Here is a 109,743-nt window from a genome sequence, read left to right on the forward strand (position 1 = left end):
TGTCACATATCCCTGGAATTGTTGTAAAGAGACATGTCCTAAGGTGCTTGTAACATATTCGTTGATTTTTGCGAACTGTGACTTTCGTTGAAATGTCACTGTATGTGACATATCCGTTCAAGTGTCTGGAGCTGTGATTTTTGTCGCAAAATACGACTTTTGTTGTAACGTCACTTCCTGCGATAGTTCAGTGGGAAAGTTGAGAGCTGTGACTTTTGTTGTGATGTTTTTGCACGTCCATTGCACATTTTGCGCAGTGCCCTGGCTGGGAAGGGGGCACCGTAAACTCAGTCTGACCCTGGGCCGGTGCCTCCATTGACCCCCTGCCCTCCGCAGCCAGCGCCCTCCCTTGCCCACAGACTTCTCTTGGCAGGGCTGTCGGTTCATGACAGGCCCCGAGCGCACTGCCGTGTCTCTCTCTCTCGAAGGCTTCCTATGCCCTGTAATGAGCGGATTACACAGGCCTCCCCACAGGAGACCTTTGTCTGCAAGACAATCGAGTTGGGAAAGCAAAATCTTTGTGTGTGCATCATTAGCAACCCGTCCCCCAGTACCAACCAGAACCCCCCTCTCGGAGGACCCCCAGCCAGCCAGGGATGAAGACATGGGAGATACATTTAGAGCAATTACTTGGACCGAAAGTCCCCGCCAATCACTCTTAAGGGGGCGGTCACCAATTAATAACCTCGCGTAATCTCCAGGACTCATTTCCAATCGGCAGAGTCCGGTGACATCTGTGGAGACTAAATAAAGATTCCAGCAAATCCCCGCCCGCGTCCTGCTCTCGATCTGTGACAAGTAAGAGCCGAGACCGAACTTTGGCGGCCAAAGCTCGCGGATTGCCGGGGCTGAGCTCTTTGTTTGCCCCGGTTCTTGCGGTAAATACCCCAGGAGCATCCACCTGCCGCGGGCCCGCTTCCCCCAGGTGAGTGCACCTTGTGGCCTTCCCACGACCGCCCCGCGCGACCCTTCCAAGATCACTGAAAATTGATTATCCCTTGGCTTTGATCCAGTTTGGTCCTAAAGTCTGCCCTCAACTCTTATTTTTGCCAAATTTGACTTAATTTTCTAAAACAGCAAGTGTTTTGATTTAGTATCCGTACAGAATCATCCGCTGGGATAACTATGGGAAAGTCAACATCTTAGAGTGTTTGAGAAGAGTGTAGGGTAATTTACTACAAGATACCAATCATATTTTAAGCCTCCAACTAATCTCTCAGGGTTTGCTATCATGTCCTACTACCTTGTTAGAGCCTTAGAAGGTGAAATGTTCATATAGTAAATCTTACAGGAATCTTACAAACTGCTGTAGTGTAGCGTAGACGGCTCCTCTGCGTTTTTCAAGAAGTTTATTAATCTCGTGTTAGGAATCCAAAGAAATTCATGAGGAATCTTGTAAGGATAATTTTGATAAAACCGTACACACCTCCGCTCCCCCCATATTTTACATCATTCTTCAGGTATGCGTAATGTTGGCTGAGAAGAAAGTCCTGAGTCTCAGTGTACTTACTGCAGACCCCTTTTGTGTACTGCAGACCAGAGGTACCAAACTGTGTAGGAGGTACTCAGCCTGTCCTACGTAGACTCATAAACTGAGTTAGTAATCGTAATCCAGGAACACACTTTACGAAGGTGTTCGACACCCCAGTGGTTGTAGTAACAACTACAGAGTACAAGTTTTGTTACTGATATAATTTTCGTAATTGTGCCTAGAAACTCAGACATTCAGGTACTTTCGCAAGCCTCAAGATCGGAGGTACTTGTCCTGGGGGTCACCCAAAGCTCCCTCAGAAAAATTCCTGATTATTGCAGATTTGCGTTTTTGATGTTTCTCTACAAACTTGTGCAACTGATACTTTTTTTTTTATCAACTTTACGTATGGATGCATCAATCAATTACAGAAAACTGCGCAAAAGTGCAGCTGGGCCTCTCCTACGCATTTTCCTTTCTCGCCATGCTTACGTGCAGCCGGAAGTTTACACAACACGGTTGGCGCATCCCTCAGAACCTCACGGACACCACAATATATCCCATATATGACGTTCTATAGACCCCGCTCTACCATCCACGCACTATCAACTTTGTAGTATCTTACTTGTCTACCCGGAAGTGTCTTGAGGCCTCGTCAAGACAGGAGGCGCTATGCTACAATACAATACCTTTGATAGGTTGGGACGGCTCATGGATATCCGCAGACACAACTTTCGATATATTCACTCAGTCACTAGTCTCAGGGTTTGGCAGCCACGATCTCCTGAGCCCATTTTACTGGAAGGTTTGGTTTCCCTTGGAGGACAGTGGTTGGCCTCTCTGTAGTATACCTACATCTGTGACTTAGTGAGACTTCTTTGTCCGGTCTCCCTAGATACACAAGTTTAGATAGTAAGGTACATTTGTAAGGAATGGGTGCGTGGGATGAAATGGAAATAGAACAAGCAGGAGTATGAAATGGAGGTAAAGTGGGAAAAAACCCCTGGGAATGTCTGGACTACTTTTATTGGGACCAGTCCCCGATTTCCTCATAAGGGTCATATGTGATGTGAAAATACAGTATTTTTGCAGCAGGAGGACCGATTTCAGTCCAAAGCTTATATTTCATAAGGTGTCTCGCTTGTCCCGAGAATCCAGTTTGAGGTCATCGATGCCTTGTGTCTAGTATCAGGATTTGTTTAATCTTCCAATGGCTGCGAGGGTGGCTATTCGTGGAGAGTTAGAGCGCGCATTGAGGCTTTCCAGGGCTGCGCAGAGTAGGTTGCAAGGGCTGCTTGGACACTGAATGGATTTCGCACTTGAGTTGCTCAGGCTTGTAAGGCAGCCCGGTGGGTTGCGCCCCTGCTGCACAGATGTGTGTGCAAGCTGCAGGTCCCAAGCTGTAACCCGGGCAGGCCCGCTCCGCCTGCAGCTCAGCAGAGGGCGACGAAAGAGTACAGGTGGGTGAGGGCGGGACTTGTAGTCCAAGTGCAGAGTACAAATACTCCACAGGCCTCGGGCACGCGCTGCTACTGCTGGAGTACTCACACAACCGCAATTACCTGAACAGGGGAGGAAGCTTAAAGTTCATAAAAACGTTCTCCTGCGAGACTTGCTTCAGTAAAAGTTGGGATTAACAGTCATCTGGGTCTGACCCCGGAGCTTTTGTTTTCGCTTTGCATTTTGAATCAGAAATACATTCCATTGAGTGTGAAAAGCCAGTAATATTTTTCAAATAGAACACAGGCTTCACTCTGTCTCTTTTAAATTAAAGACATCTGGGGTGATAAATGAACAATGAGTTGATAGCATATGACGTTCTAGGCGCTATGAGTGCGTCAGGACCCTACATCAATTCCAGGTGGAGGCAATATGGGGGAAAATAACACAAGTTATAATAGCTTTGGAGATAATGAGTGGGCATTGCAGGCACAAACTTACCCTGGAGGAAGGACGTGTCCCAAAACCCTCAAACATAGCTACAGAAACAAACACGAGGACCGCGGGAAATAACGTGACTTGCCCAGGGTCACACAGGGAGTGTGGGTGTGGAAGTCAGTTGCGCCGGCTTTAGAATTGGTGTTTCAGCCACGAGAGTGTATCAGGCAGGATTGAGCTCTCCTCAAGCGTCAGCTCTGACCCTGGGCACACAGGGAGCCCGGGTTGGGCGGGCGCTAGAGGGACAGCGCGCCAGAGGGACAGCGCGCCGAGATAGCTCAGTGAGCTGAGCAGCTGCTGCTAAGATTACTGTGGAGCCACAGGCTTTTCCTTCTCGGGTTGATGAAACCCGCACCAGTGCACTGGTGGTAAACAACGGACATTAGATGTGTGGTACGTGGTCATTCACTTTGTGTTGTGCACTGTATAATTGGTAAAATGTTACTAGGTGAGTCTGGCTTGGAGCACCTGCTGCCCACCAATGCCAGGGATGTCCAAGCTTTTGTATAATAAGAGCTACTAATGTTCAATTAAAATCATAATGAGCTACTAATATTAGTGTTTTAACAGTGACCACATCAGACAAGGTTACATTCGTGGCCACCCCATGCAAGATTACCAGCAGGGGTCAACTCAGTGCATCAGGCAGGGTCGCCAGTAGTAATGTAAAACAGGCTTTCATAAGTATTACATTCCTGCCACAGGTGCTGAGCCCCTGGCACAAAGATAATGTTAGTAGTGTTTCCCCACATGATTTATTACTAAAAAAAATCAGCTTTAAAAATATTTTGAAAATTGAGCCATTTTTTTCTTTAAACATCAGTTTATGAGTTCTGAAAGTACACATATATCCGTGTCGATTGAACAGTTTTGACACATTTATTTTATTTCAACCAAGCAGAAGGTTCCAGTTTAGCGGGCTGGGATGCACACAGGAGATCTACCTACCGGTAGCTTGAAGGCTACTAGTAAGCTCACGAGCTACTCGTTGGAGAAGCCTGCTCTGTGCTCTTCGACAAAAGTACCACAAACTGAGGGGCACAGAAACAGATCAGCTCCCGTGTCAATCGGGATTGTGTGTCATAATATCGTGTGACAAAGTACTGCTGTGCCGTAATATCGACTACAACAAAACCCTGAATACCAGTATACATTTATCGCCCTTAGGTTCACATCTAAATAGATATATAGTCAATTACACAGATCTGAGCTGAACCATGGCAAATCTATAATCACCCATATATACTGATCTTGACAATATATAATATATTTTTCAGGACAATAAATAAAACCTGATATTGGAGTAGAATAACTTCTTGGCAAACTTTCTGTTTTACTTTGCTGTAAAATGTAAGTACAGTCAGGCATAGAATTTTGTTTTAGAAAACTACGAGGGCAGTTATGTTGGGATGGCCAGACCTTCATTTTATGTTTTAGAGGAGGTGGTATTTAAACCTCTGATGTTAACTTTCCCATTGCTCATTGTAATACCTTCAAATGCTTCTCTTTGAGACACTTCCACATTGAATCCCTCAGTTTTTTAAAGTTTAGTTAATTACTGATGACAAAAGTAATAACGTATTGCAATTGTAAAATATAAAACACTGTTGGACATAATGAATTCAGAATCTATATTAACAAAAGTTTTCAAAATAGTATTTGTTTTAAAAATTGACAAAAAAATAGTATTGTTCTGGTTGGAGATCTAAATATGAAACAGATGCTGTGGTGGATCGTCCCGTTGGGAGTCAGGAGTTTGTCGATAGACCACAGCTTCAGCGGCCTGGCATGAGGAGGTTTCACCCCGGGCTTTCGGCCTCACCAAAGAACTTGCCTTTGGGTGATCTCGCGGCACACTGTAAGCTCATCCTCAGTGGTCATCTTGTCATACAAAATGGAGGCAGCGGCCACGAAGCTCGCCGTCAGCCCAATCTGATGGCTTTAATGATGGCAAGCAAGGGGACAGGGGAACATCAGATGAAGATTAATCTCTCCCTTGAACTGAGAGCCACCTGTCTTGCTAGTGTCTGTTGAAAAACTTTAATAGATCCACTTTTAGCAGACTTTAAGTCACCCTCCCTGCAACACTGGAGACAAATTCTTAGGATGTACCGAGTTAGAGGACCTCAAAGAAGATCAAGGAATCAGCACAGTTACTTCTCATTGAGGGTTGGTTACCGTCTCAGAAATGTTCCTGAACTGAAACATGTAATGCACAAGAAAAGTGCCTTCCTTAAGAAACAGAAATTTGCTTAAAAAATGAAACAACATTTTTGCCAAGATGGCTGTACTTTTCATAAAAGAATATTACCGCAGATGAATCACTTCTCTTAAGACTCAGTGTTTTTGGTCACACTTTATGGAATACTTCATCGGGGTTTTAAACAAATAAAAAGTTTGCAACAGGGTGTAGTTCCGTATTGTTATCATTCATTGAAGTGTGTAGTATAACACACCTCAGCCAAAGGAGGAAACCACACACAAATAAAATAAAACAATTTAAGAAGTGGGGGTCACAGCGAACCCTGGGCTGATGGGTGCCCCCTTCAAGGATCTAAGGCTGCAGGTACTGGCACCATGGCAGACCCAGTGAGACCACAAATACAACACGCACACATAGCTTAAGAGGACCTAATGGCCCTGTCATAATCCCCATGGTGAGGTCAATCCCTCGACAAGGCCTTCGCCCTGAAGTCAATGTGGTGCCCTCAAGCAGGGCAGCCTAGCGAGGATGGACTCTCCAGGGCTTCACTTAAGAAATACACATATTCACTCATCTATGTATTCAGTGACTTCTTTAGGGGCACAGAAACTTTAAAAAGTTGTTTTTTTAATTAAAGTTTATCGTCCCATGAAGAAGCATGGTCTCATGCAGTAACCATCTCTGAGCAGAAAGAAGAGCAGTGAGAGCTCTCCTGGTGTCTGAGCACCACACGAAAGGCCTTCATCCACCCTCACGCCACCTAAGTGCACGGATTTGGAAATGTTATACAGCGCAGGGCTTTGTCTTTTGGTCACTTTGGAACCATAAGATAACCAGAACATAATCTCTTTCTGGAAAGTTCCCATCATGAACCTATTCCTACAGCCCAGTTATGCCTCAGGCGAGTTCGGATCCACCAGTGGATCATTGTTGAAAAACACCCAACTCTGAGTTTAACAAGTTTTTTTTTCCAAGTCATTATGTTTTAACAGAAAACATTTTTAAATGTATTTTATATAACCTGTTTGAGGGAGGTTGGGATGTGTAAACAAAAATAGGGTTCAAGTTAGGCAACACAACAGAATAACTGATTTGTACTTTACATATTTATGTGCTATGCATTTTCTTATATTACAAGCACATAAATATGTTTGGCTTGCAATGGTTTTAGTCTGTAATTTATGGGTGCTAGTCATTTCTGGTTTTTGATGATTATTGGCAAATGCATTAGTTAAATAAAACAGCCCAATCATATTATTGTACTGGAATAACTATAGTTACGCCGCTCAAGCAAATCTGGCCCAATAAAAACGTGATTGAAAGTGGGTTTATTTATAGACATTCACATAAGACTAAAGTCAATACCATCACCATAGAATAGTCTAACCAACCCGAGAAAACACTGCTTACTGCCTCACAGGTTATGTTATAAGTACTTTACCAATTTAGAGAACTGGCCACATACTCAAAAGTATTTAATGCACTTTATTCTGACTGCACAGATGTAAGTGTATTCTACACATTAGTCCACCACCCATCAATAGTCCTTTTAGGTCTGGCTCGACAGCACAGCTGTCTGCAGACTTCATGTTACCAATTCTTTAAATCATACATAGAGTGGGCTTTGGCTACTGTCAGAAGAGTATCCCTCTCTCATCCCATGCTATTGGCTGCTGGGGGTATCATTCCACTATCCATTAAGTGCTTCCACTGGAATGCGTGAGGGACTATTTTACATCTGCAAAGTACACTCAATCATCACACTGTTTGTCACATTCAATTATTTATTTCATTTATGCTTCCCCCCCCCCCCCTCAGCATTGTCAATGCAATATATCTGTCTTTAAGATGCTAAAAAAACACTACTACATGCATGGTGTGAAACAGTCTTTATCAATGCATGTTATAAGAAGTGTTAGAACACTTAATCCAGACCTACTGGCTTTTCAGATGCTGTTTAAAGAATTCCCTAATCCTCCTCTTCCCTTCCCTCCCTCTGCTCTGCAGAAAATAAGATTCCACCAAAGGAGTTGTGCAAAATTCAAAGTTTTGGAAGCTGTGAAATTTGTGAAACTTCTGTGGATGAAATTTCGTATGAAAAACGTAGGTTTAATATATTTACCCTTCTAAAACACCTTTAAAAAAAAAAAAATATGTAATCAGGTACATTTTTACAAATTTGTCTGTATCAGCTTTAGGAAGTTGTTAAACTTTAAGAAAAAAAAAAGTCTAATTTTTTTGTGTAAGGTTGGTTAACTTGGCACACCTCTATATCCTGGATTTCCAGAGGTATTTTCTTCTTTTAATTTGAGTTGCCGCACCCTATTCCCTGTGTATTGTGCTATCCTCTGAATGTGATGTGGTACGATTACTAAATTGCTTATTTATTTAGTTCAGAAGATCTGCTTTTTAATCTGTCTTCCCAATTTTATAACATTGTGAGAGGGGGTACGGGCAGAAGGGTTATTTAATATCCAGTGACAAAAGAAAGCTACTTGCCAATTTTACATTTTAGATACATGACCGGACATCGGCATTGAGCACGGCGGGAGGGGTCTTGGGGAAAGAACCTAGAATGTCGACATAAGGAGATATTTACTGCTTCATGGAAGAATGGGGTATGCAGATTGTGGAGAAAGGGGATGCGTTTGGTGGTTGAAGGGGACTATAAAGTTTTTGAGATGGGATGGCATTGATGACCATAAATCCATCGACATATTTACCATGGGGAGTGAAAGCCAAGTCAAGGAAAGCCAGATACATGCCATATTTTCAGGATAATCTCTCATTGTAGAAATTAATTACACTTATATCCATTGTATGCAAAATTATATTAGGTGGAATATTGGAAAATATGGCATGGATCGACCCAACTGGACCTGCGCTGGACATGGACTGCATACGCAGGTTGGACTAGTATATTGTTCATCGGCATTTAAATAATGGACTGCAGGGAAAGTTAGTCTTTCAGTCAGAAGCACAAAAAAAGTTTTTGGTCCATGAACTTTGATATAATCTGAAGTAGGCTCCCTACTGAACGCCTAGCCATACACAAGTATTCTTGGAGAAATAGTGAACAGGTAATGCAGACTCATGGGAGGGTCGTGTGTTATTCTCAGGTCGCAAATAAGTCTCTGTGCAAAAACAATGATTGTTTAGGACCAGAAAATATTTCTGTGCTGCAATGAACCACTTCCACTTTAGAAATTGCTAGGAAGGGAAAGGACGCCCATTTTATGCTCACTTTTCTTAACCATTTCTAATGGTCCGTAGAGTGTACATTGCTTCACTCAACACATTTGAGAGATGCGTAGGTAACTTGCAACCTTGATGTTGCACAACCTAAGAATCATAGGCTTGTAGACTAGAAAATCAATTTTCTAGGTCAATAGTCACACATCCTGCTTTGGGTCATCCGGTTATTTCAAAGGCTGGTTGGGCGCATCACAAACCTACCACTTTGATGGTATCCTACTGTCCAACCTGTGCCAAGTCTCCAAAATAGAGTCTGATCTTCTGCTGGAAGATAAGAAAACATTTTGGGGGTCGATTTGTAGATATGAAGGTCTCCACCCTATGGCACTTACCTGAACACCTCCACCTCAAAGCAAGCTTTCGGAAGTACAGAAAAGGCCTCAAAGATATAATAGTTGGCATGTTAGCGAACTCCTGCTACCTGCCTCACAAGCCTGGGACCGAACCACTAAACACATTGTTTCCAAGCTTGTGATGACCATGCCTCCCTGTGCCTTCGTAACGCCTACTACTACTCTTTGTCCAACACTGCAAAGCACCGAAAGGCAGCCACACAGCAGACTGAGCGTTAAATAAATAAATATGATATGAACTTAAAGTATCATTGATCTATAAACAGCAATGGATAGGAACTAGCCTTGTGTGTTTGTTACATACCATATCAGGTGTGTGGCAATGGGTTCCAAAGTGCTGGTCATAGATTATGGAAGGCCTGTGATTAAAGAGGGTTGAGGGTTCTGGTCATACACCAAGAAAAGGCTGTTGACAATGATGGAGAGTTCTTACCACATACCTTGCAGGGGAAAGTGTTCTAGCCACGCTTAAACCAAGGGTTGTGAACGTATGCGGGCTGTGCTTACCACATACCAAGGGTAGACAAGGTATTAGAGTCTTGCCACATACCTGCAATAACAAGTGCTGTAGCAGACAAGTGCTGACCCGACTCTTCTTGTCTCATACCATAAAATACATCAGGCTCTAAGGTAGGTATGACAGCTCCTGCCACACATCCTCATTGCATTAACAGACTCTGGAGGAGAGAAGTGTGTCCCACCACATGTCTACATTTGACTACCAGGGATTGTGGATAAGGGTCAGGTGTCCTGCGACTCTATTAAGCACCATAAACTCCGAAGTGCAGTATTGTTTGGGACTTTGAGGGAGTAGTCATCCTGCCTCAACTGAAATGAGAAAAGGCTCTCGACAGAGTGGAAGTGGAAAAATCGACGCATTCTCAACATCATGAAGTGATGTTTTGAAGTCCAGCCAGTAGGCCACCAGGCCATGTGGCATGGTACTCAGTGAAGGCCCCAACTCAGCCCATACACAATAGCCTTGAAAATGTACACTCGCATTTATTGGATGCCAAGAGGCCATTTCACAGATATGTGAACTCACATTCACAAGGCGGAAAAATATCCCTTACAAAAGATATGGTTCATTTAATGTGGCCACAGACTGTTCGATTTGGTCCACGTGTAGTAAAGCAGCCGCCTGCACCACTTCTAGGTTATGCCCAGTCTTTCATGCGGGGGTCTCCAGATGTCAGCAGATCCCACTTCTTTAACCATGTCCCATAAAGGAGCATCTTGACATACATGGGCATTGAGGGGCCCATCAACGGAATGAGTTTTATTTTGGCCCTTAAGTTAGGGGACAGTATCTACAAAAAATCCCCAGGTGAACACATAGAAATGTATGTCCATTGTAGACTCCCAAAGGTTGGCCGAATGCCCTAAAATGACTGGTGCACAGTGTGCACAAGATAGACAATATGTAAGAGCAAATTTTTTGGACATGTGCACTTGCAACTTTTTTCTTTTTATCTTCACCTAATACCATTCACAAGGTAGAGAAATTCCTGATCATACACCACCAGGAAATATGGAGGATTGCACAGGTTTTTTCCACTCAATTTCCAAACTTCATTTGGCCTTTTTAGCACTATGGGAAGATGCATCGATTGGATGTGAAAAACTAACGATAAGGTTTGCAAATTCCTACAGCTTTGCGGGTGTTCACTACTGCAGACGTCAATCACTGTTGTAAAATATTTCATGATTATTTATTAATTGGTCAGTTAGGGGATTTGCGTAAAGGTATTGAAAAATGTGTGTGTCCATGCTACGGTCCTGCTGCTTGCGTTGCATGGTCTATCTTATCTTCGTTTAGACGCAGTTCTAGTTTGGAGAAGGTCAACGCCTGCCTTAGGTTGGTGCAGGCTGCAGTCTTCCTTAACCAGTTGTAGCCCGCAGCTTCTCCTAACTTTGTGTAGTTAGCAGCCTGCCTTTATTTGCTGCAGGTTTAAGTATGTGCAAAACATGATCTGCATTTTGTTTACATAGTAGATTGTGCAAGCGAGTAACCTCCTTTGTGTTGGTCAAAGCCTGACTAACCTTGCGTACGACACAACTATCTTAAATGTAGCGAGTTCACAGCCTGCCTAAAAGTTTGTAAGCTGCAGTTGAAGCAGTATTGAGTATTTTACACTGTATGTGTGCAGAGTGTAGGCTGCCTAAGTGTTTGTAGATAAGGACCTGGCTTTGAGGTACACTCTAGATGTGTAGACAAGAGATTGCCGGGATTCCCATTTGTTGTGTGTATTCTTTTGTTTCAAATGTGGTTCAAGTCAAAGGAATTGTTTTCAGAGTTTTGTTAACTATATTTTTTTTTTTACTGTTTTATTCACAGATTAAGGCAGTGCCTGTACAGTTGACCACCAACCTGAGACCAGTGACCAGCAGGAAGACATCTATCGTGTGCCTGGTCAGTTTTTGGCAGGTACGTTTGCACTTCAACCTCTGGGCCTGGCAGGGCTGACAGTGGGGCATGTCAGCGGCACCAATGTTCCTGGGCACCATGAATGGTCTTCAGGAAGCAGGTGCTGCCACCCTGCCCCAGGCGCTCAGGAGCATGGGTCATGTGCACAGCATCAACGTCATTCTGGGACACGTCCGGGACCAGGAGGAGGCACTGCTAAGTACTCTTTTGCCCGTGCCTTTTTCAGTGCTTAGTGGCTCAGCCAACCTGGAACAGCAGCAGTTGCCACCTTACACACACCTTACCTCCCTCGGCTCTGATACGGACCAGTCAACTCCACGCGGTAAAATGCCCTTTAACATCAGGTGTGAGTCAGGGAGAGGTGGAATGAGCGTAGAGTGGTGACCCACCTCTCATGAAGGCAGTAGCATGACTCAAGAGGAAAGGGACATGTGTATGAGGGAAAAGAGTCTTTCTTCTAATGTGGAGTGTTATGGTGGGTAATATTGAAACGCAGTGCTATGTAGATATGAATCTTGGAAAAGAAGATCTCCTGGCCCATATCAACACCACAAGTCTCTTATAAAGGAATCTTGCCACATAATAAACACACACACATATAACCTGCACATATCCACACACTTTCACAGGGAAATGCTCCCTTCCTAGCTTCAATGATTCCAAGAGAAAGGTCTGAATATATCACATCAGCTCTCACAGCAGTGATACGGAAAAGTAAGTGCCACGTGGTAAAATGCCATTTAACATAATTTGGGAGTTAGAGAGGGTGCCAAAAGGAATGAAGTGCCAACATATCTTTTTTTAAAGTAGTAGCATAATTTAAGAGGAAAGGCCATGACGCTCTAGAAACACAAGAGGAAAAACTAGATTAGGTTATGGTCATCTAGGTTTAGTGATTTATAAACCAGGCATAACCATGGCATTTCCATGAACATAAAAGCAATGTAGTGTAAGGATAATTAGGATCATTCTTTCACTATAGAATCTTATGGTATGTAACTTTGAAAGGTGGTGCTGTATATGTATTGATATTGAAAGATAATTTCCCCTGGTCTTTATCAACACTGGCGGTCTCCTAGCACGTGGGTTCCTCTCTGAATCAAAGCACAGCCAATTGTAGTGGACATACAAGTTTCTGGGGTTACACTCAATATTTACCCGTTTTGTGTCCAAGTGGTGGCTGCAAATGATCTCACAATCTAAAGACAGTGTCACTTTAAAAGTGTCTTTGGCTGAGACATTAAATTTGATATGTTTCTGAACTTTTGTTTTGCACGATTTAAAAAAATGTAGTATGCCTTTGTGAAATTGGCATCCTCTGATCTTCGGCTGAAGACCTCCAATAAACAATAGCCGACACAATGTGAAAGTTGTTGAGAAAAAAAGTTGACTAAAAGGATGCTTTGGACAGACAGCTCATCGTGTAGATGAGCAAAAGACTATGTAGGTCACTCAATAACATCAGCATCCTCTAGATATGATCAACTTCCCGGTCCCTCGCTAAGTTAGGCACAGACCACTACATGTCAGAGAATCAGCTGTTTTGATTGTGTTTGGTCCTTTGTTTTATTGCGTTACGTTTATTTCATAAGGTATTGAGTGGTTCACTCTAAGAGACTGCGCTCGTGTTGCTAGTTTGGTAGGAGTTACTGTTCCAGTCATGCCACATAGAGACAATTTATCCTCTAGGCCAGAGGTCTTCAAACTGGGGGGTGGGCCCCCCTAGGAGGGCCTCAAGTGATCCCAGGGGGGGCCCCAGACTCTGGCCAAAATAATTATTATACAGATAACAGGCCTTTGTTTTAAGCAGAAGCATGTTACTGCAGTTTTAAAAAGGTAACAGTACTTAACTGCAATGTTTAAATAGGTTTAGGCATATTTAAACATAGCCATGTTTATAAAATAATTGTGAAAAATTCTGAGGGGGGGCCCAATGATTTTTTTTTTTTCAAATGGGGGGGCGCGGCATTAAAAAGTTTGGAGACCTCTGCTCTAGGTGTTTGCAACAGTTGGCTGCTTTATTTTGTATCCTCTGGTAAATTGCTATTGTGTGCCCATATTGGTCCCAGAATATCCTTGTCAGGATATTGCCTAACAAAAATATTGTCTCTTTAATAAGAGTTGCGAAAATGTTGCCTCATTAGCGTTAAAAGACTAGCTACACCCCATTGGATCATATTTTGCAAACGTTGCTTAGGACACAATATTTATGTTAGACTTTATTTCTGTATGAGATATTCTAACATAACAACCATGTGTCCTTTCAAACAACCAATTTTGCTCACTAGATTCCTGCAACTGCTATTGTCGATATTAGCCTTTGGTACCCACTATGGCATGTTCTCTTTTTTAAACCACCTCACCGGTATACGCTACACTCTCCCCCCACTCCACCGCGCATTGAGGCCCTAATGGGGGAGTAGCTCTGCTTTGCAAGCACTGATTGATTGATTCTGTGGAAGGATCTTGGAGTAGTGCTGCCCTGATCTACTCCATTTTTATTGATTTTTACTTCTTTTGAACTTCTTATCGGTTGCTGAGCTCTGTCATCTTTCTGTAAATAGTTTTATTATGTGATGTATTTTGGTTTGAACGGTCGCAATCAGTTTTCAGGTTTTGTTTCTCCCATGCCCGAACTTTATTTGGTTTATATTTTTTGACAATTTGAATAACTTCTCATTCTATGGGCAGTTTAGTAGGATTTTTTATCTACCTGTTTTGTTTATTTTTTGTACAACAGGTAGTCAACCACTAATAAACAAGGCAAAAATCCAAATGTAATAATTATCTATTCAATTATCTTGTCAAACACCAGTTCCCTTGATTGGTCAGATGATACACACATTCCAATTTTTTATTAAAGAAAACTCTATTACGCATCAGAAGAAGTTCATACATAGGTAGGGGGGTTCCCATAACTGTACAAATTTGATACGTGACTTCCAGACCAGGCAAAGTCCTCTCTGAGCTCTGCTATTGACAAGAACACAATTACAGTTGCTATAGTTCTTCACTGTCGGCTACTTCATCTTCAGCCATTGACTTAGCTGCAGGGAAGTGAAGATTATTTAAAAAAGAAACTTGATCCTCAGTATTCCTGAACTCCAAGTAGCATAAATGTTGTGTACACAGTCTTGAGAAACAGTGAATTTTCCTTGACGCCTCCACTCCAATCCTACATTGAATTTTGCTTACCTGGACATGGAATTGTCAGGAGGGTAAAGTCAATTTTGACTCTACTCAGATCTATGGTTCATTACACTGTTGGTAAACTGTATCTTAAGTTGTTGGAGGCAGTGCTCCCTTGAAATCGACAACCCTACAAGCTAGGCATGAGTTCCCCAAGCATACTCAGCATTAGTAGATGCGGCCTTCGTTAGGACTGATTTATAGCACGCAAATCAGTTAGTTCATATATCATACTAACATATCAGCTTTCTTGGACAGGGAAGCTAAAGGCCTGACAGGTGCATTATAGCGTGAATTAGGTTGAACTTTTTAATCGAAAAAGAGCATTTTGTTTGGAATTTCCTGGGGTCTATGATAAAAGAGGACTTCAGTCGCATGAATGTGTTTTCATTTGGTGAAGTTCACTTGGTCCTGCACTTGAAGCCATCATCCCTAATGGGCGAGCAGATACAACATGAGATTGACAAGGTAGCACAGGGCAGCCAGGCAGGCGGCAATAAAAGACTCAGGCACAGGGAAGTCCTGGACAAAAGCCGTCAATATTCCTTAGTCCTCTGTGCCACCACTGACCGCGCACTGATCATGGCAACAAGTTATAAAATTATTAGTTGATTACATACAGAGTAGTAGTAGTAGTAGTAGTAGTAGTAGAAGAGTGTGTGTGTGTGAAAGCAGAGGGGGCTGCTGAGACATTGTCACATACACACACCTCTGCAAGTACTAAAAATAGGTGCAAATTGAATTTACATCCATTTCCGCGCTCACGTCCATTAGTAAATGAGCACAAAGACCATGCACTGGTGTGCTTGTGTGAGCCGTGTGCCACCTGGCTCTATGTGGGGTAATTACCCATTAAAAAAACAAAAAAAACACTGTGACACAAGTAAGAATGCATGCAAATCCTGCTCACAACACTATTCTGCATTATTTAGTCGCAGGTAATAATTGTGAGCAAAAACATATCAAGCACCTGGCGCAAATGTTACTTATACAGGCAGGGATGGAATAGACACAAACAGGCAGGCACAGAGCAGTCAGTGTCACAGAAAGACAGGCACAGAGTATCCTCAGGCAATGACAGCACAGCTCTCTGCTCAATTGTGATTTTAAAATTACACTAGTGGACGTACCATGCCAAGGAGGCCCACCAGCTTCAGTTCTAGAGGACTTTGAGTAGGGTTTTGTTTGCCCTGCTGCAGCATTCCCTAATTTTAATGTACACACTCGACTTATGGGTCTGGGGTTTGACAGCACAGCTGTCAATCAGACCTACTGCTCACTATATACATAGAGTAGACTTTGGGTCTTCCCCTTTCAACCCTTGGCTTTCAGCAACCATCCCCAGTCAGCCATTGGCTTCAGACTTTGTCAATCACGTCTTGGCTCAGCACATTGGCGAATCCGTCTCTTACATAATTGGCTATTGCTGTTTGTGTGCCCTTCTGCATTCACTCGAGTGCTGCCTTGTACAGCACGAGGGACTACTTTACAACTACTCCCTGTCCACTCCTGTTGGCTTCCTCCTGTGTGTGTCCCTTCAATGTGCCATTGTTGCAGATGCTAGCAAATAAAATCCAGACCTACTGGCTTTTACAATGTTTAATAAATGTAGGTTTGGTTCATTTCTTGTCTTGTTATGGCTTCTTGTTCGTCTTTTGGCCCCCAGTTTTCAATCTGTGCTCCTTTCCTTGTGCACTCTGAAGCTGGCCTTCCTTGCATTTGTTTTGCACAATATAAATAATAAACATACACAAAGAACATTCACATGACTGTTGTTGTGCACACTATGTCCACAAGTACATCTTCAATGCAAAGATGTTGGTCACATACTCCAGGTTGCATTGGTGAAAGACCGAAGTTGTCAGTAACATCCACTCTCTCCACAGTGTTTGTTTGTTTCCTTTCCCTCATTGCCTCTACCTGACATTCACTCGGCATGATGTGATTCAGAAAGCTCCCAGGGTGCACCAGGACCACTGACTGATGTCTAGCAAAAGGATTATAGCCTGGAATATTGAGTAAATAAACATTGTGATATCTTAACGTTGTAGCCAAAATATCGAGGACCAAAATATTGAAAAGTAAGTGCATATAGGAAAGTTTAGAATTACATTTCTCAACTCCACACCTTCTGACCTTCTATATGTATCATCAGGCACAAATATGTGAAGTTGGGTACAGCAAATATAGTCATACTTACCTGTCGACAATTTTGCCCTCAATACTTTGGCTATGATATTAAGGTATAAAGATATTCCCTACAATACATTTCAGGACTCACACCTACCATAAGTGACCCTTCTCTTTTCTTGAGGAAGCAAGCTTCCTTGATTGATAAGGAGGCAGACGGCTCAAGGCCTTCTCTCTTGAAATACCACTTGTAATGTGACTCAGAGGTGATCCCTGCTTGTTCTACCCAAGGAAGATCTAGGCTACCGAGGTCAAGATAAAGCATCCTGGTGGATCAGTAGTCGCAATACCCGAGTGCCTCCGTACGAATCTATGCACCGTACCTCTCCTCCCTGAAGGGATGCTACATTAGGGCTCTCCTATGGCACAGATCCACTACATGGGTGATGCAGAATTGGGACCTGCAAGCCCTCGCCCCTGTGCATGAATTTGTATCGCTTTCACCTAGTTAGCAATATCTAACTTCAGTCCCCATCGCTGGATCATGAGCACTTAACCTTTCAAGGGACTAGCTACTGAAGACCTCAGGCTGTGTGAAAGTCCAGATGTTGGAACACCCTACACCTAGCAGACAAATGTTACTACAACCAGTTTTCCTGTAACCCCTGCTCACACGTTTGCCATTGCTCAGTGTACACAAGGAAGAATAGAAAATCCCGCCTGTCACCGTCAGAAGGCAACTGGTCCATTTTCATTTCTCGTGGCCCCCGACTGCAAGGAGACAAACACCAGAAGCACCTCACCACAAGCAGCAGGAACCAGCATCACACCTGCCGTGCTCTCTGGTGGACTCCAACCGAGAGGTAGGTGTGTGTGTGTGGGGGGGGGTAGTGTAACCAATTCCTATGGGAAACGTACAAATCTGAAATTGATGGAAGCAACAATTTCGGCCATTGGTGGCACCCAATCTCAACCGTAAGCTGTCCAAGGTTTATAGGCAAGTTATGGAAAAGAGAGCAAAACTATGCTAATATCAAGATGGATTGGTTTATTATACAAATGCAAGGACTGTGGCAGCAAAACAGAACCAAACAGAGTGTGTAAAACAGTATTGCAAGACTGCTAACTCTCACAGACCAACAGGAAGTCTACTATGATGGCCACCTAACCCCCCCAGAGACTCCCGGTACTCAGACGTTCAGCACCAAAGACAGCTCTGAGCACGTCCATAGTACCGAAAGGCCTGTAGGAGAACATCCTCCCATTGCTATGTCATTTGTGGTCCTCCGTTCCCACAAAATAATGTTGACCATCAAGCTTAATTGGGAAGCCGACATTCACTGCATGTGCAAGGGCCAGGCGATTCTACACAGATCAGAGGTAAGGGAGTGGCTGCTGGCCTGCCATTGGCACAGCACATTAAGACTTGGTTTAGAACCCCAGCCAAAACAAATTGGTTGGCAAGTAATATATCCAGACATGTTTGTTTCATTCATATCTGGTACTTGTAGGTTGCTTTGCATTATGATTGACCTATACATTTTAACATGGAAAGGAAAACAGCAGTGGACAGCTCTTCAGACAAAGATCGGTTCAGTAACATTCTATTGTTTGTGGAACAAATGGTAAAATGTTATTTTGATAAAAATGGCATAATGCAATTTATGTATTGGTATTTCAATAGTGCTGTGCAAACATCCTTGGGAATTAACGGAGCGCTGTACATAAGAATAGGGCAGAACAATAGGTTGGCCCTGGCAGTTGCAGTACTGAGCATCCGCAGTGGGCAGCAGTGAGTAGCGTATGTAGTGGGTAACATCGCAGTGTCTTCCTAAGAAAATCTTTCATCCTTGACACTTAATATCATTTTTCAAATTAGGCACTGTTCTTATGCTAATTTAGAGCCCTGTCCTCTCGAGGTTGTGGTGGAACAAGTTCTTGAGTCTCTCGGAATTAGATAGCTTTTTCTTTTGTAGAACTTGTTATATCTTCCATAAGCTTTTATATATATATATATATATATATATATATATCTCTATCTAACAAAAGAGGCTTGCGCTCAGCTAACCAGAACCTGCTCTGCATCCCTGTGATTAAAAAAAACAGAGCAGGGGGACCTTCTCTCTCTCGACCCTGAAACTCTAGAACCAACTACCTGATTACACTAGAGGTGCTACATCAGAGAATTCCTTCAAGAGCCTTTTAAAGACCCATCTATTCAGAGAGACCTAGTGATGGACAGTCTCTGGACAGTCTCGTCCTGCCCCTTATCATAACCGTGTCCTACTCTTACCCAGCGCCGGACGCTCTTTGTTGGAGCAGCTCTCTGCGCTATATAAGTCTTTCTTTCATTGATTGTGACTCGGATAATATGAGTTCAGGTGTTGGGTCGGCACCTCATGGGTCGCTCAGTCTTTTGTTGCCTATGAGCTTTACCAGGTGCATATGAATCCAAATTGTTTGCTGGTGGTGGATAGTGAATATTGCAGACTCGATAGCAGATTTCAGTCTGAACTGCTGATCAATTCATCTGTTTGTGTGGTCCTCTGTTGAATACACCATGGAAAATTCAAAGTATTTTTAGATAAAAAGCCAGGACTGACTGAAGGGGCCAAACAGGGTCTGGAGCCATGGACTGCAATAAGAAATACCAAATCCAAAATATTGGCAGTCACAATATCGTGACCATAATATTGAAAAGTTAAGTGCAGAGAGAGGTATAGATTTATCTAAGTACCACATCTAAATACCTTGAAATGTATGTATATCACCATGATATGTATATGTGGAGTAAGAAAAGTATACACATTTACTTTTTGATATTCTGCCCCTTGACAATCTGGTCACAATATTGTGACCAGTCAATGGTTTAGATTCGATATTGCCGGCCCTTACTGGGCCATCTGGTAATCCATGGCCGGACCAGGCTGTCCTGCTGGACTGTACACAATACCCAACGGGACATTAGATGTGGAGCTCTGGTTCTTCCTCATCCTAGCTCATTCCTCCCACATTTCATTTTAAAAGACCCCACAGATTTCCTCCTGGTTCAGAAGAGTCCTTCGCGTGATCCGGCCCGGGCCATCTGATCATGCTCTCCTCCGCAGAACGCAGCTGCAGGGATTAGGGATCGTGTTTTCTGTGTGGTTTATTTCAATGTTTGTGGATCTTGACAGATACAAATGCTGCTAATCCTTAAATACAGCGGGAAGATTTCAGCCTGTGGATAAAAAGCTTAGTGCGGGCAAGGATTCAGGTTAAAAATATGGGAAATGTGGCACCAGGTTGTTCAGAGAGGGGGGTGGTGGAGAGTGGGTCACCTCTTGAAGTGATCTGGGGTGGAAGCGTGCTAGCTGCAGCAGACCCCGGCGACTGACGGAGCCCCATTTGTCTCTGGGTACCCCATCTTCAAAGAGCCCTGATGGATGAATATCTCTGGGTGGCAAGTTAGCAACACGTTAGGGGGTTCCTAGACACTGCCAACGCACGGTGGGCAAAGCCAAGACATAGGAAGGGTGCACGTAGTTACATAAAACACAACTGATCACAAGAGGGTAACTGATTACCGCTGTGTCAGATGACGGAATATTGCATAAACCTCACTCTTGTTGCAAATAGGCCTAGGAAAAAGTGTAAATGATGCTGGTGTAATTTATATAATTTCGGGAATTCTGCAATATGCTTATTAAGCGAAATTCACGAAATAATGAGAACCATTTGTGGTTACATTTATCACAAACCTGCCACTCATAGGAAACATTTGTAGCAAACGCAAGTAAACACCAAAAAAGGGGCAGCATTTTTCTTGGACATTTGTTGGCGTGAAGTGCATCCGTCCTGGGGTCAAAAATTGACACAAGTGTACATTCTGCCGAAATTCACATAAATTCGCAAAAGCGAATTACACGAATTTCGCACATCTCTAGTTGCAAGGGAGCCATTGGCCACAAGGTGCACGGTGAACGGGGCTCTTCATCCTGGCAGGGTAGAAAAACACAACCTTAGAGAGCTGTAGGCCCCCAACCACAGACCTGCTGCACCACTGATAGCCGATTCCCTGATCATTCGGATCACTACATCGCAAGAGGAGTGACTGGAGTGGAGTGATGTGTATAGTTACCTTGAGTGAGTCACATGCACTAGACTTGCATGTTGATATTATCAATGAAATAATCAGGGCAGAGGGGAAGTAAAACCAATGTAAACTTGGCCATATGATTGACAGAGCAAAGATATGGAGGGCAAAACTAGGGCAGAGGAAAATCAAGGTAACAAAAAACTAGGACAAATAAACTAGTGGGAAGGAAAATGTTGGACAATGAAAACTGGGGTAGACTTACCAGTGCCAAGGAAACCTAAGGCTATCAATAAACGAAGAAAATGCAATGTCTGATCTCGAAAAACAGGGCATAAGCTGTCCTAATTAGATGAAGTGAAACTCACAGAACGGGAAAACTGTCCCAATTTAATAAAAGGAAAAACAGAAAACAAGAGTAACAGAAAAAACAGGGCAAATGAAAACTAAACAGGGGAAGTATGGTAACAGAAAACTAGACGAAAGGGTACCTAGGACAAAAAAGTAAGGCTAAAGACAACTAGGAAAAAGAAAAACTCGGACGAATGAAAATGAGTGTACAAGAAAAGTGGGGCAAAGAAAATTTTGAACAAACCGAAAACTAGGGTTAAAGCAAACTATGGTGAAGGTAAATGCCCAAAAGAAAGTAGAGCAAACGAAAAGTAGAGCAAATAAAAACTCAAAGAAAATTTAGAGTGGAAAAAAAAAAACAGGTCAAATGGAACAAGAAAAGAAAACCTGGGTAAAATAGAACTTGGGCAAAGGAAAACTAGAACAAACAGAAAATGAAGATAAAAGAAAACGAGTGCAAAAGGAAAATCAGCATAATGATTATGAAAATTCAGTGAAGGAAAAACTATGGTATTTGACAGCTCTCCTAAATTCAGTGAAGTGAAACCGAGTGCCCTGGAATGAACTCTCAATTCACTAAAAGGAAAAAGGAAAACTAGGACAAAGGACTATTAGGTTAAAATGAAGGGGAAAAAGAAAAATTAGAACAAAAAAAAACAAAAAAAAAAAAAAAAAAAAAAAAAAAAAGGTAAACTAGGTTAAAAAGATCAAGAGCCAACACAAACTAGGTCAAATGGAAACTAGGGTAGAAGAAAAATAGGATAAAAGAACAACAGCAAAAGCAAACGAGGACAAAAGAAACCTAGGGTACAATGAAGAGGCCAAAAGAAAATTAGGGAAAATCCAGGGCAAAGAAACAAAAGAAAATCAGGGTTGCACGAAACAGGGATATACGAAATTCAGGTGTTGGCTGTTGTTGTGATGACCACATATGGAATCTTTCTGATGTGATGAACATGTATGAAAACCTCACACAAGAATAAAGACACTGAACTTTAACTCTGTTTGGATTATATATTGATTCTCCGAAGACCAAGAACCTAACTGTACAGACTTATCTTATTTCATACGAGTGCCCTGGCCTTTTGAATTAATTTAGAAACGGATTCAGGGGCAGGGAAGGTTGTGACTTTTCCTGATGCCTTGATAGAGTTTGTAACAGGGGGAACCTTGATTACCTACAACTCATTCTTCTACCTGCAAAACACATGCCCCAAGTCACCACGTCATGGTGCCCAGTGCCAACTGGGGAGAGGGCAGAGTGCCACCCCTGCAGGTTCTGCTGCCCAGGAAGGACCCGCTCCGGTAACACTGGTCTCAGCAAAGCCAGCTGCGTCACACACACGTGTGTCACTCGCTTATTACGGCATTACTCTGAGAAGGCCGAATGAAATGCACAGGGTCTCTCTGAGGTGGGCACTAGAGGTGTCAGTAATGGAGAACAGAGACACATATGAATGAGAGAGAGAGGGTACAGACTCGTACAGATCTAGGTCAGAGAGACATCTGCGAGAGAGAACAGAGACTCATACATCTCAATGACAGAACAGAGACATGCAGAGCTATGTGGGTTAGACATGCAGATCTTACCAAGGAAGAAGAGACGCGCACAGATAGTTACAAGAATCTAGAGAGGCAGCAGAGACTCAAAGACCTCGGTAAGAGACACCTAAATGAGGGAGAACAGAGAGATACTGCTGGAGAGACTTGTGTGAGGGAGGCCAGAGGCACACACAGCTCTGTGAAGAAAGTGGAAACAAAAAAATTACACGAGAGAGAAAAGGACACACACACCCCTCTGTGAGGGGAGCAAAGACACAAATATCTTTGAGAGCGCAGAAGACACACATACCTATGAGGGAGATATACAAAGGGAGGGAGGGAGACATACAGGACCAAGTGAGTGAAGGGGGAGCCATGGAGCCATGTGAACATGTAAGTGCACATACAACACACATGATCAGCCTCCTTCCCGCTCCAATGTAACGTGTCCTTTCTCCCCAGACATGTTCTTAAGTAAGTGCGAAGGGGACCTGGGCGACCCCCGGAAGGGCATGGAAAGCGAGAACGGCGCGGACCCCCCGGAAGAAGAGCAGCCCAAGAAGAAGCACCGCCGGAACCGGACCACCTTCACCACCTACCAGCTGCACGAGCTGGAGCGCGCCTTCGAGAAGTCCCACTACCCGGACGTGTACAGCCGCGAGGAGCTGGCCATGAAGGTCAACCTGCCGGAGGTCCGGGTCCAGGTGAGCGCGTCCTTTCCGGCGAGGGCTTCTAGGCGCTACCGCCGCAGGTGCCTTCGAGCACCACAGAGCAAAAGAGATGAGGCCGTGCTCTAAAAAATATATATACCGCTAGAGCACTCTACTTTTCTCAGTTCGTTGATTGCACCATTTTAAAGACACTTTAATAACTGACTTACGGTGAGGCCGACTCGCAGATGTCATGGGAGCCACTCTTGATTATTTCACCTGGTAATGGTTTTCTTTGCATGCTGGGTTGCGTAGTACCAATATTATAATCAGGCCACAAAGACTACAAATCCCAGAATGCCAAGAAAAAAAAAGTTTGGGGTGTGTGTGCCTTGATAATACTTGAATACTTCTGAGGATTTTTATATTTCCCATTTCAAGTCTACTCCTTTGAGGGCCGCATTCGAATTTTCTGTAGGCTTAAAAAACACAGTAGACGGAAGCGAGCCTTCTTTGATTGTGAAAATTAGATTATTGTTTTCACTGGTTAGAACATTAATTGGAGGAACCACAAAGTCACTGGATTGGCCTCTGGTTGGCAGTGGCGCAGCCGATAGCAAAGGAAAGCAGCAATTTCACGGTGTCCCTTGTCCGAAATGTTCAGTGTTTCATGCATTTTAGATGATGTGGCTTTGCATTCTGGTACTGGTAGTTTCATTATTGCTTCTGTCCAGTAAACCTTCTGGGCTGCAGGTAGGCGAGTGCAGAGTAAGGTGATCCAGAACTACAAGGCCTGGCAATCGCCTCACCTCTCTGGATGTGCATGCAAAAATGCTCTTGTTAAAAATGTACACGTCTTAGCACATTTATCACTTATTTTTTTTTAAAAAGTTCCTCATTCTATAGGCACACTCAATGAAGATGTGTTATAAATGCTATATTCGATTTGTAGAGGAAATGTCACTGTCGTGGAGGACTGTGCTCAAAGTGGTTCTATTGTTGCTGTGGTGGACAAGTTCATGTTACAAATAGGAGCCCAGAAGGTCGCCTCCTAAGTTATCCGCTTAATTAAAATATCATCTAATTAACATATCACATAAGCTGCTATCTGGTCTCCGTGGGGCACAGGCAGAGCCTCAGGGTGCACAAAACCCGCTAATCCCCCTCCAAGGCATCCAATTACCAACACTTACGGGCCTGTATTAGCGTAATCGCCTGCTGGTGGTGCCAGGCCCAATAAGTGAGCTGCTAATTACATTAAAAAGCCTAATCATCCCCACTCCCAACTCCTGTACTTCAGGGGCGCGGAACCCACAGCTACATCAACAACCCACCTCTGCGGGGAGCAGATCCCAGGGGCAGCGATCAGGTCAGGCTTACCTGCACCAAACTGTTACTCCACTGACCTCCAGGAAGACACACTCTGCTTCACTGAAGAAGACTCCGCTAACCAGAGGACCCACTCACCTTCTGGTATACCAAGGCACACTCCGGATGTACCACCAGACCCTTGAATTTATGGAACTTCAGCTGTCGTACACCCTGTTCAAGCAGGACGCACAGAAACTAAGACCTACCAGGCCCTACTCAAGGTGTACCACCAGCCCCTAGGACCTACTGACCTTCAGCTGTCCTATGACCTGTTAAAGAAGGGCTCACTGAAAATCAGATGTACCAAGGCCTACTCAAGATGGGTTCACAGACTTTGACTCACTGAAGAGGAGGCCTATCCTGGTCTACTAAACATGGACTCACAGAGACTGAATTAACTTCAGATCCACCGTGGCCTGCTCCACATAGTGTCACTACCTAGGACTCACTGAAATCCAGATCTTCCAGGGCCTACTCAAGATGTACCACCAGCCCCTAGGACCTATTGAACTTCAGCTGTCCTATTACCTATTGAAGTAGGACTCATTGAAACAAGCTGGATTCAGAAACTTTAGGAAGACACAGAACTTCAGTTATATAATGGCACATTCAGCATGGACTCACTGATATTTCATGGGCTGTTCAACATGGACTCACAGGTCTTAGGACTCCATGCACTTCAGATCTACCAAGGTGAACTCAAGATGGATTCAGTGACCTGCTTAACATAAGCTTACTGGCCTAGGGCTGACTGAAATTCAGATCTACCAAGACCTATTTAAGATTGAATCAGAGACCCTGCCACTCACTGAACGTCAGATCTGCCAAGGCTGATTTAAGAAAGAGCCACATACCCAAGAAATCATTGAATTCCCCTTGCCTTTATGTTGTTATAGGAATGATAACTTTGTGAGAATGCTTTCTGTAATTTAACAGGTTTACAGGACTTTTTTCTGTTTTCCTTTGAGATTTTTCTTTTTTTGCTTGGTTGTGATTTTTTTTTTGTGGACAATTTGGAGATTGTCATTTTCTGCTTGTTTTATTAAGTTATTGCACAACGTTCCCTGCAGCCTTTCTGGCAAGCTCAGTGTTTTCTGACAAAAACTAACAGTAAAAAAATATAAATGCCAAGGCCTGCTAAATATGGACTAATTGACCCGCAGGACTCATTGACTTTCAGATCTACAACAGCTTACCCAAAATATTCTGACTGACTACCAGGTCTTCCAAGTCCTGCTGACGATTGGCTCTCTCACTTTAAGGTTCACCGGACTTTACATATACCATTGGTTACTGAAAATGGGCTGGCTAACCTCCAGGCCTGTCAGGCTCTGCTCATGATGTAGATGCAGTGATTTGTTGGTTCACTGATCTCTAGACCTGACAATCTATTCTCAAAATGGACACGCTCGCCGCCAAAACGTGGAACAAGCTTCCCACCCACCTGCGCCAGACCAAAGACCTCCTTACCTTCAGGAAACTTCTCAAGGCCTGGCTGTTCGAGCAGTAGCAGCACCTCCCATCCACCCCTTCCCCCTCCTCCCCTCCTCAGCGCCTTGAGACCCTCACGGGTGAGTAGTGCGCTTTACAAATTCCTGATTGATTGACACGCTTAGGATTCACTGACCTTCAAATCTTCCGGGCTGGCTCAATATATGTCCAAACACACAAAAGTGATAGAAGGAATACTTGCAACCAGTTTACGCTACTGGTAATCACTTGGGATAGCATTCCAACCCATAACTTTTCAGCCACTGTGCCACTTTAGACTGGGGCCTGACAGTAATGACATTGGAAAAATCCATCCTGAACTGCCAGGCAAGGCACCCTCCAGAAGGGATCATAAGGAACCCGACTGGCTTCGGCCTGGTTATGTCTCATGTCTCTATAAATGTATTACCACACTTTGCCTTTGGCCTAGTTTCCTGCCTGGTCTGTGCATAGAAGCCTTGGCCATGTAGCTCCTTTGGTTACACATTTATTCCTAGGATCTTTGCTTCTAAGGGGACTAAGGTAAAGATGGTTTGGCCTTCATGCTGGTAGTTGGGCCTTACTTTGTAAGAAAGGTTTGATAGTGTTAATATTAGGACTATTGGCATCTGTTATGAATGTTGGACAAAAATGTTTATCAAACCAGTTCACAAATCACATTTCAATTCCGACAAAGATTTAAACGGTTGAGACAGCGATCTTTACCATCATACATTGCAATGAGCTCAAACTTCAGACAAGTTGTGAAAACTAAATTACGATTGGTTGGTCGAAACAGGAAATGTTCTTGTGGTCCTAATTACAAAATGCAGGGGGCGTTGTGGTGAACAGGGAAGCCCACTTCTACTCTAGGTAGTATCAGGGAATACATGAAAGGGGTAAAACATTTCTTTAAAAAAAGGTGAAAATATACAAATTCTAATGTGTGACACAGTGAAGATGCGAAGGACTAAAGGAATATTATCTTGATGTCAGATGTGGGGGTGTGTTTGTCCAGAGGCAACTCATTTTACGCATCTGTTCCTTTCTCAGGTATGGTTTCAGAACAGAAGAGCCAAGTGGAGGAGGCAGGAGAAGATGGAAGCTTCGACGATGAAGATCCATGATACACCAATGCTCTCCTTCAACCGACCACCGATGGCTGGCAACATGGGGCCCATGAACAACTCCTTGCCCATGGACCCTTGGATGACATCACCCATGTCTGCGGCCACCACCGTTCACAGCATGTCCAGCTTCATGGGGCCAGCGCAAGGCCTACAGCCCAACTACACTGGTCACTCGTTCCTCAACACGCCACCTCCTATGGCGCCATCTATGCAACCCATGGCCAACACCCCATACCAGTGTGCCACCAGCTACATGGACAAGTACCCACTGGAGGACCTGGACCAGAGGAGCTCCAGCATCGCCTCCTTAAGGATGAAGGCCAAGGAACACATCCAAATCATTGACAAGACATGGCAGCCCATTTAAGGATAGAGTGATTCTCAAACTCTCAATAATGTCAGGTTGGAACAGCCTCCTCGTCCTCTGGTTCACAGATCCCTTACCTCAAGGAGCTTGGTGGGAAAAAGCTCTCCGCTGGGAACCAATGAAGACAAAATGGCCACATGACCCTCAAAATGCCCGGAGCACCTTGAGAAAAAGAGATGGCCGAGCGAGATGGCCACCGAATGTCGGCATGGTTTCAGCTCATGTTGCAGGGACTGTTTAGACATGGCAAAAAATATATTTTCAGAACCGGATCGTGATCCACGGTGTGGATTAAAAAATGAACACATGTACAGTTTTTGAATTGTTTGGAGCTACAGCGCCCACTGTTCAGCACATGCAGTCACACAAGCTGTCTACACCCCTGTACCCAGCTCTGCTCATAAAGAGGGGTGTAATGAAAAACCAAAGCCAGACATTGTAGTAAAAAACATGCAATCATTTGGTTAGGATCAAATACAGGTATTGAGCACTATTACTGTGCTATATGAGGCTATTAATATGGTATTAAAAAAGGAACATCAACTTATTGTTTTCCTCCCGTTTCCCAAAGACCCTCCACTCACTCAGGCATTTCACCCCTAAAGCTCATTACTCTGTGGATTTTGCCCCTCAGGCAAGGATGCTAAGAAACTGGAAAGAAAATTGATATTGCAAGGGTATAGTGTAAAGAAAAGTTCTCTTAAACATATTCGTCTCAAATTTTAATTCCCAGATTTTTTTTACAGTACTTTCCATGACACCTTACATTTTAATACTGAATTATATGCATCAAGAAACATTTTACCAAAAGATATATTTTTTTATAATTGCACAACACGGAGATTTGATAACTAAACTTGTAAAAAGTTAAGACATTTATAAAATCTGTGATAACATTTCATTACATTTTAAAAACGAAATAGAAAATTAAAAAAATAGCAATTTTACACAGGAAAATATTTCTAACAGTGTTAATAAGTGTAAAATATGCTGTTTAAAAAGTGATATGCATTAGAAGGGATCCTTCCAGATTTGTCATGATGAATGAACACATCAGGGTGTGGCGGTCCAGAGGGTATCACCCGCTAACCAAGGTTAGTGGAGAGAAAAAGTTTTGAGAGGGCAAGGGTTCTCCGCCACCGTCCTTGGCGATGTACCCAGAGCTAAGAGAAACCATTTGTATTAAACCCAGAATACACTAAAAAACTGTATTAAATAAAACAAATGTTACGGGGAGGCTGAACTTTTATTAAAATATATATAGATATATTTAAGGCTCAAAACAATGGAATACAGAGAGAACAAAGTAATTCTAAATATGGTTCTGGAAAGTACATTTTAGTAAGTTTATGAATGATTTTTAAAAATAAGATTCTTGGTTGCATCTCTTCTGTACTGTGATTTGGGAGGAGTGACTTCCAGATTATTCACTCGTACTACACACTCATTCATGGAAACAATCAAATCCTGTCCTAGACATTATTATATAGACCCAATTTACTCCAGAAACTCAGGAGTTAGCAGTGGCCTGGGAACCTCTCAGTTATATTGACCTTATGCATTATTTTCCAATCTGATATTCTTCTTGTTTTACACTTGTTACCAGGAACAATAGGACTTTTCTGTAAATGAAACAAACGCATGCAAAACCTTAAGAGAGATCTGAGTTCCAAGCTACAAATCACTCCCAGAACTCCAGTGCTCTGTGTTCCCATCCATTTCCAGGTCAGATTTAGGCCTGTTTTACAGCACAAACAAGTAATATTACCTCCATGCAAGGCTTCTGGTTGCATTCAAACATAGAATGCAGTATACAAGACATCTCCACAAAGCATGTAGGTGTGCTGGATTTTCAGAGTAACTATTGACTATGTAAGTGATTTGCATTTAGCCTAATTGAGTGTATTTGTGTGTGTTATGAATAACCTGAAAATCTGGTATGGATTTGTCCCTCAAGGACTGGCCTTGGTCACCTCTGTCTTGTGAAGAGCTGAGATGTACCATATCACCATGTCATCTCTGGAGAGGAATGCCATGTTAAATGTCACTGTTCAGATGGCCAGTGCCACACTGCACAATGGTAAAAATGGTGGCAAATGGCTAAGGCTTTTTAGCATTGCAGTGGGTCTGAAATAAGTGTAAATTGCACTTGTACTTGGTAATAACAACAGCTATAACTTGATGTTAATAGAGAGACCCAACACAGGAATATGGTGTAATAACATGCACAAAATGGGCTTATGGTATGCATCATTTAAAACTTTCCAGGCACATTTTGCACATAGTAGCTTTAGCAGTTTAATTAAAATTTCGCCCAGGCATATACCAACCAGAATGACAATGATCCGTTATTGCGTGAGTATTAAAACTTGTATATAATGGCCCTACGAGTCTTGCGGGCCCCCTCCCCAGTGAGCACCCCCCTAATGGTCTGCTATCCTCTTGGTATGTGATAGACTATGTCCCAGAATCCTTTTCAAGTAAAGCGCAGCCTCTGTGGGGCAGTACGTCACTAACCCACGTGCTCCCCATCCTTTCTCAAGAGTTTACGTCAGGGCTGTAGGTACCCGATGGAGGTGGCATCCTCGTGGGATGGATGGCGGGAGGACCACCTGCTTACGACCTGAAGCCATGTGTGCAGAAGGTTCGTGAAAGCCTGAAGGGCAAGTGTTTCAATTTTTTGGGGTATGTGCTGAGACGCATGTGCTCCCCCATGCATCAAAATGAATATAAATGAGAAAATGACATTGTTCTGTGAATAAATAAATTAAACAATTTGTTAGAGAGTGCCTTCGGGTCTTCATTTGCAGCATTTCCACCCCTGTTACCATGTGACCATTCACCAACTCTATTCCTCCTCACTTGTCACAGACATTCGTGTATGTGTGTATATGGTATTTCTATAGCGTGAACCTAATCAAAAGGCAGCGGAGTGATACGGATGGTGCAAGGACTTTTGGGGATGTATCGTAACAGCTTGAGCTGCAGACTTCGGAGCTGGGGGAACCAGGTTCAAGTCTCAGCATCGGCTCAGCATCCTGTAATTCTGGGCAAATCACTTAATCTCCCCGTGCCCGATCAGCGCCTTGAGAACCTCACGGGTGACTTGCTGTGCTTTACAAATTCTGGATTTATTATTTACTTTTGTCACATTTTTATGCCTTCTGTCCCCAGCATTGGGCACCTTTTGTTGCTTGTGGGCTATCTGGTTCACTGGGCTAGTGGCCATATAGACACTCGCCTAATATGGCCTTTTGTAGAACTCATGCAGGTCATTTTTTATCCCCTTCCCACTTCACACCACACGTTCCTTTCCTGACCTCCAGTCGACTCCCCCACCTCCTCTTCTCCCCATTGGCAGCCCATGGTCCCACCCCTTGTGCCATGTTTCTCTTTTGGTCCAACATTCCCTGGTTCTGTGATTCATGCACATTGACTTGAATAAGGGCCAGCAACTCTGCCCATCATCCTAGTCCCTGTTGCTATGACACCACAGGCCAAGACTTTGCTACATCTATAGCTAAGTGACTCCTGACCTCTCTGCCTCCAAGTTCATCCCCTTCCTGGTAAACACTCTGCCCTCCCCCACTGCAAGCCTACTGTGAATGCACCGCCTTCCGCAGGGACCGTGGGCCACAAATGGGACGCATTCCTTGTACCCTGCCATAATGGCACTAATGTGAGCTGGCAGCTCTCTGGGCCTTGGCGTGAGGGGCTCAGACAGGGGAAGCGGGCACAAGCGAGTTCCACGCCTGGAGACCGCGAGCTTCACCGGTCTTCATGCTCTGTGACCACTTGTTCCCCTTGGTCCTTGTACGCACCCCACACTTCCCTTGCCTTTCTCAGGTCTTCACCCTTTCCTAAGATTCCATCACGCATTTTGCTCTGCTTTAGCTCATGGGACGAATATATTTCTGGATCCATGAGGACGCACAGGATTTTCCAGGACAGTTCTAGTTATTTCAAGGACTGCCCCGGCGTCCAGACAGTTTCTGCTACAACAAATATATATTATGTTTTTTGAGAAAGGAGTGGGTGCCCGCGCACATTATTCAGTGTTCTGCAGGCTCACATTCCAACCAGTCCTCCCGTCACATCATGATCACATGAGTCGCCTGGTGTGCAACTTCGCCGCATTCAAGCAGCGCAGCAGGGGTTAATGAGGGGTGAATCAGGGCTACAGAGCCCATAAGCCAAGGCCAAGCTCACCAGCAGCCTGACCCTGGAGCTGTTCACAGCAAGAGGAGGGAATGTCTAATTTTGATCAAATTATATATGTGTGTATATATATATATATATATATATATATTTATGACTTACTTGGGTATGGTTCACCACCAGTTGCAGCCGCACCACAGCGTCCGGACATCATTTCTTATCAGTCATGCACAGCCGGATCTTTTAACTTTCTTTCAATGCTACTCAAGCTCCTTGAAACTACAGGAAGTCAACGCGTTTCGGCTTACGCCATCAATATATATTCGTATGTATGTAAACACGAGGGGGGTATGTGGTGGGATAGCAACTGTGATTGCAACCTGCTGAATCTACCTGTGAGGTTGACAAAATGGCACCCACCTAATTAGCATAATTCTGAGGCGGGGCTGCAGGTCAGTGCTCCATGGGGTGTGGCTTGATTCTCCATGTTGATGATTTGTTGCGGCACCTAGGGGTCGTAGGCAGTTGTTGTGCGGACAAGAGTGGTTGAAATGCTGGGAAAAGTAGATGGTGGGTGCAATGAGTAGCCAAGGGTACTGGATGGCAGAAGCTGGCGCATGTGCAGTGAAGAGTGCCAAGGGCATGGAACAGTGGGAGTTGATGGTGAAACATTATCTGCATCATAGATTTTATCACTTTTACGGACTAGCAAGAAAGCGGCCCTCGCTAAGCCGGCACCAGGGCACGATAAAGCAAGTTGGCTTTAAACAAGGTGGCACCAAGCACTGTAAAAGTTTACTGCCAAGGTATGTAAAAGCTAGCATCAATGCGCTGTAAAATAGCAGAGATATATAAAAGGGGGTACCAACAAAGACAGTGCTATATAGGACACTGATAAAGCAGGCGCCAAGGCACTTTAAAAGGGCGGCATGAAGGCACATACCATAGGCACTACATAGGGGGGTCTGAGGTCTCTGTAAAAGTGGATATATCACTCCATTTGAAAAGGGGCTACCAAGGCACTGTAAAAGGAGACATTGCAAAAAGACGGGGGAATGGTGTGAAGACTTCATGCGCTGTAAAACAAGCACTGGCAAACTTATCAGTCTGGCAATGTTTGTTTTTTGTTGAATCATATGCCACAAAACGTTTAAAAAATGAAACTGCCTAAACGTAGCTGTTGAATGCGTGCAATAAAAAATATGCATTAAATAAATAACCATTAGCTATACCAGTCGGGGTGATTCATAGGTTTACTTAGAACAGGTATAGATACTCATACTTTTAATGAACATCACAGGGATATATTATTCTTATTGGTGTAGAAAAAAAGTGCTCTTTGAATTACTGTAACCTGATTACCAAGTGTAAACACACAAGGATGATTCAAAACAATTATAAAAAAAATATATATGAAAAGATCAAGAGTGGATATAAAATATTTTGGCAAAGAAGACTTGGCCCTGGGAGTGAAGCACATTTTGTGTGGATGTGCACGTGATCATGCGCACGCTGTCACTCACAATGCCAAAGAGCCATTGGCTGAAGAGGGCGGACCCACTTCCCCATGCTGAATGTTGTGGTGAGTGGAAGAAAAATGTGAATGACAGTTGAATGAATGGACGAGGAGGGCAGACTCAAAGCCCCTGTATGTACATAAATAGGTTAGTGTTTGTTTTTAGGGAGTTTCTTTATCCCCATGATGCAACAAAACAGCTTGGTATTACTGGAGAGGAGTGTGAGTAAGAGGTTAAAAGTTGTGGGCAGTACCTCTGGAGAGCAGTGACGAATAAGAGGCTAGGAGGCGTGGGCAGTATTATTGGAGCAGAGTGGATAATAAGGCCCATATTTATACTTTTTTAGTGCTGCATTTGCGCCGCTTTTTGATGCAAAAGCGGCGCAAACTTACAAAATACAATTGTATTTTGTAAGTTTGCGCCGCTTTTGCATCAAAAAGCGGCGCAAATGCGGCACTAAAAAAGTATAAATATGGGCCTAAGAGTTTAAGAGGCATGGGCAGTATCTCTGGAGAAGAGTGCTGAATAAGAGGTTAAGACCATGGGCACACAGGGCTTAATTTGAGCCCGTGGTTTCCGGTGCTCGGCACTGGCCCTTAATTGTCAACACTGGCGCTTGTGACAGTCTGCCACAAGGTGTCACTGTCTGGATACTTTAGAAATGACCAAACCAACAGTTATTCATTTTTAATGTGTATTGAATTAATAACTATCACCTGCCGCTCAAGCCATTATTTTTTGGGAGGCCCAGAAAAGTCTGAAATGTGACACTTGTAGGAGTGTGATGGTTAGCAGTTGTGTTGTTACTATCACTAGCAGCTCTGTAAACTGTGATCAAGACCGAGAGGTTGAAACGCGTTGGTGTCCTTTTGCACTTCTCTGGATAAAAGCAATAAACCTCTCCTGGAGTGCAACAAATCAATTGTTTGACAAATGTTGGTGTTGGATATATATATATATATATTTTTAATACAAAATAAGCACTGATGGGCAGTATCTCTGGAGAATAAGAGTTTAAGGGGCATGGGCAGCATCACTGGAGAAGAGTGGTGAATAAGAGTTTAAGGGGCATGGGCAGCATCACTGGAGAAGAGTGGTGAATAAGAGTTCAAGGGGCATGGGCAGTATTGCTGGAGAAGAGTGGTGAATAAGAGTTTAAGGGGCATGGGCAGTATTACTGGAGAAGAGTAGTAAATAAGAGTTTAAGGGGAATGGGCAGTATGACTGGAGAAGAGTGGTAAATAAGAGTTTAAGGGGAATGGGCAGTATGAATGGAGAAGAGTGGTGAATAAGAGGCGAAGAGATGTGGGCAGCATCACTGGAGAAGGCAGAAGGCTAGGAATGTAGTGTGTGTGCAGTATTACTGAAGGATAGAGCTGGAGAATGTATTGGGGGTGTAAGAGGTACCTTTGGACATGGGTGGGATGAACTGAAGGACCACGTGGGGTCAGTACTGTTGAAGATATGAGGTGTAGTGAGTGGAAGGAATGAGCGAGGTGTTGGGCAGGAGTTTACGAGGTGTGGGCATTAGGACATCATAAGGGATGTGAGGTGCAGTAGTGTGTGAAGTGGAAATGTGAATATCCTATAATACGCGAGGTGTGGCGCACGAATGGGTAGAAGGTGTGGGATGGAGGGTGTCCTCCTAGATGGTAGGCATAACAAAGGGAAAGGGAAAAAGAGTGGGTAGATTACCCTGGGAGATGGGAGGTGTGGTGGAGGGAAAGGCAGAAGGAGGGAGAATGGGGCGGTAGATGGGAGGTGGGGTGAATGTGAGGGTAGGAGGTATGGGTAGAGGGGGATGTGTGGGGAATGGGAGGGGTGTGGGTGGATGGGAGGTGTGGGGAATGGGGCGGTAGATGGGAGATCTGGGGAATGGGGGGTAGCTGGGAAGTGTGGTGAATGGGAGGGTAGATAGGAGGTGTGGGTAGATGGGAGGTGTGGTGAATGGGATGGGAGTGGGTGTGGGTGGATGGGAGGTGTGGGGAATGGGGCGGTAGATGGGAGGTGTGGGGAATGGGGGGGTAGATGGGAAGTGTGGTGAATGGGAGGGGAGTGGGTGTGAGTACATGGGAGGTGTGGTGAATGGGGCGGTAGATGGGAGGTGTGGTGAATGGGGCGGTAGATGGGAAGTGTGGGTGGGTGATGGGGTGTATGGGAGGTTACGAGATGTGGTAAGGCCCCCGGAAGAAGTGATGGATGGAGACCGGAGTATGTCACTGTTTTTAGAACATGGGATCTACGGAGGAGTGCTTGATATACCTCAAGGGATGAACTATGGGGCGGTGAGGTCACATTTTGCAAGAAAGAAAGTTTGCACAGGAGAGTGTCTCCGGCAGCGGGGAGGGGGTCCCCTAACCGCCGCCACCAGCGCAGGCTTCATCCTCCGAAAGGAATACACCCCCCACCACCCCTCAGCCGCACGCGCCCCGGTCGCCATCTTTGGAATAATTATTGAAAGGCCGGGCCTGTCAGACACCCCCTCAAGACCGCTGAACCCCGAACCCCCACTCCCCGCCAAGAAGAGAGACAGGAGACAGATGCTGCACGACAGGCCTGAGGGGCGCGAGGAGGAGGCGCAGGAGACCCCCGATCTCCGGAGACCCCTGACCGGGCGCATGTCCCGGGGCGGCCAGGCGTGGGATGCGGGGGGACAAGGACACAAGGGAGGGGGGGGGGGGGGGGGGGGGGAGTGCATCCAACCGAGAGCCACCAGCACACGCAGGGTGGAGGGGCCCCAGGCGGCAGCGCCTTGAATGCACCAAACTGAGGTACCAGGACAGGCCCAGTGTGGGAGATCACACATCTCACCAGACTGAGATACCAGTAGCTGTGACAGGCTCAGTGCGGGAGATCACACATTTCCTCTGACTGAGGTACCAGCAGACATGACAGGGCCAGAGTGGGAGATAACACATCTCCACTGACCGAGATACCAGTAGCCGTGACAGGCCCACTCTGGGAGAGCACACATCCCTTCTGACTGAGCTACCAGCACCAAGACAGACCCAGTGTAGGAGATCACACATCTCATCTGAATGAGATACCAGTAGCTGTGACAGGCTCAGCGCGGGAGATCACACATTTCCTCTGACTGAGGTACCAGCAGACGTGACAGGGCAAGAGAGGGAGATTACACATCTCCACTGACTGAGATACCAGTAGCCGTGACAGGCCCAGTCTGGGAGAGCACACGTCCCTTCTGACTGACCTCCCAGCACCAAGACAGGCCCAGTCTGGGAGAGCACACGTCCCTTCTGACTGACCTCCCAGCACCAAGACAGGCCCAGTGTAGGAGATCACACATCTCCTCTGAGATTCCAGTAGCAGTGACAGGCCCAGTCTGGGAGATCACACAACTCTTCTGACTGAGATACCAGTAGCTGTGACAGGCTCAGTGTGGGAGATCACACATTTCCTCTGACTGAGATACCAGTAGCTGTGACAGGCTCAGTGTGGGAGATCACACATTTCCTCTGACTGAGGTACCAGCAGACATGAAAGGCCCAGTGTGGGAGATTACACATCCCCTCTGGCTGAGATACCTGTAGATGTGCCAGGGCTGGTGTGGGAGATTACATATCCCCTCTGACTGAGATACCAGTAGATGTGCCAGGGCTAGTCTGTGAAATGACACATTTTATTTACCCGGGATACCTTCAACTGTGGCAGGCGCAATCGCGGAGACGTCAGATCTCATCTCTCTCATCAACCTCAACCACTAGTAATCACTAATGGCCGCATTCCATTCCATTGTATTTTATCTCAACTATGTCAACACAAACTCGGACTAATATTCGGACCAGTCACTCGGCCATGGGATTCGTGGGTATCACAATAATGGCCAGTTCACAAACTGCATGTTGTAGTATTTAAAGGAGTTGCACAATATTACTTCATACTTCCTACAAAATGCAATTCTCAAACATGAGTGTAAATCTCCACCTCTCCTGCCTTTTGTATGGGGAGATCTCTACTTAGTTGTAGATGTAGGAGGGGCCAGGGCCAGGCTCAGGGATGGGGAAAGCGGGGAATATCCGCTATAAAAGAGGAATGGTTTAGCAAAAAAAAATAAGGTTTTAAGATAGGGCAACACAGAGGCAGGGATTTACAAAAACACACCATAGGAAATAAGCTTAAACTACTTCGAATTTTATATATATATATATGTATATATATAAATATAAATATATATATATATATATACACACAAACACACAGAGAGAGGGACAGGGAGGAAGAAAGAGAGAGAGAGATTTAATTATTAAACTTACTAATAAAGAATATAATAATACACTTAATTTACACATTAAATTAAACTTATGAAAAAAACAAAGAGCAAACAATTTAAATTTAATCAACACAATGTTTAATAAACTTTATTATGTCTTACAAATAAAATGGCATTGCGGGTGGGATTATTTGAAAATTAAATATATTTATGTCATATATAATACACATTTAATTTACGTTAATGCACTGGAACATTTTATTCCAATAGTTCTACGTTAAGAAATATTTTACATTTGTATTTTATATTTTAACATTTGAAAGTTTTTTTTTTTTTTTAAAGAATGCACATTTAATAATTTCCCCTATAACTTCCCACAGAGAGCTCCATCGTGGTGGTGCAGAGCTCCACATATGTGTGAAACGATACTAGCAGTAACTTTACAGTGGTAAAATTACTTTTAGATGTCTCCACCCCCTGGTTTCAGGAGGTGGAGAAGTGTAAGACTACATTTAGGTGTAAATCATTCTTTTCCAGGGAGTGCAACTTAACTGGATTCTTACCACTGTCAAATTTATTTATTAAGATTTTTTGTTGAGCGCTACATGTATTTATTTGCCACTTATTTGCTAGATGTACATGTGTTTTCACAGAAAATTCTCACCCAGGCAACCAGAAGCTATTGGCTACCCATACTTCTGATGCTATTGGCTGCCGAGCCTGAGACGCTTTTGGCCCGCCCCCTCCAAGTGACAATGGCACAGTGATTGGAGCACCAGCAATCCTCAGATGTCCAGACTCACCTCACTGGCTCCTTTATTTTTAATACTTTAGTTCAACATACCTTTAGTTCGAGCTGCCTTTACACTTCTCACCTATCATTGACATTTAATTTATATTTGCTTTGACCACTCTCTTTAACCCTAAATTTTGCCATAATGCTAATCATTCCCTTAATCGTAAAACTGAATTACATTATATTTTATTGAGGCTAATAAAGCAACCCCAAATGAAGTACAAGTTTTATTTTATGAATAAAAATTATAAGTAAGTTTAGTCTGACCGGCCAGAACCAAAACTCACACTAAAATAGATTAATTTAATTGGCTTTATTGGAATAAACACTCACTTTAAATTTAATGCTATATGTTTTAGACAATTTAAGCACATTCACAAAGGAATTACCTTATTTTAATCCTACTCGTAAACTGAACAATTTAATTAAATCTAAAATCAAATTAATGTATTTGCACCAAATGAATTATATTAAATTAAAATAATTATAAACATTAGTCTAACCATTATTCTAACTCCATTTGCCTATTTTATTACATATACATGCTTTTAATTTAATTGCATTCACTTATTTTCATACCAACACATTAGTCTAACACTAACATCAACCAAAAAACTTAAATGATTTTATAAAAATATTTTCAGTAACGTACAGCAATGTTAACCATCAATTTGACAATGGTACATTAATACAAATCATTACAAAAATAATATACTGTAGCATAAAAGGTCGAAAAAACAGTACACTTCCTGTTTCCTGTTTCTGTGCCTGACATGGTAATCTTACAAAGTAAAGGTGGTCCCGAAATAACAGCAGAGAAGTAAACGTCAGACGAATTAAAGGCGGGAACAGAAAGTTTGGACAACTCCCAGTATACCTCAATTGAGCTGGAACACTTACATAACTTGTCACTCACCTGTTAAAGGGCTGTTGGAGAACGTCAATGAAATCCTTAAAGACTAATTAAACGCATAATCAATGCGCTTCTCTGGAAGACCCGCTTGATGGGACAGTCTTAAATTAACAACCTCAGTTGGGAGTCGCGCTCCAGAGCGCCAGTAACGAGGAACCGACCAGCGGAAGTAATCTGGTTTGATGAAGGGACTCGGAGACTCGAGGAAGGAGCTGAGCTGGTCTTTCCACAAGATGTAATTGACGGGATCGGCTAGCTTGGCGCCAGCTTTAAGCGCTGTCAGGGGTGACTGGGGCGACAGCGCTGTTCCTGGCAATCCCAACCCAACACTTGTTTTTTTTATTTAAAAAAAAAACTAAAATCTTACCATAACATTTGAGGAAGATGTCCCAAACCCTGTTCGATCACTCCGGATTTATAAAGCGCATCAAATCACCTGTGAGGGTGTCAAGGCTATTATTGCGATGCATCTGGCTTGCTGTGTGTGTGTGTGTGCCAATGCTGGGGTGAGTTGCAAATAATGCCTATATCAACAATCAATGTCGGCTAGAAAACAGCTGGAGATGGCGCACAGAACCTATGCAGCTCGTGGTAGGGTTATTCCTTAAACACTGAGGCCTAGATTTACTAAGGGTTGCTCAGGGGCTCGTGCACTGCACCTGTTTATTTTTTAAGGGTAGGAAAATCAACATAATGCTTTTCATATCATTGTGCCATGTAATAGGCTTGCAAAACATTAGTAAATAACCAACTTAATCTTATTAAAAATCTCTTCAGTTACATGTTGGCACATGTGCTTTGATTACATCATGCATGCGTTTTACAAAAAAAGAACTGAATAGTGTGACAAGTTCCTTTGGCCCGAAATTACATCCTGGGAAAAAAGGAGATTTTCAGCAAACTCGTAAATAAGGCCCAGTGTTTGAAATTGTAATAAATGAAAACAAATAAACCTGATGCCTCAAGCCAACCACAGCACATATTCAGTTGCGTCCCGCTATTTTGTATTTTAATGTATATACGAACTTATAGATGGGGTACAAAAACGTAGGTGCCGGAAGGCATGATCCACGTCAGATTTCCAGGCTAACTCCCAAAGACACTTACACACAATGGGGCCTATTCACTAAGGTACATTCTGGTATCAACAAATGCTTATGACCAAATTTACCCTAGTTATTTCTGTCTGGAATTCCGAAAGGGATTGTATGCCAGAAGGTTCTGTGGGTGCTTACATACGTAAATTAGACTTTTTACCACATACGCAGTCCCTGACAAAGCACAGTGCCAGGGGAATTATGACCACTTTATTCCATCCCCTTCTGATGGCTGGGTCACGTGACCATCCTAAGAATGCACTTGGAAACCTGGGCCTAGTCCAGCAATCCATGCATATTCCAGGGAATATTGCGAATTTAGGAAATGAGTAAACCTGATTTCACTCGAATGCGTAAATCTGTGGGTGCACATTTGCTATTTTGTTGTAAATCAGGCTAATGAATCTGAATAAATTATTTACATCAATGATCTGCAAGCTTTTCAGTACCGTGATACGCACTCACAGGTGTTCTCTTCTTGAAAGGAAAAAATTATTTTCTACCAACCCAAACCGTTCCTCTTCACTACTTCAAAGACAAAAAACACAGCTATTCCCCTAAGCTGTGTAAATGTCCCCTCGTCTGTCCTCCCAGGTCTTCCTACACACAAGGTCGCATCATTATTGTTCCCCTCTAACAGAACAGCAGCATTCACTAACAAGCATTGGCAAAGCCAACCGTTCTGTCTTTTGTTAGGGGGAGTATTTTGTTATGTTTAATGGTCTGCACGTGGTCCCCCCAAAGCACTAGAAAGAAACACCCCATAATGAAGCAACATCTTGGCTACAACAGTGGGAGTGGGGTTCCTTTGCTGAACAGACGCATCAGCAAACGTAAGATAAACCCTCAAGTAGGAGCATCATGAAAAGGAATCAGAAGGTTATCTTTGTGACGTAAGCTGACAACTTAAAAGGCAGACACATCGAAGTGTTGCATGGTAGATACTTTTTACAGAAGGTCAGTGAACCATAAACCCAACAACATGTTATCAAGAAACCCTAATAATACAAATGAATGTGCAAGAGTCATTGGTGAATAGCATTGTCTTTATGACAGTCTAAGTCACACACGCAGCATGTAGTTCCTAAACAAAAAAACATTATTCAGCAATTAAAATATCTTTGTGGAGGCAACACAAGTGCGTAAAAGAATACACCCTGGCTCGCCACACATCATGTTGCAACTGCAGTCTACTGGGGGTTATCTGAAGCCCCATCAAGAAACCCTAAATAAATGGTAAAATGTAGCAATCCATGAAGTATCATGGCCTTGACAGACACCCTATCCCAGCAAGGAGAAACAGATGAAAAACACTTGAAAGGCAATGTCTTAAGGGGCTACTGCAAGCCTACTCTGCACACTTCTTCGTATTGTGCTTTTTTGAAGAATTGTTGATATGAGGTCACCAGGAAACTAAAGCTGCCTGATGCAAGACCCAAAACGCAGCTACTTACAGCGCATCTGGTCTCATAGCGGAGCTGTTGCAGAGCCTCTAGCTCGGTCTAAGAACCGTCTCTGTGCTCAACCACACACAAATAATAATGGTAAAATGCATACTCATCATGACTGCAGATTAAAAACGTGAGGAAAATGTGCAAAACAAACAAGTAAGGTGAACAATTCCAACTATTTTATAACACAAAAAACTATCCTTCTAAGATAATTCCCTGGCCCCACAGATATTCCATAACCGGCTAATTACTATTATAAAACACAATGATTTTACACATATTATAACATCCTACACTCAAGGAGACAGAAGCAGACTGCTTTATCTAAGGAGCAGAGTTTAAAAGAGGAAGGAATTGCAGTGTCTTATAATATCATAATGTAATCAGGGATAGTCATAGGTTTCTCAGTGGCAGAAGTCCTGAACCTTTTGACCCCTAATGAGTCGTTACTGGTACCTGGGGTCCCCGCAGAGTCACTATTGGAGTCTGGGGACCCCGCAGGGTCACTATTGGAGTCTGGGGACCTCTACTGAATTATTACTAGAAGCCGGGGACCTGGCCTAAGCAATTTCTATGATTTCGACTTCAAAAGAATACACAAACATACACCAAACAAATACCCAAATTATGAAATATTTTAATTCACATACAAATATAGAAGAATCGAATTTTTAATGGGAAGGTTGGAGTGTTTTCTAAATTTTTTTTTAAAATTCAAAACCCTGAAGTAATATGCTAGACATTAACATATCACTTTGTCTTTTTCACTACTAATGTGCGCTCTCTTTTCGTAGGGTGATGTCAGGGCCTCAATTATGGCCACCGGTCATCCTAACTTCATTCATTTGTGCAGCTCCCTCGAATTAAGAGAAAAATACCAACTTAATGTTTAGTCTCCAATTGCAACTTCCCAAACATTTGTAGAATGTTTTACATTTTCAATTTTACATTTTTCTTTTTTATTTACATGTAATTTATCAATCTGCTAAAATTAATCCTCTAACCAGTTGCGGACAACCTGAGCAGGCGTTGCGGAGCCCCAGGGGTCCACAGACCACAGGCTATGAATCGCTGCACTATGGCTTTACTTTTATGTATAGATGCAGAGGTTTGGAATTAAGAAGATGAATGCTTAATGTCAGCCTCTGGGCCTTGCCATGAAGTAAAGTCTGAGTCTCATATTAATGAGATGTGATGTGTCTAATAGAGCAGAGATTAACGTGAACATTGAAACTGGGTCCTAAGATCACTCTTCAAGATCACTCCTAATCAAAGACCAACCACTTGAAGTAACTCGGAGACCCAACAACGTTCTTTGCTCCAGGTCCACATGGAGGAAATAAAGGTTTTTGGGCAGCAGCAGTTATGACAGAGAGGGAGACTGGAGGGCCAGTAATGGCAACACCTTCTGACCTGTATTAGCTCTCCAGTCATTCTAGGGACCTTTTGGATTTATTAGCTTTAAACTAAAAATTGTATATGTGCAAACAAACGAAAAAAACAGTGCAATAGAGGATATTACACACAGGCAAAATGGCTCATGAAGCTAGAAAAAGTTATCTGTTATTTTACCTACACAGAACAGGCAGGAACGCTAACTATGTCCAATTACAAAGGCTCAACTCGGCCTTCCTGCGCTCTTCTCTATGGTCGACTCTTTGATGCTCTGAAATAGCAGATATGAGTGCTTTGCAAACACTGCTGGGCCGCTGCGTAATCTGGAAGTTCTAGGTCTCTGGCCACTGCGTAATCTGGAAGTTCTAGGTCTCCGGCCGCTGCGTAATCTGGAAGTTCTAGGTCTCCGGCCACTGCGTAATCTGGAAGTTCTAGGTCTCCGGACTTTGAGTCTCCTCGGGTACATTTACCCATGGGCCGCCAGCCTCGTACAGATCCAAGGATCCACTGAGGCAATAAGTACTCGGAGTCCACTCTCCACACTCCATCTCAGAGGATGACGGGGTAGCAGGGACATTTGAGGGGTCGACGCTGCTCCAGCAGGAACTTTGCCTAGACATAGGGACATGACTACCGGACAGGTCCACAGATGTGTTACCAGCCTGAAGGTTCAACTTGGCAACAAGAGGCTTGCCAATGTTAACTGGCTTATATTCCTCGATAAAGTCATCAATGCCATGGTATCGGTATTGCAGGCAGACGGTGAAGACCAGGTCAGCCTAGAAGACGGATAAGAGGGGACAATTAACAACCATACTTGAAGTCAACAAAACCGAATACACAGACCAACAAAAACAGCAACACCATCACTACACCTTTAAAGGGCAATACACAATCAACTTCAACTAAGTCATCAAAGGACAGAAAGGACAAGATTCTACAATTATAGTACAGAACAACGATTCTTGGTAGACATGTATATTATATCAACACACAGTAATTACATCCACAAGTATATAACAGTCCCACCCTAATAGCAGGCACAAATTCCACCACAAACGCAAATTCTAGGCGGTCTGCATCACAGTCACCCATAAGAGCCACAGACCTGCTCACAACCCCTGGCTCACCAAATATACATTTTTAAACATCCTCACAAATTCTCAGCAGGAAACTCTCTCAGTAAGAATAAAACACCACTTGTAACTCCAAACTCAACATAGAAACTGTAAGAAGCAAAACAAAACATACACCAAATTGAACTTCACTGCTAACATCATTATGATCAAACACTCCTTCCAGTGCTAACAGTTCCACAATCACAAGCCTTTTGGAACTAGATAAGCAATTCATTTTTAGGATCAATACAATGCTCTGCAGACATGGCTACCTTTGCACGCCAGCTGTCTAGGTTCTGCCCATTTCTATCTTAAAAAGTGGAACAAACTGCCTTCTCCACCAGTAGCATCCTCTCTGTAGGAAGCTGGTTTCACAATTCACTGACAAGGTAAGACTGCTCAAATACCAAAAGACCTGATCTCTCATGCAGCAAACCTTGAAGGCTACCCATGTGGTATTATCACACACATTCTCATATCCATAAACTCTCCGAACCATGGATAAAGCAATACACCATCAGGCCACACTACATGACAAGCATTAAATCCACAAACCTTCCATAGTAGGCGACAGAAAATTACAGATTATCTCACAAAAAGACATTAGTGACACACCCAAACACACTGCATACACAAGGGTGCCATAAAGCTCTTTGGGCCACAAGCACACAAACCATCAGACATCTGTCATTGCCAGAACCTCAAAAGTGATACAACATCATCACAAACATTTTACTTCCACAAATGTGTTTGTGCTAGAATACCAAAGTCACAACTTCTACACAAGAAGACGCAGGGGAGAAATGAAAGTCTACTACAGAACACAACAGATCTCCACAGCAGTCAATAGCACCCTTGTTACCCCACAAATAATCGACTGCAAGCTCATAGTTACTTTAAGCTTCACAACTGTTTCACAATAATAGCACATTACCCATTCCCCTACACACATAACCATCAGCACCTTGAGCTTCTGCAGACCACATATTCGGGTGTAGAGGCAGCATTCTGGGAGCTCTTGGGTCCTGCTAGTAAAGATCTCACTGCCCGTCTCTTCTGGACTTTCCTTGTTGGTAAACTTCAGATCTACTTCCAGGTCCTGAAAAAGTAAACTACTTGTGAATCACAGCTCAAGGTGAGTTGGTGATCTGCGGTATGCAAAGGTGCAGCAGACACCAATCTCAGCAGAAGGCGAGCTGCAAGCGAGGGGCTGCTGCCGCAAGGCAACGTTGCCACATGAACCTTAACAGAGTATGGTGTTTCTTCAAAGAATGACAAAAGATAACAGCAAGTTTGTTCATTGTATTAACCTTCTGCAATAGCTGTCTCTCTCATTGACAGATCAAGCGGCTCAATTCTGGGTGCTCGCTCAAACACAAATTGATTGAATGTCAAAATATGGACCACAGAAACATCGTCATACCTAAATATCAAAATATACAAAGAAGTGATGAATGGGTTGCTTGAATTAATCTCAGCCACTGGTAGTAAATGTGGGGCCACATCCCAGAGCATAATTATTTTGTCCACCATGCCACCTCAGTTTGGACCAAGCCATATGCAAATCAGTCTTGACCCTGCTCGAATGGGAACAGTCTAGTGCAGGTCCTCCTTGACCGGGTACACAAGCAACCCAAGCACGGTTTTGCCCTTATTAGGGCTCATCAGTCAGGTACAGCTTGGTCCCAGTGGCACAGTGTGCACGGGACCCATGTCTTGGCATGCCTATCCCACTTAGGGTATCACACTGAAGTATACGAAAAAGTGACACTTGTATACTTGAGTGCGATGCTCTTTATTGAGTTACAAGCGAATGAGTAGAGAGGTTAGAGTGGAGTAATGAGCATCTAAGCACTGGTTTGCAAATATATATTTTTTTCTTAACTATCTCATCCACATACACTTTAAGGACCCCGCTGGCTGCCTCCCATTATGCCAGAACAATAGTTCAGAGGGTTAATGCGTGTGCTACAGAAATCTGGTTCACCTTTACGAGTCACATGTTTGAAACCAAAAGGAGCTGACTAAGTCTTTCACCCTTCTCAGGTTCATACAACAAGTACCAATCTAATTACACAATAACTGGCTCAGTCTTTCGCCCTCCTGAGTGGTATGCATTTACAGCCATCATAACTGGAGAACAGTAACCTCATGTTTACAGTGCTGCAAAGATGCTAGACAGGGGAGGTCTGCACATCTTATCTGAAGATGAAGGAGAAAAAATGGAGCTCAAGGAAGGGCAGGAATAAGTCTCCTCACCTCAGGCATGTAGACCAGTTTCGCTTCACAGCTCAGAATCTCCTCCGGCATTTTCACAATTTGTGTGAAAATGATCAAAATGTTTGAGAACTCGGCTGCGAAACCCAACTGGACCAGAACTCCGCAATCAAATCGCAGATGTTGGCTCTCCGGGAGGACTGTGGAGGAAAGGAGAGATTTCAAAAAATAAGAAGCGCCATTGGGTTGGGTCTCATTCAGTGATTTGGAAAGGACGATGTGCTGAGAAGATGAGCAAGGAAATAGGGATGCAGGATGAGAAGAGGGCATCAGTGGGTATCAATGTGTAACAGTGGTGTACCTATGGAGGGTTTGTGTTAAAAGATGAGGAGGTTAAGGAGAATAGTGGCAGGTCAAAGGGAATCAAGATGGTCAGGAGAACAGCAGCAGCAGGTTACAAATTGGCTGTGATGCTGTTGAGAACATCAGGAGACACTCCAGATAGAGATGGTCTGGGTGGACCATAACTGTGTGACAGTGAAGACATGATAGAAGACAGTAGCTGCTCACTGGAGATGTAGAGATTACCAGAGGACTGTTGCAGACTACATGGGACAGAGGATGCTGTTCAGAACAGCAATGGGAACAAAGAATGAATGAGGAACAATAGTGGGTTACCTATCAAGGATGCTACAGAAGACGGTGGGGGTTACTGAACATGGATGGGGAGGTTATGGAGGACAGCAGCATGTCAAGGAGGATGGAAGATGCCATGAACTGTAGCATGTTACAGGGGATGGTGCGTGCTGTTAAGAACAACAACAGGATGCTGGAATGGAATAATAGACATTTGTGCCCACTTCTTGTGCCCCCATGGGAAGTTTGATATTATGGAAGGGGCAGCAGATGCCTGTACAGCCCCTTCTGTGATACAGATCTTGCTCGCACACATTTTGCGCTGATGCAATGGGGGGAGGATGTGTTCCCTCGTTTGCTTAGGGGCTGCTCCCAGGGAATGAGGTAACACAGCGACTTTGTGCCCGTCCCGTATAACAGATGCAGGCGAAGTGGCAAAGGATGTGGACAGGTTGTGCTGCACAAAGAGGTGGCGCAAATCAGTCTGCGACGCTTATGTGGGGGCGGGGAAAGGCCATCCAAGGGACCACCCAGGCACAGTTCACTGGACTCACCTGCAGGGGGATCTCTGCCTTCCTTTGAAACGTGGGGCAGGCTGCTGTCTGCATTGAAAGGCAGACCGGTGGCTTCAGACAGCCTGTCAGACTTTAAACCAATGTGATTTTTAGAGTACGGGTGCGAGTTTGCGCCTGCACTTTGAAAAGCATATTCACCATAAAAGGGTTATTGTTCTATCCAGCTGGTGCACACAGTAAAGGGTCCCTGGAGGCACCGACTGGGCCAATGCACCCTACACGTAATATGGCCCCTGGCACCGTCTCTGTTCTACTACATCCCTGAGTGCACGGCTGCGGTAGCTGTACTGACCGTGAGCCCTGGACCACTGCAGGTTCCGGACGGATAGTTCATCAGAGCCTTCTGGTGTCTTAATCCTGTCGGCGAGGGCCCGTCTCTCGGACAGGTTGCTGCGCAGCTCCAGAGCCTGCTTCCCCTTGGTGATCTCACATCTTCCCATATCTGCAATACACGAAGCAAATGAAAAGAGCAGGATGTCCCCCAGAACACAAAATTCACCTGCTCCTGTGCCTCCATGAAGAGAGGAACTGTGGAATATTACACTTGAGTGTTCAGCACCAGAATGCCTGAACTTCCCCTGGGTGAAAAATGTATCTGTAGCTTCTACTTAGATGGGAATAAACCAAAGTGAAAGAGGGGTGACACTCCAACCAAACAGCGCCAACTGCTCGAGGTGAGATGAAACGTTTAGGCAGAGGGGTTTGAAGTCTGATTGCCTCCCAAGAAGAAGGCGACCAAATCTGGTTGCTCCAGGTGAGACTGGGATCTCAGCATTACTGAAGTGTGGGTGGTTTTATTGAATTCCTTGACAATAATTATAGGAGGGCTGGCCTAAAGGAAACTTTTTTGGCATTCATAGGCGGGTGACCTCCGAATGCACAGTATTCCTGCTGTTTCATGCCCAACCTTTCTCATCCTCTTTAGCGTCGCCCTTGCCACCCTCTAAAGTCCCGCCCTAGCTGATTTTTCCAGCCCTGCCCTTGCCAGCCCATCAGGCACAGCCATTCTTTGCCATCCCCTCAGATCCAGCCATTGCCAGCACTCAGGCCCAGCCCTGGGTTTCACTCTCAGGCTCACCCCCTGCTGCCCCTCTTACACCCAGCCCTGCCGCCCTTTCACGCCCAGCCCTGCCGCCCTTTCACGCCCAGTCCTGCCACCCTCTCACCCCAGCCCTCACTATCCTCAATCCCTCACCTTCAGCCACCCTGTCCAGGAGGACGGTAATCTTCTCGTCCACTAACAGCCACTTCTTCAGGAAGCTGATGAAGATGCCATTGGAGAGTCCACCTTGGTTTATCTCGTAGGCTTCAGCATCGGCACACCTGCAAGGGGGGCGCAGAGAGAGTTACAAGGAGAAGGGCAGTTGGAGGGGTCAGAAGGAGGCGAATGGGAACAGGGGTCACAGGGAGGAGGGCAGGAGCTGAGGCCAGAAGGAACAGCAGGAGCTGGAGTTACATGTAGAAGGGCAGGGGTCACAAGGAGGAGAGCAGAAGCAGGGGTCACAAGGACAGGAGTCTCAAGGAGGAGGATGAGAGCAGGTGTCACCGGGAAGAAGGCAGGAGCAGGGGTCGCAAGGAGCAGGGCAGATGCGGAGGCAAAGGGAAGAGGGCAGGGGTCAAAAAAGTGGGTGCAGGAGCTAGAGTAACAAGAATGAGGGGGGCAGGAGCTGGAGTCAAAGGAGGGGCTGGAGAGCAGGAGCATGGACCAAAAGGAGGAGGAGGGCCGTAGGTGGGTTGTCAGGAGAACAGGCCCGGGGGCCACTAGAAGGGAGACAGGAGCCGGAGTCAGCCGAATGAAGGCAGAAACTCAGCGTGAAGCACAAGCAGCAGAAAACAACCACTCCAGACTGAGCTCTGATCGCTGTCATGGGGAGAAAGACCTTCGAAAGAACAAAAGACACAGGAAACTGTACCCACCCAAGTGCGAGGCAGAAGAGACTGCGGGGCCTAAGAATATCCTCTATGGGGGCATTTTAAACTGACACACTATGATAGAATTGACACATTTAGGAGTGCTGATGAGGCATGGTCTGTATGTGACAGGAGACAGTTATGAAATATACCACATGCTTTACATGTTTACACTGGGGTGCAAGGGTTGTCGGGAGAGCTGGTTAGAGGGTGGTGGAAGCAGGCTGTCGCCCTTACTGGTCCTATAGCCAAAGGAGGCGAGCCTTGAGACCAACCTTGAATGTAGAGACTGGGGGGAAGCAGTTCTAGTTGTGGGGTCCGAGTGGAGCCAAGGACCTGAATCGTGATGGGACACACTGGTTCCTGAATGACAAGTGATGGTTGTAGGCAGCAAGCTATTGCCTGGAAGGGGGTGTTTGGAGAAGTTCATCAAAAAGTAAAATTTTGTGGGGGGCTGGTGCACTGCCTTACAGACCAGAGTTAAGAGTCTGTAATGTACCCTATAAATGGAAAACAACTTAATGTTGGCAGACATAGGAGGGAGTCACGGGAGTCTGTCTGTCCAAGGAGAAGGGATAATGTAGACATCAAATGGAAGGCAGTTGAAGTAGTCAAGTTTACATATCATGGTGTAATGCCCTGCACATGTAAGCAACGTATCACGGCACAACATTACCAGAGTTTACTGAAGGATGGCTACATACTCCCAGCAGAGAGACAGGTGGGTATGGGGGCGCTCCGGGTGGAGGTCCTGTCCCATATACTGTTATGCTATTTTATATATACACACACACCACACATACATACAAGCCAAGTGTGTTTGTGTGATTTCCGATGGTACAACCGGTTCGATGCTAGATGGAGAACCCGATTGAAACAATACCGACGAAAAGAAAGGTTTTCCAAATCGAAATCTCGGAGAGAGAGGAAACAAGTCTGAACCCGACGGCAGAAAGAAAACAATCTAACAATGGAGTCGATGCCCATGCACAATGGAACCAAAAGGAGGAGTCACGGAATCGATTCCGTGACTCCGAAAATACTTCTTCGACAAAAAACAACTTGTAACACTTCGAGCCCAACACTAGATGTCGGAAGGATATGCATAGTATGTGTATCTGCAGCTACACGCCATCAAACATATATATAATATATATAAAATATATGGAAAATGTCACTTACCCAGTGTACATCTGTTCGTGGCATGAGACGCTGCAGATTCACATGCTGTGCACATCCCGCCATCTAGTGTTGGGCTCGGAGTCTTACAAGTTGTTTTTCTTCAAAGAAGTCTTTTTCGAGTCACAAGATCGAGGGACTCCTCCCCTTTCGGCTCCATTGCACATGGGCGTCGACTCCATCTTAGATTGTTTTCCCCGCAGAGGGTGAGGTAGGAGTTGTGTATATAGCAATAGTGCCCATGCAATGGAGTAAATATGTATGTACATAATGTGTTTAAAAGTAATGTATTTACAAATTTACAAATGTACAAGTCTAATTTTTTTCTCAACTTAAGAACGGCTACAGGCTCCCAGGAAGGCGCATGTGAATCTGCAGCGTCTCATGCCACGAACAGATGTACACTGGGTAAGTGACATTTTCCGTACGATGGCATGTGAAGCTGCAGATACACATGCTGTGCATAGACTAGTAAGCAGTAATCTCCCCAAAAAGCGGTGGTTCAGCCTGTAGGAGTTGAAGTTGTTTGAAATAAAGTCCGTAATACTGCTTGTCCTACTGTGGCTTGCTGTGTTGTTAACACATCCACGCAGTAATGTTTGGTAAATGTATGAGGCGTAGACCATGTGGCTGCCTTACAGATTTCAGTCATTGGTATGTTTCCGAGAAAGGCCATGGTAGCACCTTTCTTTCTAGTTGAGTGTGCCTTTGGTGATAGGCAGTTCTCTTTTTGCTTTTATATAACAGGTTTGAATGCATTTAACTATCCATCTGGCAATGCCTTCTTTGGATATTGGATTCCCTGTATGAGGTTTTTGGAACGCAACAAACAATTGTTTTGTTTAGCAAATTTGTTTCGTTCTATCTATGTAGTACATTAGTGCCCTTTTAATGTCTAATGTATGTAATGCTCTTTCAGCTACTGAATCTGGTTCTGGAAAGAATACTGGGAGTTCCACTGTTTGATTTAAGTGGAACGGTGATATGACTTTAGGTAAGAATTTAGGATTTGTTTGTAGAACTACTTTATGCTTATGTATCTGAATAAAGGGTTCTTGTATAGTAAATGCTTGTATCTCACTTACTCTTCTGAGAGATGTGATAGCTATCAGAAAAGCTACTTTCCATGTTAAGTACTGTATGTCACATGAGTGCATTGGTTCAAAAGGTGGACCCATAAGTCGTGTTAAGACAATATTGAGGTTCCACGAAGGAACTGGTGGTGTTGTTGGTGGTATAATTCTTTTTAGACCCTCCATAAATGCTTTTATGACTGGGACCCTGAATAATGAAGTTGAGTGTGTAATTTGCAGATAAGCTGAAATTGCGGTGAGATGTATTTTAATGGATGAAAAAGCTAACTTTGACTTTTTCAAGTGTAGTAGGTAGCTGACGATGTCTTTAGCAGATGCGTGTAATGGTTGAATTTGATTATTATGGCAGTAATAAACAAATCTTTTCCACTTATTTGCATAGCAATGTCTTGTGGTTGGTTTTCTAGCTTGTTTTATGACCTCCATACATTCCTGTGTAAGGTCTAGGCGCCCGAATTCTAAGACTTCAGGAGCCAGATTGCTAGATTCAGCAATGCTGGATTTGGATGTCTGATCTGTTGTTTGTGTTGAGTTAACAGATCTGGTCTATTTGGTAGCTTGATATGAGGCACTACTGACAGGTCTAGTAGTGTTGTGTACCAAGGTTGTCGTGCCCAAGTTGGTGCTATTAGTATGAGTTTGAGTTTGTTTTGACTCAATTTGTTTACTAGATATGGAAGGAGTGGGAGAGGGGGAAAAGCGTAAGCAAATATCCCTGACCAACTCATCCATAACGCATTGCCCTGAGAGTGAGCCTGTGGGTACCTGGATGCGAAGTTTTGGCATTTTGCGTTTTCTTTTGTTGCAAAAAGGTCTATTTGCTGTGTTCCCCACCTTTGGAAGTAAGTCTTTAGTATTTGGGGATGAATTTCCCATTCGTGGATCTGTTGGTGATCCCGAGAGAGATTGTCTGCTAACTGGTTTTGGATTCCAGGTATGAATTGCGCTATTAGGCGAATGTGGTTGTAAATCACCCAATGCCATATTTTCTGTGCCAGGAGACACAACTATGTCGAGTGTGTCCCTCCCTGTTTGTTCAGATAATACATCGTTGTCATGTTGTCTGTTTTGACAAGAATGTGTTTGTGGGTTATTATAGGTTGAAATGCTTTCAGTGCTAGAAATACTGCTAGTAGTTCTAAGTGATTTATGTGAAACTGTCTTTGCTGAGTGTCCCATTGTCCTTGGATGCTGTGTTGGTTGAGGTGTGCTCCCCACCCTATCATGGAAGCATCCGTTGTTATTACGTATTGAGGCACTGGGTCTTGGAAAGGCCGCCCTTTGTTTAAATTTATATTGTTCCACCATTGAAGCGAGGTGTATGTTTGGCGGTCTATCAACACTAGATCTTGAAGTTGACCCTGTGCCTGTGACCATTGTGATGCTAGGCACTGTTGTAAGGGCCGCATGTGCAATCTTGCGTTTGGGACAATGACTATGCATGAGGACATCATGCCTAGTAGTTTCATCATTAATTTTACTTGTATCTTTTGTTTTGGGTTCATTGCTTGTATGACGTTTTGAAATGCCTGTACCCTTTGTGGACTTGGAGTGGCAATCCCTTTTGTTGTGTTGATTGTTGCTCCTAAGTATTGTTGTATCTGACACGGTTGTAGGTGTGACTTGTAATTGAGTGAGAAACCTAGTTTGTGAAGGGTTTCTATGACATACTTTGTGTGTTGTGAACACCGTTCTAGCGTGTTGGTTTTGATTAACCAATCGTCTAGGTAAGGGAACACATGTATTTGCTGCCTTCTGATATGTGCAGCCACTACTGCCAGGCATTTTGTAAAAACTCTTGGCGCAGTTGTTATCCCGAATGGCAACACTTTGAATTGGTAATGTATCCCTTGGAATACAAACCTTAAGTACCTTCTGTGTGAAGGATGTATCGGTATATGGAAATATGCATCCTTTAGGTCTAGTGTTGTCATGTAGTCTTGTTGTTTGAGCAGTGGGATCACGTCCTGCAGTGTCACCATGTGAAAGTGATCTGATTTGATGTAGATGTTTAGTGTTCTGAGATCTAATATAGGTCTTAGAGTTTTGTCTTTTTGGGGTATGAGAAAGTACAGGGAGTAAACTCCTGTTCCTCTTTGATGAATTGATACTATCTCTATAGCATCTTTTTGCAACAACGCTTGGACCTCCAGTTGTAAGAGTTCCATGTGTTGTTTGGACATGTTGTGTGTTTTCGGTGGGACATTTGGATGGGAATTGTAGAAATTCTATGCAATAACCATGCTGGATAATGGCTAGGACCCACATGTCTGTTGTTATTTCTTCCCAGTTGTTGTAGAACTTGCTTAGTCTCCCCCCAACTGGTGTTATGTGTTGGGGATTTGTGACTTTGAAGTCACTGTTTATTTGGTGGAGTTTTGGGACTCTGGAACTTTCCTCTACTCTTTGTGAACTGTCCCCCTCTATATTGTCCTCGAAAACCTCCCCGCTGATATTGGCTCTGATAAGTGGGCCTTGTTTGTGAGGTTGAGGGTTCTGTGCTCTGTCCCCGAAACCCCCCTCGAAACTGTGATTTTCGAAAAGTGCCTTTGCTCTGTGGGGAGTAGAGTGCGCCCATGGCTTTGGCCGTATCTGTGTCTTTTTTGAGTTTTTCAATAGCAGTGTCCACCTCCGGCCCAAACAACTGCTGTCCGTTAAATGGCATATTCAGCACAGCTTGTTGTATTTCCGGCTTGAATCCTGATGTACGCAGCTATGCGTGTCTCCTTATGGTCACTGCTGTATTTACTGTCCTAGCAGCTGTGTCCGCTGCATCCATTGCTGAGCGTATCTGATTGTTCGAGATACTCTGTCCTTCCTCCACCACTTGTTGTGCTCTCTTTTGGAACTCTTTGGGCAAGTGTTCTATGAAATGTTGCATTTCGTCCCAATGAGCTCTATCATATCTAGCCAGCAAGGCCTGTGAGTTGGCAATGCGCCATTGGTTGGCTGATTGTGCTGCAACCCTTTTCCCCGCAGCGTCGAACTTACGACTCTCCTTGTCTGGAGGTGGTGCGTCTCCTGAGGTGTGTGAGTTCGCTCTCTTGCGAACTGCCCCTACTACCACAGAGTCTGGTGTTAATTGCTGCGTGATGTACACAGGGTATGTTGGTGGCGGCTTGTATTTCTTCTCCACCCTTGGAGTTATGGCCCTGCCCTTCACAGGCTCCTGAAACACCTGTTTGGAGTGTTTCAGCATTCCCTGTAGCATAGGGAGACTCTGGTATTGGCTATGTGTGGACAATAGTGTGTTAAATAAAAAGTCATCCTCGGTTCTGCATGCAGGGTGACGTTATGAAACGCCGCTGCTCTTGACACCACCTGTGTGTAGGCAGTACTGTCCTCAGGTGGTGACGGTCTCGCTGGATAACAGTCTGGGCTGTTATCTGATACCGGCGCATCATAAAGATCCCATGCGTCGGGATCATCCTGACTCATTCCAGTATGAGTTGGGGACTGCATCAGTGGTGGAGTGGCTACTGGTGATGGCTGTGTTGAGCGTGGTGGAGATGGTGGCGGGGTTACTTGTCTTGCCACCTTTGCCTGAGGCTGCTTGTCTTTCTCTTGGAAGGCAAGTTTTCTTTTCATCCGAATTGGGGGAAGAGTACTGATCTTCCCTGTGTCTTTTTGGATGTGGAGCCTTCTCTGAGTGTAATCTGGCTCTATTGACTCTAGTTCTTGTCCGAATCTATGTCCTTGCATTTGTGAGGACAGTCCCTGTTCCTCTGTGTAGGAACTTGATTTCGGTTCAGAGGCCGGATGTTTCGGTATGGAAACTTTTTCGGCAGTCTTTTTCGGTTCCGACGACACTTTTTTGATCTTCGGCGTACTGATCTCTCAGTGCCGACTCGTTTCGGTGTCGCCCTCTCAGTGCCGAAATTGCTCTGACCCGCTGTCTCGGGGTCGAGCCTGCTCTGTGCCGGTATCTCGACTGGAGTCGGATGCCTTCGGCACATGCGTGCCCTTTTTCGGTGCCGACGGTCGGTCACCTATTTTTCGGGTTAAGCCATGGCCTGCTGGCGGTGGCGTCCCCTGGGCTTTAGTGGTTTTTCCGTGAGTATTGTGTATCGACGTCTTACTCACGGTTTTCGGCGTCTGTTCGGGATCGACCTCGTCCGAGTCCGAATCCTCGATCGAAAAGGTTTCTTCTTCCTCTTCCAAGTGTTTTTGTCCTGTCGGCGCTGACGCCATTTGTAGTCTTCTTGCTCTTCGGTCTCTTAACGTCTTCCTCGACCAAAACGCTTGACAGGCCTCACAAGTATCTTCTTTGTGTTCTGGAGACAAACACAAATTGCAGACCAGATGCTGATCTGTATAAGGATACTTGTTGTGACATTTGGGGTAGAAGCGGAATGGGGTCCGTTCCATTAGCCTTGAAGATTCACGTGGTCGGGCCGACCAGGCCCCGCCGGGGAATCGAAAACCCCGAAGGGCCACCGGAGCTCTTCAAAATTCGGTGTCGATCTGTTGTAACTAACCCGATACCGAACGCAAACAATACCGTCAAATTTTCTGAGATTCTAACTATCTTTCCGAACCAAAACGCGGAGCGAAAAGGAACATGTCCGAACCCGATGGCGGAAAGAAAACAATCTAAGATGGAGTCGACGCCCATGCGCAATGGAGCCCAAAGGGGAGGAGTCCCTCGATCTTGTGACTCGAAAAAGACTTCTTCGAAGAAAAACAACTTGTAACACTCCGAGCCCAACACTAGATGGCGGGATGTGCACAGCATGTGTATCTGCAGCTACACATGCCATCGAACACATATATATTTAATTCACTGAAAAAAAAACCAAAGGTTACAGGGATGTTATAGTATGGCCCATGTCATGCACAGTTTTCTCATCAATTATGTTATTGCAAACGTTACAGTGATAATATCAATGATGCAATAGGAGGTGTCTTCAACGATGTAATATGTTGGGTAATTAGCTGTGCATGGCGAGGGAGCGAGTTATACTTGCCCTAGGGCTCGAGTTATAGTTTCTTGAGTTAACCATAACTATAACTCCTGAATTTCTATGGTTTTGTGTGAGTAAATTCAGAACCTAACTATACCATTCCTGTAACCTTTGATTTTTCAGTGAATTTCGATGTTTGTTTTTAGCACACATGCACGTTAATATAAATGGCCGCCCCTTTTTCTCTGCCCCTGCTAGACAAATCACCCCGAAACTTTCCAAGCAGAACTAGGCAAAGTAAGACATTGTTTTGGGAAAATTTCATGAAGATTAGTCAAACAGTGCCAAAGTTATTGGCAAAACAAAAATTGTTTACACACACACACAAGGTTTTAGTCCTAACTTTATGTCTGGCCTTTTCCACTTTTTGCTCCTCAAGATTTGGTCACCCTAAACTTGGCTGCAGTGGCAAAAGTGCAGTCACGAACAATGGGGCAACAACAATGTCCTAAAATGACCTAGAGCGTCAACTGAGATTTTTGCAAAATTCCAGTGCACCTACATACACGGCAACATTTAAGAGTACGAAAGAGGGAGATTTTGAAAAACAAATCAGGGGAATTTATTTTCCTCATTGCCTTGCATTTAAGGGGAAGTAATTTCAGTTGGATTAAAGGAAATATATGCCTATTTTTGGTTTTAAAAAACGAGGGTCTTCCGCCTGTAGCGGCATATATGCTCCAAGCACAGACACTTTTTTGCAGCAGTTATTGAGTGCCAGCACTTCTCCGGCAGTACTGGGAGTATTCAACACCACTTGCTCTGTGCTGTATTTTCAGCCCTCATTTATACTAAGTTTCTTGGGTGACGTCGCCCAGTTACTGGTGCCATAAATCAGGCCCACAAAAGCAGAAGTTTGCCAGAGGCACAGGCAGCAGAGCATTGGTGGCTGCCACTCAACCGGGGTAGCAGGGAAGTGGGTGGAGGTAAACGGGGGGAGAAGGGGAATGGGGTGTTTTAAAAATAAATAAATTAAAAGCTTGTCTCTGGGGGAAGATGTGCTCCTCTCCCCTCCAAACTCATCCTCTTCCTGTTCCCAGGCTCGCAGCCAATCACAACACTACCCTCATCAGCAATAGCAGCGTTGTGATTGGTCTGAGCGGCCTGCTTCGCCGCTCAGACTAGGAATGGGAGCCTGGGCATGTTCTCCACTTGGCTGTGCTATGCAGCTGGGTAGAGAACATGCAAAGTGTGCATGTCTTTTTGGCCGCCCAAACAGACATGTGCAATTTGTGTTCACATAGCCCTCCTCCGGCCCCCTCCCTCCAGCCCAGCCCCACCCGCCCCTTCTTCCAGGAAAAATAAAATTATAATAGTGTAATGTTATCATTTTCTTTTTCCTATCCCAAAGATCTAGTGGGGCAACACTCCTCCACCGTAGCAGAGGAGCTGTCCCTGCAGCACAGATGAGACATGAGCTCATGGAGCGCAGACTAGGTAGTGGACACAGAGAAATAAAGAAGCAGCCATCAGAGCGTAGCACAGAGGAGAGGGGTAGGGCACGGGGGGCTGAGACACAGCACAAGGGAAAACAAAAAGACTCACTAATGGAGTTTGAATCTCTCACTTCGGTCTCACTTGTGGTGTGTGAGTACCAATCCTTGGTGCCCACTCACACTCATCTGGATTAATTACCAGACCATGGGCTACTGCAGTACTCACTGTGAGTCACACTTCAAGATGCTGTCTCACATTTGGACAATCTCAATGGCCACACTGGCCCTAACTACGGATTTTGCGCGAATAGCTCTTAAATTTCACTCCTGTGGCTTCTATCTCTAGGGAGCAGTGCTGATGTCCAGTCCGCGGCTTGCGTGGACATAAGCTCATCCGTGCAGTGAGAAGGGGCCAAGAAGCTGAAGGGCCACGAGTTTCAAAAGACATTCATGCTTGGTGCGGCCAATACAAGAATATGGGCTGCTCTGCATAAGAGGTGAGAGTTTCTGATTACAAAGATGCACGAAGAGGGAGAAAGAAAAGAGGCAGTGAGTAGTCAGAGGGGCAAGCACAGGACTGAGAGGTACTAATAAGGAATAATCCTCACCTACTGCAGAAAGACAAAATGCAGCGGAGACAGATGTATACTGTGGCAGGATGGAGGAAACAGAAATCGGACCTGGCACAGTGGTCCTAGCGCCTGCAACAAGCTGGAGTTCAGACTGTTGAGAACAGGAAGTTTGGGGGGCTGAGCAGTGGTGAAAGAGTAAATGCACTGTTTAGTTTGTGCTAATGTGAGCAACAAGGCTTATTTTGGGGACCTGGAGCTTATTTATTGTCATTAGGCTGACTCAGAGTAACAACAAAAAACAGACAAGGGAGAAAGGAAGAGGAATGACTGCAAAAGCTGGGAACAAAAAGAACCTGCAAGAGTGAGCTTCGATAAAGAGACAGGAAGTGTAGGGCATCTGAAGAAAGAAGCATGAAGTGGATTCAAGGCTAGGCAGCCTTGGTATAAATGAGATAAAGAGGCAGAAAGTGTAGGGTAGTGAAAAGGAATGAGGCACAATCTAGACTCGGCAGCTTTGGTATTCTTGAGATAAAGAGACTAAGGCCCTCTTTAAGACCGCCACACTCGTGGTGGTGGTCTTACCACCGCGGTCCCGGCAGTAAAGACCACAGCATTCCGAGTTAAGCGAGTTGGCTGAAGCGGAAACGCCGCCACTCCCGCCGGTGCGGTTGGACCGGCGTGGCCGACACTGTGCCTGAGACCGCCGGTCGTATTACGAGGCAGCAAACTGCCAGGCTTTACGCGGCCGTCGCCCCACCATGAAAACCCTGGCGGTGATGCACCCGGCGACAAGAATCCCCATTCCTGTCGCTGGTACACACACCCCCACATGTCCACACACTTCCAGACACACACCCCACTTGCCCACACACTTCCTGACACACACCTCCACCCAACTGCACGCATACATACAAACATCCCCACCCAACTGCACGCATACATACAAACATCCCCACCCAACCACACGCATGCATACAAACACCCCCACCCAACCGCACACATGCATACAAACACCCCACCCAACCGCACGCATGCAAACATCCCCACCCAACTGCACGCATGCATACAAACATCCCCACCCAACCGCACGCATACATACAAACAATCCCACCACCAAGCACGCATACAGTCACATATACACACACACGCCCATTTCGACACACATGCTCGCACACATACATGCACACACCACACACACGCACCTACCAAACCCCCCCCCCCTTGCCCCACACACACTTTCGGTCAGTCCACCTACCTGTCTGGGCCATCACCAATGCCACACCGCCGTGCAAGGACGGCCGTGCCATATTACTGCTTGTAATATGGCGGGCAGAGTCCTTCCGCAGTGGCGATGCTGGCATTGGAACCGCCTCTCACGCGCCGTCTGTCTGGCCCACGGTGTCGGATTTCTGCATGTTTATGGGTGGAAATCAGTAGGTGACTCATTATACGGCAGCCTTCGGACCGCCTACATTGGTGGCCTTTTGGCAACCACTTCAACGGCGGTCTTTGCAAAAATGAGGGCCTTGGTGTCAGGTGGTGGAAGAAAGAGGCATGAGGTGGCATCAAAACTAGGCAGCCTCTGTATTCATGCAATAAAGAGGCAGGAAGTGTAGGGTGGAGTACAAAAGAGGCATGAGGAGGAATCAAGACACAGAATTCATGAGATAAAGAGACAGGGAGTGTAGGGAGGAGGAAGGAAAAGGCATGAGGTTAAGTCAAGCCCAGGCAGCCTAGTGATTCATCAGATAAGAGACAGGTAATGTAGTTTTGTGAAAGAAAGAGGCATAAGGAGGAATCAAGACGGATCAGCCTCGGTATTCAAGGATTCTGTCCTTCTGTAGCTTCTTTGGCAGCACCTAAAGAACATTTCGGGCTCCGGAACTTATTTGTTTATTTATTTCTACAGCTGAAGCACTAAGTAAACAGTGACAGCCACAGGTAGGATCAGTGTGTGGTCTACAACAAAACATGACCAGGGCTTTGGCTAGATTTTATATGGCAGACTCGGAAATGATAGAGAACATTTCAACGCCTCAGCATCATTGCTCTCGCCCACAGTCACGTGTAAGTAAGTATCCGAACAAACTGAAAAGTGGTAATGGGTGACTAGACGGCCACTTCTTACAACAGTGGGAAAAAGGAAGACAAACAGCAAAGAAATATTAACTCACTAAGTGACAACTGAGCCAAAGAGCCACTGACTCTGGATGTAGAGGGGACCCCGGCAAGACTTTTTGACACCACACCCACCGCCTTGGGGGGGCTCCATTTCTGATGCAGAATGTGGAAGAAAAATAAAATCACCTACGTGGCGTATCCAAAAACAATGTTGGCGGTGACCTTGAGCGCTCCAATCTTGGGTATGACGTCATCATTCATATTCCTCAAACACGAAAAAAAACACAGAAAACTGCATTAATTAACTGGGTTAAAGGCATACTTTAGGTGTTTTCAGCATAGTGAAGTAAGTTGGCACTGGCTTGTTTCATAAGGTGGAATTTCAGCCAAACGTCTGTGCTGTTTTTAAGCAAATGAGACACACACCCACACCATTATTCTGTACAATAGTTTAAGGGAGGTGAAATTACATGTAAAAATCATTCACTCTTTTCCACGGGATTATACAAGTTTTTGAGTGGCCACTTCCTGAAAGGCAGTAGCGGCTTGCAGGTCGCAGAAGGGGTGGGGCGGGCAGGCGCAGAAGGGAGGAGGAGGGAGGGAATAAACATTAAATTTAATTAAAAAAAAATAAAAACATTTACCTCCTTCGCCGCTCCTCTGTCCCTCGACGCTCGTCTGCCTCTGCAGGTACAGGTTCCCAGCCTGCCCTGCTCCAATCCTGACACTGCTCAGAGCAGCACCAGGATTGGTCGGGAGCACCCAATTAGGGCGCTCCCAGGCAGACTGGGAGCCTACGACGCCTGTGTGTTTGGCCGGCCCGAGAAGGCCGGCCAAACACACATGCGAAGTGAGGGGGGAGTGCTGAGCAGCCCCCTCACTGCTCTTCATCCCCGTGGCCCCGCCTCTTTACAAGAAAATTATAATAAACATAGTTTATTATTGTTTTCTTTAAAAGGTTTTGCAGCTGCCGCTGCTGGCGGGGAGACAACACTCCTCGGCCCAAACAGAGGAGCTGCTACTGCTCAAAGGTGAGGCAGACTCTCCGTGCAAAAGATGCCATCAACTCAACAATCAGATGAAAGCTGTAGCTCCTGCTCCTACCACTAGGGGTCTCTTCCCATTGCTTTCCACTTCCACCCTCTACCTCTCCATGTTTTCAATCTTTACTCATCCCCTTTACAGCAGTATAGAAACTTTCGTCAAGTCACTGACACAGACGCAACACTGCTATTAATGTACAAATATAATACACATAAACTTTTACAATGTCACAAAAATATTTTAACTTTTTCTTTGAGAGATCAAATTAGAAAACACGTAACTGGAATATGCCTGTTCTAGGTTTGTTTAAGTAACATTAATTAACAATTTGTCCGACAGCACATGGTGCTAAAAGCCTGCATGTCCGCTATTCTGTGCCTGATCAAGACGCACATTTACTGGCAGTGACCTGGATGGCATGGCACATATGTTCAGATATTTTTTTTAATCAAGCAATCAAACTCCTGGAGATGAACAATAAACCTGCCACTGTGAGGACCAGACCATTTGACCCCACCATCTCTCACTCAGTCGAGAATCACCCTACTGTCAACAAGCTAGCGCTTGACAATCTGGGACCCACCTACCCACTGGCAGTGCCAAGAGATGCCCAGTAGGCGCTTTCCTATTGCAAGGAGAAGGCATAAGGACGCCTAGGCCACTATAGAAATGTTAACGAAAAACAATAACGTTTTGCTAGTGCACGCGGCAGGCAACAGGTGCGTCTAGAGAAAACTGATTATTATTGCAATGCTTGACGTTTTAAATATGCCACTTTGAGAAAATAGCAAACAAAAAAATAATATTATGTAGAAGACACTCCTTGACCTCAAAAGCCATAGCCTCTTTGATTCACCTACTCATGGGGTTTTCAGGGTCACACACCGGACGAAAAAACAACATAGATTTCGACTTTTTATAAGATGTCTCCGCAAACAAATCTTGAAATGTCTGCCACATTGACCCTCTTTTATTTCACATTTCATTTTGTGCTAACAATATTTACCATTTAAGTATGAATTTCAATAAAATATTAGCTGCTATATAAGTTTTTCGATTCCAATTATTTCGCTAAGGGGACTGAGAATTACAATTTTGAAGGCCTCTGCTATAGGCAGTCTCGCCACGAGACCTGCCTTTAAACTTTTGCGAACGGGATTTTAAAAGAAAGGGATTAGTCCCAGGGGACAAAACCTATCAAAAGGAGGCAAGAGAAGTCGTGGAGGGGAGGGGGACGGGGAGGGGGAGCAAATAAATAATCGTCCAATCTAAAAAAATGCTACACGAGGTGAGCTACAGGAATTTCCCAAATCGGCCTCTAGGTGGTGCCAAAGGCACATAAACTCCAGGGGAAGCCTTAACCAGTGCTCCATCTGCGTTGGTCTCTTAGACAAGTGGATACGGACAGATTTTTTGTTAATTTTTGTTTTTTTAACAAAACAAGTGTAAGCGGGTGGGAGGGGGTATACTCTGACATGCAGTCAGGGAATAAGAGTTCTGAGGGCCCGCTAGGCTCTGGGGAAGCATGCTAACGCTCATGGCACGTATCCCGAATAGAAAGCCCCTTTGTCATTTGGCATCCTGGAGTCTTTGGTGCAAACCTCTGACCTCTGGCAGGGAGGAGGGAACATGCCGGGGCCTGGGATGAAACGCACAGGTGAGTGAACATGCTAATTTCTGCTGTGAAGTGCAGAGTCCGGGGGCGCATGGTACTGAGTAAGGTCACAAGGATATGCTGCACCAGTGTAGAGCCATGGGGACATGCTGCACCAGTGTAGAGCCATGGGGACATGCTGCACCCGTGTAGAGCCATGGGGACATGCTGCGCTCGTGTAGAGCCATGGGGACATGCTGCACCAGTGTAGAGCCATGGGGACATGCTGCGCTCGTGTAGAGCCATGGGGACATGCTGCGCTCGTGTAGAGCCATGGGGACATGCTGCACCAGTGTAGAGCCATGGGGACATGCTGCACCAGTGTAGAGCCATGGGGACAGGCTGCACTCGTGTAGAGCCATGGGGACATGCTGCACTCGTGTAGAGCCATGGGGATCAGTTGTACCAGTGTAGAGCCATGGGGACATGCTGCACTCGTGTAGAGCCATGGGAACATGCTGCGCTTGTGTAGAGCCATGGGGACATGCTGCACTCGTGTAGAGCCATGGGGACATGCTGCACTCGTGTAGAGCCATGGGGACATGCTGCACTCGTGTAGAGCAATAGGGACCAGCTGTACTAGTGTAGAGCCATGGAGACACGTTGCTGCACCAGCGATGAGCCATGGGGACATGCGGCACCAGTGTAGAGCCATGGGGACATGCTGCGCTCGTGTAGAGCCATGGGGACAGGCTGCACTCGTGTAGAGCCATGGGGACATGCTGCACTCGTGTAGAGCCATGGGGACAGGCTGCGCTCGTGCAGAGCCATGGGGACAGGCTGCGCTCGTGCAGAGCCATGGGGACATGCTGCACCCGTGTAGAGCCATGGGGACATGCTGCGCTCGTGTAGAGCCATGGGGACAAGCTGCGCTCGTGTAGAGCCATGGGAACATGCTGCGCTCGTGTAGAGCCATGGGGACATGCTGCGCTCGTGTAGAGCCATGGGGACATGCTGCACTCGTGTAGAGCCATGGGGACATGCTGCACTCGTGTAGAGCTATAGGGACCAGCTGTACTAGTGTAGAGCCATGGGGACACGTTGCTGCACCAGCGATGAGCCATGGGGACATGCGGCACCAGTGTAGAGCCATGGGTGCAGGCTGCACTCGTGTAGAGCCATGGGGACCAGTTGTACCAGTGTAGAGCCATGGAGACACGTTGCTGCACCAGTGTAGAGCCATGGGGACATGCTGCTGCACCAGTGTAGAGCCACAAGGACATGCTGCACCACTGTAGGGCCATGGGGATATGCTGCACATGTGTAGAGCCATGGGGACATCCTATCCCAGTATAGAGCCTTGGGGACATGCTGCACTGGCGTAGAGCTATGGGGACCAGTTGTACCAGTGTAAAGCCACAAGGACGTGCTGCACTAGTGTAGAGTCATGGGAACTCGCTGCTCATGTGTAGAGTCATAAGGACGCGCTGCACTAGTGTAGAGTCATGGGAACACACTGCTCATGTGTAGAGCCATGGGGACATGCTGCACTAGTCTAGAGCCACGAGGACATGCTGAAGCAGTGTAGAGCCACAAGGACACGCTGCACCAGTGTAGAGTCATGGGAACACGCTGCTCATGTGTAGAGCCATAGGGACATGCTGCACTAGTGTAGAGTCATGGGAACATGCTGCTCATGTGTAGAGCCATGGGGACATGCTGCACTAGTCTAGAGCCACGAGGACATGCTGAAGCAGTGTAGAGCCACAAGGACACGCTGCACCAGTGTAGAGTCATGGGAACACGCTGCTCATATGTAGAGCCATAGAGACACGCTGCACTAGTGTAGAGTCATGGGAACACGCTGCTCATGTGTAGAGCCATGGGGACATGCTGCACTAGTCTAGAGCCACGAGGACATGCTGAAGCAGTGTAGAGCCACAAGGACACGCTGCACCAGTGTAGAGCCATGGGGACATACTGCACCATTGTAGAGCCATGGGGACATGCTGCACCAGTGAAGAGCAATGGGGACATGCTGCACCCGTGTACAGCCACGAGGACATGCATGCTGCACCAGTTTAGAGCCACAAGGACATGCTGCACTAGTGTAGAGTCATGGGAACATGCTGCACCAGTGTAGAGCCATGGGGACATGCTGCACTGGCATAGAGCTATGGGGACCAGTTGTACCAGTGTAAAGCCATGGGGACACAATGCACGTGTAGAGCCATGAGGACATGCTGTACTAGTGTACAGCCACAAAGTCATGCTGCACGTGTAGAGCCATGTGAACATGCTGCACATGTGTAGAGCCATAGGGACATGCTGCGCTGGTGTAGAGCCACGAGGACACGCTGCACCAGTGTAGAGCCGCTGCATCAGTGTAGAGCCATGAGGACATGCTGCACCCGTGTACAGCCACGAGGGCATGCATGCTGCACCAGTTTAGAGCCACAAGGACATGCTGCACTAGTGTAGAGTCATGGGAACATGCTGCACATGTGTAGAGCCATGGGGACATGCTGCACTAGTGTAGAGTCATGGGAACATGCTGCACATGTGTAGAGCCATGGGGACATGCTGCACTAGTGTAGAGCCATGGGGACATGCTGCACTAGTGTAGAGCCATGGGGACATGCTGCACTAATGTAGAGCCATGGGGACATTCTGCACCAATGTAGAGCCACAAGGAAACGCTGCATTGTTGTAGAGCCACAAGGACATGCTGCAGCAGTGTAGAGCCACGGGGACATGCATGCTGCACCAGTGTAGAACCATCAGGACATGTTGATCTGTGTCTGAATGTAGACGACCTACCACAGAACAGCTGCCGCCACGAGGGCCAGTCACACGTGCTCACCTTTTTCTGCACATGTCCAGCAGGAAGACGTTGAGGCCGGTCTGCCGCTCCTGCATCTGCTGCAGGACGCTCTGCACGCACAGGCAGTGCTCAGACGTGTACGAGCGGGGGGCATCGGTGGGCACCATGAAGCTGTTCCCAAAGTTCTCATATCCGTGGCCTGCGTAGTACAGCAGTCCTGTGTCAGAAGAATACATATCAGCAGCTGGACACTTCTCTTGTCCACACTTGACCAACAACAGCCCATTCACCTAGTCTGAAGGGGCGCCTGGTGAATGACATCACAATCCATCTCAAAACCCAAGCAGACGTCATCATCAAAAGAATACATCTCAAAACCCAAGTATAGCTCATCACGCAAAGCAAGAGTCTGACATTCCTTTACGATTGGGGACTGGATGGCCTCTTTAACTGGGAAAAACGGACCGATAGGCAGGTCTGCTGAATTATGTGGCAGTGCATCATGCAACCGGGCTAACTTACGTATGTAGCAAGAATAGTATGTGGTTAACAGCAAATTATGTGGAACATGCTTTGGCATTAGCATCTAGTAATTAGGACATTTTAACACATACAATTATAAAAAAGGCAATTCTACGGACAATACAGGGGCTATTGTGAAACAAAGAGCATGTCATTATTCCCAGCCATGCACAAAGCAGAGGTCTTCGAAACTACTTTTCTCTGGTGGCGGACGAACATACACCACCCTGGTCACAAGGTATATGGGCAAAATGTTTGTGCACATATCCTTGTCACCGTGCATTTGTGACATGCTACTGTGTATACCGCTCCCAGCCATAGCATATAAGTGACGTGGTAGATTACGATCTATAGCTGCGGCCTGTATATAACGGTAGAGTGTATACCAGCCTCACTCAGGCCAAAGTATGTATTTGATGAGACAGAAAATATGCAGCCACATGCCACAGTAAGCATGCTATTTTTGAGAACATATATGTATGTAATATATCTATCTTTTTTTTCACTGAAAAAAACAAAGGTTACAGGGACGTTATAGTTAGGTTCTGAATTTACTCGCAGAAAACCAGAGAAACTCACTAGTTATGTCAAGTAACTGTAACTCATGCCCTAAGGTAACTATAACTCGCGCCCCCACCATGCACAGTTTTTTCCTCAAAACGTTTACTGCAAATATTACACTGATATTATCAATGATGTTATTAAAGATGACACGAGTGCAGTAATATGTGGGGTAATTGGCAGTTCATGGTGAGGGTGTGATTTATAGTTACCTTAAGGTACGAATTAAAGTTACTTGAGCTAGCTCTTACTAGAACAGCTGAATTTCTCTGGTTTTGTGCGAATAAATTCAGAACCTAACTACAACGTCCCTGTAACCTTTGTTTATTTCAGTGATATATGAATATATAAATATAGAGATAGATATACAAATAAATAGATGGGTTATTCATATATGGGTATATATAAGTCCATATATTTGTGTGTTTATACAAATATATGTATGCGTGTGCCATTGATATCGCATTAGTATGAGATTGTATATTAGCTGTAAAATGAAATACCAGTAAAAACCGAGCATGAGTAGCACTGGGAAACTACCAGGTGAAAATAAAATGCACTAGTCCAATAGGGTTTGCCTATAAAGCACAGGTTTTATGTTTCTGAGCATTTGGCTCCAATTTATTTAGAAATTATGCTAAAGGATTCCGACTAACCTAAAGGCAGCATTGATTTTCCTGGGACTGGAGTGTTACTGTGTGGCATATGTGCATGTTGGTCCTCCCAAACCACTCTGCATCAACAAGTCTGAAATAAATAATACTTCAGGATCGTATCATAAACCCCCTTTAATTTCCTATGATGGATTACAGTAAGTGTTCATTTAATGCGACGATGTCAGCAGCGGGTGATAAACGTGCATTAGGCAGTGCAAACGGTTAGGGATCTGCCGGGGTAAATCTGGTTACTCTGGAAATAGTGATTTCTAAGGCCCCTGTTGTTACCGATGAAAGTCTATGTTAATACTGGGCTCTGTCTGCCGGGCTTCTCTCAGAGGGAAGCCCTTGCCAGACCCTTGCTGTGTGTGACATCTCTTTGACCCATTTCTTCATGTCTTTTGCACACATGCACTAAATGACAAGTCTCAAGCTGAACAGTTTATGCACAGTTTAAAGCCAGAATATGTGCAGAAAAGCAGGACTTGCGAAGAGAGAGATAGCAGATTATAGGATTACATTACAGTTCTGCCTGTGCACACGGCGGGCTTCATAGCCCTCTAATGTCAGCACAGGCCATATGTATTAACCCAGCTTTTCCTCATGGGGGAAATAGGTAGAACAAAAGATAGAACAGTGAGACTGATTTTTGGAAAATATAATCTTGTTCATTTTTAGGTTGGGCATAGCAGCGCGCAAGCTCCGCTTTCTGACATGTTGTAATCTCTTCTGTGGGCTTTAACCACGCCCACCACTTACATTAATTCCTGGGCTTGCCTTTCAAAAATCCCTGGATGTTGTTGGTAAATGCTTTACGTTTGTCCCGCCTTGCGGCGGTTTTGTTACCGGATTGGGGACCGACCCTATTACATGGTTAATTACATGATTGCCAATGTTTTACTGTGGATTAACTACTTTTTTATTTTGCCTCTCTCCTTCGCGCTCATGGCGCTTATAAGTTTCACACAGCGCAAACTTGATCGGCCTTATTGGAGCGTCCTGCATGACTACCAGGTACATCACATTGTTTATGTTGTCTCTTCCCAATCCGTGGTGGCCATGTCCCTTTGAAGTTTCATAGTGCGCAAACTTGTTTGATTGTGAAAATGTATCCTTCCCGTTCATATGGTAATACTAGGTCCATCCTTTTCTCCTTTCGTCACTTTCCAGCAGGCAGAGCTCCCTCACAGGCTAGAGTCTGAATCTCTTTGGCAGAATCATTCAATCTGCACCACATATGGATCATGTGCAAGAACTCAAAGCAGAATACTAACTTGAGCGTGGCTGGGCCTCACTTTTCTGAACAGCCGGGTTGTCTCTTCCGAGTCAGTGGCAGGTATTGCTGTAACCAATCTCAGAAATACCTGCAAAGAAAAAAAATACAGACCCTCCTAGTACCTCTTACGCTGTCAATCAGTTTGAAAGCCAACTTTCTAGTCACACACCTCCACTTTGCACATTTTTAGTTGGTTTGAATGGAAAGAAATAGTAGATGCCATTGGATGCTTGAGATCGCTTGTCGGGGCTGTGGGAGGTAAGACCTGTGTCCGGGAAAGTACTCCATGCTTTGGCAGGAGTGTCACGTAGGAAGTGAAATACCTGCATGCATCTCTGGTATAGTTTTTCCGTTCGCAAATTAAACAAGACTATAGTAGAACTCCCCTCTGCATCAGCCTCCTGTGAATGATATGGTACACTCAGCGATTCCAGTATGGTAACCCAGTCACACAGATCATTTTACTGATGGGGTTTTAAACAGGTTGTGTGAACGGCGCAGGTTGTCCACATGAGAGTTATCATTGAGGAAATTAGACCTGGAAGGGCTACCAACTGATTGTAGCAGTATTTTATTAGGTTTTACCTAATATTGTATTCTTATGGTCTTAGGTCCACCTTTTTTCCTCTAAATCTTGCAAAACTGGAGTACTAATTTAAAATCATTATTTAGTTAAGGAAAGTTCCGTACAAAGCAAATGTTTTGAGTTTTGAGGGAAATAGAGGTTTTCTTAAATTCGCGAGCATGGTGCTTCTCTGTATTGTGAAAAAGGTGTAAAACACAACGTTCTTGGCTGCTTTACAGCAAAGTTCTAAAGTGTAGGCGTGTTTACCTTGCTGCAGACCGGACAGGCCCTCCGCTGCTCCTTCTTAGTGGCAAGCTTTCTCTTCCTGCGTACCTGGTTGGATTACGTAGGCATATTTTGGGGCGGCAGCCATAATATCGCATCCCAAATGCAAATCGGCTCACAAAGGCAGCAGCAGCATCCCAGAGCTGCCATGGTGGAGCTTAGAGAAACACTCACTCCATTGCTCCCTCTGCATCACAACTAACGACTTCCGCTCCTCTGCCCCCCAAAATTGAAGAAATCCAGGTATTCCGCTAATTTCATCTGAGTCGCTAAGCCGCAGCGTCTTGGAACAAGTTGTTGTTGTTTTTTTAGTCGTGCTATAAGCATGCGCTGTATAGTGTGTGCATAATTTTAGTCAACATTTTAAAGAGGGGAAGGTGGGGGGTTTGGTCACTTATTAGTGCCACAAAAGGCAGTATTTCTACCTGCGGGAGGCCGAGGGTCTTAGTGAGATCTGATACTATGACTGTTTGAACATTCTTGATATGTTTGGGTGACCCTTCTAGTTTATTTCTCTCACTCCTCCACGGTTGTCTTGTGTCTGTTTTTGGGAATTGTTGGCCAGCAGCTCTGATGGTGAAAATGGTATTGTATTGGAATTAGCATGGCAGATTTAAATTAGGATGCTAAATGGCAACATTTACATTTTTTGCTGCAGATAAAGGAAGAAGGTAAATTGAAGTGCTTTAGTTATATGCAGGGCCACTGGAATTATGTGGCAGGAAAAGACCAAATTATGAAGCAGGAATGACCAATTTATAAGGTAAGAAAGTCCACTTATCAATTTACAACGCCAAAAGCTCTACCTCGAGCAAATGCGAGACCTACTGCATTGCAAATGCTTCCTTTCATAGTGATTACAAGTTCTAATTGTATGTTTCCACAGACTTCATTGACTCTCACTGAAGGATACACTTTACAGTCTGGGCACAAACGCGAGATTAGTCCCAGAAGTGACACTTTTTATTCTCTGTCTCACAAGGTGTTTGTACTGCGTGAAGTGTCTTTACTGTAACAACGACTCCATTTCCAAGCAGGCCTGGATTGCAGCAGGATAATATTGCACATGAGTGACGGAGACTACGTTATTTGAAACAGTATAGCACTTAAACATGTTTTGGCATTCTGTTTCATACTTTTTTGTTTATTTTCAAACAAATGAATTGAAACACAGATGGTCGAGCTGATATTGGGCTGCTGTGGTTTTAGAGCACACAGGCTTTATCAGCAATGTGCCCGCGCTTTTACTTAATGGCCTGTCAGCACTAAAACAGGTTTCTTCCCCGAACCGCTCTTCAATAAAGAACGTGAACACCATCAATTTCAGGAATAGTTTGAATGAGCACTTTTGCATAACTGCGTCATATTACGATATGTCATGGTTTAGAATGTTATGTTATGACATAACATAGGGCAATATTAAAAGCAAGCACGGGAGACCGTGTTTGCTTTTATATTTTATTTTTTAAATCACAGCAAATTTTGCAGATCCGCTGCAATTTTTGCCTTGATTAAAAAAAATACTTTTAAGCCTTGTGGGCGGTCCCTGGGGCTAGAGGGGTAGGGTACCTTACACCCTTTTCATATTTTTTACATGTTTTTTGAAGCTGAGTCTCAAAATGGCTGCCAACACTTCCTGGCTGAAGTGTTGGCAGCCAATCAGATCTCTGCACAAGATCAGGATTATTCACAAAGCCTTCACGCCTCCAGATGTACATATTTAGTTTCTTTTAATATCTCAAAAACTACTGAACAGATTTACACCGACCAACAAAAAGGCTCCTTTCTGGACTAAAAGCTCCCTTTTTGCCAAATTTGGCGAAATTCCCTCCAGCAGTTTAGACTGCAGTCTTGATCAAAATTCCTATGGGAATTATAATGGGAAACACACTTTTTTGACCACCCCCTTTTTTTTTTTGGCCCCCGCTTGACGGATTACTCCTAAACTTCCCATATGGAACAAGATTCTTGGGAGCGCTTTATTTGGAAAATTTCGTGAAGATTCGTCAAACATTGCCAAAGATATAGGCAAGTAAAATAAATGCCTTTTCAATGTAAACTAAGTCTTAACTATAACTACCTACTGGCGACCGGCAGTAGATTTTATATATATCTCTATAAAGTTCCTGTAACCTTTGTTTTTTTAGTGAATTTTTATGTTTTTTTAATGTAAAGTAATATATAATTACTGTACATTAATACAACCACCGGCACACACAACCTTTGGCCGTGTGTGGCAGGGATTGGCCGCAAGCCCTGCAGCTAACCTCCCACATGCACCTAACCCCACTCTTCACATGGCCTTAGGCTGTGTGTGGCAGGGGTCTGGTGTGCGAGTGGGTGTATCTTTTTTTCAAATTGTGCTTTTGAATCCACTGGGATCTCACTGAGCATTGTGGGAGATCCGCAGATCCTTGCGTAGACCAAAAAAAGAAATTTTGGGCCAATTTCTTGCCCATGTGGGGTCCCCTAAAGGATCCCTCCATGTGTCTTATTGGGTCAGGATACCTATATCCTGACACCGTTATGTGTTTTCACACTTTATTTTTCCCTCCCCTGGCCCAAGCAACAACAAAAAGTGTGGTCGCAACTTTCCTGTCAGGTTGTGGCCAGCCAATGAGAACCTTACTTTTCGCCTGGAGCCGCAGATCCCATGTGGGTTGATCCTCAGTGGATCCACATCCCTATACATCTATATTTTTTTCCTTTAATAACTCCAAAACTACTTAACAGATTTGCACTACATAACAAAAAGAGATCGTTCTAGACCAAGATCTAGCTTTCTTCCAAATTTGTTGTAAATCCGTTCAGCGGTTCGGGCTGTGGTCATCATAAAACAAATGTAAAATCCCCATTGACACTGCATGGAAAAAAATTGTTTAGGGACCCCCTTTTCCTTGGCCTCTGCTTGACGTATTACCCCAAAACCTCCAGACAGCAGCTGAACTAGTGTACGAATTTTGAAAAAATCATGAAGATTCTGCAAATGGCACCAAAGTTCTTAGCAAAACAAAAAACGCTTAGTCTATTGGAAAAATTGGTCCTAACTATAACTAACTACTGACTATCACCAGTAAGATAGAAAGATTTTATTTATTTATTTATATATATGGAAAATGTCACTTACCCAGTGTACATCTGTTCGTGGCATGAGACGCTGCAGATTCACATGCTTTGCACATCCCGCCATCTAGTGTTGGGCTCGTAGTGTTACAAGTTGTTTTTCTTCGAAGAAGTCTTTCGAGTCACGAGATCGAGGGACTCCTCCCCTTTCGGCTCCATTGCGCATGGGCGTCGACTCCATCTTAGATTGTTTTCCCCGCAGAGGGTGAGGTAGGAGTTGTGTATTATAGTAATAGTGCCCATGCAATGGAGTAAACATGTATGTACATAATGTAGTTTAAAGTGATATATTTACAAATTTACAAATGTTCAAGATCAACTTCGAAACGGCTACAGGCTCCCGGGGAGGCGGGTGGGCGCATGTGAATCTGCAACGTCTCATGCCACGAACAGATGTACACTGGGTAAGTGACATTTTCCGTTCGATGGCATGTGTAGCTGCAGATACACATGCTTTGCATAGACTAGTAAGCAGTTATCTCCCCAAAAGCGGTGGTTCAGCCTGTAGACTTGGTAAACGTATGAGGCGTAGACCATGTGGCTGCCTTACATATCTCAGTCATTGGAATGTTTCCTAGAAAGGCCATGGTAGCACCTTTCTTTCTGGTTGAGTGTGCCTTTGGTGTAATAGGCAGTTCTCTTTTTGCTTTGAGATAACAGGTTTGAATGCATTTAACTATCCATCTAGCAATGCCTTGTTTGGAAATTGGATTTCCTGTATGAGGTTTTTGGAAAGCAACAAATAATTGTTTTGTTTTCCGAATTTGTTTTGTTCTGTCAATGTAGTACATTAACGCTCTTTTGATGTCTAATGTATGTAGTGCTCTCTCAGCTACAGAATCTGGCTGTGGGAAGAACACTGGTAGTTCTACTGTTTGATTCAAGTGGAACGGTGATATGACTTTTGGTAAAAAATTGGATGTGTCCGTAGAACTACTTTATGCTTGTGTATTTGAATAAATGGTTCTTGTATGGTAAATGCTTGGATTTCACTGACTCTTCTTAGAGATGTGATGGCAATTAGAAATGCAACTTTCCATGTTAAATATTGCATTTCACATGAGTAATTGCTGCGTGATATACACAGGGTCTGTAGGCGGTGGCTTGTACTTTTTCTCCACCCTTGGAGTTATGGCCCTGCCCTTTACAGGCTCCTGAAACACCTGTTTGGAGTGTTTTAGCATTCCAGGTAGCATAGGTAAGCTCTGGTATTGGCTATGAGTGGAGGATAGTGTGTTAAACAAAAAGTCATCCTCAATGGGTTCTGCATGCAAGGTGACATTATGAAAAACCGCTGCCCTTGAGACCACCTGTGTGTAGGATGTACTGTCCTCAGGTGGGGACAGTCTCGCTGGGTAACAGTCTGGGCTGTTATCCGATACTGGCGCATCATAAAGGTCCCATGTGTCGGGATCGTCCTGACTCATTGCAGTATGCGTTGGGAATTGCATCAGTGGTAGAGTGGCTACCGGTGATGTGTGCATTGATGGTGGTGGAGATGGTGGCGGAGTTGTTTGTCTTGCCACCTTTGATTGTGGCTGCTTGTCCTTTTCTTGAAAGGCAAGTCTTCTTTTCATTTTAATTGGGGGAAGAGTGCTTATCTTCCCTGTGTCCTTTTGAATGTGGAGCCTCCTTTGAGTGTAGTCTGGCTCCATTGATTCTAGTTCTTGTCCGAACTTATGTCCTTGCATTTGGGAGGACAACCCCTGTTCCTCTGTGTAGGAACCTGATTTTGGTTCCAAGGCTGGATGTTTCGGAATGGAAACCTTTTCGGTAGCCTTTTTCGGCTCCGACAACACTTTCTTTATTTTCGGCGTCGTGGTCTCTCGGTGCCGACCCATTTCGGTGCCGCTGTCTCGGTGCCGAATTTGCTCGAAGCCGCTGTCTCGGGCTCGAGATTGCTGTGTGCCGGTATCTCGACCGGAGTCGGATGACTTCGACACAAGCGTGCCCTTTTTCGGTGCCGATGATCGGTCACCTATTTTACGGGTTAAGCCATGGCCTGTTGGTGGTGGCGTCCCCTGGGCTTTTGTGGTCTTCTCGTGAGTTTTATGTTTCGACGTCTTACTCACGGTTTTAGGCGTTTCTTCGGGATCGAGCTCGTCCGAGTCCGACTCCTGGATGGAGAAGGTTTCTTCTTCCTCCTCCAAATGCCTTTGTCCTGTCGGCACCGACGCCATTTGCAGTCTTCTCGCTCTTCGATCTCTTAATGTTTTCCTCGACCGAAACGCTCGACAGGCTTCACAAGTATCTTCTTTGTGTTCTGGAGACAAACACAAGTTACAGACCAGGTGCTGATCTGTATACGGATACTTGTTGTGACATTTTGGGCAGAATCGGAATGGGGTCCGTTCCATCAGCCTTGAAGAGACACGTGGCCGGGCCCGACCAGGCCCCGGCGGGGGATCGAAAAAACCCCGAAGGGCCACCGGAGCTCTTCAAAAGTCGGTCTCGATCTGTAGTAACTAACCCGATACCGAACGCAAACAATACAGTTGAATTTTCTGAGATTCTAACTAACTTTCCGAACCGAAACACAGAGCGAAAAGGAACACGTCCGAACCCGATGGCGGAAAAAAAAAAATCTAAGATGGAGTCGACGCCCATGCGCAATGGAGCCGAAAGGGGAGGAGTCCCTCGATCTCGTGACTCGAAAGACTTCTTCGAAGAAAAACAACCTGTAACACTCCGAGCGCAACACTAGATGGCGGGGTGTGCAAAGCATGTATATCTGCAGCTACACATGCCATCGAACATATATATATATATATATATATATATATATATATATATACACACACATACTAAAACATAGCATGCTTGCTGTGAAAATACATGATGTGGTTGCATAATATATGCTACACCTGCAAACAGTATATATGTGATGTGGCATACATATACACCACCCTGGTCCACAGTATATATGCGATATGGCAGAGTGTGGACCAGCCATATTGATAGTATATTCATTAAGTATCACAGGTTATAACATCACCACCGATCTGCATGACTATGCAATATGCCACTCCATATACCACTCTTGATCACATACCGTACACTCCCTTGTCCAACAGCAGCAGGAACTCGCTAACGGCCGCCCCCATCTCGTCCTTCGTCAGATCCAGCAGGGACACCACCTTGAAATCGAGCTGCCGCAGGAGGTTCATGAGCTCATGTACATCCACCATGGGGGCTCGGAGCTCCTTATGGTTCTGGTAGGACATGTTACCGATCAGCAATGCCACCTTATCTGTGGCTATTTAAGACAGAAGCAAAAAGACAACGGATCAAGACATCTATGTGGCTTCATGAGTACAGCGCATATTGCAAACTAAAGGTCTTCTAGGTGTTTGGCCTTTTGTGAGATGGGGTTCATGAATCTCAACACAGAGCACTAGGGGCTGAAATCACAACTAGTCAAGTGAGTAACAAGGGACTTTAAACCTCATCCTTCTTAGGAGCGCCGACTCACAGAGGGCCGTATGGGCCATGCGTGAAACAGGGAAAGCCTCTGGTGACCTGGAGAACAGAGCGTCTGCTTTTAGGGCTGTACGTTTTGAGGAATCTTCAGTCCATCCAACCCAAAAAGCAGATATGAGCCAGTGACATACAATGTTCGTTTAGGTACATACAAGATTTGCTGCTGCATAGAAACTAGGTTCAAGGTTATTGAAGTATGGGAATATTTAATTGATTTATTTTCAAACTGACTTGAACAGGTGTGGAATTTTACCCAATCCATTTAAGAAAATGTCTTCTTCAATAAAACTCCTGGCCCCTTTTTTTAAATAAAATTCCTGGGAACAAGCTCCTCAAATTCCGGTGTATTGGGTAGGACTATCCCACTTGATGCAACATTGACATGACTTTAAAATAATCCCCATCTCTGCTTTTATCCCCACGTTCAATGCAAGCTCCTGGCCAAACACTTAGACTAGCCAAGGCCATCAGCAGGCAACAACACTCCGTGAAATGGTTTTCAACATGGAAACAAATGTTTAATATTGAAATAAAATCACAAAAAACGTAAAACTTAAAAACATTGAAAAATGTATTGCCAGAGACATAATTAAACTACAGAGAGGATACTCATTTTGAAGAGGGGAATAAATGATTTATAACAGTTAAAATTAAACATGTGAAGTTTTTTGAGTACTGTACAACACTTTTGGAGGTATACGGTCCCATTACAATAGCAGCGCCCTAAGAACCGGGCAGCCACCGCTCAATAGCATCTTTAAAGTATTTTCAGAATTCATTTTTAATGTATAAACATCTGCATTGTCATTAGTAGCACAACGGGTGTGCAAGCTATGGTGGTCTCCTGACAAGGGACCCAGCACTTATTTCTTTACAAATTAAGTACCTGGTATTTCTCACAGAACTCAGAATTCCTACAGGGATCAGAACTTAACCCTAAATTCGTAATGAAGGCCATAGTGTGTCAGAATCTGTCCAGACACCCATTCTACTTTTAAAGACACCTGTAACCCAGATCATAGAGGTTATATAGTTGCTCTGTTTTTCTGCACAAGTTGATTTTCAGAGTACTGACCTCATGGGGCAAATGTTACGCACAGGTCACGTGATCGAAGAGTTGTGCGTATCTTTTTAAGTAGAGAAATCAGTGCTCGATCTGTACTTTTCTGCTCATATTCTCTCATTTTTTCCTTAGTTCAATCAGACTTGCCTAGCTCAGAGCAAGCTGCGCGTCCACATGATTTCTCTCTTACCCTCCGAACGTACGGTGTGCTGTGGCATACAACTGCAATATGGATTCAATAAACAATTCACTGTCCCTCTGGTTGCATCAATATTAGCAATGAAAAGTGCACAGGCAGTGGCCCCTTTTAAACAAGTGTAGAAAAATAACCAACCTCACAATGCTCTGCCCGTGACTTCACAATGCTCTGCCCGTGACTTCACAATGCTCTGCCCGTGACTTCACAATGCTCTGCCCGTGACTTCACAATGCTCTGCCCGTGACTTCACAATCCTCTGCCCGTGACTTCACAATGCTCTGCCCGTGACTTCACAATCCTCTGCCCGTGACTTCACAATCCTCTGCCCGTGACTTCACAATGCACTGCCCGTGACTTCACAATGCTCTGCCCGTGACCTCACAATGCTCTGCCCGTGACCTCACAATGCTCTGCCCGTGACTTCACAATGCTCTGCCCGTGACTTCACAATGCTCTGCCCGTGACTTCACAATGCTCTGCCCGTGACTTCACAATCCTCTGCCCGTGACTTCACAATGCTCTGCCCGTGACTTCACAATGCTCTGCCCGTCACTTCACAATGCTCTGCCCGTCACTTCACAATGCACTGCTCCTGACTTCACAGTCCTCTGCCCGTGACTTCACAGTCCTCTGCCCGTGTCTTCACAATGCTCTGCCCGTGTCTTCACAATCCTCAGCCCGTGACTTCACAATCCTCAGCCCGTGACTTCACAATCCTCAGCCCGTGACTTCACAATCCTCAGCCCGTGACTTCACAATCCTCAGCCCGTGACTTCACAATGCTCTGCCCGTGTCTTCACAATGCTCTGCCCGTGTCTTCACAATGCTCAGCCCGTGACTTCACAATCCTCAGCCCGTGACTTCACAATGCTCTGCCCGTGACTTCACAATGCTATGCCCGTCACTTCACAATGCACTGCCCGTGACTTCACAATGCACTGCCCGTGACTTCACAGTCCTCTGCCCGTGTCTTCACAATGCTCTGCCCGTGTCTTCACAATGCTCTGCCCGTGTCTTCACAATCCTCAGCCCGTGACTTCACAATCCTCAGCCCGTGACTTCACAATCCTCAGCCCGTGACTTCACAATGCTCTGCCCGTGTCTTCACAATGCTCTGCCCGTGTCTTCACAATGCTCAGCCCGTGACTTCACAATCCTCAGCCCGTGACTTCACAATGCTCTGCCCGTGACTTCACAGTCCTCTGCCCGTGACTTCACAGTCCTCTGCCCGTGACTTCACAATGCTCTGCCCGTGACTTCACAATGCTCTCTCTGCCCGTGACTTCACAATGCTCTGCCCGTGACTTCACAGTCCTCTGCCCGTGACTTCACAATGCTCTGCCCGTGACTTCACAGTCCTCTGCCCGTGACTTCACAGTCCTCTGCTCGTGTCTTCACAGTCCTCTGCCCGTGACTTCACAATGCTCTGCCCGTGACTTCACAATGCTCTGCCCGTGACTTCACAATGCTCTGCCCGTGACTTCACAGTCCTCTGCCCGTGACTTCACAGTCCTCTGCCCGTGACTTCACAATGCTCAGCCCGTGACTTCACAATCCTCAGCCCGTGACTTCACAATGCTCTGCCCGTGACTTCACAATGCTATGCCCGTCACTTCACAATGCACTGCCCGTGACTTCACAATGCACTGCTCCTGACTTCACAGTCCTCTGCCCGTGACTTCACAGTCCTCTGCCCGTGACTTCACAATGCTCTGCCCGTGACTTCACAGTCCTCTGCCCGTGACTTCACAGTCCTCTGCTCGTGTCTTCACAATCCTCTGCCCGTGACTTCACAATCCTTCAGACACGCATACGTTTCTTTATGAATTACATACGTGTTGGCAAAGAAAACAGTAACAGGTCATGGAGGCTGTGAAAAAAATACCTCCATTCTGTTCTAAGTGTTAACCAGAGAAGCAATCAAGTGTCGCTCAACTTTAAAGGTGTGCAATTCAAAATGCACAAAAGCTGCTCAACACAAGAAAAACATGTACAGAGCAAAAATACACCAGCTAGCGAATGCTGTGCAAGTTCACAGTTTGTTTCTCAGCAGAAATATCGTTCACGTGGAAGAGTCTAACCAACCTAGATAGGGCCTTGTTATCTCTGCCAAGAGCTTCTACCTTGAAATCCTGCACCGCCCACCCAGGTCAGGGACAGGTTCTAACCCCCTACTCTCCGCCGCAATGCCTTCTTACCATAGAGTTCTTACCATAGAGTTCTCGGGCAGCCTCGCCTAGCTCTGGCGCCAGTTCTGCAAAAGAACAGGAGGTGACGTTACTGGACTCACAGATAAAAAGCAAAAACTTGAGACAACACTAGACTGAGAGGCACGTGGGCGTGACACTGCATGACCAGTCTGAGGGAGCATCAAAACATGACAAATACGAGAGGCGTGATGGCATCTAAGGCTGAGAGGAAAGGAGAGCGGAGACATCATCGGCCTGAGACATCTGGATGAGAGACAACATGAAGCAGCATGACCACTCACTGACATGGGAGATGAAGGAATCAATCTAGGAAGCGAAAAGGAGTGAGGCAGCATGCAAGTATGAGAGTGAAGACAGATCATCAGTCTGAGAGACATCAATAGGTGAGAATAATTCACCAGTTTGAAACATGTATGTAAGAAAGAACAAAAGTGAGGGCCATAGGATGACCAGTCTGAGAAATGCAAGAATGAGTGGACATCAAACATTTCAGAGACATTTAGGACTCTGATATAATCAGCATTAAACATATTCAGCAAGGAGGCAGTATGTCATTCCTGGAGACTTGCTGGAGTAGAGACACCATTGCATGTCTGAGAAGTCCAGGCGCTAGTATACGAGTCATGTCTGAGCGAGAGACAAAGTGGACAATTTATTGCTTAAACAACATTGAGACACCATGAAAGTTTAAGTGACAAAGAGATGAAAAGACCATGACAAAACGCATGCCCATTGTGAGGGACATGCGGCTGTACATCTTGAGAGCAGAGGGATCACTCCATTACACCACCCGCTTAGGTTAGGGGGGAGAGAGGGCACCATCCTCTTCCGGGTAAGAGGTCACAATCATACGCCAGCAAGAGTGGGGAGTGTCTACACACCTGCAGCTGCCGCCTCTCTTCTGGTGCTCCCCACGGTGAACAGTCGTGGTCCTGGGAGATGGAAAGAGAGTAAAGCACAGGGGTCAGATCTGGCAGCACCCGTCCTTGTCACACTGTCCATGAGCAGGTAATAAGGGCTATGCGGGCAACGGGTGACTGACATGACAAGTTTGAGTGTGAAACTTTGAAGCTATGGGTGGAGGTCTAAGCGTGCTGCCAAGTGTGAGGCCCGGTACCTGGACTGTGAGAGGTGAGGTCAGCAAGTTGCAAGACTCCACATGAAACACAACCAAAGGGAAAACAGGACATCCCACACAACACCACACACACACACATCTCAATACGGTCTGCCATGGACATCTCAAAGGAAGACCTTCCAAGAGCCAACCTGCTCTTAGACATCTACAGCACTACAAGGCTTTGTGTTTAGCAGGTTTGCACCGTGTAACGTAACTCCAGGTGTCATGGTCTCAGACTTCACCATCACTGGTACCTGACCCTACACTCAGGATGAGTAGGGCTCATTGACACTCACCAATCTCTACCTGGGCCTCTGCACTCCAAGATTCATGGAAGAGGTTGTACACCTTACAGCGATACCTGCCGCGTTCCGCTGCTGACACTGCGCTCACCTGCAGAGTGGGACACGTAGAGGGTTTGAGATGAGAAGGATGGAGAGACAGAGGGATCATGGAAAGAAAAAGTGCAAGGAAGACATGAGCAGAGAGTTGGAGGAGGGAGAAAGAGGATGAAAGAAAAAGACAGCAAAAGAACTTAGTAATGATTTATTTATGCAACACCAGTACAAATGAGCCTCAATAAAATATATTTATTGTACTGATGAATACGAAGTTGTACTGATATCACTACAATACAAACCTCAAATGCTGTGATGTTACCAGGCTACGTTTATGTATCTTGGGAAACCACTGTCTACAGCCTCATGAAGCGATTGCTTTACAGGTTCGTAAGGCATATTTAATGCAATTTTATCTACCTGTACAGATGTAATGCATTGTGTGCTGTATATACCCCTGTCTATACATTCTGCACATAAACAAACAAGCATTTTATAAACCATATGTGTGGACCGACAGGCAGCAATATGTTCTCCATCATCATTGCTGAGGGAAGAGGAAATCACCCCCACTGTCTCTACTCCCAATGCCAAGCCCCCCCCACCCTTTGTATTATCAATGTCCATTTCTTTCTCTTACACTCCCACCTCTCACATCACCCACTTATCTCTCTCTTTGCACATTCTGTTTCATACCCATTTCTTTATAAATCTTTCCTAAATCTTCACTGTCTCTTTCACGTCGCTCCTCTTTCTTCAGTTCATTCGCTTCACCCCACCACAGCCCATCCCTTCCTCCTGCCTTCTGAATTCACTTTTCCCAAACTCACCTGAAGGGAGGCATTCTTTGCCCCTAGGATCGGGGACCCATTCTTGAACCACTGGAACTGAGGGGGAGGGTTTGCTACTGCCAAGCACGACAGGTCCAAGGGGCCCCCCTCCACCAGGACGCAGGACTGGGGGTGCCGCAGGATACACAGGCCATCAGCGATTGAGCCAAATCGGCCACTCACTGGAAGAGAACAGCAGAAAGGCACAGGTTGCACCACAACCAATATCTGATGGTCAGAAAAGGGGAGCCAACATGGAGAGGGTAAAGCAACTTCTGATGGGACAGGAGCAGACATATGTGAACAGAAGAAAAAGCTGGGTCATCACATGACACCGGGTGCAAGAGAAATTTAGTATTTTTGCCCTGTAAAGTACATGTCATTTCTCCAAAGTTAGTGCAATTCGCTTCGCTAGTATCTGCAGTCACCTTTCTCTGCTAGCATATACCCCACACAAAGTCACTGGAGATTCAAGCAGAAGGCTAGTTCAAGGAGAAAATGCTTTATTCCAGTTTAAAATATGTCTCATGCTGGCATTTTCTATTTGAAAAGTCTCCCATGGGCAAAAATCATGCAAGTGAGGTCAGTGAATTGATGGGAGTGAGACTTGTTATTGCCAAAGATTGAACTTTGTTAGCGGGCTGTAGGGACAGTGAGACATTTGCAATGAGTGCACTGCTGGGGGAGGTGTGCTCAGTGCTGTGTAGGACTGAGTAAAACATTTGATTTGCTAGAAGTGAGAATGAGACCACAACGCTTTAACAATCACCTGCATGCTATCATGTCAGGCTTGCGTGTCTGGTATACCAACAGTGGACACATGCAGGAGCAGACTGCGGTGCAAGGGAATTTATGAAGCTGAAAATGACTGAGCCCTATCAGTCTCATCATAGCGGCAAGTGAATGGAAGAGTTGACTTCCACGATATGTCGGACCCTGCACTGTGTCGATCCTCAGGAAACAGACGTCTAAGGATGGCAGTCTGACGCTAAAGAGGAGGGACATGGGTACTACCTGGAGAAGTCAGTTGATAGAAGCTCCCTTTGGACTGGGAAAGGGAGAGAACATAGCAAGAAACAGCCGACCAGATAGCCAGGGGGAGGCTAGGCTGCCCACCACCAGTCTCTTTTGGGGCTACATGTATATCAGCCTGCAAAAACAGCTATCTAGTACAGGAGCATAGCTACAATTAGTGCAGCAGGTGAAGTTGCACCGAGGCCCAAAGCACTTAGGGGGCTACTGAACCCTAGTAAATGCTGTATTTTACCACTCCAAAAGCAGTCAGAGGGGTCATTTTACTTGCTTTCACCATCTTTACAATGTTATTGGTATAGTAATCTGGAGGAGGGAGCTGGGGTGGGTGGACATTTTCTAGGAGTATAAAAGCATCAAAATACTAAGGGCCCGATTCACAAACCTGAAACATCACATCACATTTCCAGGGTTACTTTGGGAAATCTTTTGGACCTATTCTTAAAAACAATAAATCACTAACCATTTCCAGGGTTTACTTGTGTCATTAAAATATGTCTATATCTAGTTTGTGGATATTCCCAAACCCTCCAGGTCATCCACGCTCCTGAAGCACCGCCTCTTTGCACCTAGAGTAGGATATACCGATGTGTCATGTACACTTTTGTGCACTTAAATTTGCCAGAGTAGATGGACTTACATATGCAACGCCACATTTTCTGAATTCCCTGCACCCTGAGGTCAAGCTGTTTTTACACAAAAACACAGGTCTTCTGACTCGACATTCAAACACAAGATTACTTTGAACCGTCCATCTGAGGCATGACGGGCTCCATTCATGGGAGCCCTTCCGGTAGCACGGGCTGGGGCGATCCTTCCCTCCAAGGCAGCGCTTGGAGAAACCACCATAGGAATTTTGGTATTGGAAGTCTGTAGGAAGTCAACCTTACATCAGCCTGGTCTTGTGGCCTTATACCAGCCGATCCAGTGGTCATTGGTTCTGGGCGACCTAACTGAACTGAACAGGCTCTCCCCCTGCTGGACGTGAATGTTCCTGCAGCTGAAAATGTCAGCCATCTTGGGTGATTGTGAGGTAACATGGAAACAGATGCACGGTGCTTAATTTGTGGCAGTGGTTGACAGGTGACAGATACCACATTCATTTATAAGGACCGTGAATTATTTTACATCATCAGTCTTTAACGTGAAAGAAAAGAGAGAAAGAAACAGTAGAAAGAAAAGGGAAAAACAATTAGAAAATAGTGATAAAGAGAGAAAAGAGTGCTGAAAAGGGACCTGCAAGATTGAAATAGAGAGGCAGGACGTGTAGGGTGATGGAAAAAAAGAAGTGCTCTGTGGTGAAGGAAACAGGCAGTCTCTGTACTCATGAGATGAAGAGACAGGAAGTGTAGGGGGTGGATTAAAGAGGCATGAGATGGAATCAAGACCAGGTAGCCTCGGTATTCATGAGACAAAGAGACAGGAAGTGTAGGGGGTGGATTAAAGAGGCATGAGATGGAATCAAGACTAGGCAGCCTTGGTATTCATGAGATAAAGAGACAGGAAGTCTGGGGGGTGGACAAAAGAGGCATGAGATGGAATCAAGACTAGGCAGCCTTGATATTCATGAGATAAAGAGACAGGAAGTCTGGGAGGGTGGACAAAGAAGGCTTGAGATTGAATCAAGACCAGGCAGCCTTGATATTCATGAGATAAAGAAACAGGAAGTGTAGGGGGTGGATTAAAGAGACATGAGATGGAATCAAGACTAGGCAGCCTTGGTATTCATGAGATAAAGAGACAGTAAGTCTGGGCAGATTGACGAAAGAGGCTTGAGATTTAATCAAGACCAGGCAGCCTTGATATTCATGAGATAAAGAAAAAGGAAGTGTAGGGGGAGGGATTAAAGAGGCATGAGATGGAATCAAGACTAGGCAGCCTTGATATTCATGAGATAAAGAGACAGGAAGTGCAGGGCATAGGAAGAAAGAGGCTTGAAGTGGAATCAAAACTAGGCAGCATCTGTGTTCAGAAACTGAGTCAATCTGCAGCACTGGTGGTGGCCTCCATAGAAAAGCTTTGTGCCCCAGCAGTTATGGTTTAACAAATGAAGCATTGCAGAATAGAAAACGTTTGTGGATTTTAAGGTATAGTAGTGAGTGTGGTCGGGTGATGCACACACCCTTGAGGCAGCAAAAAAGAAGCAAGGGCATGCTATTACTGGAAGTGGTGATGTGTACATGTGCCTCAGAGCAGACCAGGAGTTTAGCACCTACACTGTAACACAGCGGTCCACGACTTCTCCTCACACAGGTGCCGATAGCTAAATGACTGAACAGGACAGTATTCTATGTAAGGAAAGGAGAGGATCTAGGTAGACAAAATAAACCACAAAGAAGACAGCCAATCAGAAACGAAGAGGGCTCAAAATAACATTCACGTAAATAATGAATGTTATTTTGAATACACTTATTCTAGAATGATAAAAGAAAAAATACAGAAAGGGTGAAAGATTGCCTATTCCCCAGTCTTCCCCTTTATTACAATTTTGGTTGAGAAGGTGAAACAATATTAAGAGCAAATCCCTGCCCCTTTGGTCTGCTTTCCAGTGTTGCAGGAGCGCCCCGTCCTATAGGGTGGAGGAGCCACGCCCCCCCACCTTTTGCCCCTCATGAAGAGTGCCGGTCAGGCTAAACAAAGGTCAGCCTGACAGCAGTGCTTAATTTGTAAATAAAAAGGTGGCGGTGCCCAAAGCCCCCCCTCAAACACGCGGCTGCTGCAATTAAATGTGTGAATACGGAATACTCAGGCAGCGTAATCCTGAAGCCATCTCGGGCCTCTACAATCCATATAAAGCCACTCTCTGCCCCTTCAGCCCACTCTTACAGCTTTCTACTTTATCTCTTTGTGACGCTTTTTCATTTTTCCCTTCATCCGTCTTTCCCATATGTGTCTTTTGCTCGCAGCAAATGCTTGAGGCAGAAGAATAAGCCCCGGCCCTCAAAAATAAGTGCTGGTGTTCAGCACTGGAAACAACAAGCACAAATTATGCACTGCCTGACAGACACACTTCATGTTCAGGTCAGGCAGCCAGGAGCAGACATGCGCGATTTGCGCAGACTCCTTGCTGCCTGAGCTGAGCTTTGGTGGGCTGAAGAGATCACAGCTCCTGTGGGCGTGACCTCCTCGGCTCAGCAAAGGTGCCTCAAGGCCCTCCCCCGGGTGACGAGGGAAGCGTCACCCATTGACTTCGATGCAGGCGCTTCAGTTTTAAGCCCTGAAGCGCCCAGTGCGAGTGTAAATCAGTGACACTTCGTCACAGAATGGGGTGGGGTCAGCAGTCTCACTGACCCCATCCCACTCTGTGAGGAGGCTGGGACTGCTGCCTTCCCGTCCCAATCCTCCTGGGACCTCGAGGCTGAAGGTAAGTGTGTGTGTGTGATCTTTTTAAATGAATGTTTGGTGCGTGCGTGTATGTTTGAATATTGATGAGTGTTGTTAATGGATGTGCGTGCGTGCGTGTGTGTGTGTGAAAGAATGAGTGTGTGTGCTTCCTCCCTGCCCCGCTCCCTCCTAAAACTGCCGGCCGCCACTGCACAGTTGCACCTATGGTAGAGGCCTACCTGTATTATGGCTGGTGGTCCGGGTCACCTGGAGCTGGGCCCACCTGGAGAAGATGAACCTGGTGCCGTGGTGAACTCTGCAGATGTACCATCCGCTGGACTGCAAGGTGACCGGGTTGAAGACGAGCTCTGGGGATGTGGCGTGCGAGACCTGGGCAGAGATGTAAATCTCAGCAAAGAAGCCAAATATCCCAAAGGCTCACAGTAAACAATCACTTACATTTGCAAGAAAGAACGCATTACATAAAATTGAGATATCACAAATGTAATTTAATATTATTTTCCACACACTTTCATGTATAACCGTTATTCCTTCAAACATGCTATTTTCATATTTAGAAACCACAATATATTCCTATATTCTCTCTTCAAGATACGGGTAAAAAGAATTGTTCCACTTGTAGGAAACACACTTTTGGGCTAATAAACCCTCTATGCAAGCTCCCCTCATGGTGTCAGAAAGTCACAGACACGGAGGAATGACACGGAGCAAAGCTGGGAAGAGAAACTGCTGAACTGACAGCCAAGAACCAAAATTACCCTAAAAAGCACCACTATACCTCTTTTTAGGTTTACAGCATTAAACAAGCATTACTGGACTCTTTTGTCTAGAAATAATGTACCACACAACAATTACAAATCATACAAATTCTTGCCAAATCCCGCCAAAGTTGCTTCAGACAAGGGGTGACCATTGCTGGAACATACCGGGTCCATGCCAGATTTTCCAAAGAACTACTGGCTGGGTCATATTTTATATTCATTGTATGTCAATGTATCTTATGTGGATATCCTGAAAATTTGGCATAAATATTACACTTCTGAGCCTAAAATGGACACCCCCATGCAGTACCAGCCTATATCAGGGTGCCAGAAAGTGACATGAAGGCATGTTTCCAGTAAGGCCCTCTGTCAGGCCTCGAAAAATCAGAAAATTATTACTAGACCCGCAGGTCAAGTAACTTGAAAAATCTACTTGACCTAACTGTAATGTACTTGATCTGTAAAAGGGTCTCAAATTGTGTGATCCTAGGCAAAAATGTTAGTTTACAGAGTCACTTTTAACTTCATTCTCACATATGAGTGCACCTTCAAATATGTGAGGTCAGCATTCTTGCTGTAAAAAAAACTCTTTTGTTTGATTAAATAGACTAAACGTTTGCTCCATGTATAATAAGAATCTAGCCCACATATGGAGTATACATGATCTGTGACTTGTCTCAGTTTACTAATAGCATTGCCATCAGGGCAGAAGTATTTACCAGGTTATGTTTAAACACTCACTTTTAATAAATATCTTACTAAAGCACGAAGTGGTAGCATACTGTAATTTACAGACAGCAAATTTCCAAGAAATGTCCACAAACCATCCACTAACTTGCAGCTTTACTGATAAAACTATGTATTTTATTAATAATCTATGAACACTAAGTTTCAGAAAACATATTTATTATTTGCACAACACCAAAAGTGTTCTTATTTGTTTGCATCCTATTAAATATTTTTTCATCACATCAAAGAAAAGAAAATGGTCTTTCGTGGCTGCTGACATATTTTGAAATGTTTGTACAACTGACAGTTATTTAAATGTTGTGTGCTGGAAAAACTCACACAGCCTTTCATTTCACACTTTTTACAGCAGGTCAGACAGGTCACCTTACAAAATCCTGGAACTCTGCAGTCAGAATGAAAAAAGACAAACTGACTTTTGACCTCTGTCTCTGAACACAGATGAAATGTGACAAGAACAAGATTTAAAGACTCTTTTTACTTTTTGACTGAACAGAACACTTGTTCTTTGTCAACTCGCCAGAAGGGGTGAGCAGGTGCTAAAAATAGCTCGACCTGATAAATATTACTTGCCATAGTGAGTGGGCTAGTAGATTTTTCGAGGCCTGTCTGTGCTAAACATGTATGAATAAATATTCAAAGGTGTGCACTCACTCACTTCTTGCTTCCCACAGAACCACTGGTAGCTGAGTCCAGGAGGGCCGGTGGCATGGCAGGTCAGCGAGACCTTCCTTCCCTCCATGGTCATCTGGCTCTCGGGCTGCACCACAATACGGAACCCCTCCTGTACTGTGGAGAATTAAGAAGTGTAACCCTTTGTTGGACCAGTGCAAGAGATAGAAATTGTGACAGCAAGATGTAAACAGGGGTGTCAACTGTGGAGCAAGAAGTTTGATTCCATTCCAGGATTTGAGAATATCGAAATAAGCTACAACTGGGGTAAAATTAAACAAAATAGACCAGTTTTACAAAGTCAGTGGGAACCCTGAAAATCTGGCAATGGTTCTACCTTCCCCGTGCACCACGGACACCTGCAGCCCTAGGGTGCCAGAGGGAAATGAATGGCCTGACCCCACCACCTGCCGTTCCGATCATAGCCATGACTGCATTCATCTTTAAAAATCAGGGCCGGGACGGCTAGAACATGTACACTTTGCGCTAGTAAAAAAAATAGAGCAAATGTTTTTGCACCGATATTGCTGCTTGTGCAATATGGAATTGAGCAAACAGGATTAGTTCCAATTCATATTCAATAAAAGATTAATACATTACAATGGATGAAAGAACCCAATCAGGAAGCACTCTGTTTGAGAAATATTGTTGTGAAGTCCAATATGTTTAAAAACAAAGATGAAGCGTCTTGAAATTATAGCTCAATCCTTTTTATTTCCATTCCATGAAATCCCATACAGCCAACACGTTTCGTTCAAATGAACTTCTTCAGGTCATTGTTTTCTGTGAAAGCCTAGTAATTATGGCCCCTTCTGATTACTATAACAGTTTTGTCATAATACAGCCAAGTCAATACAACATAATTACTGTCATTAGTGAAATGGTCAGTAATCGACACCCAAATCAGAATCTACACCGGATGTCCATAATGGTGCTCAAAACATTTGGGACAGATTTTGGAAATGCTGCACTGTTTTTGCCCTACTGTTTTGTAAAATGTCTGATATTACAATGCATGGTGAACTGTCATTGTAATGTATGAACCTACAGGACACTGTTAACCAATTCCTCATTTTTTTTTAATAGATCGCTTCCTGAACCCTCCACGTTTAATGTATTTATGAATTACACAGATTTGCACGGATGCAGGCTTACGCATCAGAGCTATTTTCAATGTTTGTTATCAACTATTCTTTGCTTTTTATCTTAAACCTGAGCCCCTGCCTGACTTATGGATTTATTACCTTCACTATGACAGCGTTTAAGGTAAAACATATGAAATATTTTAAATTTAAAGGGAAAAAACTGTGCTGTCAGAATCGAAAATACAAGATTCAGAAAAAAATTAATTGCATGAATGCAATATTACAAAATCTCAGTATGGCAAAGCCACTAAAATTCTCCTGTAACTATGAATGAAAGTGAGATGTCAAATGATGGGACAGGGGTCCTGTAAAACAAAACACAGGTGCAACGAGTTTAGAGAAAAAAGTGACAATGAATGTCACACATACGAATAGACATGATTTCAAAATGGCCACATTTTGTACTAGTAAGGAAAAGTTGCCAATCAATTTAATTTGACATAGAAAGCATCCCATATAAGTAGTATACATCATAAACTATTAAACACTGTAATAATGCCTGCATTGCATTTGGTTGTACATGAGTTAGAAGGCTTTGCAAATAAGGTGAAAAATAGTGTTATTTTTATTTAGTGCATAGTTTTATAGTCAATCAAAGCTGTAAGTGTTGGAAAAAGTATATTAAAATGTAAAAAGCATGCAAAATATCCCAAATGCTGACTGCATGACTGATTAATTTTTATAGAGAATCAGAAGTATACATGCCAAAACTGCGTATGGTAAGGTAAGCTGTCTTTGGAAGGCTGAAAAGACAATAAAATAAAGTATTTCATTTAAACCAATATAAAAGTCTTAATGGTGTACTTAGTACACATGTATGGAAAATATATACAATTTGTTGTATTTAATACATTTGTCAAGAAGTGTGATACCCTTGTTGATATTATTGTGTCTGTCAAGAAGTGTGACACCCTTGCTGATATTATTGTGTCTGTCAAGAAGTGTGACACCCTTGCTGATATTATTGTGTCTGTCAAGAAGTGGGATACACTTGTTGATATTATTGTGGCTGTCAAGAAGTGTGATACCCTTGATGATATTATTGTGTCTGTCAAGAATTGTGATACCCTTGCTGATATTATTGTGTCTGTCAAGAATTGTGATACCCTTGCTGATATTATTGTGTCTGTCAAGAAGTGTGATACCCTTGCTGATAATATTGTGTCTGTCAAGAAGTGTGATACCCTTGCTGATATTATTGTGTCTGTCAAGAAGTGTGATACCCTTGTTGATATTATTGTGTCTGTCAAGAAGTGTGATATCCTTGCTGATATTATGCTTCATTGGGACAGATTTACAATTTGAGAACTTGAGTTGTCCTATGCAGCTCTGGCCTCCTACCCAAGCCTCCACCAAATTAATCAGCAAAGAGTGTGACCGTCTTTAGAGAAATGTGTTAGGACTACTAAGGGGGTGCAATGTTTAGGTCAAAAGGTGGGAAAAGGCATTCAGGTGTAAACTGCCTCAATTCACCCCAGGTAATGAGGAAGAGCGAGGCGGGGAGACAGGTGGGAGGACAGGCGTAGGAAAACGGGTCCAACTTCATTCAGAGGTGAGCAGAGTCAGAGGTTTTCTGTCCGAGGCCAGGTTAAAGGTAAGTCAGATGAAAAGATGAAGGGGTGAGGCACGTACCCAGGTCCTGCAGGAACTCAACAGCTTCCACGTGCCCCATCCGGGCCAGGCAGCAGAACAGGAAGTGGAGAGTGCAGGCTCGTTCCGCCAGCAGCTGCAGAAGGTACCGGCTCGGACTGCCCCCAGGCTCCAGGACTCGGAGAGAGCAGGTCTCCAGCTCCTCCTCACTGGAAGTCAGAAAAGGACATCAAAATGTCAACAAGGCAAGAGCTGTGACTAGAGCAGGTGGCTCTGGTAGATGCATGGCAGGCCCAGTTGTGTAATGTTAAATGAGGCCCTCTTCCACTGCAGAATGCGGTGGCGCCCCCTAGAGTCCCATGTCTCTCAGATATCCATTAGCTTTAGACTGAATAGGGGTCCATTGAAGGAATGGGCCCCTCTGTGGTGCAGGGGCCTGCCTTTCGCCTTGTAACTTACCTCTTATTACTTCCTGCAAAGAGCTGCAAGTAAAGGGACGGTCTGGGTGGGGGTGAGCACACAGGTCTGAGGGAACCCTAGCGGCTGACCTTCTAAAATCAGTCTCCTTGCTCCAGCTCCTCAGGGAATCCAGATGGAATATATGCAGTACTTAATTTGAGCCAACAGTTGCCGCTGAAGCCCAATGACACTCATTTTTGGGGACAGGTGCTTATTTTTCCACATCATACATTTACCAAGAGAGGAAAAGCACAAAAAGTGGAAAGACTCAGGAAGAGAAGGACAGAAACACTGTCACAAAGAGAGAACGCGGGAACCTGCAAGAATTAGATAAATTGGCAGGGAGTGGCTGGTGGTAAATTAAAGAGAAACAAGATGGATTACGACTCCGCAGACTTGGCAATCGGTGCGCTGACATTTAAGGGCACCAGACGCTTGCTTCCGAGCTGTGCTTTGGGCACCGGCACTTATCTGTTTACAAATTAAGCACTGAATAAATGGTCAGTTCAGCACTGCTCTCTGCAGGTCTCTCTTGGTGGCTTAACACCAAGACACTGAGTTGAGGTCTCTTTTCGGTGGCATCTAGAAATGAGGTTCTATAGGCAAGTTGCCCCTGGGTGGCATCATACTCTGAGCTGAGGCGCTTGTTGGTGGTAACTCCCAGCTGGGGCAGTACAAGCTGCTCTTGCAGTAGCAGCTTCCACATAGACTAAGATACCTTGCTCTCTGCATGGCAGCTCACAGACAAGCCTTGGGCAATCCAAATCGAAACACACAGACAGGACTTCGACTCTCTGCGTGGAGCTCACAGCTACGCACAGGACTGACTGACTTGGACTCTCCACGTAGTAGCCTATAGGGGCCTAACGCAGGGCAGCTCACAGCCAAATCTAGGGTCTCTGAGTAGCAGCTTACCACGTGGAGAGGCAGGTTTTAGGCTTTCCACATGGCAACTGCCAGCCAGACTTGTGTTTTCTGAGTCCTAGCTCACTGACTGTCCTTTAGCTCTCTGCAAGCTACCTCAAAGCCAGCCTGGGCTTTCAGCATAGCTGCTGACAGCGAGGGCTGTGCGAAAGTCACGTAATTTGTGTTTAAGAATTGTGTGAAATTACTTGAAATGAAAAAAAAAATGCATCTAGCATAATTTTTTAGTGTGAAATGCATCCTCTCGTCCATTTTGGATGCAACAAATGCATTATGTACCAAAAAAGTGCAAAAAAACACAAGTGCTCTGAACAACACCCTCTCACATTCTGATTGTTAAATGTGTTCCCTGCTCCCACCCTAAAATTTTGCAGCAAACTCAGCGCAATTACGCAGCGTGGCATAATTAAGTCATTTCAAGAATTTGGTGTATTGACCTTAATGTGAAATTAAATGACATTACGCTGACATAATTGAACTTTCGCTTGGATCCACTTATAATCTGGCACTGGCATTGGGGAGCGCACACCAGCTGTCCTCTTACAGATTCCCCGGGGTGCCCAGCCTGCCACCTACCTGCACTTGAACTGCTTTTCTGCACCAGCGATTTCAGCCAGCTTCCTCCACCCTCGAGCGCTGTCGCCGCAGTCCAGCATTTCACTAAGTCTCGCGAGAACAGCCTCCCTCAAGTTGCCCACGGGCATTCTCCACTCGCACATGCTGGCTCCCTCTGCAGGCGAGGACAGAAGCCTCGTTTCTGGAAAGGAAGACATATAGGACACCATCAGGGGAAACCTGCAAGAGTATAGATTATATAGGCCGTGAAGAGTGAGCATGGCCAGAGGCACTAGAGCGCTTTACAACAGGAAACATGAGGTAAATAAGGCGAGACAATATGTAAAACTATAAACACAAAGAGAAACTGCAAAAGAATATGTGATTCAAGTACAGAGTTTACAAGGAGGAATGCTTGTAGAAGAATAAAAACCTAAAAGAAAGCATGATTGACATACTAGTTGATGAGGGGGGACAGCTGGGGGTGTGAGCAGAAGTTTGAGGTAGAAAGGTAAAAGCAAGCAGAAGAGATAGTGGGAAGGAGACGTCTGAAGAGAACTAGAGCAGCGGTTCCCAACCTTTTGACTTCTGTGGACCCCCAATTTATCATTACTGGAACCCGAGGACCCCCACTGTATCATTACTGGAACCCGAGGACCCCCACTGAATCATTACTGGAACCCGAGGACCCCCACTGAATCATTACTGGAACCCGAGGACCCCCACTGAATCATTACCCCACTGAATCATTACTGGAACCCGGGGACCCTCACTGAATCATTACCCCACTGAATCATTACTGGAATCCGGGGACCCCCACTGAATCATTACTGGATCCCGAGGACCCCCACTGTATCATTACTGGAACCCGAGGACCCTCACTGTATCATTACTGGAACCCGAGGACCCCCACTGTATCATTACTGGAACCCGAGGACCCCCACTGAATCATTACTGGAATCCGAGGACCCCCACTGAATCATTACTGGAATCCGGGGACCCCCACTGAATCATTACTGGATCCCGAGGACCCTCACTGAATCGTTACTGGAACCCGGGGACCCCCCACTGAATCATTGCTGGAACCCGAGGACCCCCACTGAATCATTACTGGAACCCGAGGACCCCCACTGAATCATTACTGGAACCCGAGGACCCCCACTGAATCATTACCCCACTGAATCATTACTGGAATCCGGGGACCCCCACTGAATCATTACTGGATCCCGAGGACCCCCACTTTATCATTACTCGAACCCGAGGACCCCCACTGAATCATTACTGGAACCCGGGGACCCCCCACTGAATCATTACTGGAACCCGAGAACCCCCACTGAATCATTACCCCACTGAATCGTTACTGGAACCCGGGGACCCCCCACTGAATCATTACTGGAACCCGAGAACCCCCACTGAATCATTACCCCACTGAATCATTACTGGAATCCGGGGACCCCCACTGAATCATTACTGGAATCCGGGGACCCCCACTGAATCATTACTGAAAGCTGGGGACCTAATCTGTTAATGTTATTTAATTTTCTATGCAGATGCGGGCCCCCTGAGGAGGCTTCACGGACCCCAGGGGTCCCCGGACCACAGGTTGGGAACCACTGAACTAGAGGATAGGGTGAAGGCCAGAGGGGGTGTAGAGGAGTACCAGAGACAGCAGACTGGAGTGAAAGGTTAATTCATCCGGAGAGAGGAAAGACAAACTCTGCACGAGATGAGACCACAGCGTGAAAGTGTCTTAGAAAAAGCACAGATCTCAGTTCATTTTTTAGCACATCTGGACAGGAAGTGGTGCAGAGAACTGTCTAAAGCGAGCTCCAGAGCCTCATTGCACTGCCTGAGAAAGACTGAGACAGTCAGTTCTTTCTTGGAGGCCGCTGTCACGCAGTGAAGAACATTTTGAATTTCTATCAGGGCCAGACTGGGGAATCGCAAGCAGTCCAGGCACTAATGCCCAAAACAGCCCCACTCCCTGGCCCTGCTTGCGCCATCGTGGTCTTTAAATCCATCCATTCTCTCTGTTTGATTGATTTCTCTCTACCTTCCCGTCCCCTTTCTCCATCTTTAAATCCCCCTTGTGCCTGCTAGTTAGCCTCCAGGAGCTGAGAAGAGTGGCGGGGGCACAGGAGCGGCCCTGGCCTTCGAAACCGACCTTCAAGGGCTCCAGCCAGCCGGGGAAATGACCGGTGGAATATGAGGCCTGTCCGGCCAGGATTTCTATACTATAGGCATGCCCTCCCAACCTTTGTTGTTACAACTTATTATGCAAAAATGTGTACTTGAAGTCTCTTAAGGACTTTCTTCTGCAGAACTACGCCTTAAAATCATCTCTTGTTGTGTGTAGACGAAAGCTTGTACACCGCCGGGGAACGTGGGAGATCTGCTGGGACAGCATTTTCCACTCCTGAGCCTTTCTTTTATAAATCACTCCATTTGGGCACCCTAGACCAATTGGTTTGGTTGATGAGAAGCATTAAAACAATTTCCAGGGTGTTATAGGTTTCTACAGGAAGGCCCAGGTTTTAAAAAACTCTCTACCTGGTGACACAGAGTGATCTGGTAACCTTACACAACACAATTCTATGTCAGGACTGGAGGCTTCGGATTATGCTTCTCTTACTTTATTGCAATACACAGCGGCCAATGAAATTATAACAAACATTTCAGTGAACCATCAAAAAAGCTTCATTTCCCATAGACAACCTCATGACATCACTCCCCATCGACCAACCAGGTCTTGGGATAATCTAGTAGACATGCTGGCCCTGTAATCGTTCCTCTGTCTTTGCAGTTCCAGCAGCCATTAACCAAGTGTGATTGCCTTTCCAGTGTTTTTAAGTGAAATTATGCAGATTAAAATTTAGTCCACAGCGATTTAATTGCATTTGTTGATTATGATCGCTGCCGACAGACAACCTCGATCGGAATTTGGTCCGATTCCTCTTCAACCGACGTGATTGCAAATTTAGAATTTACATGTTTATTTTGCATATTTCCAAGTTTTTCCAATGTGCTTTTAAATTAATTCTTCTTAGAGCGAGGAAGCGGCCTCTTATACGACCGGCTGGAGCGGGGGCGAAAATTGAGGACACCCGCTAGCTCCTACGCACACAGTCCTCTTTTATTGTGGGCGCCCAATCGCACACGCTTGAGGCGCCGCCATCTTTCAAGCGCAGCCTTCGATCGAAGAAAGACTCAGCGCTTCATTTGTTGAACTCCACGCCCTCCTGGGATTGTAATAAATGATCAGAGCAGGGATCTAGGGGTTTCAGGTTTCTCCTCCAGAGAAAAATATCAGTCTAATATTTGCAGACTTCTCTATACAAGTTTTCTGCTGTTGCGCCTATTTGGGTTGCTCCCCTCTCTTCCCCTCCTACTTTGAACCTACCAAGGTGTTTCAAACCCCATCTGATTGCCTGTCATGGCAGGGTATGTCCAAGACGGATTTGAGGGCTATTGTGAGTATGAGGACCCCTCTGATTACCAGCTCGAAGAGCAACTGTTGGAGGCCATTGATAACTCTGGCCAGGAGTCAATCAATAAGGCCCTGGCCATCGCTTTGCGACCTTTTTGGCATCCTTTAATGAGTTATGCACTCGACAAATGGGGTATGGTGTACAGGATCCCTGGTCCACGCCTAACCTGACTGCTCCTATCATGGCTGACCGGTCTTGGCCCCACAAGAAGGCCTTAGATAAAATGGCAAAGGACACTATTTTTAACCATGGATATGGGGTTGTTGATCCTCTGGGCCAGTCTACAGCTTCGGCACCCACTAGGACGACACCTTCTCCTTGTCCCCCAAATCTGATACTTCTCCAGATGAGCCGCCTTCTCCATCCCTGAAGCGTAAATGTAAAACTCACTTCAGTGAGCTGCAAAGTTACCAGGACAAGCGGTTATGTTGTGTTTATTTTCATAATATTGCTCGTGCTCCAAAGCGTTGCTGTCCCCTTGACAACAGGGGATTCTAGTTTGTGAAGGCAGATAACGGTTGCTCGAGGAGTTAGAGTCGCAATGAGCCGAGCAGAGGTTGTGATTGTAATATGGTGCTTCAGCCTACAATAAATCATCTTAAACTTCTAATAAGGTGAATTCATTACACAAGCTCCTGATTTTTGACCCAGGAGAGATAATACACTTGAGGTCATCAGAGTGGTGCCCTCCTTCACAGGTAGAGGACTACGTGCAGTCCCAACTACATAAACATTTTGAGTAGGAGGATAGGGCAAAATTTTGTACTGAATGCCCTCGCTCTGCCCTCCCAGGGAAAGTGGCGGACATGCACAGGATCGACCAGAGCACAGAGGTCTCCATGAAGAAGTTCTCCAAGGAGGGCACTGACCGCGCTTGGCGTGGTTGAGAAGACGAGCTATCGGACTTATCTGTCTCTTTAACTAAGACACTGGAAATAGGGGCCAAGCAAAAGAGACCAACTCTTCCGTAGACCCCAATTTCCTTATGGGCTAGTCTCAGTGTGCTATATGCTTACTGGGCAATGCCAATTGTGCGGTTTCATCAGAGCGCCGCCACACAATACTTATGCGCATTGACCCTAAGATGACAGAATTGGTGTATCCAGAGGCAGGGCCCGTGGCTATAGGCCAACTGTTTGGTGATCATTTTGTAAAGGATCTTGGAATGTTTTCGGCTACATTCTCCATTCTGGATAAAGCACAGTACTCTCTGAAAAAAGGTTTTTCGCAACTCCCTTTTTGGCAGGGCCAGCCGCTATAGAGGCCGAGAGTCAGGACGTGGATTTAATTAGGCCTCCCAGAGGCTATCAGCCCAGAGGAAGAGAGGGTTGGAACAACAACCCAACCCAGGGAAACCTCTATTCAGGCAGACTTCGATAGGGTCGAGGACGATTCAGTAAAGCCGGTTATCAAGGTTGTGCAGCAGGGAATACAGACTCCTCATACTCAGGCAGGTGATTTATCCCTCACAAGTTATTCTGGGGGGCAGAATATGCTGCTTGCTTTCGAATCAGTGACATTACAAACGACACATGGGTTTTGCAGACAGTACAGGGGTTCGTAATTGAATTCTATATGACTCCCATTCCACAAAAGATTCCTCGTCCCCTGTCTTTTTCCCAACAAAAGTGAGTTTCATTGACAAAGAGAACTTGAAACTTTTGCTAAAGGAAGCAATCGTGTTGACCCATCCACACCCCCAAAGGATTTGTCAGCACAATTTTCCTGGTGCAAATGAAAGGAGAGGTTCCAGATGGGTTCTTAACTTCAAGCAGTTTGGCGCCTGGCTGGTCTATCACCACTTAAAGATGGAAGGCTTTCACTTGCTGAGGGATTTACTTCAGGAAAACCATTGCTTAGTCAGGCTTGACCTGAAAGATGTGTACCTCTCCATCCCTATCTTTCCCTCTCACAGGCATTTTCTACAGTTTTGTTGGGCTCACCAATGGAAGAATTTGCCTCTCTTTGGGCTTTTTTAGCTCCTTGGTGTTTCACCAAGTTAAAGACTAGGGGTGAAGTCAGACTCTGAGGGGTCCTCTCATATATTACTTAGAGAACCTAATTATAATGGCCAAAAATTGAGACAAAGTCCTTCTGCACTCACTCAAACTTGGGCATTCATTTGTTATAAGACTTTGGCTTCATAATACATTTTCCAAAATTGTGTCTAATGCCTTCCCAATCAATGGAATTTCTGGGGGTTTTGATTGATTCAGTACAAGTCGAATTACGTCTTCCTTCTCAGAAGATTTTGTCAATCAAGAGGGATCTGACACAGGTTCTCTAGTTTTTGACGGTCTCGGAGATCTTTAGCCAGGATTGTGGGGCTTTTGGCCTCTTCTATTCAAGCAATTTTATCAGATCCCCTTCATTATCACACCCTTCAAGGTCTATGGATCCTTCACCTTCGGAAGGGATTGTCATATTCGGAGCAGATATCCCTTTCCACAGAGGCCATTGTAGAGGTATCTTGGTGGCTGGAACACATGGAGGCCTGGACTGGCAGAGCCATATTCAGAAGCGTTCCGCATGCAGTGATGGAATCAGATGCCAGCAGATGGGGCTAGGGGGCACGATGTGGCCCGATTTCCACAGAGGGCCGATGGCCCCTCTCGGAACTCCAGTTGCATATCAATTGCCTGGAACTGTTGGCGGGGTCTTTTGCAATCAAGTTATTCTTACCTCTCAATTCCTAATGTTGTATTTTGCGGATGGACAATGTCTCAGTGGTAAGATACATCAATAAATTAAGGGGAACAAGATCTTGACCCCTAGCAGAGACTGCAAAGTATTTTTGGCATTGTCTTCAGAACAAGATCTCTGTTATAGGGGAAGACCTCCGAAGCAAGAAGAACATAGTCACTGATTGGAACTCTCGATTCCTGAGGGATTCCAGCGATTTGAGGTTGCATCCGGATGCTTTTTGCCACTTCCATCTAATCTGGGGTCCTTGTGTGGCAGATCTTTTTGAATCCCGCCTGAACTCTGAACTCTCAATCTGCAGTTGGAGACTTCTTACCCATTACAACCCTCTTTATTCTTGGCTACCGATCCTGCAGATCTAAGCATTGCCTTGTAACTCAGGGGTGTTCAGCACAATCTGCGCTTATCCTAGATCCCTCCAGGCTTTCTATATAGTCAAGGATTACGGTGTTTTGTTTATGTTTATTGTTTCTGAATGTATGAGTTGTGGATATCCTTAAAGCCTAGCCTGGATCCAGCCCACTGGGGCCTAAAATTGGCACCCTTTTTTATTTAATTCTTGATGCTTCAAACATTGAGTCCATTTCTAATGTATAAATAAGCCTTTATTTTTGCTAGGAGAGACATATCATTCACTGCACATTTGTAAAGAAAAAAGAACATATTCCAGAGACATTCACACACTGATCATGCAGCATGACAGTATTGTTATCTTACAGTCTGGGTACCAAAGTGTAGCTTTGGTCATTGTCAAGAAAAAGATGCTCTTGAACATCAAAAGATAAAATTGATGTACCCCTGAGTGAGCTCTTCAGTAAGGAACGCCTATTTCTTTGCAGATGTACATCTCCTTGGAGATATTTTCTGGGACAAAGACTATCAGAGGTCACCCAGACACAATCCTGCCATCAATTGTTCAGGGTTTTCTTTTAACAAACTACTGCATTCTGGTGGATGTGGTGTTGGTGGTGTTCAATAGAGCCACATGAATCAAAGCACCAGATGTCAATGGGATGCAAAGACCTAGACCCGCTGTCAGGTCTCTCAATAACCCTCTAAGCAAGTTGCTGCTAAGTGCTCTCAGGAGGCAAAAACTGCACGAGTGAGGCAGAGGAAGAAGAACAAAATGACGGTGAGGAAGAACTAGAGATAGAACCATACATCTATTTTCACACTCTCGTTCATTCTTAGAACCAACTGTTCCCCCACACTCATTCATTCGTCCCTCTTGTCACCATGATAACCTAATTCATTGATTATTGCATTTACCCATTCTCACACTCCCCTGCATCTCCCCACTGTCACACTCTTTAATCCCCCACAGGCACACAACCTACACAGAAAAAAACAAAGAACGCTTCCACTTTCAGGTTCAGGCTCCTTTTGCAATAGCAGTGCTTTTTTTATCTGTGTTCCCCAGATCTTTCCTGTTCCTCGAAAGCCTGGACATACACGCTTGAAGTAGGGATGATGGATACTACACCCCAAACACTCTCCTGCTGAATGGACTTGGCTCATTTGCTAAATCAATCAGTCCATTTGTAGAGCGCACACTATCAACCCTGAGGGCCTCTAGGCGCTTTGGTACCTTGTCTCAATCGAAAAGCCAGGTCTTGAGCTTTTTACAGAACTCTGTCAAGGATGGTGGTGTTCGGAGTTGTAGCGGTAGGGAGTTCCAGACCTCGAGGGCAGTGTAGAATAACGATCGGCCTCTGGTGCAGCTGTGGAGGATGCGGGTGGTGTGTACAAGGGCCAGTGTTGCAGAACGCAGGTGTCTTCTGGGCTGGTGGAACTTTAGACGGCGGTTGATATAAGATGGCCCTTGATTGTGCAGTGCTTTGTAGGCATGCATGAGGGTCTTGAACTGTCATCTCTTCTGGTTGGGGAGGCAGTGAAGGTGTCTAAATTGAAGGGTGGTGTGTGCCTGTTTTGCTAGGTCCAGGATGAGCCTGGCTGTAATGTTCTGAATGGTCTGGAGTCTTCTGAAGAGTTGGGTGGGCAGTCTGGTGTAGAGAGCGTTGCAGTAGTCAAGACGAGGGCCTGTGTGACAATTTTTCTGGAGAAGATGGGGATCCATCTGAAGATCTTGCGGAGCATGCGGAGGATGTAGAAGCATGCGTATGTGTTCTTTGTGTGGCACCGCCGGGCTGGACACATACTATGAACTAAGAGCAAAGTGCCTCTTCTTCAAGGTCAGGTGACTTTGGCTAAAGTCTTGATTACTCTCAGTGAGGATGGTTGGGATTTATAGCTCCACATTTCTTGCTCCTTTATGAGCCTCAGCCTCAGAGCTGATTCAGAGGGCTCTTCCTATTCACAACTCCCCATCAACAAAATAACAGCACAGAAATCTGAAGCCCACATGCCCATCCATTCTGCGCCCGTTGCCAGGCTGCAGACCTGTAATTTCTGCCCACTAATCTCAAAGCCGCCTATAATTCCATAACTGCTGTGTCTGCCCCCTGCCTTTTTGAAGCCTGTTATTAAACAATACAGCTGTGCAGATGTCACTCTACTTTCTCTGCTCTCTTTTTCTCTCTTACCTCTCTCTTCCCTGCCTTTTTTTCTTAATTCATCTCGCCTTCCCCTTTCCTATTTTTCTCTTTCTCTGCCTTCCACTCTCTTCTGTCACCCTTCCTCTTTTTTCCGCTTTCATTCTCTTTTTTCTCTCAACAGCCTTTTTCTCTCTCACACCTCTCTATTTGGGGAAACACCCTCTACAACGTCGCAATTACCACGCAATGACTTTACCACGCAATGCCCTTACAACTACATGGTAAGCATATATCATGTAAGTCTGCAGATGTAATTGTAATTGTAATCGTATTTATATAGCGCTTACTACCCCTGACGAGGCGTCGAAGCGCTTTTCGATGAGTAGCACGCTACTCCGGTACCCAACAAGAATTAGTGATGGATTAGTATAATTTAATAAGGAGTACAGTTTTAGTATTATTATGAGTTAATTTGAGTTGCGGATATGAGAGTTTGTTAGTTAGATTGACTGGAGTAATGGAGGGGTGGAGGAGGAAAGAAATCCAGAAGTGTTAATTGGGAGTTTATCCTTCATTTACTCAATCCAAAGGCTTGAGATGAATAAAAGGGGGGCGGAGGGGAAAGAGGATGTGGAAGGGTTAGGGAGAGCATAGTAGCAGGGTGAGATGAATGCAGGAGAATTTAGTAGGGTTGTGTGGGAGGTCACAGAGGTAGAGTGAGGTTTGGTGAGTTAGATGTGGGGGTGGAGGGATGAGCTTAGGCAGAGATATTTAGGAGATGAAAGTGGTCGAAGGGATTTGGGATGAGTCCGAGTGAGAATGGAGGATAGTTTGATAGAGACATGACATAAGAGCGATGAGTAGATAAGTGTGATAAAAAGAGAGCAGAAATTCATAGAAACATGCCAGGCACAGAAACAACATATACACATACATACACATATATATATATATTTATACACACACACACATGACTATACACACACATCTGCACATACAATACATAATTAGAATCATGGGTAAAAAATACTTAGTCGTCCATCCATCATCCTGGTAAAAAGGCGGGAACTCCCCCACCTACCTCGAGGGTGGACGGGGCGTGGCCCAGCGGGCGGAGCCCACAGGTGCTCCACAAAGGGAGAAACCCTCCACTCTGTGTCTCCAGCAGAGGAAGACAGAAACCGCGCGTCCCAGTCAGACACAGACCACGCTCCAGCACATCATCAGCTCACCTCCAGGAAGGATTCCAGATCCCCTCCGCCATGGGATCTCTGAGCACACAGCCCCGCCCCGCCCCATCCCTGCTAAGCCCAAGAGCCAGGGTGGGCTGTCCTTTCCAGAAGGTGAGCTTCAACCGCGGCATCTGCCGCGTCCACATTGTACACTAGGGTACGTGATGGGCCACGGGGGCAAAAACGTCTTCAGCAACCTTGTGTGCCCCCGGCAATGTCATTGCCACTAGTGCGTCCCCGCGGAGATGTCCTCGCGCCCCTGCGCATCAACAACGCACCACGCGAGTCGGCGGCAAACGCAGTGGGGTCGCCTTGGAATTATTAGGGATTAAGTTAAGTGTGCTTTTAGAAATTAGGGGTGGGTAAGGAAATATATGGTGGTAAGAATATTTTTAGGGTTTAGGAGTGGGTAAAGGAATAGGGTGTTTTTAGGCTTTAAGGTGGGTAAGGGAATAGGGTGGAAGGGTGTTTTTTGGGTTCAGTAAGGGAATAGGGTGGTAAAGGTGTTTTTAAGGTTTAGAGGTGGCTATGAATATAGGGTGGTAAAGGTGATTTTATGGTTTAGGGATGGGTGACTTTAGCGTTTGATAAGGGAATAGGGTGGTAAAGTAAAATGTATACTTTTTTTTTTTTTTTTAAACAGGATGATTGAATGGGTATGCATATATACTAAAAAAAAAAACAAAGGTTAAATTAACATTTTAGTTAGATGTGATAAAAAAATCTGTTTTTGTTCCACAAAAAAAAAAAAAAGCAATCTTAGAAATTCACTGGAAAAAAAAACAAAGGTTGAAGTCATGTTATAGTTAGGTGAATATGTCAGTCACATCATTAACATTTTAAACTAAAAAAAACAAAACACAAAGTCAACAGGTATAGTTAACCGGGCTAACTATAACGTGCGCACCCCGCCATGCGCTGCTTATGGCCCCACTTCTTACATCACTCATGACATGTTCTATGATGTCATTTATGACATCACTCATGCCATCTCCTAAGCCTCTTTTGTACACATTGCTCTATAAACGAGCGTAGCATTAGAGCTATAAAAGTAAGGGCAAAATAGTTCAGAATAATGGAACGCATAATTACTGCTACCATACATAGAACTCTCATAGGTGAAGCAAGCATGTGTTGTGTGCAACACTGATCCTATACCATGACCTTCATGGATAGCCAAGTTCATGCTGACCATCAGCCATAGATAAAAGGGTAACCTGTACAGCACAGGTCATCAATATGTATACAAGTGTCCAGGGGAAACCCCAGTTCCACCAGGTACTCTAGCCCTTTCACATAACTAATGCCTTGCTACGGACAGTCTTTACCTGTATCAAAACCCAGTCACTGAACCTGCATTGAGAAATGAAGTGGCTGTGTATAGGAAAGTGGGTACTGTAAACAGTGTTTACTCTATAGAGGGTGTTTACTCTGTGCCACACTGTTGGCAGATTATGGAACTCTCAGGAGAAATACACTACGGAGTATTAAAAAGTATCTAATACGAATATTACACACTCTAAAACGTGGCCAAAGAGGGACTATTCACTTAAAATAACCAGGATGTGGAGGTCCTAAAGATCACACAACCTGCAGCCTTCATACCGTGGTGAAAACTTTACAGATAGCCCGTCTTCTGAAGCAAAACAAGCACATGTACATAGGTTAGTACCTGTGCACACAGTCTTCTATGTTATGTAGAAACTGTCATGTCATGGTCTAATAACTCCAGGTTGCCTGCAGTACTTATTATGAAGTACGTAGAATCTTTGCCCTGCTGGAAACTTTTTCTGCATAACCAAACATTTTTGTGGAACACGCTGAACATTGGTTGTGACTGTCACCTGCACACAGAGTTACTCTTTATTACAATGTGCTCAATACCTCTACACCCCTATGAAGCTTTAGGAGCAGATACATTTTGTAAACACCTACACCCAATAGCAGGACACATGCTGTAAAATATTAAGTAGAAAATTAGTATGGTAGTTACCCGCCACTATATAAATCCTAAAACAAGTAACACACTCTTTGGATGATGTCATTTGTGATGTCAGTGATGTCATAAAAGATGACATGGGTGATGTAACATGAGGGGGTCATAGGCAGTGCATGTTGGGGGCGCAAATTATAGTTAACTTTGCTAATTATAACTGGTGAATTCAGTAGAACGTCACTTTAACTTTAGTTTTTTCAGTGAATTTTTAAGATTTATTTTTAAACAAAGACAGATCTTTTTTCACGCATTCAGCTGTACATGGTGGGGGGTTTGCCGCAGGGCCTAGCCTGTTGCATTCCCCCCTCTCCTCCACAGGCTGCCAACCCCACGCACAGCCTTTGGCGTGTGTGACATAGGGCCTTTGGGCCCCAGGGACCCCAATCCTAGAGACCAAAACATATATAATAAGGAAAGGGAGTGTGCAGCCCCCCCCCCAAAATCGAGACTTAATTGGCCCCAAGGATCCCATCCCCCAGGGCCAGTTCCAATAGAAAGAGGAGGAGGAGGAACCGTGAAACCCCCTCCCCAATGTTTAAAAAGTGCCAGTGCCAAAATCTAAGGGGAGGGGCGTGCAGCCGCCTCCCCAAGCCTTATTAGGCCTGAGGACTACGTCCCCTGTGACAAAGAACAAAAGAGGGGATGGCGAGCCTTATTAGGCCCTGGAGATTTCATCCCATGAGGCCACACCAAAGAAAAAAGGGTGATGAGGGCTGTGTGGTCCCCCCCTTACCCAAGCCTTCATGGGCCCTGGGGTATCTATCTCTAGGGTCTCTTTTTTGTTTAACAGGTGAGGGGAGCTGCACAACTTCCCTCCTCGAGCCTCATCAGACCCCGGGATCCCACCCCTGGGCCACAGCCAATTAGCCTGAGCCTAATTAAGCCCTGGGGCCAAAATGTAAATAAAAGGGAAGGGGGCTGCAAGAGCATTTATAGGCTCCAGAGATCTGATCCCGGGGGCTGTACCTTTTCTCAGAAGTGAGGGGGCTTGTGCTGCCCCACTCTATGTTTTTTTCAGCCCTGGAGACACCATTCCCTGGGGCCCAAATCATCTATTAAGGGTAAGGGTGACTTGGAGCTCCCTCCCCGAGCCAATTTTGGCCTCAGGACCCAATCCCCCGGGGCCTTTATTATTTATATGTGGGTCCCCCCGGTGCTCACCCAAGGCACCCACCAGCCACAATTTGGGGGGCTACGGTGGGAGGCCCAGGGCCTGTGTGGCCCCCGTTAGCTTCCCACATGCTGCAGGAGCCGGCACTGAACCTCCCTGCAGGGAGCAGCTAATTCTCCTGGAAAGGAAAAGAAACGGAACACAAGTCTGTTCCCAGCCTGCAGGGGCATTTTTAAAGCTCCTGCCAGTTGGGAGCAGACATGGGCTCCCCAGGGAATAAAATGCCTCGGGATGGGTGGCTGCACGCACTCATACCCTTAATGATGAATGCAGGTCCAAGGATGGGCTCTCCGTGGCCGAAAAGGCGTTACCACTTTGTTCTAAAGGCATGCAAGGTAAAGGCATATGCGTGGTAAAGACCTGTGTGGTTCATTTGCAAGCAGAAGGCACACAAAAAAGGGGGAAAAGAAAACGGGGCAAAAAGCAAGGAGAAGGCAGTGAAAACGAGGGAAAAGCAATGACACTGCAGACAAAAACTGGAAGAAATGCAAGGAGAAAGCAGAGAAAACGAGGGAAAAGCAAGGAGAAGGCACACAAAACAGCGGAAAGTGAGGAGAAGACGTGCAAGAGCGATGTAGCAGCATGGGGAAAGCTGGGCCTGGGACCAATCCCGTTTTTTCCTTGAATTCTGGGACTTGTAGTCCTGTTTTATAATGCAATAAACACCACCACAAGTCCTAGAATTCAAAGTAAAGACCTGGAAAACTTGTAGTGCAGGAATTATGGTCGGCTAAACACGACTACAAGTACAAGAATGCAACTCAAAAGCCTGGATTTGATCAATGCACCGTAAATGGAATCTGGAAGCTTGATAGCTCTGTAGAAGGTTTCAAATGTGGTACAAAGCTCCCAGGTTTCCCAGGCCCATAAGCACGAGTGGCTAGTCCAGTCCAGGTTTTGTCTCTGCACTCTTAAATGTAGCCATGAATATGGGAATAAAAAGAACTAGGTCTATTAGACTTCAAAGGGAAAAACACACAGGACCCGGTCAGTATGGGAGAGGGAACCCTGGGAACTCTGTTGAGTAGCACAGAGTGATGCTAGCCCTCCACAAACTAGTGCATTTTGGGAGTTGTAGTCTCGCTTTACTTCCACTGGCCAAGTAAACTGCAGAACAACATCCTAGTGGCGCTCGAAAGTGAAACATGTCTCAGTGATGTGGGGGGTCAGCTGGTAAGCCCTATACCGGTCCCACAAAGCCAATCTGCCCTAACCAGACATCATCGGGTTTTACACCATCAAAAACCACCTAGACTCACCCCAGGCAGGGGGCGGAAGTCCTCTCTCTCGGCCAGCAGTAGAACGTCGAGGCGCCTTCTCATCCGCTGCTGCCTTCGGGGAGCTGCAGGCCCGGGCTGGTACACCGGGCACTCATCTGGGGCACCGCCTTGTGCCCCGCACCCCATGAACTTCCTCTTTCAGATATTTAAATCCTCGGAGCCGAGGGCAGGAAGCAGCGGGGACACTCGCTTTCTGCCTCCCAGGGTAGGGCTCTCGCCCACTTTCACTTCCTCTTTCACCCCGTAGATGGCGTGCAGCGCCTGGAAAACTACCCGTGGCGCTGAATGTACATGCAAGCAAGACAACAATTTGGGGGGTGTAGTTTTTCCACGTAGACAATTTGGTGCACTGGCCAACGGCCCGGTTATAACGTGCCAGAATTGACAGCTGCACACATTGCAGTGTTATAATACAAAACAAGGTATACGTATCTCAGAACTAAAGTGGTTTGCCCAGGATCACGTTTGGTCAAGAGAGAAGCCGGGATTAGAACCGAGCTTTCTACTTTCGAGTAACCTAGCAACAGACATTTGGTATTTGCAAAGCAAATAGCTCGGCGTGGCCGCCGCTGTTAGTGAAAACTGAAGTGTACCGTGCGTGTGTAAATGCACACTGAGCAGCGGGCGGATGCTGTCACTCGCAGAGAGGCGAGCCAATGGGTGAACTATGGAAGAAAGCGCCTTAACCCCGAGCAGAGTACCACAGTAACAGAATGTAAAACCCCTGCGCCCCGAAAAAAAGGCTTTTAAAATAAATACATAAAAAAACACATACTGGGATAACGAGTTCCTGTGGGAAGAAATTTGCTGCCGGAGGTGGGGAGATTATACAGGGAGTGCAGAATTATTAGGCAAATGAGTATTTTGACCACATCATCCTCTTTATGCATGTTGTCTTACTCCAAGCTGTATAGGCTCGAAAGCCTACTACCAATTAAGCATATTAGGTGATGTGCATCTCTGTAATGAGAAGGGGTGTGGTCTAATGACATCAACACCCTATATCAGGTGTGCATAATTATTAGGCAACTTCCTTTCCTTTGGCAAAATGGGTCAAAAGAAGGACTTGACAGGCTCCGAAAAGTCAAAAATAGTGAGGTATCTTGCAGAGGGATGCAGCACTCTTAAAATTGCAAAGCTTCTGAAGCGTGATC

At 45.1% G+C, this 109,743-nt stretch overlaps 2 protein-coding genes across 3 annotated transcripts; one reads left to right on the forward strand and one right to left on the reverse strand.

The window, feature by feature from the left end:
* Positions 1-614: 614 nt before the first annotated feature.
* RAX2 (retina and anterior neural fold homeobox 2) lies at positions 615-30,700 on the forward strand. 2 transcript variants are annotated; one of them, XM_069216966.1, is made up of 4 exons: positions 615-925; positions 11,559-11,648; positions 23,398-23,639; positions 27,480-30,700. In XM_069216966.1, exons 3-4 carry the CDS (start codon positions 23,400-23,402, stop codon positions 27,921-27,923), a joined length of 684 nt encoding a protein of 227 aa, XP_069073067.1. In that variant the 5' UTR covers positions 615-925; positions 11,559-11,648; positions 23,398-23,399; the 3' UTR covers positions 27,924-30,700. The 2 variants fall into 2 exon arrangements, with proteins under 2 accessions (XP_069073067.1, XP_069073066.1); XM_069216965.1 differs by lacking the exons at positions 615-925; positions 11,559-11,648 and adding an exon at positions 11,662-11,970.
* Positions 30,701-41,669: 10,969 nt separating this feature from the next.
* LOC138268231 (mucosa-associated lymphoid tissue lymphoma translocation protein 1-like) lies at positions 41,670-108,872 on the reverse strand. The gene is made up of 17 exons (XM_069217691.1): positions 108,569-108,872; positions 94,246-94,426; positions 92,329-92,495; positions 89,538-89,668; positions 87,590-87,740; positions 82,995-83,176; positions 82,123-82,219; positions 81,588-81,638; positions 80,709-80,750; positions 76,807-77,010; positions 66,806-66,983; positions 61,495-61,569; positions 49,223-49,350; positions 48,320-48,469; positions 46,859-47,016; positions 45,564-45,698; positions 41,670-44,260 (listed from the first exon to the last, which is right to left on the reverse strand). The coding sequence occupies exons 2-17, from the start codon at positions 94,386-94,388 to the stop codon at positions 43,913-43,915; spliced, it is 2,340 nt and encodes a 779-aa protein (XP_069073792.1). The 5' UTR covers positions 94,389-94,426; positions 108,569-108,872; the 3' UTR covers positions 41,670-43,912.
* Between the last annotated feature and the right edge of the window lie 871 nt (positions 108,873-109,743).

This window comes from Pleurodeles waltl, chromosome 12 (assembly GCF_031143425.1).
Source record: "Pleurodeles waltl isolate 20211129_DDA chromosome 12, aPleWal1.hap1.20221129, whole genome shotgun sequence".
Lineage (NCBI taxonomy): Eukaryota > Metazoa > Chordata > Amphibia > Caudata > Salamandridae > Pleurodeles > Pleurodeles waltl.

Bases quoted from the DNA above. Each gene is read 5' to 3' on its own strand.
- LOC138268231 (XM_069217691.1), bottom strand. From the start codon at position 94,388: ATGTGCGAGTGGAGAATGCCCGTGGGCAACTTGAGGGAGGCTGTTCTC. The intron at 89,669-92,328 runs GTACGTGCCTCA...AATTCTCCACAG, and splicing joins TGAGTTCCTGCAGGACCTGG to TACAGGAGGGGTTCCGTATT. The intron at 87,741-89,537 runs GTGAGTGAGTGC...ATCTCTGCCCAG, and splicing joins GGTTCTGTGGGAAGCAAGAA to GTCTCGCACGCCACATCCCC.
- RAX2 (XM_069216965.1), top strand. From the start codon at position 11,697: ATGTCAGCGGCACCAATGTTCCTGGGCACCATGAATGGTCTTCAGGAA. The intron at 11,971-23,397 runs GTAAAATGCCCT...CTTTCTCCCCAG, and splicing joins GGACCAGTCAACTCCACGCG to ACATGTTCTTAAGTAAGTGC. The intron at 23,640-27,479 runs GTGAGCGCGTCC...TTCCTTTCTCAG, and splicing joins TGCCGGAGGTCCGGGTCCAG to GTATGGTTTCAGAACAGAAG.